Raw genomic sequence first — 130208 nt, forward strand, 5'->3', positions numbered from 1 at the left:
GGTTGGTCATGGCTCACATCAACGCCATCACTCTGGACCAATTTGCATACCGCCAAAACAGATCCACAGGTGATGCAATTTCTATTGCACTCCACACTGCCCTTTCCCACCAGGACAAAAGGAACACCTACATGAGAATGCTGTTTATCGACTACAGATCAGCGTTCAACACCATAGTGCCCTTCAAGCTCATCACTAAGCTAAGGATCCTGGGACTAAACACCTCCCTCTGCAACTGGATCCTGGACTTCCTGACGGGCCGCTCCCAGGTTACGAGGGTAGGCAAAAACACATCTGCCATGCTGATCCTCAACACGGGGGTCACTCAGGGGTGCGTTCTTAGCCCCCTTCTGAACTCACTGTTCACCCACGACTGCGTGGCCGCACATGGCCCAACACCATCATTAAGTTTGCTGACGACACGACGACGGTGGTAGGCCTGATCACTAACGATGATGAGACAGACTACAGGGAGGAGGTCAAAGACCTGGCAGTGTTGCCAGGACAACAAACCTCTCCCTCGACGTCAGCAAGACAAAGGAGCTGATCGTGGACTACAGGAAAAGGAGGGCCGAGCCACGCCCCCCATTCACATTGAAGGGGCTGTAGTGGAGACGGTCGAGAGCTTCAAGTTCCTCGGTGTCCACATCACTAAGGATCTATCATGGTCCACACACACCAACACATTTACATTACATTTAAGTCATTTAGCAGACGCTCTTATCCACTGTCCTCATAGGGTTAGTGGTAGGCTATAGGGACTGCCCTCATAGGGTTAGTGGTAGGCTATAGGGACTGTCCTCAGGGTTAGTGGTAGGCTATATGGACTGTCCTCATAGGGTTAGTGGTAGGCTATAGGGACTGTCCTCATAGGGTTAGTGGTAGGCTATATGGACTGTCCTCATAGGGTTAGTGGTAGGCTATAGGGACTGTCCTCATAGGGTTAGTGGTAGGTTATAGGGACTATCCTCATAGGGTTAGTGGTAGACTATAGGGACTGTCCTCATAGGGTTAGTGGTAGGCTATAGGGACTGTCCTCAGGGTTAGTGGTAGGCTATAGGGACTGTCCTCATAGGGTTAGTGGTAGGCTATAGGGACTGTCCTCATAGGGTTAGTGGTAGACTACTACTACTAACGCTATGAGGACAGTCCCTATAACCTACCACTAACCCTATGAGGACAGTCCCTATAACATACCACTAAGTGGTAGGCTATAGGGACTGCCCTATGAGGACAGCCTCATGACTTACAGATACACATACGACTTCAAGGTAAAGCTGACTGGTTCCTGTCGCTCTCTCTATTTCTCTCCCTTCTCTCTCTCCTTTTGTTGAGATCCTTATTATTCTCTATGTTTGGTTAGGTCAGGGTGTGACTCGGGTGGGAATTTCTATGTTTTCTATTTCTTTTGTTTTTGGCCGAGTGTGGTTCCCAATCAGAGGCAGCTGTCTATGGTTGTCTCTGATTGGGAATCATACTTAGGCAGGCTGTTTTCCACCTGAGTTTATGGGATCTTGTTTTCTGTTTAGTTGCTGTTGCCTGACAGAACTGTGCTCTTTTGTTTTTTTTGTCTTTGTTATTTTGTTTGGTGTCGTCAATAAAGTTACGATGTACGCCTACCACGCTGTGCCTTGGTCTCCTTCTACAATCGAAAGCCTTTACACTCTGTCTCCTCTCTCGCGCTCGCTCTTTCTGTACTCCTTCTCTCCTCTCTCTCTCCTTCCATCTCTCTCCCTCCTCTCTGTCCATCTCTCTCTCTCTGCATCCTTCCCTCTCTCTCTCTCTCTCTCCCTCCTCTCTGTCCATCTGTTTTTCTCCCTCCTTCTGTCCATCACTCTGCCTCTCTCTCTCTCTCTCCCCATCACCCCATACTGTAGAGCAAAGTGTCAACATTACAGAGCATCCATGATGCTAAAATATATTTTAGAATATTTGAACGTATAGCAATGCTAACAAGATCTTCCTCCGTTCTTTATTTCTTCCTTGCTGTGTATGGCGTAATCGACTACATCTTCTTCTCCAAGACTCACATGTCTGTAGCCGGGTTACTCGGTCCCCTGGACTCTCGGTGGTTAACGGACAACAACATCACTGGCTGTCCCCACCCCCACATCCCCTCTGACCACTTCTCTCTGCTCGCCCAGCTGGAGCTCCACCCGCCCCTCACCACCTCCACCTCCTCCTCCTCCTCCTCCCTCAACGGCCTGCACCTGTCACGACCACTCACCCTCTGACCCCTTTGAACACCTAATGCCCCGCCTCCTCTGCCCAAAAAAAAGGACTTTGTACATTTTCTTATCGTGTCCCTAATCTCAGACCATCCAAGGAACTGGGTGGGCCCGGTCTGGGTGGGCCCGGTCTGGGTGGGCCCGGTCTGGGTGGGCCCGGTCTGAGTGGGCCCGGTCTGGGTGGGCCCGGTCTGGGTGGGCCCTGTCTGGGTGGGCCCGGTCTGGGTGGGCACGGTCTGGGTTGGCCCGGTCTGGGTTGGCCCGGTCTGGGTGGGCCCGGTCTGGGTGGGCCCGGTCTGGGTGGGCACGGTCTGGGTGGGCCCTGTCTGGGTGGGCACGGTCTGGGTTGGCCCGGTCTGGGTGGGCCTGGTCTGGGTGGCCTGGCTGAGAGTTAGAAAAGCTTTTTGCCATAATCTAATAACAGTACGATGACAGCCGCCATCTGGGTTTCTCTCTGGTTGAGAAATACACTCCTCAAGACACGTTATGACATCCAGAGTTCTACTGAATTGCGTTTGATGATCATGTTAAAGTTGCCATCGTTTCATCATACACCCAAACAGGACTTCTTCTTCCTTCTCCAAAATGACGGTGGTAATTGGGACTTTTCACTACTGCTCTATTTTGGAGTTAAGTACGGTAAGACAAGGAAATGTTGTCATCTCTTAACATGTGTCTATGGAAGCCTATAAGGGTCAATCAGTGAACAGGATCCCACCATTACTATTGTTTCTCAAACACAGCTTCATTATTAACATAATTTGCTCTCAGCTTCTCATTCTGCTATGTAAGTTGACACTATGCATTGATTTTTCCCTCGTCTGTTTGAGTGGTGTGTGTGTGTGTGTGTGTGTGTGTGTGTGTGTGCTCCTGACCCAATGAAAATGATCTGATTTAAAAAATAAATAATTATATAAATAATTTATTGCACCTTATTGAGGTAGGATCCAGGCCTACCTCTTCTGTTCATCAGTTAGCCCCTTATTGAGGTAGGATCCAGGGCTACCTCTTCCGTTCATCAGTTAGCCCCTTATTGAGGTAGGATCCAGGGCTACCTCTTCCGTTCATCAGTTAGCCCCTTAATGAGGTAGGATCCAGGCCTTCCTCTTCTGTTCATCAGTTACCCCTTATTGAGGTAGGATCCAGGGCTACCTCTTCCGTTCATCAGTTAGCCCCTTATTGAGGTAGGATCCAGGCCTTCCTCTTCTGTTCATCAGTTAGCCCCTTATTGAGGTAGGATACAGGCCTACCTCTTCCGTTCATCAGTTAGCCCCTTATTGAGGTAGGATTCAGGCCTGCCTCTTCTGTCACCTAGACTAGAGTTCCTTTTTGAGTGAAAACCAAATAAAAACCTGTTGCTTTGTGGAAACTTTCAAAACCCTGGGTCCGTTACAATGACTAGGATCACGTCGAACGGGGGAGTCCGAATTTACTGACACCCTTGACAAAGATGAGAAATAATGACTGTATAAAATCAACAATTCAAATACTGAGCTATATTGTACGCTCAACAAAATGGGGATTTATATTATTTTATATGAATACAATTGCCCAGAGAAAGATTTTGTCTAACAATATATTTTTTTTTCTCAAAAAGGTAGGGGGTCAAAAGTTTTGTATTTGGTCCCATATTCCTAGCATGCAATGACTACATCAAGCCTGTGACTCTATAAACTTGTTGGATGTATTTGCAATTCGTTTTTTTTTTTGTATTTCAGATTATTTTGTGCCCAATAGAAATTAATGGTAAATAATGTATTGTGTCATTTTGGAGTCACTTTTATTGTATATAAGAATAGAATATGTTTCTAAACACTTCTACATTAATGTGGATGCTGCCATGGTTACGTATAATCCTGAATGAATCATGAATAATAATGAATAGTGAGAAAGTTACAGAGGGTCAAAGATCATACCCCCAAGATATGCTAACCTCTCTTTAGGGCCTACCAGGGAGGTTAGCAAGTAATATCATACCCCCAAGACATGCTAACCTCTCACCATTACCAATAACAGAGGTTAGCATGTAGTATCATACCCCCAAGACATGCTAACCTCTCATTAGGGCCTACCAGGGAGGTTAGCATGTAATATCATACCCCCAAGACATGCTAACCTCTCATTAGGGCCTCCACATTGACTCGGTACCGGTACCCCCTGTATATAGCCTCCACATTGACTCGGTACCGGTACCCCCTGTATATAGTCTCCACACTGACTCTGTACCGGTACCCCTTGTATATAGTCTCCACACTGACTCTGTACTGGTACCCCCTGTATATAGCCTCCACACTGACTCGGTACCGGTACCCCCTGTATATAGCCTCCATATTGACTCGGTACCGGTACCCCCTGTTTATAGCCTCCACATTGACTCGGTACCGGTACCCCCTGTGTATAGCCTCCACATTGACTCTGTACCCCCTGTATATAGCCTCCACATTGACTCGGTACCGGTACCCCCTATATATAGCCTCCACATTGACTCGGTACCGGTACCCCCTGTGTATAGCCTCCACATTGACTCTGTACCGGTACCCCCTGTATATAGCCTCCACATTGACTCTTGTTACGTTCCCCAGTTTATGTGTTGTAGTTTGTGTTTGAGCATGTGTTTATTTCAGGAAAATGGCTTCCTGAAATCCCTCAAGCAGCTGATTGGTCGACTCCATGGCTAATTGGAGAGCTGACCCCGCCCCCTCGTCAAGACTCAGCTGTCTCCAATTACCCATTCAATCTGAAGCTATAAAAAAAGCCATTGTTCTGTTTTAGGAGAGAGAGATTTTCTGGGAGGTCATTGCTAGAGAGATTTGAGAGAGATTCTCTTAGAGATCTTTTTGTAGAGAGATTTTGCTAGAGATTTTGTTAGAGATTTTGCTAGAGATTTTGCTAGAGATTTTGTTAGAGATTTTGCTAGAGGTTGATTTTGCTGGGAGTTCATTGCTGAGAGTTGGTATGTTTTGTGAGTTTGTTGCTCAGAGCTTATTTGATGTCCTTTGTTTCTTAGTTTGTTTGTGAAATTGTTTAATGTTCTGTTTCATTTGTTCCCAGGGGGGAAGGGGAAGGCACCTAGGGAGTGCTTAGGCAAGAGGCCCGCGGGCATACATATACCCGTAGCATATTCGCTGTCTAGGCACACTAGGTAAGACCTGGGCGGACCACCCCCTGTATTTTGGTTAGGGCACCAGGTGGTGCTAAATTAGTTAAGTAGTGGGTAGGCAGGTAAGATAGGAGAGGGGGAGGTTTTGAGATTTACTTTCTTTGCTTTGGTTCCGTCCAGCCCCTTTTCCCCATATTACCGTGTAAAGGAATAAAGTCCTTGTAAACGGTACCACTTTCTGCTTGTTGTAATTTTTACTCGCACCTACAGTCCATACCTTTTTCGCTTCACAGAGAGTTTAGTTGTAGCAGGGTGTTGCGTTCCCTCTTCATAGAGGCGTGCGTAACAACTCTGTACCGGTACCTCCTGTATATAGCCTCCACATTGACTCTGTACCGGTACCTCCTGTATATAGCCTCCACATTGACTCGGTACCGGTACCCCCTGTATATAGCCTCCACATTGACTCGGTACCGGTACCCCCTGTATATAGCCTCCACATTGACTCGGTACCGGTACCCCCTGTATATAGCCTCCACATTGACTCGGTACCGGTACCCCCTGTGTATAGCCTCCACATTGACTCGGTACCGGTACCCCCTGTGTATAGCCTCGTTACTGTGTTGCTTTTTATTATGATTATTATTTTACTCTTCTTGAACTGTTGGTTAAGGACTTGTAAGTAAAGCATTTCACAATAAGGTCTACACTTGTTGTATTCAGCGCATGTAACAAATTACATTTGATAACATATCTAGTTTGTACAGGATACTATCTCTAATTCCATCCATCCATCCATCCTTCTATCCATCCTTCCATCCTTCTATCCATCCTTCCATCCTTCTATCCATCCTTCCATCCTTCTATCCATCCATCCATCCTTCTATCCATCCATCCATCTTCTATCCATCCTTCCTTCCATCCTATCCATCCACTTGAGTTCAAATCTTTCAGTGTTGGCTTTAGCTTGCCTGGAGTGTCAGATAGGCAGTCTCTTAGTCCCACTGTGCCAGGAAAGCTCAATCAAGCCCAGATCAAGTGTTTGAAATGATTTCAGATAGTATTGGAAACCAGTTATCAGGATGGAACCATTAGTGTTCAGCTTCTAGGCTAACATGTAGTGTCGTGACGTTGGTATCACTAATGCGACCACTGTTGTTTATCGAATATTAACTGTGTTTATAATTACGTGATTTAAATAAATCGGGTAATCATTAACTCAGAAACCTGGGGCACCATGGGAACGTTTTTTTTAATGAATTTTCGTTTCCCAAATGAACTCAAAGAATATCAGAATATCGATTTTACAGCAGTCCCTAATTAATTAATTTCCTCTACAGTCTCATCCTGAACGTCGCATAATTCATAAATCTGCACAAACCCGGCTCTCACTAAATCATTCCGTACCACACCAATTGAGTTGATTATTTATTTACTAACAAGCTAAATGATAATATAAGATACACATACTCAAACACACAGTCTAGGCTATTGATTAGAACTTAGTACGATGAAACAGGTCCCTAGCGGACCAACACAATATGACACGTGTTACATAAGATGGGGATTGAGAGAGAGCACTAGAGCACTCTTGGGTACATTTTGTAAGCTATGCTTAGTTTAACCCTAACACTTTGCCCCGAACTGCCTTATGGGTAAGAATTATAATGATGTAATTACTTGTTAAAGGTCTTCGTTTGGTATCTCTGTTGGGTATCTCTGTTGGGCCCAGGGCTTCGTGGGCCGAGCTCCGCTTAGTGTGAGATGTTTGGCCGACGTCCCGTTCTCTGGCTGGTCATCTACTTTGTTTGCGAGTGTAAGTCTCTGATTGTCCACCAGCTGTTACAATGTCCTCTTTTCAAGTTGTCTGTTTCCTTGCTCTTGTTCTGGAAGAGGGGTCTTCTGAGGACGGCTAATCAGCCGTGTAGATAGTTCCAGCGTGGGAATGAAAGCAGTTTAGACACACGATTCCTTGGAGAGATGATACACTGTGTATAAGACAGTAGTTTTAGAATTGTTAGTTAGATTACTTGTTGGTTATCACTGCATTGTCGGAACTAGAAGCACAAGCATTTCGCTACACTCGCATTAACATCTGCTAACCATGTGTATGTGACAAATAAAATTTGATTTGATTTGATTTGGTGGTCCTTCTCGAATTCACCTTCTTAGATACAGCTACTCGACCGTAGCATTGATTGTTAAGAGGTTCATTTGTCTTTTTGAACCTCGTGTTGCATTTTGGGGTCACGACTAGTCATGGACCTCGGCTGCAGCACGTGGTCAATTTAGTCTGATATGTAAATTCTGAACTCGCTTGTTTTATACTCTTGGGTCAAAAAGGGGTGTTTCAGTCTTTATGCGTATCGAGTTACGAGGCAAGGTATGGATTAGACTCTGATCTAGTTTAGACAACTAAATTCACTGTTCATCTTTACAAAGACATTGTCTTTAATCGGGATATTTTCAACACAACGCACAGTATGTAAACATCATGTACATATTATGGAAAACTCATCAAGTTACAATGTTTTCGTTTATAATGTCGTCATTTGAACTTTTAATAACATTAAAACGGCATTCATTTTCATATTCCGTCTCCCGTTGTTACCATCATTTTGACTGATGAAATATATTGTCCCAAAGTCCATTTATTGCCATGTTACCATTCTGAGGTGGACCCACCATACATTCCAATCCTCCCAATCCTTGCGTCAGAGCCATATTGAGGGTGGTCATAGATAGATAGCTCCTCCTCCTCAGAGACCTTGCTATTACCCTGTAGAGCTCTTTGTTCAAAAATAGAGCACCAAATAGGGAATAGGATGCCATTTGGGACACAATTAATGTTTAATCAACTGCACAGGTCTGTTTTCTGAATGTAGAAGTCAGAAGTCATGTTGATCTGATTTCAGAGCAGTTGTGTTTTTTATTTGTTCATTCATGTTCTTTCATCTGTGTTTGGGTAAGACCATTATACAGAGGACTCATCTTTGTATCAATTCCATTATATGACGTCTGTGAGAGCATGGGCAGCGTCATTGATGCTGTCTCCATTTTAAAAGTAGTCCATTTTCTTCTTTTGTGTTTGAGAAAAAAAAAAGTGTGATTTAAATGCAGTGCTGGAGTCCAGAACAACATCTTGTCCTTTATTTATTGTAACCACTAGATGGCGGTGATGTAGCGTTTACTAACCATCGCCAACCCAATATGAAGAAGAAGACAATGCTCTGTTCATTGGCGGATCGCTCCCAAACCATAGGAATTCCCTCCCAGTTGACTACTTTAAAATGGTGGAAGTCCTCAATGGCAATGTCCATGGTAAAACCAGGTTATATCCATCTACATTCCTCTATCTTTGTGGGTAAGACACAAGGCCTTAACTACCACCAGGAAGTTTGAAAAGGACCTATGCTCCCCAAAGAGCAGGCAAATTACGGCCGCCCCAGTCCCGCCCCTGCTGGGAGTGGAATATTATGTCAACCCATCAGAGGCTGACTGACTTTATGGGATAATGATGCTCACATCAACAAGATGGTAAACATGGGCATTTCACCTCCATTACACCCTTCCTCCTCCTCAGGCAATAAAATGCTCATGTTGAATAGGTTGTGTTTATTTTTCGAGGGTAGACCCAATACATGATTAAAAAAAACATGAAATAATCACATTCAATACATCCTGAAATCATTTAAGATAAACTAATTCACTTGGTATTACAATCGTATTTGAATTGAATCCATTGGTATCACATTGGTATCACATTGGTATTACATTGGCATCATATTGGTATCACATTGGTATTACATTGGCATCACATTGGTATCACATTGGTATCACATTGGTATTACATTGGTATCACATTGGTATTACATTGGCATCACATTGGTATTACATTGGCATCACATTGGTATTACATTGGTATCACATTGGTATTACATTGGTATCACATTGGTATCACATTGGTGTCACATTGGTGTCACATTGGTATCACATTGGTATTACATTGGTGTCACATTGGTATTACATTGGTGTCACATTTCCATTTAGCTCCAACTTGATACATTCCTGTTCCAATTCACTCAATGGTGGTTGAGATGGGAAGTTCTGCACTTCTCTTCTTCTTGTTGGTACTGTAGAAAGAGATGGTCTGTGTTAAAGTTAACAGACGTGTGTGTGTGTGTGTGTGTTGTATTTACCTTTGTAACTTGACAATGACTTTGTTGATCCATCTTGCATCTGGAGTCACACAGACGGTGGCTTTGTCCTTCTTGGTAACGCTGATGAATGAAGGGAGGGATATATATTACAGTGTCACCATGGTTACATATCATACACTGCAGAATTGAACCTATCAGAAAACGTCAATATGAACGTACACATATTTAGCAGATGTTATTATGGCTGTAGTGAAATGGTTGTGTTCCCAGCTCCGACAGTGCAGTAATATCTAACAATACACACACATCTGAGTAAAAGAATGGAATTAAGATATCTATTTATTTAACCAGGCAAGTCAGTTAAGAACAAATTCTTATTTTCAATGACAGCCTAGGAACAGTGGGTTAACTGCCTGTTCAGGGGCAGAACGACAGATTGGTACCTTGTCAGCTCAGGGGTTTGAACTTGCAACCTTCAGGTTACTAGGCCAACGCTCTAACCACTAGGCTACCCTGCCGCCTCTACACTCTAACCACTAGGCTACCCTGCAGCCCCAATAAATACTAGGATGTGCAAAGCCGGAGTCCTGTATATGTAAATGTATGTATAGATTCAGTACCAGTCAAAAGTTTGGACACCTACACATTTCAGGGTTTTTCTTTATTTTTACTATTTTCTACATTGTAGAATAATAGTGAAGACATCAACACTATGAAATAAAACATATGGAATCATGTAGTAACCCAAAAAGTGTTAAACAAATCAAAATATATTTAATATTTGAGATTGTTCAAAGTAGCCACCCTTTGCCTTGATGACAGCTTTTCCCACTCTTGACATTCCTTGGACCTCATGGCTTGGTTTTTGCTCTGACAGGCACTGACAACTGTATAATAGTTGAATAGGATGGCCTTGACTAGAAAAACATATTTGTAATCTGTGATTGTCTGGAGTCCCTGCCACATACTGAGTTTCGGGGGGAATTGCTATAGGCTACCACTGCAAATGCCCACATTTATTACAATGTCTTAGCCTTGGTTACGAATAGGAACATTGAACTCATCATCAGTGACTAATGACTGGTTTGCATAGCATGCAGTAAAGTGACTATACTGACTAATTAATTTCCCCTCCACCCCGACCGATCCCCCACGCTTCTTCCCCCTATGCATTAGAAAACCACAGTTTAGCGCTTCGTTCAAGACCTCGCTGACTGACTCACATGATCTATGTGTGAAGACAATGACAGCCACCGTGGGTTTAAGGTGCGGTTTCCAAGACAACAGATGAAGCCTGAACAACAGCAACAAGCATGGAGATTCCACTGGGCCAGTGGTTACCAACCAATCGATCGCCATCGACTTCAAGGCATTCCTAGTCCATCACCAAACATTTCTGTAGAAAATCATATGAAAAAGGTTTGCGGTTCTTCTTTTTTAAATTCGTGTTGCGCTGTTACCGGCAGGTGCACTTCAGAAGCCTTGTGCACCGGGTAGGCACTTCAGAAGCCTTGTGCACCGGGTAGACACTTCAGAAGCCTTGTGCACCGGGTAGACACTTCAGAAGCCTTGTGCACCGGGTAGACACTTCAGAAGCCTTGTGTACCGGGTAGACACTTCAGAAGCCTTGTGCACCGGGTAGACACTTCAGAAGCCTTGTGCACCGGGTAGACACTTCAGAAGCCTTGTGCACCGGGTAGGCACTTCAGAAGCCTTGTGCACCGGGTAGACACTTCAGAAGCCTTGTGCACCGGGTAGACACTTCAGAAGCCTTGTGCACCGGGTAGACACTTCAGAAGCCTTGTGCACCGGGTAGACACTTCAGAAGCCTTGTGCACCGGGTAGACACTTCAGAAGCCTTGTGCACCGGGTAGACAAACTGTTCCCAGTTTAAACCATTGAAGGTGGATAAATCGAGTGAGCCTCACTGCGCTGACCAATCGTATAGCTCAAATCACTGTGCCTACAGCTTCCACGACCCCACGCAAAGTTTGATACCAGCCTATGTAAGATTTCATAACTTTTAAAACCATGACCAGAGAGAAATGATCAAAGAATACAGCAAACAGCTGCTGTTTTTATGAGTGAGTTCATGTTTAAGTTTTCATTCTGCTCTGTCACTGTTTTGATTCAACACTATTACATAATATAAAACATGTTTCTCTCTACTTCCACTCACACTGTAATGAATGAGTAGCCAAGTGTATCGACAGCGCTGTGTTTCTATCATTATTAGCATCTCGTCCTGTCTATTTTAATAGGGAGGGATATTATACTTTCTCTGGTCAGAGGAACAACATGAATTTGTGTCTGAAAGCAGATGCGGTGTGACTCGACTTTAGCCATCAGGTGGAAGACGTTGTCCCCTCTCTCTGGTCAGTCTCACCTCTCTCTGGTCAGTCTCACCTCTCTCTGGTCAGTCTCACCTCTCTCTGGTCAGGCTCACCTCTCTCTGGTCAGTCTCACCTCTCTCTGGTCAGTCTCACCTCTCCCTGGTCAGTCTCACCTCTCTCTGGTCAGTCTCCCCTCTCTCTGGTCAGTCTCACCTCTCTCTGGTCAGTCTCACCTCTCTCTGGTCAGTCTCACCTCTCTCTCTCTCTGGTCAGTCTCACCTCTCTCTGGTCAGTCTCACCTCTCTCTGGTCAGTCTCACCTCTCTCTGGTCAGTCTCATCTCTCTCTGGTCAGTCTCACCTTTCCCTGGTCAGTCTCACCTCTCTCTGGTCAGTCTCACCTCTCTCTGGTCAGTCTCACCTCTCTCTGGTCAGTCTCACCTCTCTCTAGTCAGTCTCACCTCCTCTCTGGTCAGTCTCACCTCTCTCTGGTCAGTCTCACCTCTCTCTGGTCAGTCTCACCTCTCTCTGGTCAGTCTCACCTCTCTCTGGTCAGTCTCACCTCTCTCTAGTCAGTCTCACCTCTCTCTGGTCAGTCTCACCTCTCTCTGGTCAGTCTCACCGGAGGAAAGGAAGGAGAGAGCAAGAAGGTGAGAGGTGGACCCTCTGCTCTTCTGTCCCTCCCTCCGCTGAGACTAATGCGGTGTTCAAAACTACTGGGAACTCAGACTTCCGACTTCAGTGTGTTCAAGACAACTGGAAACTGAAAAAAAACGAGACCCGACTAGGAAAAATTGTTTTGAACGGTCATCCGGCTCTAAATTCCAAGTCGGTAACTGAGACAGCAGATACCATCAGTCCAGTAAAATAAAAGTAAAATAAAAGCCAATTATTTCAATTTCTGCTCAGCTGTGCCTCGCAAGTGCTACACCAACTGATCTGTTTTGGAATCAAAGCTGGAGTTTTGAAATGTAATATTGTCTGAGAATAACAATATTGTCAGGACAGGGATATACACACGTAGAAAAAGGGTTCCAAAAGGGTTGTTCAGCTGTCCCCATAGGAGAACCCTGTTTGGTTCCAGGTAGAACTCTTATTATTAGTTAATGTATTAGGCATGCTGTGATAATGTATTAGGTATGCTGTGATAATGTATTATGCATACTGTGATAATGTATTAGACATACTGTGATAATGTATTAGGCAAACTGTGATAATGTATTAGGCATGCTGTGATAATCTATTAGGCATGATGTGATAATGTATTTGACATACTGTGATAATGTCGTATGCATGCTGTGATAATGTATTAGGCATACCAGGTAATGTATTAGGTCTACTGTACAAACCTCATTCATACAGAATACTTTTTATTAGGTTAATGTAACTTTTTTTTAAGTTATGTTTAAAAAAATATATATATTTTAGAAATAGATGTTGGTTTGCTTGTTGACTGTGAAAGGGTTCTTGACTGGTTGCTAGGTGGTGTTAGTTGACTCACATGATCTCTGTTTGACGACAGTGGGCACCTGGAGGTAGGATCTCTATCCTGTGGAACAGCCGAGGAGAGATGAAAGCAGAGGACGTCCGGATGCAGCGACACTTCTGACATGCAGCACAGCCGTTCATGGGGAAAGCTGCAGGGATGAAGACCGGGAATATTACATACAATAACAATATAGTGTTTGAATTTGGGGTTAAAGGTTAAGGTTTAAGGGATAGAGTTAACACCTTTTTATCATCACTAAAAGTTGCACTTTGAAACATGTGAATGTTACAAAGACAAAACTGATTCTAGATCAGCAGTCTTAGGGCTCTATTCAGTCTGTATCATCGCTGAAGTGTTACAGATTAAATCAAAACTGATTCTAGATCAGCACTCTTAGGGCTCTATTCCGTCTGTATCATCGCTGAAATGTTACAGATTAAATCAAATCAAAGTTTATTTGTCACATGCGCCGAATACAACAGGTGTAGTAGACCTTACAGTGAAATGCTGAATACAACAGGTGTAGTAGACCTTAAAGTGAAATGCTGAATACAACAGGTGTAGTAGACCTTACAGTGAAATGCTGAATACAACAGGTGTAGTAGACCTTACAGTGAAATGCTGAATACAACAGGTGTAGTAGACCTCACAGTGAAATGCTGAATACAACAGATGTAGTAGACCTTACAGTGAAATGCTGAATACAACAGGTGTAGTAGACCTTACAGTGAAATGCTGAATACAACAGGTGTAGTAGACCTTACAGTGAAATGCTTACTTACAGGCTATAACCAATAGTGCAACAAAGGTATTAGGTGAACAATAGGTAAGTAAAGAAATAAAAACACCAGTTAAAAGACAGTGATTGCGTGACAGCAATGTAACGGTAATATCTGATTGAGTCGACATGCAGTGTTTACCGTGAATGCAGTTTCCACTCAGGAACATTACCTTTAAATGTCACTCACGCTGCAACGCAGAACTTCTGCCATACGGATTGAATACAGACCCTACTCTGAGACACTTAACATTGCAGTGGATTGATTGTGAAAATTGGAATTAAATTGTTTAAAAACATAAATTATAATAGGTTTGGTTTGTTGATTGTTCAAGAGTCAAGTTGAACAGATTCATATATATATATAGATAAAGATGCAATATCTCACCTTGAAGAGCCACGAACCAGCAGAGAGTCAGGGACACCAACAGGTAGTGTGTCTTGAAAGGCATGTTGAGTCTGTGTTGGCTGTGGTCGGCTGGTGTCGACTGAAACTGAATGATGTCTCTGGGTTTATATTGCTGCTAAAAAGGAAGTGTGGGGGAATCCCTCGTCTTCACGCAAAATGAAGATCAGACTATTGGAGGATATACAAATCTAGTCAAAACATGGTAAATGCTGAGTAGAACAAGTAGAGATTCAGTAGCTAAGATTGGATAGCGTTTAAAAACTGTATTTCTCATAGACATACAGACAGGTCCATAATTATTGGCTTTGATAAAGATGTTTTTTTAAAGACTATAAAATCAATCATACAAACACTGAACTATATTTTATGCAAAAAAAAAGGGAAATTATATTTTATACGAAAACAATTAATCAGTGAAAGGGATTTGGTTTCACAAGTCATATTTCTTTTCTCTCTCAAAAAGATAGGGGTTAAAATGGCACTGCTGTTTTCAATACCTCACCTTGAGAGGATAATGGCCACTGAGTCTTTTTCTACTATGTTTTATAGGATCTTCTTTTACGCCTCCTACATTAGGTTATGAGAATGAAGAACACATCAGGAGGGATCTTAGACCTGCTACATTAGGTTATGAGAATGAAGAACACATCAGGAGGGATCTTAGACCTGCTACATTAGGTTATGAGAATGAAGAACACATCAGGAGGGATCTTAGACCTGCTACATTAGGTTATGAGAATGAAGAACACATCAGGAGGGATCTTAGACCTGCTACATTAGGTTATGAGAATGAAGAACACATCAGGAGGGATCTTAGACCTGCTACATTAGGTTATGAGAATGAAGAACACATCAGGAGGGATCTTAGACCTGCTACATTAGGTTATGAGAATGAAGAACACATCAGGAGGGATCTTAGACGTGCTACATTAGGTTATGAGAATGAAGAACACATCAGGAGGGATCTTAGACCTGCTACATTAGGTTATGAGAATGATGAACACATCAGGAGGGATCTTAGACCTGCTACATTAGGTTATGAGAATGAAGAACACATCAGGAGGGGTCTTAGACCTGCTACATTAGGTTATGAGAATGAAGAACACATCAGGAGGGATCTTAGACCTGCTACATTAGGTTATGAGAATGAAGAACACATCAGGAGGGATCTTAGACCTCCTACATTAGGTTATGAGAATGAAGAACACATCAGGAGGGATCTTAGACCTGCTACATTAGGTTATGAGAATGAAGAACACATCAGGAGGGATCTTAGACCTGCTACATTAGGTTATGAGAATGAAGAACACATCAGGAGGGATCTTAGACCTGCTACATTAGGTTATGAGAATGAAGAACACATCAGGAGGGATCTTAGACCTGCTACATTAGGTTATGAGAATGAAGAACACATCAGGAGGGTCTTAGACCTGCTACATTAGGTTATGAGAATGAAGAACACATCAGGAGGGATCTTAGACCTGCTACATTAGGTTATGAGAATGAAGAACACATCAGGAGGGATCTTAGACCTCCTACATTAGGTTATGAGAATGAAGAACACATCAGGAGGGATCTTAGACCTCCTACATTAGGTTATGAGAATGAAGAACACATCAGGAGGGATCTTAGACCTGCTACATTAGGTTATGAGAATGAAGAACACATCAGGAGGGATCTTAGACCTCCTACATTAGGTTATGAGAATGAAGAACACATCAGGAGGGATCTTAGACCTGCTACATTAGGTTATGAGAATGAAGAACACATCAGGAGGGATCTTAGACCTGCTACATTAGGTTATGAGAATGAAGAACACATCAGGAGGGATCTTAGACCTGCTACATTAGGTTATGAGAATGAAGAACACATCAGGAGGGATCTTAGACCTGCTACATTAGGTTATGAGAATGAAGAACACATCAGGAGGGGTCTTAGACCTGCTACATTAGGTTATGAGAATGAAGAACACATCAGGAGGGATCTTAGACCTGCTACATTAGGTTATGAGAATGAAGAACACATCAGGAGGGATCTTAGACCTCCTACATTAGGTTATGAGAATGAAGAACACATCAGGAGGGATCTTAGACCTGCTACATTAGGTTATGAGAATGAAGAACACATCAGGAGGGATCTTAGACCTGCTACATTAGGTTATGAGAATGAAGAACACATCAGGAGGGATCTTAGACCTGCTACATTAGGTTATGAGAATGAAGAACACATCAGGAGGGATCTTAGACCTGCTACATTAGGTTATGAGAATGAAGAACACATCAGGAGGGATCTTAGACCTGCTACATTAGGTTATGAGAATGAAGAACACATCAGGAGGGATCTTAGACCTGCTACATTAGGTTATGAGAATGAAGAACACATCAGGAGGGATCTTAGACCTGCTACATTAGGTTATGAGAATGAAGAACACATCAGGAGGGATCTTAGACCTGCTACATTAGGTTATGAGAATGAAGAACACATCAGGAGGGGTCTTAGACCTGCTACATTAGGTTATGAGAATGAAGAACACATCAGGAGGGATCTTAGACCTGCTACATTAGGTTATGAGAATGAAGAACACATCAGGAGGGATCTTAGACCTCCTACATTAGGTTATGAGAATGAAGAACACATCAGGAGGGATCTTAGACCTGCTACATTAGGTTATGAGAATGAAGAACACATCAGGAGGGATCTTAGACCTGCTACATTAGGTTATGAGAATGAAGAACACATCAGGAGGGATCTTAGACCTGCTACATTAGGTTATGAGAATGAAGAACACATCAGGAGGGATCTTAGACCTGCTACATTAGGTTATGAGAATGAAGAACACATCAGGAGGGATCTTAGACCTGCTACATTAGGTTATGAGAATGAAGAACACATCAGGAGGGATCTTAGACCTGCTACATTAGGTTATGAGAATGAAGAACACATCAGGAGGGATCTTAGACCTGCTACATTAGGTTATGAGAATGAAGAACACATCAGGAGGGGTCTTAGACCTGCTAGCATTAGGTTATGAGAATGAAGAACACATCAGGAGGGATCTTAGACCTGCTACATTAGGTTATGAGAATGAAGAACACATCAGGAGGGATCTTAGACCTCCTACATTAGGTTATGAGAATGAAGAACACATCAGGAGGGATCTTAGACCTCCTACATTAGGTTATGAGAATGAAGAACACATCAGGAGGGATCTTAGACCTCCTACATGAGGTTATGAGAATGAAGAACACATCAGGAGGGATCTTAGACCTGCTACATTAGGTTATGAGAATGAAGAACACATCAGGAGGGATCTTAGACCTGCTACATTAGGTTATGAGAATGAAGAACACATCAGGAGGGATCTTAGACCTGCTACATTAGGTTATGAGAATGAAGAACACATCAGGAGGGATCTTAGACCTGCTACATTAGGTTATGAGAATGAAGAACACATCAGGAGGGGTCTTAGACCTGCTACATTAGGTTATGAGAATGAAGAACACATCAGGAGGGATCTTAGACCTGCTACATTAGGTTATGAGAATGAAGAACACATCAGGAGGGATCTTAGACCTGCTACATTAGGTTATGAGAATGAAGAACACATCAGGAGGGGTCTTAGACCTGCTACATTAGGTTATGAGAATGAAGAACACATCAGGAGGGATCTTAGACCTGCTACATTAGGTTATGAGAATGAAGAACACATCAGGAGGGATCTTAGACCTCCTACATTAGGTTATGAGAATGAAGAACACATCAGGAGGGATCTTAGACCTCCTACATTAGGTTATGAGAATGAAGAACACATCAGGAGGGATCTTAGACCTGCTACATTAGGTTATGAGAATGAAGAACACATCAGGAGGGATCTTAGACCTCCTACATTAGGTTATGAGAATGAAGAACACATCAGGAGGGATCTTAGACCTGCTACATTAGGTTATGAGAATGAAGAACACATCAGGAGGGATCTTAGACCTGCTACATTAGGTTATGAGAATGAAGAACACATCAGGAGGGATCTTAGACCTGCTACATTAGGTTATGAGAATGAAGAACACATCAGGAGGGGTCTTAGACCTGCTACATTAGGTTATGAGAATGAAGAACACATCAGGAGGGATCTTAGACCTGCTACATTAGGTTATGAGAATGAAGAACACATCAGGAGGGATCTTAGACCTCCTACATTAGGTTATGAGAATGAAGAACACATCAGGAGGGATCTTAGACCTGCTACATTAGGTTATGAGAATGAAGAACACATCAGGAGGGATCTTAGACCTGCTACATTAGGTTATGAGAATGAAGAACACATCAGGAGGGATCTTAGACCTGCTACATTAGGTTATGAGAATGAAGAACACATCAGGAGGGATCTTAGACCTGCTACATTAGGTTATGAGAATGAAGAACACATCAGGAGGGATCTTAGACCTGCTACATTAGGTTATGAGAATGAAGAACACATCAGGAGGGATCTTAGACCTGCTACATTAGGTTATGAGAATGAAGAACACATCAGGAGGGATCTTAGACCTGCTACATTAGGTTATGAGAATGAAGAACACATCAGGAGGGGTCTTAGACCTGCTACATTAGGTTATGAGAATGAAGAACACATCAGGAGGGATCTTAGACCTGCTACATTAGGTTATGAGAATGAAGAACACATCAGGAGGGATCTTAGACCTCCTACATTAGGTTATGAGAATGAAGAACACATCAGGAGGGATCTTAGACCTCCTACATTAGGTTATGAGAATGAAGAACACATCAGGAGGGATCTTAGACCTCCTACATGAGGTTATGAGAATGAAGAACACATCAGGAGGGATCTTAGACCTGCTACATTAGGTTATGAGAATGAAGAACACATCAGGAGGGATCTTAGACCTGCTACATTAGGTTATGAGAATGAAGAACACATCAGGAGGGATCTTAGACCTGCTACATTAGGTTATGAGAATGAAGAACACATCAGGAGGGATCTTAGACCTGCTACATTAGGTTATGAGAATGAAGAACACATCAGGAGGGATCTTAGACCTCCTACATTAGGTTATGAGAATGTAGAACACATCAGGAGGGATCTTAGACCTGCTACATTAGGTTATGAGAATGAAGAACACATCAGGAGAGATCTTTGACCATTCCTCTATAACAGAGTCTTTCCAGAACCTTGATATCTCTTGTCTGCGCTGATGGACTGACCTCTTCAATTCAAACCACAGGTTGTCAATGGGGTTCAAGACTGGAGACTGAGAGGACCTTTTTGGTCTTCATTTAAGTTTAGGGTTAGTTTTTAAAAAATCTAATTTTTCAGAAGATAAATGGTAGAAATAGGCAGACTTTGTGGACAAAAAAAAGAACAAGCAAAATAGTCCCATAACATCAAAGATCCACCACCATATTTTACAGTTGGTATGAGGCTCCAGTTTGATAAATGTGTTTAATTTAGATTCATTTCACTCCATCGGGTGCAAGGAACCCAGAATAAGGAACTGAAAATGCTAACAAGCATTAAGATGCCAGACAATGTTTATGTCTATTAGCAGACTGATGGAAAGAGCTCTCTATTTGGCCGTGGACTGGTGAAGATCACATCTAATTTTACATTGTGGTCATTTATCAGACACTCTTATCCAGAGCGACCTACATATAAGGATTGTTCCCATTGGCAGTTTGAAATGACTCAAATCCACATTTTTTGCATATCCGATTCTAATCTGTTATTTTTCCTGCAGTCTGAACAGCAAAAAGCACATGGAATTGGACATTTCAAGTCACATTTCAAGCCACCTTCATAAGTGATTTTAAGTCAGATACAAATCTGATTCCTGGCCATGCGACTTGTGTCTGAACTGTCAAATCTGATTTATTTGCCCTCAAGTGGTTTTTAGGCTGTTGTTTGGCATATCTTGTTGCTTCCTAGCTACTCTGTTGACATTTTGACAAGAACATGAGAGAGCAAACTAGCTTGTTAGTTGTTTACAAACAAATTAGTGAATGTGGTAGAAAGATAAACAGCTAGCTAGTTGACTGCTGTGGCTACATAATTGACTGGTGTGACTAGCTAGTTGACTGCTGTGGCTAGCTAGTTGACTGCTGTGGCTAGCTAATTGACTGCTGTGGCTAGCGAGTTGACTACTGTGGCTAGCTAGTTGACTGCTGTGGCTAGCTAGTTGACTGATGTGGCTAGCTAGTTGACTGCTGTGGCTAGCTAGTTGACTGCTGTGGCTAGCTAATTGACTGCTGTGGCTAGCTAGTTGACTGTTGTGGCTAGCTAGTTGACTGCTGTGGCTAGCTAGTTGACTGTTGTGACTAGCTAGTTGACTGCTGTGTCTAGCTAGTTGACTGCTGTGGCTAGCTAGTTGACTGCTGTGGCCGAAAAAGGACTGGTTTTGAAAGTTGGATCATCTTGTGCTTTGAGGCTTTAAAGGTGTTCTGACACTATGGTTTTGAACATTCAAAGTATGTGGGAAACATCCCTGGCAGGCTTTGTCGTCATCTTAGCTTGCTACTTAACTTCTGAGTGAGAGAAAGCAGGAGCACCAATCAGCCTACACCACCACACATACACCCATTGTTAGTGTGACAACTAGCCATGTCAACAAATGAATGCTGTCTGAAAACAAACCCATCGTTACTATGACAACTAGCCATGTCATCAAATGAATGCTGTCTGAACACAAACCCATCGTTACTATGACAACTAGCCATGTCATCAAATGAATGCTGTCTGAACACACACCCATCGTTACTATGACAACTAGCCATGTCATCAAATGAATGCTGTCTAAACACACACCCATCGTTACTATGACAACTAGCCATGTCATCAAATGAATGCTGTCTGAACACATACAAATCTTTTGAAAAACATAACTGATTTGAGCATTAAGGCGTGCAGTGTGAGCAAGGTTTTAGTGCTTTCAACTAGGCCTAAAGGTTTTAGTGCTTTCAACTAGGCCTACAAGGTTTTAGTGCTTTCAACTGGGCCTAAAGGTTTTAGTGCTTTCAACTGGGCCTACAAGGTTTTAGTGCTTTCAACTGGGCCTAAAGGTTTTAGTGCTTTCAACTGGGCCTACAAGGTTTTAGTGCTTTCAACTGGGCCTACAAGGTTTTAGTGCTTTCAACTAGGCCTACAAGGTTTTAGTGCTTTCAACTGGGCCTACAAGGTTTTAGTGCTTTCAACTGGGCCTAAAGGTTTTAGTGCTTTCAACTGGGCCTACAAGGTTTTAGTGCTTTCAACTGGGCCTAAAGGTTTTAGTGCTTTCAACTGGGCCTACAAGGTTTTAGTGCTTTCAACTGGGCCTACAAGGTTTTAGTGCTTTCAACTAGGCCTACAAGGTTTTAGTGCTTTCAACTGGGCCTACAAGGTTTTAGTGCTTTCAACTGGGCCTACAAGGTTTTAGTGCTTTCAACTGGGCCTAAAAGGTTTTAGTGCTTTCAACTGGGCCTACAAGGTTTTAGTGCTTTCAACTGGGCCTTAAGGTTTTAGTGCTTTCAACTAGGCCTACAAGGTTTTAGTGCTTTCAACTGGGCCTACAAGGTTTTAGTGCTTTCAACTGGGCCTAAAGGTTTTAGTGCTTTCAACTGGGCCTACAAGGTTTTAGTGCTTTCAACTGGGCCTACAAGGTTTTAGTGCTTTCAACTAGGCCTACAAGGTTTTAGTGCTTTCAACTGGGCCTACAAGGTTTTAGTGCTTTCAACTGGGCCTAAAGGTTTTAGTGCTTTCAACTGGGCCTACAAGGTTTTAGTGCTTTCAACTGGGCCTAAAGGTTTTAGTGCTTTCAACTGGGCCTACAAGGTTTTAGTGCTTTCAACTGGGCCTACAAGGTTTTAGTGCTTTCAACTAGGCCTACAAGGTTTTAGTGCTTTCAACTGGGCCTACAAGGTTTTAGTGCTTTCAACTGGGCCTACAAGGTTTTAGTGCTTTCAACTGGGCCTAAAAGGTTTTAGTGCTTTCAACTGGGCCTACAAGGTTTTAGTGCTTTCAACTGGGCCTTAAGGTTTTAGTGCTTTCAACTAGGCCTAAAGGTTTTAGTGCTTTCAACTGGGCCTACAAGGTTTTAGTGCTTTCAACTAGGCCTACAAGGTTTTAGTGCTTTCAACTGGGCCTACAAGGTTTTAGTGCATTCAACTAGGCCTACAAGGTTTTTAGTGCATTCAACTGGGCCTACAAGGTTTTAGTGCATTCAACTAGGCCTACAAGGTTTTAGTGCATTCAACTAGGCCTACAAGGTTTTAGTGCATTCAACTAGGCCTACAAGGTTTTAGTGCATTCAACTAGGCCTACAAGGTTTTAGTGCATTCAACTAGGCCTAAAAGGTTTTAGTGCATTCAACTGGGCCTAAATTTAGCAGGGAGAACAACGACTTCCAGTTGTCCATTTTCAAAAACGTAGAATTAGTGGCAGGAAGAAAAACACACTGAATTAATTAGTCTCCTTGGAATTCCCATTCATCACAAATAGCAAGATGTTTCACATTTCGTAAGACTTGTTTGTGGTAAGCATGTATCTCTTCTTATTATCATCTAATAACAATCATTTTAATTTTTTTACTTTAATTTCACCTTTATTTAACCAGGTAGACCAGTTGAGAACACCTTTATTTAACCAGGTAGACCAGTAGAGAACACCTTTATTTAACCAGGTAGACCAGTTGAGAACACCTTTATTTAACCAGGTAGGCTAGTTGAGAACACCTTTATTTAACCAGGTAGACCAGTTGAGAACACCTTTATTTAACCAGGTAGGCTAGTTGAGAACACCTTTATTTAACCAGGTAGACCAGTTGAGAACACCTTTATTTAACCAGGTAGACCAGTTGAGAACACCTTTATTTAACCAGGTAGACCAGTTGAGAACACCTTTATTTAACCAGGTAGACCAGTTGAGAACACCTTTATTTAACCAGGTAGACCAGTTGAGAACACCTTTATTTAACCAGGTAGGCCAGTTGAGAACACCTTTATTTAACCAGGTAGACCAGTTGAGAACACCTTTATTTAACCAGGTAGACCAGTTGAGAACACCTTTATTTAACCAGGTAGACCAGTTGAGAACACCTTTATTTAACCAGGTAGACCAGTTGAGAACACCTTTATTTAACCAGGTAGACCAGTTGAGAACACCTTTATTTAACCAGGTAGACCAGTTGAGAACACCTTTATTTAACCAGGTAGACCAGTTGAGAACACCTTTATTTAACCAGGTAGACCAGTTGAGAACACCTTTATTTAACCAGGTAGACCAGTTGAGAACACCTTTATTTAACCAGGTAGGCCAGTTGAGAACACCTTTATTTAACCAGGTAGACCAGTTGAGAACACCTTTGTTTAACCAGGTAGACCAGTTGAGAACACCTTTATTTAACCAGGTAGACCAGTTGAGAACACCTTTATTTAACCAGGTAGACCAGTTGAGAACACCTTTATTTAACCAGGTAGACCAGTTGAGAACACCTTTATTTAACCAGGTAGACCAGTTGAGAACACCTTTATTTAACCAGGTAGGCTAGTTGAGAACACCTTTATTTAACCAGGTAGACCAGTTGAGAACACCTTTATTTAACCAGGTAGGCTAGTTGAGAACACCTTTATTTAACCAGGTAGGCTAGTTGAGAACACCTTTATTTAACCAGGTAGACCAGTTGAGAACACCTTTATTTAACCAGGTAGGCTAGTTGAGAACACCTTTATTTAACCAGGTAGACCAGTTGAGAACACCTTTATTTAACCAGGTAGACCAGTTGAGAACACCTTTATTTAACCAGGTAGACCAGTTGAGAACACCTTTATTTAACCAGGTAGACCAGTTGAGAACACCTTTATTTAACCAGGTAGACCAGTTGAGAACACCTTTATTTAACCAGGTAGACCAGTTGAGAACACCTTTATTTAACCAGGTAGGCTAGTTGAGAACACCTTTATTTAACCAGGTAGACCAGTTGAGAACACCTTTATTTAACCAGGTAGACCAGTTGAGAACACCTTTATTTAACCAGGTAGACCAGTTGAGAACACCTTTATTTAACCAGGTAGACCAGTTGAGAACACCTTTATTTAACCAGGTAGACCAGTTGAGAACACCTTTATTTAACCAGGTAGGCTAGTTGAGAACACCTTTATTTAACCAGGTAGGCTAGTTGAGAACACCTTTGTTTAACCAGGTAGACCAGTTGAGAACAAGTTCTCATTTACAACTGTGACCTGGCCAAGATAAAGCAAAGCAGTTCAACACAAACAACAACACCGAGTTACACAATAAACAAAACGTACAGTCATGGGTAGAATAACATTAATAACATGGGTATAATAACATGGGTAGAATAACATGGGTAGAATAACATTAATAACATGGGTATAATAACATGGGTAGAATAACATTAATAACATGGGTATAATAACATGGGTAGAATAACATGGGTAGAATAACATTAATAACATGGGTATAATAACATGGGTAGAATAACATGGGTAGAATAACATTAATAACATGGGTATAATAACATGGGTAGAATAACATGGGTAGAATAACATTAATAACATGGGTATAATAACATGGGTAGAATAACATTAATAACATGGGTAGAATAACATTAATAACATGGGTAGAATAACATGGGTAGAATAACATGGGTAGAATAACATTAATAACATGGGTATAATAACATGGGTAGAATAACATGGGTAGAATAACATGGGTATAATAACATGGGTATAATAACATGGGTAGAATAACATGGGTAGAATAACATGGGTAGAATAACATTAATAACATGGGTAGAATAACATGGGTAGAATAACATGGGTAGAGCTAGTTGAGAACACCTTTATTTAACCAGGTAGGCTAGTTGAGAACACCTTTATTTAACCAGGTAGACCAGTTGAGAACACCTTTATTTAACCAGGTAGACCAGTTGAGAACACCTTTATTTAACCAGGTAGGCTAATTGAGAACACCTTTATTTAACCAGGTAGACCAGTTGAGAACACCTTTATTTAACCAGGTAGACCAGTTGAGAACACCTTTATTTAACCAGGTAGACCAGTTGAGAACACCTTTATTTAACCAGGTAGACCAGTTGAGAACACCTTTATTTAACCAGGTAGGCTAGTTGAGAACACCTTTATTTAACCAGGTAGGCTAGTTGAGAACACCTTTATTTAACCAGGTAGACCAGTTGAGAACACCTTTATTTAACCAGGTAGGCTAGTTGAGAACACCTTTATTTAACCAGGTAGACCAGTTGAGAACACCTTTATTTAACCAGGTAGACCAGTTGAGAACACCTTTATTTAACCAGGTAGGCTAGTTGAGAACACCTTTATTTAACCAGGTAGACCAGTTGAGAACAAGCTCTCATTTACAACTGTGACCTGGCCAAGATAAAGCAAAGCAGTTCAACACAAACAACAACACAGAGTTACACAATAAACAAAACGTACCGTCATGGGTAGAATAACATTAATAACATGGGTATAATAACATGGGTAGAATAACATGGGTAGAATAACATTAATAACATGGGTATAATAACATTAATAACATGGGTATAATAACATGGGTAGAATAACATGGGTAGAATAACATTAATAACATGGGTATAATAACATGGGTAGAATAACATTAATAACATGGGTAGAATAACATTAATAACATGGGTAGAATAACATTAATAACATGGGTAGAATAACATTAATAACATGGGTAGAATAACATGGGTAGAATAACATGGGTAGAATAACATTAATAACATGGGTAGAATAACATTAATAACATGGGTAGAATAACATGGGTAGAATAACATGGGTAGAATAACATTAATAACATGGGTAGAATAACATTAATAACATGGGTAGAATAACATGGGTAGAATAACATTAATAACATGGGTATAATAACATTACTAACATGGGTAGAATAACATGGGTAGAATAACATGGGTAGAATAACATTAATAACATGGGTAGAATAACATTAATAACATGGGTAGAATAACATGGGTAGAATAACATTAATAACATGGGTAGAATAACATGGGTAGAATAACATGGGTAGAATAACATTAATAACATGGGTAGAATAACATGGGTAGAATAACATGGGTAGAATAACATGGGTAGAATAACATTAATAACATGGGTATAATAACATGGGTAGAATAACATGGGTAGAATAACATGGGTAGAATAACATTAATAACATGGGTAGAATAACATTAATAACATGGGTAGAATAACATGGGTAGAATAACATGGGTAGAATAACATGGGTAGAATAACATTAATAACATGGGTATAATAACATGGGTAGAATAACATGGGTAGAATAACATTAATAACATGGGTAGAATAACATTAATAACATGGGTAGAATAACATGGGTAGAATAACATTAATAACATGGGTAGAATAACATGGGTAGAATAACATGGGTAGAATAACATTAATAACATGGGTAGAATAACATTAATAACATGGGTAGAATAACATGGGTAGAATAACATGGGTAGAATAACATGGGTAGAATAACATTAATAACATGGGTAGAATAACATTAATAACATGGGTAGAATAACATGGGTAGAATAACATGGGTAGAATAACATTAATAACATGGGTAGAATAACATGGGTAGAATAACATTAATAACATGGGTATAATAACATGGGTAGAATAACATGGGTAGAATAACATTAATAACATGGGTATAATAACATTAATAACATGGGTAGAATAACATGGGTAGAATAACATGGGTAGAATAACATGGGTAGAATAACATTAATAACATGGGTATAATAACATTAATAACATGGGTAGAATAACATGGGTAGAATAACATGGGTAGAATAACATTAATAACATGGGTAGAATAACATGGGTAGAATAACATGGGTAGAATAACATGGGTATAATAACATGGGTAGAATAACATGGGTAGAATAACATGGGTAGAATAACATGGTTTGAATAACATGGGTATAATAACATGGGTATAATAACATGGGTATAATAACATGGGTAGAATAACATGGGTTGAATAACATTAATAACATGGGTAGAATAACATGGGTGAATAACATATGTCTTATAATAAAGGCTATTATGGTCAGATAAAATAGGATTAGATGAAGGCTAGTACAAGTTTATAGCAAAGTAATAATGTAATAGTAGCTGTGTTAATATTACTATATTACCATACTTTAATAGTCCCAGACTGACAGTGAGTCTAGTAGATAGGAGGCCTATTATATCAGTACCATCATTATAATACAGGTTTTTTATGGCTTTGCAGAACCAAAAAACTCCAAGGAGGAAGAAAGCACAGCATTTCACTTTCTGGATTTCACTTTCCCCTCTGAACCAGAATAGAAAGTTAGGCAATATAATGAAACTGAACACCGTGTGGGTAAACCACATGCAGCCAGCCCATGTCTGTGCCACCTTCTATGATCTGAGTATGATGAGCATGTTGGGTCAGTGGAAACCTGGGGTGTATTCACGACCCCTCAAACCCACACGGAAACCAGCAGAAGCAAACTGAAGGAAAAGGGGAGGGACCAACATGAATTTGTCCAAAAGATACTTTAATTTTTATTGAAAAGCATGTTTTTGTTCAAAGTTAATTGTTTCCTTTACAAACTGTTTGTTACGGTTTTGTTCTGAATGAATAGACCTCCGGGTGTTAAGACCAGTGTCTCCCAATCCTGGTTCTGGAGACCCAAAGGGGAACACTCACACACCTGATTCAAATCAAAGGTTTGATGATGACTGGTTTAGTTGAATCAAGTCTGAGTGCTCGTGCAAACAGCACTTACTGTTATATAGACCTGATAACACTGTTATATAGACCTGATAACACTGTTATATAGACCTGATAACACTGTTATATAGACATTATAACACTGTTATATAGACCTCATAACACTGTTATATAGACCTGATAACACTGTTATATAGACCTCATAACACTGTTATATAGACATTATAACACTGTTATATAGACCTCATAACACTGTTATATAGACCTGATAACACTGTTATATAGACCTCATAACACTGTTATATAGACCTGATAACACTGTTATATAGACCTGATAACACTGTTATATAGACCTGATAACACTGTTATATAGACATTATAACACTGTTATATAGACATTATAACACTGTTATATAGACCTGATAACACTGTTATATAGACATTATAACACTGTTATATAGACATTATAACACTGTTATATAGACCTGATAACACTGCTATATAGACATTATAACACTGTTATATAGACCTGATAACACTGCTATATAGACATTATAACACTGTTATATAGACCTGATAACACTGCTATATAGACATTATAACACTGTTATATAGACCTCATAACACTGTTATATAGACCTCATAACACTAACTGTGAGAATCACACTGTTTTATTCAGTGGAAACTATTGCAGCTCATACTGTAACTATCATGCATGTTGGTCCCAGTAGTTTCCTTTGGAAATGATGAATGTGTACCTAACCTCATCTGCATACGGTTGGCTGCTGCCGGCTCCCACACTAAAGGACTGTTAGCAGGCTCCACTAAAGGACCATTAGCAGGCTCCCACACTAAAGGACTGTTAGCAGGCTCCCACAATAAAAGATTGTTAGCAGGCTCCCACACTAAAGGACTGTTAGCAGGCTCCCACACTGAAGGACTGTTAGCAGGCTCCCACAATAAAGGACTGTTACCAGATGCTCTTATCCAGAGAGACTATCAGTTTAGTGTGTTCATCTGAAGATAGCTAGGTGGGACAAGTTAGACATACCGGAACCAACAAGTTCACCACACTTTGACATTTAAACGTTGGCGTGCTTCTGCCTGGTTTGTTAGGCCGATATAGTTACAGCTTAGTCATTTAGCAAACATTTTATCCAGAGGGACTCACAGGAGCAGATTAGGGTGAAGTGCTTTGCTCAATGGCACATCGAGAGATTTTTCAACTAGTCTGCTCAGGGATTCGAACCAGAGACCGTGACACTCACTGGCCCAACATTCTTAACCACTAGGCCACCCATAATGACAAGAGGAAGTGCAGAGTGGAAATGATGTGTGTGTTGAATGGCTGCAGACCAGAGGCAGCAGGCCTTTTCAGTAAACCTACTCATATCACTATCCTGGGCACTGCCTCTGTTTGATGAGTTGAGCAAAACGCTTATTTTTTTTGTGACCATCAGTATGGCTTTGAAACCAAACTGAAGTTCATTTTGTGCTGTGGTCTTAGTGATGGTGAGGCTGATCTGTGGTGTCAATTCCGGTTCAAGAGGCGACCGGGTGCAAGATGAACGATCATTGCACTAGTAAACAGTTGAGTGGAGAGAGAAGAACTGTGGTAAATCGAGCAGAGGATGGTGCCGTGAGGGCAGGCCAGCGTGCTGCGCTCAAATTAAACTTGAGAGATTTTGAGTGTGACATTTAGCGATTGTTCAAGTTGTGAAAATGGAAAGATTGTGAAAATGGAAAAGCTTAATGGATTAAAGGATTAAAAGCCATGTCCCTGTTGTTTGTCCTTCGGTTGAGGGGAGTCGTCACTGGTGTCCCTCTATCTACATCTACAGATGATATTAAAGAACATGTGAAGGGAGTCATCACTGGTGTCCCTCTATCTACATCTACAGATTATATTAAAGAACATGTGAGGGGAGTCATCACTGGTGTCCCTCTATCTACATCTACAGATGATATTAAAGAACATGTGAAGGAGGCAGAATGACTGAGACCAAAAGGTTGATCAGCAGGAAAGAGGGTCTAAGGAGTGAAAGCCTATCAATGCTGCTGAGGTTTGAGAAGGTTTTGCCTGGAAAAGTACAGATAGAATTCCTTAATTTCAATGTTAGAGAACTTCTGTGGCTGCTCCTGTAGTAAGTGAACCTACTGTCAGACTGATGGAGCTTCCATAGCTGTTCCTGTAGTAAGTGAACCTACTGTCAGACTGATGGAGCTTCCATAGCTGCTCCTGTAGTAAGTGCACCTACTGTCAGACTGATGGAGCTTCCATGGCTGCTCCTGTAGTAAGTGAAACTACTGTCAGACTGATGGAGCTTCCATAGCTGCTCCTGTAGTAAGTGAACCTACTGTCAGACTGATGGAGCTTCCATAGCTGCTCCTGTAGTAAGTGAACCTACTGTCAGACTGATGGAGCTTCCATAGCTGCTCCTGTAGTAAGTGAACCTACCGTCAGACTGATGGAGCTTCCATAGCTGTTCCTGTAGTAAGTGAACCTACTGTCAGACTGATGGAGCTTCCATGGCTGCTCCTGTAGTAAGTGGACCTACTGTCAGACTGATGGAGCTGCCATAGCTGCTCCTGTAGTAAGTGAACCTACTGTCAGACTGATGGAGCTTCCATAGCTGCTCCTGTAGTAAGTGGACCTACTGTCAGACTGATGGAGCTTCCATGGCTGCTCCTGTAGTAAGTGAACCTACTGTCAGACTGATGGAGCTTCCTTAGCTGCTCCTGTAGTAAGTGAACCTACTGTCAGACTGATGGAGCTTCCATAGCTGCTCCTGTAGTAAGTGAACATACTGTCAGACTGATGGAGCTTCCATAGCTGCTCCTGTAGTAAGTGCACCTACTGTCAGACTGATGGAGCTTCCATAGCTGCTCCTGTAGTGAGTGGACCTACTGTCAGACTGATGGAGCTTCCATGGCTGCTACTGTAGTAAGTGAAACTACTGTCAGACTGATGGAGCTTCCATAGCTGCTCCTGTAGTAAGTGAACCTACTGTCAGACTGATGGAGCTTCCATAGCTGCTCCTGTAGTAAGTGAACCTACTGTCAGACTGATGGAGCTTCCATAGCTGCTCCTGTAGTAAGTGAACCTACCGTCAGACTGATGGAGCTTCCATAGCTGTTCCTGTAGTAAGTGAACCTACTGTCAGACTGATGGAGCTTCCATGGCTGCTCCTGTAGTAAGTGGACCTACTGTCAGACTGATGGAGCTTCCATAGCTGCTCCTGTAGTAAGTGAACCTACTGTCAGACTGATGGAGCTTCCATAGCTGCTCCTGTAGTAAGTGAACCTACTGTCAGACTGATGGAGCTTCCATAGCTGCTCCTGTCGTAAGTGAACCTACTGTCAGACTGATGGAGCTTCCATAGCTGCTCCTGTAGTAAGTGAACCTACTGTCAGACTGATGGAGCTTCCATGGCTGCTCCTGTAGTAAGTGAACCTACTGTCAGACTGATGGAGCTTCCTTAGCTGCTCCTGTAGTAAGTGAACCTACTGTCAGACTGATGGAGCTTCCATAGCTGCTCCTGTAGTAAGTGAACCTACTGTCCGACTGATGGAGCTTCCATAGCTGCTCCTGTATTAAGTGAACCTACTGTCAGACTGATGGAGCTTCCATAGCTGCTCCTGTAGTAAGTGAACCTACTGTCAGACTGATGGAGCTTCCATAGCTGCTCCTGTAGTAAATGAACCTACTGTCAGACTGATGGAGCTTCCATAGCTGCTCCTGTAGTAAGTGAACCTACCGTCAGACTGATGGAGCTTCCATAGCTGTTCCTGTAGTAAGTGAACCTACTGTCAGACTGATGGAGCTTCCATGGCTGCTCCTGTAGTAAGTGGACCTACTGTCAGACTGATGGAGCTTCCATAGCTGCTCCTGTAGTAAGTGAACCTACTGTCAGACTGATGGAGCTTCCATAGCTGCTCCTGTAGTAAGTGAACCTACTGTCAGACTGATGGAGCTTCCATAGCTGCTCCTGTCGTAAGTGAACCTACTGTCAGACTGATGGAGCTTCCATAGCTGCTCCTGTAGTAAGTGAACCTACTGTCAGACTGATGGAGCTTCCATAGCTGCTCCTGTAGTAAGTGGACCTACTGTCAGACTGATGGAGCTTCCATGGCTGCTCCTGTAGTAAGTGAACCTACTGTCAGACTGATGGAGCTTCCTTAGCTGCTCCTGTAGTAAGTGAACCTACTGTCAGACTGATGGAGCTTCCATAGCTGCTCCTGTAGTAAGTGAACCTACTGTCAGACTGATGGAGCTTCCATAGCTGCTCCTGTAGTAAGTGAACCTACTGTCAGACTGATGGAGCTTCCATAGCTGCTCCTGTAGTAAGTGAACCTACTGTCAGACTGATGGAGCTTCCATAGCTGCTCCTGTAGTAAGTGAACCTACAATTTCGTGGTGTCAATTGGTAGTTACAGTCTTGTCTCATAGCTGCAACCGCAGGGACCGCCACAGGAGTCACTAGCGCGATGGGACAAGGAAAGGGAGGTTGTGGTAGAAGTTAGTAGGGATTTATTTGTTTTTTATTTTCATATACAGAATTGGGCATATCATGATTGATAGTACTTTCTAGCACAGTAGGTGATGCACTTACATGATTGTTTGCAGAACGCCATGATATCATAGAAGAAGCAGAAGAGAGAAGAAACCCCATCAGCCCCTCGAAAGTGAGGCAGCTTGTATTTCGAATGCAAATCTCTCATAAAAGCAAAATAAGGTCAGCATTGCTGGTTATAACATGGTAATAACGCAGAGAGAGAAAAGAGGGACCAGTTTAATGTTTTAGTGGGATGCTGCAGATTTGCAAATGGTTATTTATTTCCGAATGCAAATCTCTCATATTGAATTGTTTTAACACCAATCATAGTCAAACTATCACAAACTGTTTGACTTGAAAAAATACAAAACATATTTTTATTAAAGATCCATTTGGGGCCAAAAGAGACTGACCACAACAACAGCCCCCTAAATCATATATCTGACTTTCTGATTTGTAAATTCACTGCAGTTCCCAACATTGACCAGCAGGTGGTAATGATACTCTCTTCTCAGACAGTAAATGACCACCAGTCAGCTACATTTATTTTGTTAGGAGGGGATGGAAAAGCATTGAGACCATTTGTCATGGAAGCAATTTCACTCATTTACTCATGTGAATGTGTCCAAAGAGATAAGAGAAGCTAATATTGATAGTCACTGTTAAATCTTTCCAGCTCAGGATAATATGACTATAATTAAAGATCATCACTACCATCTGCTGGCTGGATCGGTCTTCTGATTTGAACCCTATTCTACACACTGCTAACCTTATGCCTAACCTTAAACCTAAATTAAGATCAGAAATGTACATTTTTGTTTTCATTACATTTTACGATAGGCCTGTAGACAATTTAGACTTTGTGACTGGGTTTTCTAATAACTAGAGAGGCTGGGGGGAGGAGTTTACTCCAAATACCTGAGGAAAGGTGAAAGTGAAAGTTGTGTCTCAGTATAGGACTGAGGTGTAGATTGTTCTGTAAAAACATGTAGATATGCACATATAGTGACTGTTAGAGTGGTTATAGATTTAAATAAACTATTTTGAAAGTGAAGTGGAGGACGTGAAGACCAGTTAAGGTAAGAGGAGATCTCAGTATATTTCACTTTCCAAACTAGACACAACAGTCCTGTTTTAAAACAATGAGGACTGGAGAAAGAAGAAGGGATGTTTGTATCTGTGTGATTGAGCAAAAGAGAGAATATGATGAATGGTAATGATGTAAATATGAATGTTTTCTCGTTTTATTGAGAAATGAAACACACCCCACCTTCTTCCCGGCTGTATGTAATAACACACTAAAATGTCTGGCTAACAATGTAAGAAATAACACTGGAATGTTGCCTCGGGGCCAGAATCACTTCCTCCCTCTCTATCGGCGCCATTTTATATATTGACTACGTCCCTCCTGGTCGCTCATTAATGTCTTAAACAAAATGACTGATTGTCTCTTATCCGCTTGTCTTCCCATTATGCCATAGTTTGTCCATCTTCATTGTCAGTAGAAACCACATTTGTTTAAGCAAGTCATCCATATCAGCTATGTTTTTTAAAGCAGCAAATGAGGCTGAATGAACTGTTTCACTGAATGGGGCTCAATGAGAAATAGTTCATGACAAATCACCAGTAACCTTCTAAGACGACATGGTAATATTGTCTAGATAGAGAAGGACAGATCACCAGTAACCTTCTAAGACGACATGGTAATATTGTCTAGATAGAGAAGGACAGATCCCCAGTAACCTTCTAAGACGACATGGTAATATTGTCTAGATAGAGAAGGACAGATCCCCAGTAACCTTCTAAGACAACATGGTAATATTGTCTAGATAGAGAAGGACAGATCCCCAGTAACCTTCTAAGACGACATGGTAATATTGTCTAGATAGAGAAGGACAGATCCCCAGTAACCTTCTAAGACGACATGGTAATATTGTCTAGATAGAGAAGGACAGATCCCCAGTAACCTTCTAAGACGACATGGTAATATTGTCTAGATAGAGAAGGACAGATCCCCAGTAACCTTCTAAGACGACATGGTAATATTGTCTAGATAGAGAAGGACAGATCCCCAGTAACCTTCTAAGACGACATGGTAATATTGTCTAGATAGAGAAGGACAGATCACCAGTAACCTTCTAAGACGACATGGTAATATTGTCTAGATAGAGAAGGACAGATCCCCAGTAACCTTCTAAGACGACATGGTAATATTGTCTAGATAGAGAAGGACAGATCCCCAGTAACCTTCTAAGACGACATGGTAATATTGTCTAGATAGAGAAGGACAGATCCCCAGTAACCTTCTAAGACGACATGGTAATATTGTCTAGATAGAGAAGGACAGATCCCCAGTAACCTTCTAAGACGACATGGTAATATTGTCTAGATAGAGAAGGACAGATCACCAGTAACCTTCTAAGACGACATGGTAATATTGTCTAGATAGAGAAGGACAGATCCCCAGTAACCTTCTAAGACGACATGGTAATATTGTCTAGATAGAGAAGGACAGATCACCAGTAACCTTCTAAGACGACATGGTAATATTGTCTAGATAGAGAAGGACAGATCACCAGTAACCTTCTAAGACGACATGGTAATATTGTCTAGATAGAGAAGGACAGATCCCCAGTAACCTTCTAAGACGACATGGTAATATTGTCTAGATAGAGAAGGACAGATCCCCAGTAACCTTCTAAGACGACATGGTAATATTGTCTAGATAGAGAAGGACAGATCACCAGTAACCTTCTAAGACGACATGGTAATATTGTCTAGATAGAGAACGACAGATCAGCTGTAAACAAGCAGGGCAGGTGGTAATTCAGGCAATTAACTTAAAAACAAACAGTTGAAATCAAATGCAACTTTAAATATCTACTTGTAAAACATAAGATCTAGCATCACTGTCTGTAAGTGCCCAGATTGTAATGGTTTTAACCCAAACTCAGTCTTTACCCCCAGCCCTGTCCCCTACACACCCTAACCCAAACTCAGTCTTTACCCCCAGCCCTGTCCCCTACACACCCTAACCCAAACTCAGTCTATACCCCCAGCCCTGTCCCCTACACACCCTATCCCAAACTCAGCCTTTCCCCCCAGCCCTGTACCCTGTCCCCTACACACCCTAACCCAAACTCAGTCTAAACCCCCAGCCCTGTCCCTTACACACCCTAACCCAAACTCAGTCTAAACCCCCAGCCCTGTCCCCTGTCCCCTACACACCCTAACCCAAACTCAGCCTTTACCCCCAGCCCGGTCCCCTACACACCCTAACCCAAACTCAGTCTTTACCCCCAGCCCTGTCCCCTACACACCCTAACCCATACTCAGTCTATACCCCCAACCCTGTCCCCTGTCCCCTACACACCCTAACCCAAACTCAGTCTTTACCCCCAGCCCTGTCCCCTACACACCCTAACCCAAACTCAGTCTTTACCCCCAGCCCTGTCCCCTACACACCCTTACCCAAACTCAGTCTTTACCCCCAGCCCTGTCCCCTGTCCCCTACACACCCTAACCCAAACTCAGTCTTTACCCCCAGCCCTGTCCCCTGTCCCCTACACACCCTAACCCAAACTCAGTCTTTACCCCCAGCCCTGTATCCTGTCCCCTACACACCCTAACCCAAACTCAGTCTTTACCCCCAGCCCTGTCCCCTGTCCCCTACACACCCTAACCCAAACTCAGCCTTTACCCCCAGCCCTGTCCCCTGTCCCCTACACACCCTAACCCAAACTCAGTCTTTACCCCCAGCCCTGTACCCTGTCCCCTACACACCCTAACCCAAACTCAGTCTAAACCCCCAGCCCTGTCCCTTACACACCCTAACCCAAACTCAGTCTAAACCCCCAGCCCTGTCCCCTACACACCCTAACCCATACTCAGTCTATACCCCCAACCCTGTCCCCTGTCCCCTACACACCCTAACCCAAACTCAGTCTTTACCCCCAGCCCTGTCCCCTACACACCCTAACCCAAACTCAGTCTTTACCCCCAGCCCTGTCCCCTACACACCCTAACCCAAACTCAGTCTTTACCCCCAGCCCTGTCCCCTACACACCCTTACCCAAACTCAGTCTTTACCCCCAGCCCTGTCCCCTGTCCCCTACACACCCTAACCCAAACTCAGTCTTTACCCCCAGCCCTGTCCCCTGTCCCCTACACACCCTAACCCAACCTCAGTCTTTACCCCCAGCCCTGTATCCTGTCCCCTACACACCCTAACCCAAACTCAGTCTTTACCCCCAGCCCTGTCCCCTGTCCCCTACACACCCTAACCCAAACTCAGCCTTTACCCCCAGCCCTGTCCCCTACACACCTTAACCCAAACTCAGTCTATACCCCCAGCCCTGTCCCTGTCCCCTACACACCCTAACCCAAACTCAGTCTATACACCCAGCCCTGTCCCCTGTCCCCTACACACCCTAACCAAAACTCAGTCTTTACCCCCAGCCCTGTCCCCTACACACCCTAACCCAAACTCAGTCTTTACCCCCAGCCCTGTCCCCTACACACCCTAACCCAAACTCAGCCTTTACCCCCAGCCCTGTACCCTGTCCCCTACACACCCTAACCCATACTCAGTCTTTACCCCCAGCCCTGTCCCCTGTCCCCTGTACACCCTAACCTAAACTCAGTCTTTACCCCCAGCCCTGTCCCCTACACACCCTAACCCAAACTCAGTCTTTACCCCCAGCCCTGTCCCCTACACACCCTAACCCAAACTCAGTCTTTACCCCCAGCCCTGTCCCCTACACACCCTAACCCAAACTCAGTCTTTACCCCCAGCCCTGTCCCCTACACACCCTATCCCAAACTCAGCCTTTCCCCCAGCCCTGTACCCTGTCCCCTACACACCCTAACCCAAACTCAGTCTAAACCCCCAGCCCTGTCCCTTACACACCCTAACCCAAACTCAGTCTAAACCCCCAGCCCTGTCCCCTGTCCCCTACACACCCTAACCCAAACTCAGTCTTTACCCCCAGCCCTGTATCCTGTCCCCTACACACCCTAACCCAAACTCAGTATTTACCCCCAGCCCTGTCCCCTGTCCCCTACACACCCTAACCCAAACTCAGCCTTTACCCCCAGCCCTGTCCCCTGTCCCCTACACACCCTAACCCAAACTCAGTCTTTACCCCCAGCCCTGTACCCTGTCCCCTACACACCCTAACCCAAACTCAGTCTAAACCCCCAGCCCTGTCCCTTACACACCCCTAACCCAAACTCAGTCTAAACCCCCAGCCCTGTCCCCTGTCCCCTACACACCCTAACCCAAACTCAGCCTTTACCCCCAGCCCGGTCCCCTACACACCCTAACCCAAACTCAGTCTTTACCCCCAGCCCTGTCCCCTACACACCCTAACCCATACTCAGTCTATACCCCCAACCCTGTCCCCTGTCCCCTACACACCCTAACCCAAACTCAGTCTTTACCCCCAGCCCTGTCCCCTACACACCCTAACCCAAACTCAGTCTTTACCCCCAGCCCTGTCCCCTACACACCCCTAACCCAAACTCAGTCTTTACCCCCAGCCCTGTCCCCTACACACCCTTACCCAAACTCAGTCTTTACCCCCAGCCCTGTCCCCTGTCCCCTACACACCCTAACCCAAACTCAGTCTTTACCCCCAGCCCTGTCCCCTGTCCCCTACACACCCTAACCCAAACTCAGTCTTTACCCCCAGCCCTGTATCCTGTCCCCTACACACCCTAACCCAAACTCAGTCTTTACCCCCAGCCCTGTCCCCTGTCCCCTACACACCCTAACCCAAACTCAGCCTTTACCCCCAGCCCTGTCCCCTACACACCTTAACCCAAACTCAGTCTATACCCCCAGCCCTGTCCCCTGTCCCCTACACACCCTAACCCAAACTCAGTCTATACACCCAGCCCTGTCCCCTGTCCCCTACACACCCTAACCAAAACTCAGTCTTTACCCCAGCCCTGTCCCCTACACACCCTAACCCAAACTCAGTCTTTACCCCCAGCCCTGTCCCCTACACACCCTAACCCAAACTCAGCCTTTACCCCCAGCCCTGTACCCTGTCCCCTACACACCCTAACCCATACTCAGTCTTTACCCCCAGCCCTGTCCCCTGTCCCCTGTACACCCTAACCTAAACTCAGTCTTTACCCCCAGCCCTGTCCCCTACACACCCTAACCCAAACTCAGTCTTTACCCCCAGCCCTGTCCCCTACACACCCTAACCCAAACTCAGTCTTTACCCCCAGCCCTGTCCCCTACACACCCTAACCCAAACTCAGTCTTTACCCCCAGCCCTGTCCCCTACACACCCTAACCCAAACTCAGTCTATACCCCCAGCCCTGTCCCCTACACACCCTATCCCAAACTCAGCCTTTCCCCCAGCCCTGTACCCTGTCCCCTACACACCCTAACCCAAACTCAGTCTAAACCCCAGCCCTGTCCCTTACACACCCTAACCCAAACTCAGTCTAAACCCCCAGCCCTGTCCCCTGTCCCCTACACACCCTAACCCAAACTCAGCCTTTACCCCCAGCCCGGTCCCCTACACACCCTAACCCAAACTCAGTCTTTACCCCCAGCCCTGTCCCCTACACACCCTAACCCATACTCAGTCTATACCCCCAACCCTGTCCCCTGTCCCCTACACACCCTAACCCAAACTCAGTCTTTACCCCCAGCCCTGTCCCCTACACACCCTAACCCAAACTCAGTCTTTACCCCCAGCCCTGTCCCCTACACACCCTAACCCAAACTCAGTCTTTACCCCCAGCCCTGTCCCCTACACACCCTTACCCAAACTCAGTCTTTACCCCCGGCCCTGTCCCCTGTCCCCTACACACCCTAACCCAAACTCAGTCTTTACCCCCAGCCCTGTCCCCTGTCCCCTACACACCCTAAACCAAACTCAGTCTTTACCCCCAGCCCCCTATATGGTATGTCTGACGTTCTGATTTGTAAATTCACCGCAGTTCCCAACATTGACCAGCAGGTGGTAATGATACTCTCTTCTCAGACAGTAAATGACCACCAGTCAGCTACATTTATTTTGTTAGGAGGGGATGGAAAAGCATTGAGACTATTTGTCATGGAAGCAATTTCACTCATTTACTCATGTGAATGTGTCCAAAGAGATAAGAGAAGCTAATATTGATAGTCACTGTTAAATCTTTCCAGCTCAGGATAATATGACTATAATTAAAGATCCTCACTACCATCTGCTGGCTGGATCGGTCTTCTGATTTGAACCCTATTCTACACACTGCTAACCTTATGCCTAACCTTAAACCTAAATTAAGATCAGAAATGCACATTTTTGTTTTCATTACATTTTATGATAGTCCTGTAGACAATTTAGACTTTGTGACTGGATTTTCTAATAACTAGAGAGGCTGGGGGGAGGAGTTTACTCCAAATACCTGAGGAAAGGTGAAAGTGAAAGTTGTGTCTCAGTATAAGACTGAGGTGTAGATTGTTCTGTAAAAATGTGTTGATATGCACATTTAGAGAATTTGATGAAAGGTAATGATGTAAATATGAATGTTTTCTCTTTTTATTGCAGTTAAAATGGCCGAGTCCAGAGTTCATAGTAAGTCAACATGCTATAATTAATGATGAACTTTTCTTTCATGTATCTGGGAGAACAGAACTAAACCAACTATTGAAAATGAAATGTGTTTGTGGTTTTATTTGTCTTTATGTGTAAATGTGTGTCTGGATGAAATGTGTTTGTGGTTTTATTTGTCTTTATGTGTAAATGTGTGTCTGGATGAAATGTGTTTGTAACAGGAGGAGTTGTAGCTGAGTTTGTGTCTGTTAGAAACAGCTCTACTGCTCCACAGTGACCTCTCCCTCCAAACATCTCTTTATTATAGAACCCATTTAATCCAGTCGGACACAATATGGAACAAAATAAACTTTTTCTACTTTACTGGCTCTAGAGAAGTTAAAGTTGTACATTTCAACAAATAAGTTGGGCTCCTGAGTGGAGCAGCGATCTATGGTGCTGTGTCTCAGTGTGAGAGGCATCTCTACAGACTCCGGTTCAATTCCAGGCTGTATCACATGATTGGGAGTTGCATAGGGCAGAGCACAATTGGTCCAGTGTTGTCTGGGTGTCATTGTAAATAAGAATTTGTTCTTAACTGACTTGCCTCGTTAAATAAATAAATATGTATCCAGAGCAATTAGGATTAAGTGTCTTGCTCAAGGGCACATCAACACATGTTATCCTAGTTTCCTCAGGGACTCAACCCAGCGACGTTTGGGTTACTGGTCCAATGCTCTTAAGTGCTCAGCTACCTGACAAACATGTCTGACTAATGGAAAAATACAGAGCCTCTAATTTATTCCAATTTGATCATTTATTTTAGATATGCCTGTATCTGTACTTGATTGTATAGGTTTGAGGGTATTGGCATGTGGGTGTTAGGGTTAGGGCATGGGGGTAACAGGGCTGGGGTGTGTGGGTCATTGAGTTTAGGTGTGTGGGTAAGTGGGCTGAGGTATATAGATATTGAGGTTGAGGAATAGGGGTAACAGGGCTGGGGTGTGTGGGTCATTGAGTTTAGGTGTCTGGGTAAGTTGGCTGAGGTATATAGATATTGAGGTTGAGGAATAGGGGTAAATATCTGTTCATGTTATTATAGACAGAGCACTCTGTCACAACTGTGACCAAGAATAAAACATAGTTTTAAATAAATAAATAATCAAAATGGATGACATGTTAGGCTACTAGTGGCATAAGATTAGCATAGTGGCATGTCTGGGAAAGATGTGGGAACAAATGGGATAATATCATTCTAGATTGTAGCATCACATTCTTCTATGACATATAGACTTTCCTTCAAATGAATCTGTCTGTCTGGGATTGTGGGGGTTGTATTTTAGAATTGACATGGTCCTGGTTGTTGTATGTCTGTTGTAGTTTTTAATTCAGCTGTGTTTATAAATGTACTGAGAGGATTTGTGTTCCTGACACAGATGATGTCATTAAACATGAAATGTTCTCTCTTTCTGAACAGAGTTTAAACTCACCTCAGAAGACTTTGTGTGGGCTGATGTTGGTGAAGAGGTCACCCTCCCCTGTCACCTCTCACCTGACACCAGTGCTGTTGCCACGACAATCAGGTGGTTTAATGGGACAGAGTGTATTTACCGGTATAAGAATGGCCAGGTGACAGAGAGGAGTGGCTATGAGGGCAGAGTGAGTCTGATCACCCAGGAGCTGGAGACAGGCAACGTGTCTCTGAGGCTGAGAGACTGCAGGAAGTCAGATACAGGAGACTACATCTGTCAGGTCATCCATGGAGAACAGAAGGAGGAGGCTGCAGTGGGTTTATGGGACATAGAAGGTAAGTGTTCTAGAACTCCAGTAATGTTTCTAAACACCTAAACAACAACAATAACAACCAGTCTCTTTCCCTGTACAGAACACTTGTACTTTCTCATGTAGGTAGGAGTTCATAGTAGGAGTTACAGATGAATAGACTAGATTCATTCTGAATATCAACTAGTTACAATGCATATTACCATCACTCTGAGCTTTGTGCTGGTCCTAAAGCATTAGAACCATTCCAACATTACTGTCACGTCCCTTGATTGTCATTAGTAATGAATGTGATGAACAGTCATATCAATATGATGTATGGTATTTGATTGAATAATGTAATGTGACTGAAATTGGATTGAATGTAACTGTAATAACTCATACATTTTGTTATACATTATCAATATGGACGATCAGGAGCATTACCATAGTCCTCCCACAATATATCTTCCATAGAGGTCAACATTTCACATAGTCCTCCCACTATATATCTGCTATAGAGGTCAACATTTCACATAGTCCTCCCACAATATATCTGCAATAGAGGTCAACATTTCACATAGTCCTCCCACTATATATCTGTCATAGAGGTCAATATTTCACATAGTCCTCCCACTATATATCTGCTATAGAGCTCAATATTTCACATAGTCCTCCCACTATATATCTGTCATAGAGGTCAACATTTCACATAGTCCTCCCACTATATATCTGTCATAGAGGTCAACATTTCACATAGTCCTCCCACTATATATCTGCTATAGAGCTCAATATTTCACATAGTCCTCCCACTATATATCTGTCATAGAGGTCAACATTTCACATAGTCCTCCCACTATATATCTGTCATAGAGGTCAATATTTCACATAGTCCTCCCACTATATATCTGCTATAGAGGTCAATATTTCACATAGTCCTCCCACTGTATATCTGCTATAGAGGTCAATATTTCACATAGTCCTCCCACTATATATCTGCTATAGAGGTCAATATTTCACATAGTCCTCCCACTATATATCTGCTATAGAGGTCAACATTTCACATAGTCCTCCCACTATATATCTGCTATAGAGGTCAACATTTCACATAGTCCTCCCACTATATATCTGCTATAGAGGTCAACATTTCACATAGTCCTCCCACTATATATCTGCTATAGAGGTCAACATTTCACATAGTCCTCCCACTATATATCTGTCATAGAGGTCAATATTTCACATAGTCCTCCCACTATATATCTGCTATAGAGGTCAATATTTCACATAGTCCTCCCACTGTATATCTGCTATAGAGGTCAATATTTCACATAGTCCTCCCACTATATATCTGCTATAGAGGTCAATATTTCACATAGTCCTCCCACTATATATCGGCTATAGAGGTCAACATTTCACATAGTCCTCCCACTATATATCTGCTATAGAGGTCAACATTTCACATAGTCCTCCCACTATATATCTGCTATAGAGGTCAATATTTCACACCAAAATGAAAATAGAATCATCTTGAATTCAGCTTGATGTCTTATTATGAAGCATTCAGTCATTCTCAGACTGCTCACATAGTAGTGCTGCTTACATCCCTTTCCCTAGATGTACATTAGTAATGAATGTGATGAACAGTCATTACAATATGATGTGTGGTATTTCATTAAATTATGTAATGAGACAGAAATTCAATGAACAATAATAACTAATGCATTCTGTTTTACATGATCATTATTCATGACTCTCCATCTTGGATAATGGATGATCAGAATATAGTGAGTATTTACTTATTTGTCTGTTTTGTTTATTGACCACCAATAACACAAGACAAAGAACAGACCAGCGTGTTAATCTGATACTATAAAAACTACAGGCCTTGTGAACAGCAGTGTGTCTTCTTCAAGGCTACAAATTAAATCAGTTTCTTTCCATTTATCAATACTCTCCCCAAATGTTCTCAAGGTAGGTTGGATTAAGATGTATAGATGTTTTTCAAATTATCCAGAATATTCATATCATAGTCCTCCCACTATATATCTGCTATAGAGGTCAATATTTCACATAGTCCTCCCACAATATATCTGCCATAGAGGTCAATATTTCACATAGTCCTCCCACAATATATCTGGCATAGAGGTCAACATTTCATACTCCAGAGAAGTTCAAATGTTCTCAATGTTCATAATTTTTTTTTTTACCTTTATTTATCTAGGCAAGTCAGTTAAGAACACATTCTTATTTTCAATGACAGCCTAGGAACTGTCGGTTAACTGCGTGTTCAGAGGCAGAACGACAGATTTGTACCTTGTCAGGTCGGGGATTTGAAATTGCAACCTTCCGGTTACTAGTCCAACGCTCTAACCACTAGGCTACCCTGCCGCCCCAATTAAAAGCCCTTCAATTAAACTACTCGGTCGGTTCTTGTTGAAATGAAACAGACAGAGGCCAGTCTACAATAGTCAGCAACGTTTATTTACGAGAGCTCTACTTAGTTGTACAAAACCATTTATTTTATACTTGGCTTCTTACGCACATACATACACACACACCATTAGGTATCCAACACACACCCTGTCCTGCTACCCAGCTGAGAGAGATTAGGGAAGGCCACGTAAAACACTCCCCATCCTCCCTCAAGATAGGGGGGCCCTGGGAAGTACGTCCTTTCCTTTCCACCATCTCCCAGAGGCCCCATATCCAAGGTCTGCATGAGAAGTCTGCTAAGACAGTCTGTGTTTGAGACACCCAGACACCACATTATCTATATGGTCTTACTCTGATTCTGACTAGAATTACACATTTATTGATTATCATTTTATACATTCTAATCAATTCCATAAAATCATACAGGGGGAGGGTGGAATACTGTTAATTATAATCCTGTGTTAAATGTATACATCATTTAGTCATTATTCATCAAATTCACAACCAAAATGAACATGGAATTAGCTTGAATTCAGTTTGATGTCCTTGTATGAATCATTCTGTGATGTTTAGACTGTTCCAATAGTAGCACTGCTTACACCCCTTTCCCTAGATGTACATTAGCAATGAATGTGATGAACAGTCATATCAATATGATGGATGGTATTTGATTGAATAATGTAATGTGACTGAAATTGGATTGAATGTAACTGTAATAACTCATACATTTTGTTATACATTATCAATATTCATTCCTCCATCTTGGATAATGGATGATCAGGATCAATACCATAAACCTCCCACAATATATCTGTCATAGAGGTCAACATTTCACATAGTCCTCCCACAATATATCTGTCATAGAGGTCAACATTTCACATAGTCCTCCCACTATATATCTGTCATAGAGGTCAACATTTCACATAGTCCTCCCACTATATATCTGTCATAGAGGTCAACATTTCACATAGTCCTCCCACTATATATCTGTCATAGAGGTCAACATTTCACATAGTCCTCCCACAATATATCTGCTATAGAGGTCAACATTTCACATAGTCCTCCCACTATATATCTGTCATAGAAGTCAACATTTCACATAGTCCTCCCACAATATATCTGCTATAGAGGTCAACATTTCACATAGTCCTCCCACTATATATCTGATATAGAGGTCAACATTTCACATAGTCCTCCCACTATATATCTGATATAGAGGTCAACATTTCACATAGTCCTCCCACTATATATCTGCTATAGAGGTCAATATTTCACATAGTCCTCCCACTATATATCTGCTATAGAGGTCAATATTTCACATAGTCCTCCCACTATATATCTGCTATAGAGGTCAATATTTCACATAGTCCTCCCACTATATATCTGATATAGAGGTCAACATTTCACATAGTCCTCCCACTATATATCTGCTATAGAGGTCAACATTTCACATAGTCCTCCCACTATATATCTGCTATAGAGGTCAACATTTCACATAGTCCTCCCACTATATATCTGATATAGAGGTCAACATTTCACATAGTCCTCCCACTATATATCTGCTATAGAGGTCAATATTTCACATAGTCCTCCCACTATATATCTGCTATAGAGGTCAATATTTCACATAGTCCTCCCACTATATATCTGATATAGAGGTCAACATTTCACATAGTCCTCCCACTATATATCTGCTATAGAGGTCAACATTTCACATAGTCCTCCCACTATATATCTGCTATAGAGGTCAACATTTCACATAGTCCTCCCACTATATATCTGATATAGAGGTCAACATTTCACATAGTCCTCCCACTATATATCTGCTATAGAGGTCAATATTTCACATAGTCCTCCCACTATATATCTGCTATAGAGGTCAATATTTCACATAGTCCTCCCACTATATATCGGCTATAGAGGTCAACATTTCACATAGTCCTCCCACTATATATCTGCCATAGAGGTCAATATTTCACACCAAAATGAAAATAGAATCATCTTGAATTCAGTTTGATGTCTTATTATGAAGCATTCAGTCATTCTCAGACTGCTCACATAGTAGTGCTGCTTACATCCCTTTCCCTAGATGTACATTAGTAATGAATGTGATGAACAGTCATTCCAATATGATGTGTGGTATTTCATTAAATTATGTAATGAGACAGAAATTCAATGAACAATAATAACTAATGCATTCTGTTTTACATGATCATTATTCATGACTCTCCATCTTGGATAATGGATGATCAGTAATAGGTGAGTAATTACTTATTTGTCTGTTTTGTTTCTTGACAACCAATAACACAAGACAAAGAACAGACCAGCGTGTTAATCTGATACTATAAAAACTACAGGCCTTGTGAACAGCAGTGTGTCTTCTTCAAGGCTACAAATGAAATCAGTTTCTTTACATTTATCAATACTCTCCCCAAATGTTCGCAAGGTTGGTTGGATTAAGATGTATAGCTGTTCTACAAATTATCCAGAATTTTCATATCATAGATCTCCCACAATATATCTGCTATGGAAGTCAACATTTCACATAGTTCTCCCACAATATATCTGCCAAAGAGGTCAACATTTCACATATCCCTCCCACAAAATATCTGTTGTAGAGCTCAACATTTTAGAGGGGTTGAGTTAAATGCGGAAGACACATCTCAGTTGAATACATTCAGTTGGACAACTGACTAGGTATCCCCCTTTCCTTTCCCTTTCACAATATATCTGCCATGGAGGTCAATATTTCACATAGTCCTCCCACTATATATCTGGCATTGAGGTCAATATTTCACATAGTCCTCCCACTATATATCTGCCATAGAGGTCAATATTTCACATAGTCCTCCCACTATATATCTGCTATAGAGGTCAATATTTCACATAGTCCTCCCTTTATATATCTGCTATAGAGGTCAATATTTCACACTCCAAAATGAACATGGAATCAGCTTGAATTCAGTTTGATGTCCCAGTATGAATCATTCTGTGATGTTTAGACTGTTCCAATAGTAGCACTGCTTACATCCCTTTCCCTAGATGTACATTAGTAATGAATGTGATGAACAGTCATTCCAATATGATGTATGGTAGTTCATTAAATTATGTAATGAGACAGAAATTCAATGAACAATAATAACTAATGCATTCTGTTTTACATGATCATTATTCATGACTCTCCATCTTGGATAATGGATGATCAGATCCATGTGAGTAATTACTTATTTGTCTGTTTTGTTTATTGACAACCAATAATACAAGACAAAGAACAGACCAGAGTGTTAATCTGATACTATAAAAACTACAGGCCTTGTGAACAGCAGTGTGTCTTCTTCAAGGCTACAAATTAAATCAGTTTCTTTACATTTATCAATACTCTCCCCAAATGTTCTCAAGGTAGGTTGGATTAAGATATATAGATGTTTTTCAAATTATCCAGAATTTTCAAATCATAGATCTCCCACAGTATAGAGGTCAATATTTCACATAGTCCTCCCACTATATATCTGCTATAGAGATCAATATTTCACATAGTCCTCCCACTATATATCTGCCATAGAGGTCAATATTTCACATAGTCCTCCCACTATATATCTGCCATAGAGGTCAATATTTCACATAGTCCTCCCACTATATATCTGCCATAGAGGTCAATATTTCACATAGTCCTCCCACAATATATCTGCCATAGAGGTCAATATTTCACATAGTCCTCCCATTATATATCTGCTATAGAGGTCAACATTTCACATAGTCCTCCCACTATATATCTGCTATAGAGGTCAATATTTCACATAGTCCTCCCACATTATATCTGCCATAGAGGTCAATATTTCACATAGTCCTCCCACAATATATCTGCCATAGAGGTCAATATTTCACATAGTCCTCCCACTATATATCTGCTATAGAGGTCAATATTTCACATAGTCCTCCCACTATATATCTGCTATAGAGGTCAATATTTCACATAGTCCTCCCACTATATATCTGCCGTTGAGGTCAATATTTCACATAGTCCTCCCACTATGTATCTGCTATAGAGGTCAATATTTCACATAGTCCTCCCATTATATATCTGCTATAGAGGTCAACATTTCACACTCCAAAATGAAAATAGAATCAGCTTGAATTCAGTTTGATGTCCCAGTATGAATCATTCTGTGATGTTTAGACTTTTCCAATAGTAGCACTGCTTACATCCCTTTCCCTAGATGTACATTAGTAATGAATGTGATGAACAGTCATTCCAATATGATGTATGGTATTTTATTAAATTATGTCATGAGACAGAAATTCAATGAACAATAATAACTAATGCATTCTGTTTTACATGATCATTATTCATGACTCTCCATCTTGGATAATGGATGATCAGTTTCAGGTGAGTAATTACTTATTTGTCTGTTTTGTTTTTTGACAACCAATAACACAAGACAAAGAACAGACCAGCGTGTTAATCTGATACTATAAAAACTACAGGCCTTGTGAACAGCAGTGTGTCTTCTTCAAGGCTACAAATGAAATCAGTTTCTTTACATTTATCAATACTCTCCCCAAATGTTCGCAAGGTAGGTTGGATTAAGATGTATAGCTGTTCTACAAATTATCCAGAATTTTCATATCATAGATCTCCCACAATATATCTGCTATGGAAGTCAACATTTCACATAGTTCTCCCACAATATATCTGCCAAAGAGGTCAACATTTCACATATCCCTCCCACAAAATATCTGTTGTAGAGCTCAACATTTTAGAGGGGTTGAGTTAAATGCGGAAGACACATCTCAGTTGAATACATTCAGTTGGACAACTGACTAGGTATCCCCCTTTCCTTTCCCTTTCACAATATATCTGCCATGGAGGTCAATATTTCACATAGTCCTCCCACTATATATCTGCCATAGAGATCAATATTTCACATAGTCCTCCCACTATATATCTGCCATAGAGATCAATATTTCACATAGTCCTTCCACTATATATCTGCTATAGAGGTCAATATTTCACATAGTCCTCCCACTATATATCTGCTATAGAGGTCAATATTTCACATAGTCCTCCCACTATATATCTGCTATAGAGGTCAATATTTCACATAGTCCTCCCACTATATATCTGCTATAGAGGTCAACATTTCACACTCCAAAATGAACATGGAATCAGCTTGAATTCAGTTTGATGTCCTAGTATGAATCAATCTGTGATGTTTCGACTGTTCCAATAGTAGCACTGCTTACATCCCTTTCCCTAGATGTACATTAGTAATGAATGTGATGAACAGTCATTACAATATGATGTATGGTAGTTCATTAAATTATGTAATGAGACAGAAATTCAATGAACAATAATAACTAATGCATTCTGTTTTACATGATCATTATTCATGACTCTCCATCTTGGATAATGGATGATCAGCATTTGGTGAGTAATTACTTATTTGTCTGTTTTGTTTATTGACAACCAATAACACAAGACAAAGAACAGACCAGAGTGTTAATCTGATACTATAAAAACTACAGGCCTTGTGAACAGCAGTGTGTCTTCTTCAAGGCTACAAATTAAATCAGTTTCTTTACATTTATCAATACTCTCCCCAAATGTTCTCAAGGTAGGTTGTATTATGATGTCATATGTTCTTCACATTCTACTGAATGTATATTCCATAGAACCCTGCCTCCTGACACAATATCCTGTATCTGACATAGAGTCCAATGCTGGTTATCACAAACAATGAAAATAATCATTTGATCAGAGATAGGCCAATCACAAAACAACATTATTCATGAAGTTAACCAGATCTCATTGGTGCCCACAGTCCCTACATGAGGAAGGCTTGAGTGACAGGAGAAATCTGATTGGTCCTGTTTGTTCTGTATATAGTGATGTCATCTACCACACAGAACTCACCTCTCTGTTTTACACCATAGACTCAGGATCATGGTATTTACAACGTGAGACCCAGGAGGACAAGCTGAAGAGGGAGGCATCAGCTGGTGAGCTTGGTAAGTATGAGAGAGTCTGGAGGAGAGAGGATTGAATCAGGGAACATGAGTGATGTCATTCAGTTTTTCAGACTAATTCATTTGTAATGTATCAAATAGTCAATAGACTGGTTCAGCTCAGATAACTGTTGACTGGAGGAAATAATTACTAATAATTGTACCACCTCCATCAAATGATAATGTCTTTATAGACATACTATTGAATTAATTAATACGTTACTTATTCAAACAACCAATTAAATATGTGAATTGCTCTCAGAGTTGAAGATGGAAAAAGAATTAAAAGAGACATTAAGACAGGAGATGATGAAACAACTAGAGGAGAAACTAGATGATATGACCCAGGAAGTGAGAAGGAAAGACACACAACTGGATGATATGACCCAGGAAGTGAGAAAGAAAGACACACAACTTGATGATATGACCCAGGAAGTGAGAGAGAAAGAGAGACTCCTGGATGATATGACCCAGGAAGTGAGAGAGAAAGAGAGACTCCTGGATGATATGACCCAGGAAGTGAGAGAGAAAGACACACAACTGGATGATATGACCCAGGAAGTGAGAGAGAAAGACACACAACTGGATGATATGACCCAGGAAGTGAGAGAGAAAGACACACAACTGGATGATATGACCCAGGAAGTGAGAGAGAAAGACACACAACTGGATGATATGACCCAGGAAGTGAGAGAGAAAGAGAGACTCCTGGAGGAGAAGAACCAGATAATGGAACAGAGGGACAAACTATTAGAAGAGAAAGAAAACCAACTGGAAGAGAAAGACAAGCAACTAAAGGATAGAGACATTCAACTAGAGGCTCTGAGAAAGAACCTGCAGGACAAGAACAGCCAAGTAGAGAACGTCAGAGTCCTACTGCAGGAAAAAGACCTTCAACTAGAGGACAGCAACCACAGACTGGGAGAGAAGGACACACTACTGGGAGAGAGAGACAAACAACTAAAGGAAAGAGACATTCAACTAGAGGACAGCAACCACAGACTGGGAGAGAAGGACAGACTACTGGGAGAGAGAGACAAACAACTGGAGGGAAAAGAACTTCAACTAGAGGACAGGAACTATAGACTGGGAGAGAAGGACAGACTACTGGGAGAGAGAGACAAACAACTAAAGGATAGAGACATTCAACTAGAGGACAGCAATCACAGACTGGGAGAGAAGGACAGACTACTGGAAGAGAGAGACATACTACTAAAGGATAGAGACCTTCAACTAGAGGACAGCAATCACAGACTGGGAGAGAAGGACAGACTACTGGGAGAGAGAGACAAACAACTGGAGGGAAAAGAACTTCAACTAGAGGACAGCAATCACAGACTGGGAGAGAAGGACAGACTACTGGGAGAGAGAGACAAACATCTGGAAGAGAGAGACAAAGTACTGGAGGGAAAAGAAAACGAACTAAAAGAGAGGAGACAGGAACTAAAAGAGAGGAGACAGGAAGTAGAAGAGAGTAGACAGGAAGTAGAAGAGAAAGACAACCTACTAGAGGAGAGAGAGAACCAGTTAAAGGAAAGAGACAAACAGGTGGAGGATGTCAACAATGAAAATGCTGAACTGGGTAAGATTATTCACACCATTAATACATTTAGTCTTCTGTACTTTCCTCAATTCTCAGGTTATTGTCGACTCTCCACTGAGTTGTGAATATTGTTGTCCATCACTTCATACTTTCCCTCTGCATCATATTTCTGTCTAAAGTCTTTAACACAGAATTCAGATCCTAGTCCTCCTTTGTTATTTCAGCTCAACAGATATGTGATGTGAAGACTGAGGTAGAGAGACTGAGAAGAGAGATCTCAGCCCAGATGACTGGTGAGTGAGATATGTGATACTTAACATTTCAGTAGAAACCCAGAACTCCCCTTCAGTAGGTCTATGTGCCTTCATGTGTCACTGAGGTAAATGTTCCCATTCTAAATGGTTGTTCTATTATTTTAGAACATGGAGAGACGTCAGATACAGGTTCCATCCTCCCAGTCAGGAGGAGAAACAGCATCAACCTTCCTCCACTTAGTGAGTTATCAATATTGTCCTGTTGTCTCCTACTGTTTCTAGTCTATAGTGAACCATCCTTCACTTAGTGAGTTATCAATATTGTCCTGTTGTCTCCTACTGTTTCTAGTCTATAGTGAACCATCCTTCACTTAGTGAGTTATCAATATTGTCCTGTTGTCTCCTACTGTTTCTAGTCTATAGTGGTCCATCCTTCACTTAGTGAGTTATCAATATTGTCCTGTTGTCTCCTACTGTTTCTAGTCTATAGTGACCATCCTTCACTTAGTGAGTTATCAATATTGTCCTGTTGTCTCCTACTGTTTCTAGTCTATAGAGGACCATCCTTCCCTTAGTGAGTTATCAATATTGTCCTGTTGTCTCCTACTGTTTCTAGTCTATAGTGGTCCATCCTTCACTTAGTGAGTTATCAATGTTGTCCTGTTGTCTCCTACTGTTTCTAGTCTATAGTGACCATCCTTCACTTAGTGAGTTATCAATATTGTCCTGTTGTCTCCTACTGTTTCTAGTCTATAGTGGACCATCCTTCACTTAGTGAGTTATCAATATTGTCCTGTTGTCTCCTACTGTTTCTAGTCTATAGTAAACCATCCTTCACTTAGTGAGTTATCAATATTGTCCTGTTGTCTCCTACTGTTTCTAGTCTATAGTGGTCCATCCTTCACTTAGTGAGTTGTCAATATTGTCCTGTTGTCTCCTATTGTTTCTAGTCTATAGTGGTCCATCCTTCACTTAGTGAGTTGTCAATATTGTCCTGTTGTCTCCTATTGTTTCTAGTCTATAGTGGACCATCCTTCACTTAGTGAGTTATCAATATTGTCCTGTTGTCTCCTACTGTTTCTAGTCTATAGAGGACCATCCTTCACTTAGTGAGTTATCAATATTGTCCTGTTGTCTCCTACTGTTTCTAGTCTATAGAGGACCATCCTTCCCTTAGTGAGTTATCAATATTGTCCTGTTGTCTCCTACTGTTTCTAGTCTATAGTGGACCATCCTTCACTTAGTGAGTTATCAATATTGTCTCAAACTGTCATCAATCTTGATATTCTCTATCTTCTCCAATAATCTATATTTCACTATGATGTTTAATGTATTTATAGTTTGTTTATACTATGTTTTAAGTGTGTCTCTGATGAGTCAGTATGTTGATCAGTTCTCTATGTTGTTACAGTGGGAGGAGAGACCTCAGATACAGACCCCACACTTCCACTGAGGAGGAGACACAGCATGGAGTTACCTCATCCATATAGTGAGTTATGGATGTAGATTATATTATATTAGACACTGTTGTACCTCCTCCATATAGTGAGTTATGGATTTAGATTATATTATATTAGACACTGTTGTACCTCCTTCATATAGTGAGTTATGGATGTAGATTATATTATATTAGACACTGTTGTACCTCCTCCATCTAGTGAGTTATGGATGTAGATTATATTATATTAGACACTGTTGTACCTCCTCCATCTAGTGAGTTATGGATGTAGATTATATTATATTAGACACTGTTGTATATCCTCCATCTAGTGAGTTATGGATGTAGATTATATTATATTAGACACTGTTGTACATCCTCCATCTAGTGAGTTATGGATGTAGATTATATTATATTAGACACTGTTGTACCTCCTCCATCTAGTGAGTTATGGATGTAGATTATATTATATTAGACACTGTTGTACCTCCTCCATATAGTGAGTTATGGATGTAGATTATATTATATTAGACACTGTTGTACATCCTCCAGAGAGTCAGAGTGTTGATCAGTGCTGTGTGTTGTGTTGCAGTGGGAGGAGAGAGCAGCAGTCCAGACTCCCCAGTGTCTCCCAGTGTGTCTGAGCTGAGACTGGTGCTGCTGGGGAGGACTGGGGCTGGAAGGGGTGCAGCAGGAAACACCATCCTGGGCAGAGAGGAGTTTGGGGCCCAGGCCAGCCCCTCTGCAGTGACCCAGAGGAGTAAGAGGAGAGAGGGGGAAGTGTGTGGGAGACGGCTGGTGCTGGTGGACACTCCAGACTGGTTCTGTCCTGGACTCTCTCTGGAGGAGATGAGACAGGATGTGGGGCTCTGTGTCCGTCTGTCTGCCCCAGGACCCCACGCCTTCCTCCTGGTCATACCAGTGGAGCCCTCTAAGGGGGAGGAGAGAGGGGTGCTGGAGAGAATGGAGATGTTTGGGGAGGGTTGTTGGGAACACACTGTGATTCTATTCACCCATGATGATGGACTGAAAGAGCAGAGCATTGAGGAGTTTCTCCAAGCAGGAAGTCGGGACCTCCAGCAGCTTGTAGAGAAAAGTGGGAGCAGGTACCACGTCCTCAGCATTAAGGACAGGGCCCATGGCACTCAGGTATCAGAGCTGCTGGATCAGGTAGAGGAGATGGTGGCAGGAAACAGAGAGAGATTCTACAGCAGTCAGACCTACAAGGAGGCAGAGGACCAGGTTAGAGAGATGGAGGGAAACATCCAGAGAGAGAGAGGAGAGAAGAAACAGAGGAAGGAGAGAGACTTGAGAGAGAGGCTTCAGAAGGAGTTGCAGGACTCTCTGATAAAGATAGAGGGAGTGATCCAGGAACATGAGGGAGATATCAGAACACTCAGTGAAAGAACCAGTGAACTGGAGAGACAGGTGAAAGAAGAGAGGGATGAGGAGAAGAAAAGAGAGCTGGAGAGGGAGCTGAAGAGGGAGTCTGATAGGAGGGAGGAGATGGAGAGAAAGCTGGAGAGATTTAGAGAGAAGAGAGAGAATGAGAGGAGGGAGATGGAGGAGAGACACAGACAGGAGATGGAGAACTATGAAGGAGAAGCCAGAGTTGAAGCAGAGAGAAACCTGATGAAGATAGTCCTGCCTGAGTTACAGAGGAACATCATGATCTCACAGACAAAGATGCAGAGGGAGTTCAGCAGACAGATGGAGGAGAAGAATAGACAGATGAAGGAGAAGGATAGAGAGACGGAGGAGAAGAATAGACAGATGAAGGAGAAGGATAGAGAGATGGAGGAGAAGGATAGAGAGATGGAGGAGAAGGATAGAGTGATTGTGGAAAGGGATGGAGATATAGAGGGACTGATAGAAAGACTGAGGGAAATGTGTAAATGAGTTATTGTAACTAGCCTGAAGAAGTGCTGGGATACATGGAGAGGTAGAAGAAGAGAGAGGAAGAAGAGAGGGAGAACTGATGGAGATCTGAGGAATGTTTGGGCAGATGGAACCTAGTTCACCATTTCACTGAATTGGCCTGACAACGAGGTTAGAGATGAGATGACTTTTTCATGGAGGGATTGGAGAAGCTAGAGATAATAACATGATATTTATCTGACAATGTAAGAACAACCTGATAGTCTGTCCTGTGATGAGTGTCATGGTGGGAAAACAGGTCAGAATACTGATCCTGTCTAGAACAACCTGATAGTCTGTCCTGTGATGAGTGTCATGGTGGGATAACAGGTCAGAATACTGATCCTGTCTAGAACAACCTGATAGTCTGTCCTGTGATGAGTGTCATGGTGGGAAAACAGGTCAGAATACTGATTCTGTCTAGAACAACCTGATAGTCTGTCCTGTGATGAGTGTCATGGTGGGAAAACAGGTCAGAATACTGATCCTGTCTAGAACAACCTGATAGTCTGTCCTGTGATGAGTGTCATGGTGGGAGAACAGGTCAGAATACTGTCTGATCCTGTCTAGAACAACCTGATAGTCTGTCCTGTGATGAGTGTCATGGTGGGAAAACAGGTCAGAATACTGATCCTGTCTAGGTCAAAATCTGTACTTCTGCCCCTGAGGAAGGCAGTTAACCGAATGATCTCCGGGCGCCGAAGACGCGGATGTCGATTATTTAATGTTGAGGAGAGTGAGAGGTCAACAGATGTCACGCCCTGACCTTAGTTATCTTTGTTTTCTTTATTATTTTGGTTAGTTCAGGGTGTGACAAGGGGTGGTTTGTTGTGTTTTTGTCCTGTCTAGGGCTTTTGTCCTGTCTATGGTTTTTGTCCTGTCTAGGGGTTTTGTCCTGTCTAGGGTTTTTGTCCTGTCTAGGGTTTTAGTCCTGTCTAGGGTTTTTGTCCTGTCTAGGGTATTTGTCCTGTCTAGGGTATTTGTCCTGTCTAGGGCTTTTGTCCTGTCTAGGGTTTTTGTCCTGTCTAGGGTTTTTGTCCTGTCTAGGGTATTTGTCCTGTCTATGGGTTTTTGTCCTGTCTAGGGTTTTTGTCCTGTCTAGGGTTTTTGTCCTGTCTAGGGTTTTAGTCCTGTCTAGGGATTTTGTCCTGTCTAGGGTTTTTGTCCTGTCTAGGGTTTTAGTCCTGTCTAGGGTTTTAGTCCTGTCTAGGGTTTTTGTCCTGTCTAGGGTTTTTGTCCTGTCCAGGGTTTTTGTCCTGTCTAGGGTTTTTGTCCTGTCTAGGGTTTTTGTCCTGTCTAGGGTTTTAGTCCTGTCTAGGGTTTTAGTCCTGTCTAGGGTTTTAGTACTGTCTAGGGTTTTAGTACTGTCTAGGGTTTTTGTCCTGTCTAGGGTTTTTGTCCTGTCTAGGGTTTTTGTCCTGTCTAGGGTTTTAGTCCTGTCTAGGGTTTTTGTCCTGTCTAGGGATTTTGTATGTTTATGGGGTTGTTTACTAGTCTAGGTGTTTTGTATGTCTATGGTTGCCTAGATTGGTTCTCAATTAGAGGCAGCTGTTTATCGTTGTCTCTGACTGGGAACCATATTTAGGAAGCCATATTCCGTGGGTAATCTGTGGGTGATTGTCTATGTGATGTTGCATGTTTGCCCTCAGTGTTGTTAGTGGTCATGTTGTTGGTTTGTTTAGTGTACTTCGTGTTAATTCGTCTTACATTAAAAATATATCTTCACATCACGCTGTGCTTTGGTCTCCTCACTACGATGATGGTGACAACAGACCAGACTCCACATGGTTTCTAACCCCAGACTCTGAAGTGATTGTACAGACATGTGGAATATAAATGAGGTCATTGAGACCGAGACTAAAAGTCAACATTGTCACTACTTTTGGTGTTCTGTTATTATTTGGAGTGGGTGAGATATTTGTCTATTGTATTGTTGACCAGGATTAGCGTGGGTCAAGACACTGGAATTCCTGAAACCATAAATAATATATAATAATTGTTTGTGAAGTTTCTTCTGATGAAAGTTATAAATGTTCATTTAAAGGCAGTTGTCTTCAGAACATCAATGAATCATATTCTTGATTTCCTGTCTGACTCCCTGTCACACACACAGTCTATTCAGGACAGGGGGGGGGGGGGGGGTTGTGTGTGTTGAATGCTGGGGTTTGTGTGATGACATTATACACAGGCATGTCTAAGTCTAACACTGGCTCTCAGACAGGAAGTGGCAGCCACACCTTAACAATAATACATGCTTTTTATACAGAGCTTTTCACTGAGGCTCACTGCACTTTACATGGAATGGTAACCTACACACACATACACACAACTCCTGAATACTCCGAACACAACTCCTGAATACTCCAAACACACAACACTAAAACACAAGTGATGGAGATGAGGAAGGTGAAGATGAGGGAGAAGGAGAAATGAGTTAGAAGGTGAGGGGTGGAAAGAAGAAAAGAGTGAGGATGTTCAGTGTGAGGGGTGAGGGGTGATGAGAAGGAAAGGTTGGTGATGAAGGAGGGGAGAGGAGAGGAGAGGAGGCTGGCGAGAGGTGAGGGGAGGGTACAGGCGAGAGGTGAGGAGAGGAGGCAGGTGAGAGATGAGGAGAGGGGACAGGTGAGAGATGAGGCGATAGGATTGCCTGTAAATGGACAGAAACAACCACACATAAAGGTTATAACTATCAAGTAGTTCAGATGTAGTCCTATACCAACATCAAATATATGATTATTAAGTGTTGTCATGCTAGTCACCTGTACATCCTCCACAGACCTCCCTAAAGACAACTCCACATGACTCCCTAATGAAGGAGAAATGAGGCATTATTAGGCATTATTAGAAGCATGTCAGTTACCCAGTAAATGAACAGTGGTGAAATGTGATCCTCATACTAGTCGTACAGATCAAATCTCCATAGATAATCATAAAGCAGAGGGAATGGCTGAGGTGGCTGCCTTGGTGAGAGAAAGTGTTAGAGAACCACATGTAAATATTGTGGATTCCGGAGGAGAAATTGGCTAAATTTGACACAGGAAAACATATTTTGGGTTGAAGATTCTAGGAGAAATGACAGAGGAATGGATACTAAAGGTAACACATTTAAATTATATGACACAACACTCTCAGAAGGCCTTGGGGGTTTTAAATCATGAGACATTTTATGTGGTTTTATTTTGAAATAAATGTAGATTTTATGTCGTCTTATTCTGGAATAGGATTCTTGAATGGAAGGGTGGAGGGGTCACAAGGAATTAGTATAGGTGTTAAATAACCTAAAAAGAACTGGGGTCATGAGGAATTAGTATAGGTGTTACCTAACCTAAAATGAACTGGGGTCACAAGGAATTAGTATAGGTGTTAACTAACCTAAAATGAACTGGGGTCACAAGGAATTAGTATAGGTGTTACCAAACCTAAAATGAACTGGGGTCACGAGGAATTTGAATAGGTGTTACCTAACCTAAAATGAACTGGGGTCACAAGGAATTAGTATAGGTGTTACCTAACCTAAAAGGAACTGGGGTCACAAGGAATTAGTATAGGTGTTACCTAACCTAAAATGAACTGGGGTCACGAGGAATTAGTACAGGTGTTACCAAACCTAAAATTAACTGGGGTCACAAGGAATTAGTATAGGTGTTACCTAACCTAAAATGAACTGGGGTCATGAGGAATTTGTATAGTGGTTACCAAACATAAAATGAACTTGAATTGTTTTCTGTGGTCTGGTGGTTATGGAGAATCATGGGAAAAAGGAGACCTGTGAATCGTTAGACTCGGTGGAGAGATCATGTCGTTAACTAGGTTAACTTCTAATGGATTGTGATATATGGATTGTGATAAATGTATTGTGATATACTGTATTGTGATATACTGTATTGTGATATACTGTATTGTGATATATGTATTGTGATATATGTATTGTGATATATGTATTGTGATATACTGTATTGTGATATATGTATTGTGATATACTGTATTGTGATATATGGATTGTGATATATGTATTGTGATATACTGTATTGTGATATACTGTATTGTGATATACTGTATTGTGATATATGTATTGTGATATACTGTATTGTGATATATGTATTGTGATATATGTATTGTGATATACTGTATTGTGATATATGTATTGTGATATATGTATTGTGATATACTGTATTGTGATATATGTATTGTGATATATGTATTGTGATATATGTATTGTGATATACTGTATTGTGATATATGGATTGTGATATATGTATTGTGATATACTGTATTGTGATATACTGTATTGTGATATACTGTATTGTGATATATGTATTGTGATATACTGTATTGTGATATATGTATTGTGATATATGTATTGTGATATACTGTATTGTGATATATGTATTGTGATATACTGTATTGTGATATATGGATTGTGATATATGTATTGTGATATACTGTATTGTGATATATGTATTGTGATATACTGTATTGTGATATATGGATTGTGATATATGTATTGTGATATACTGTATTGTGATATATGTATTGTGATATACTGTATTGTGATATATGTATTGTGATATACTGTATTGTGATATATGTATTGTGATATATGTATTGTGATATATGTATTGTGATATACTGTATTGTGATATATGTATTGTGATATATGTATTGTGATATATGTATTGTGATATACATTACATTTAAGTCATTTAGCAGACGCTCTTATCCAGAGCGACTGTATGTTTTGCTGATTTCACTTTGAGTTTTTGTTTTGATCCAAATTTCACCAGATTGGGATCCTGGAGTGGGAATTCTGTGAGGGGTTCGGGTGCTAACTTCATGATCTAGTAACTCTTCCTAGAGGTCACCAGTAGAATAAGGGGATATGGACTCATTTAGAAAAAGGTTTTAGCAGGAACATTATGTTATGCTTTTTGACATTTGTCTTCAAGATGTTACTAAGAAAAGCTTAAGGTCATAATTCGTCATATAGTCAATGTTTGTCTGAATTTCCTGAAACAGAAATGTAATGAACTTAACTGTTGTTGTGATCTGTGTTTTGTTGAGGTTATCATGGAAGGTGACGTCAGATCGTGTCTTCATGCATGGTAGGAATAATTTGACCATAGACAGTGTGTGTAAACCTCAAAACCCTCCCTCACCGGCTGAAGAAAGAGCGGTGACTTTTACCACTTCTGTCTGAGTCCATAAACAAGGAACAGAGTGCTGAGAGTCCGTGTGGAGTGAGTGTGGAGAGACAGAACAAGTTCAGGTGAGAGACTAGTGTACGTGGGAGAAACCGGAGTATCTCCTTGGATATTAAAATCGGGACATTATCAAGAGCCATGAAATGTGACAGGCAAAAGTGACATGTGCCGTTGGGAAAATGAACTGTAAACGATATCTGAAGAAGACAGGCTGGAATGATAAGTGCCGGGTGAAGGAAAGGGGGGGGGGGGGTGGTATACACCCTGCTAACTATTTAAACTAACATGGACAAGGGGGGGCTGTAATGAGAAGAGTTATGACCGACAATAAAAGGTGGTTTATAAATGTATGTTCTAACAGGGATGATGTGAGCCAAGTTGATAATATAAATGTATGTTCTAACAGGGATGATGTGGGCCAAGTTGATAATATAAATGTATGTTCTAACAGGGATGATGTGGGCCAAGTTGATATTATAAATGTATGTTCTAACAGGGATGATGTGGGCCAAGTTGATATTATAAATGTATGTTCTAACAGGGATGATGTGGGCCAAGTTGATAATATAAATGTATGTTCTAACAGGGATGATGTGGGCCAAGTTGATAATATAAATGTATGTTCTAACAGGGATGATGTGGGCCAAGTTGATAATATAAATGTATGTTCTAACAGGGATGATGTGTGTCAAGTTGATAATATAAATGTATGTTCTAACAGGGATGATGTGGGCCAAGTTGATATTATAAATGTATGTTCTAACAGGGATGATGTGGGCCAAGTTGATATTATAAATGTATGTTCTAACAGGGATGATGTGGGCCAAGTTGATAATATAAATGTATGTTCTAACAGGGATGATGTGTGCCAAGTTGATAATATAAATGTATGTTCTAACAGGGATGATGTGGGCCAAGTTGATATTATAAATGTATGTTCTAACAGGGATGATGTGGGCCAAGTTGATATTATAAATGTATGTTCTAACAGGGATGATGTGGGCCAAGTTGATATTATAAATGTATGTTCTAACAGGGATGATGTGGGCCAAGTTGATATTATAAATGTATGTTCTAACAGGGATGATGTGGGCCAAGTTGATAATATAAATGTTCTAACAGGGATGATGTGAGCCAAGTTGATATTATAAATGTATGTTCTAACAGGGATGATGTGAGTCAAGTTGATAATATAAATGTATGTTCTAACAGGGATGATGTGGGCCAAGTTGATAATATAAATGTATGTTCTAACAGGGATGATGTGAGCCAAGTTGATAATATAAATGTATGTTCTAACAGGGATGATGTGTGCCAAGTTGATAATATAAATGTATGTTCTAACAGGGATGATGTGGGCCAAGTTGATATTATAAATGTATGTTCTAACAGGGATGATGTGTGCCAAGTTGATAATATAAATGTATGTTCTAACAGGGATGATGTGGGCCAAGTTGATAATATAAATGTATGTTCTAACAGGGATGATGTGGGCCATGTTGATAATATAAATGTATGTTCTAACAGGGATGATGTGAGCCAAGTTGATAATATAAATGTATGTTCTAACAGGGATGATGTGGGCCAAGTTGATAATATAAATGTATGTTCTAACAGGGATGATGTGGGCCAAGTTGATATTATAAATGTATGTTCTAACAGGGATGATGTGGGCCAAGTTGATAATATAAATGTATGTTCTAACAGGGATGATGTGTGCCAAGTTGATAATATAAATGTATGTTCTAACAGGGATGATGTGGGCCAAGTTGATATTATAAATGTATGTTCTAACAGGGATGATGTGGGCCAAGTTGATAATATAAATGTATGTTCTATCAGGGATGATGTGGGCCAAGTTGATAATATAAATGTATGTTCTAACAGGGATGATGTGTGCCAAGTTGATAAACTGGAATTTGAGCCTCCGTCTCAGAGTAAGAATTGAGTTCAGTCACTCTACATTCGGGTTGGATCATTTATCAAATGTTTTAGTTGTGATTGGGATGCAGCGAGAGAGAACTGCTGAAGCACGATGAGGGGTGGGGGTCCCTGATCACATTAATGTGGCAGAGAGAGAACTGCTGAAGCACGATGAGGGGTGGGGGTCCCTGATCACATTAATGTGGCAGAGAGAGAACTGCTGAAGCACGATGAGGGGTGGGGGTCCCTGATCACATTAATGTGGCAGAGAGAGAACTGCTGAAGCACGATGAGGGGTGGGGGGCGCTGATCACATTAATGTGGCCGAGAGAGTCTCCAGAAACGTATCTCTAAGTGTCGTCCTGAGGGGAGGTGGTTTGTTTGGGGGAATCACTGGATGACAGCTTGGGACGACCATGAAAGTTGTTTTGTTTCACCTTGTATTCAGAGTTATTATGTTACATCACATCAACCAGTGGTGCTGAGTTATTATACATGTACTTTGTTTCTCTTTTCTTTTCAAGTCAATATGTTTTTAGGTTTCGTGGAACATGAGGGTGTTCATGGTTCCAGAGGAGGGAATGATGTATATTAACTAACTGGTTTGAGAACATGTTAGTATGTTTATAACTGTAGAAAATGCATTAAGAGTATCGTGTGTTATGGGTTAGATGTAGTGATAGAGTATAGTGTGTTATGGGTTAGATGTAATGATAGAGTATAGTGTGTTATGGGTTAGATGTAGTGATAGAGTATAGTGTGTTATGGGTTAGATGTAATGATAGAGTATAGTGTGTTATGGGTTATGGGTTAGATGTAGTGATAGAGTATAGTGTGTTATGGGTTAGATGTAGTGATAGAGTATAGTGTGTTATGGGTTAGATGTACTGATAGAGTATAGTGTGTTATGGGTTAGATGTAATGATAGAGGAGTATAGTGTGTTATGGGTTAGATGTAGTGATAGAGGAGTATAGTGTGTTATGGGTTAGATGTAGTGATAGAGTATAGTGTGTTATGGGTTAGATGTTATGATAGAGTATAGTGTGTTATGGGTTAGATGTAGTGATAGAGTATAGTGATGTTATGTATAGTGTTAGATGTAATGATAGAGTAGATATGGGTTAGATGTAGTGATAGAGTATAGTGTGTTATGGGTTAGATGTAATGATAGAGTATAGTGTGTTATGGGTTAGATGTAGTGATAGAGTAGAGTGTGTTTTGGGTTAGATGTAATGATAGAGGAGTATAGTGTGTTATGGGTTAGATGTAGTGATAGAGTATAGTGTGTTTTGGGTTAGATGTAGTGATAGAGTATAGTGTGTTATGGGTTATAGGTTGGCTGTAGGGACAGTAACTGAAGGAGTAGCAGGGACAGTAACTGAAGGAGCTGTAGGGACAGTAACTGAAGGAGTAGTAGGGCCAGTAACTGAAGGAGCTGTAGGGCCAGTAACTGAAGGAGCTGTAGGGACAGTAACTGAAGGAGCTGTAGGGACAGTAACTGAAGGAGTAGTAGGGACAGTAACTGAAGGAGTAGAAAGGACAGTAACTGAAGGAGTAGTAGGGACAGTAACTGAAGGAGTAGTAGGGACAGTAACTGAAGGAGTAGTAGGGACAGTAACTGAAGGAGCTGTAGGGACAGTAACTGAAGGGGTAGAAGGGACAGTAACTGAAGGAGCAGTAGGGACAGTAACCGAAGGAGCTGTAGGGACAGTAACTGATGGAGCTGTAGAGACAGTAACTGAAGGAGCAGTAGGGCCAGTAACTGAAGGAGTAGTAGGGACAGTAACCGAAGGAGCTGTAGGGACAGTAACTGAAGGAGCTATAGGGATAGTAACTGAAGGAGCTGCAGGGACAGTAACTGAAGGAGTAGTAGGGACAGTAACTGAAGGAGCTGTCGAGACAGTAACTGAAGGAGCAGTATTAGTAGCTTAGGATGCTATATTGACTACTGCGCAAATGAGGGGTATTGTGAGACTATAGTCATGGGCCATGTTGTTAGTAGCATTGGTTACTTTAGTAGCATTGTTGGGATATCAGTTTATGACGAGTCATGTCACATGGATTGGTTACTGGTAACTAGGGGACCGACTGGAGAACAGGGGATGTGGTTATTCAAATATCACCAATGATGTTGTCAGGAAATGACCCATGTGTTGCAGTGTGTAGATCCTCAGGTGAAAGCAGAGATATAGCCAAGGGCACGGACTGAATTCTGGAGATGGAGTGTACATCAAGAGACACCAGGCGGGGGTGTTGGGACAGCATTGGTTTGAGAGACACACTACTCCGTACAGTACCTGCGGTGGTTAAGATCGTAGTGTCTCTCCTTGGGGGGGGGGGGGGGGGGATAGTTCTCACATGAAGTGAAGTCCAGCTGCATAATGGGTGAGTGAAGACACCATGACACAGGAAGCGGAGCGAGAGAGAGAGAGAGACTACAGTCCACTGTAAGACATACAGATGGGTTGGGGCTGGGAACTACTATCAACATCATAGTTGGTTTGGGGTTTAGCTGCTTTATGGGTTAATGCATCATATGATAGAGGATAGAGGGGTAATTGTACTGTGAACAACATGTTGAAGGTATTGATGTGAAAGCAGATACAGTGCTGAGTTCCCTCAAGAGGATGTAATGTGGGTTATGGATACGCCCTTGCATATCAGGTGACGTGCCAATCAGGGTTAGGGATACGCACTTGCATATCAGCTGACGTGCCAATCAGGGTTAGGGATACGCCCTAGCATATCAGGTGACGTGCCAATCAGGGTTAGGGATACGCCTTAGCATATCAGGTGACGTGCCAATCAGGGTTAGGGATACGCCCTAGCATATCAACTGACGTGCCAATCAGGTTAAATGGAGGAGATGGGGAACAAAGAGAAAGTGACAAGACTTGGGAACACCTCTCGGAACCTGGGGCCTAAAGGGGAAGACTGGGCGTAAGCATGAGGAAGCTTTTTAGAGCTTTCATTTTTGTGGAACCCAGCAGGAAAGTATCCTGGAGGCATAGAGTCAGGTGAAGAGAGAGTGGGACTTGTCATGGTCTCAGACTTTGGTTTTCATGCATATATAATTATGCATCGCTTATCACATTGTTAATACTGTTATGTTGTATGTCTTTTTGTTGCTTTCCAAGTCTTGTGCAGTTCACTCTCTTAGGAACCAGAAGGGGAAAGTGGAGAGACTAAAAGCTGCTCCAGCTACATTTGAAGGAGACAGCAGATTCAGCTGGAATGGCATTTTGTTGTGTGATCAACATTCAGAGGCCATAAATCTCTGAATCTGTACACCTCACAGTGACTGTCTGTTCGTTGTTTGTTCATTTGTTAGTTTTTATTCATGTTTTATTGTCATTGTTTCTACATTTATTAGTAATTTCCAAGTTTATAGGAATTGAACATTAGGATGCTGTTGTTCAAGACGAGGGACTTGTTGGATTCGACAGTTTGAACAGTGAGATATTAAAGACATGACAGATTAGACACATAGTATATTAAGGAGTAAAAGAGACTGGGTCTCTGTAGAAAGACAGATAGCTGTGGAATGTGTTGGGGGACGAGAGGAGAGCAAAGTGTGAAACAGGGGAGACAGATGGACATCTGTGGATTAGGTGAAGGAGGGGTTGAGGTCAGGAGGTGAGGACAGCAACGTGTTGATACAGGGGAGACAGATGGACATCTGTGGATTAGGTGAAGGAGTGGTTGAGGTCAGGAGGTGAGGACAGCGATGTGTTGATACAGGGGAGACAGATGGACATCTGTGGATTAGGTGAAGGAGGGGTTGAGGTCAGGAGGTGAGAACAGCGTTGTGTTGATACAGGGGAGACAGATGGACATCTGTGGATTAGGTGAAGGAGGGGTTGAGGTCAGGAGGTGAGGACAGCGATGTGTTGATACAGGGGAGACAGATGGACATCTGTGGATTAGGTGAAGGAGTGGTTGAGGTCAGGAGGTGAGGACAGCCATGTGTTGATACAGGGGAGACAGATGGACATCTGTGGATTAGGTGAAGGAGGTGTTGAGGTCAGGAGGTCAGGACAGGTCACCTGAAGGGAGGAATAAAGGTTTGGTTTCCTGTTTCCCTTTTTTCTCTCTTCCTGTAGAACCATAAAATGAAAGGATTGAAGAGAAGGAGGAGTGTCTTAATAAGTGGGATATAAATATCTGGATGGGACAAATGTTGTGTTGTCTGAATTACAGCTGTACAGAACCTCTGGGAAGAATTCAACTTGGTTAAAGCTTCTCTAGTGTCTGTGGGTTATTTACTCTGAAAAATAAGAACCTACCAATACATACTGAGATCATTTCAGATGAACTAATTCACTTTTTATTGGAATCATATTTTAATAGAATCCATTGGTGTCACATTGGTATCACATTGGTATCACATTGGTATCACATTGGTATCACATTGGTATCACATTGGTATCACATTGGTATTACATTGGTATCACATTGGTGTCACATTGGTATCACATTGGTGTCACATTGGTATCACATTGGTGTCACATTGGTATCACATTGGTATCACATTGGTATCACATTGGTATCACATTGGTATTACATTGGTATCACATTGGTGTCACATTGGTATCACATTGGTGTCACATTGGTATCACATTGGTGTCACATTGGTATCACATTGGTATCACATTGGTATCACATTGGTATTACATTGGTATTACATTGGTATCACATTGGTATCACATTGGTATTACATTGGTATCACATTGGTATCACATTGGTATTACATTGGTATCACATTGGTATCACATTGGTATTACATTGGTATCACATTGGTATCACATTGGTATCACATTGGTATCACATTGGTATCACATTGGTATTACATTGGTATCACATTTCCATTTAGCTCCAACTTGATACATTCCTGTTCCAATTCACTCAATGGTGGTTGAGATGGGAAGTTCTGCACTTCTCTTCTTCTTGTTGGTACTGTAGAAAGAGATGGTCTGTGTTAAAGTCAACAGAAGTGTGTGTGTGTGTGTGTGTGTGTGTGTGTGTGTGTGTGTGTGTGTGTGTGTGTGTGTGTGTGTGTGTGTGTGTGTGTGTGTGTGTGGTGTGTGTGTGTGTCTGTGTGTGTGTGTGTGTGTGTGTGTGTGTGTGTGTGCGTGTGTGTGTGTGTGTGTGTTGTATTTACCTTTGTAACTTGACAATGACTTTGTTGATCCATCGTGCATCTGGAGTCACACAGACGGTGGCTTTGTCCTTCTTGGTAACGCTGATGAATGAATGGAGGGATATATATTACAGCGTCGCCATGGTTACATATAATACACTGCAGAATGTTAGAGGAAATCGTAGTTAAAAAGATGAATAATTATGTATACATTATTGATATTCTAATACTATTATGTTATGATATGAAAAGTAAAAGTTATTGGTTAAGCTGTTACTGAAAATGTAAGCAGAACTAATTTGATTGTCTGTGCCTCTTGGGAAGGTCAAGGGGGAGAAAAAGCTTTTCAGACAAGATAAGAATGTTTGGGTTTTGTTCCATTGGTGAGAGAAAAGTATATCTTCTAGACAGGTTGTAATGTCTGGTTTATGAGGGGAGTAGAAAGCATCTCCGGACCTAAACAAAAAAACAACGGGGCTATCGTGGGAAACTGATGATGTCATTTTGAGTTTATAACCTGTGGAAATCTGTGTATGTAGTTAGTACTCTCTGGAATTAAACGCTCTTTAACCTGGCTTTTAAGACTGGTCTCGATCTACTTCATGCATAATTAATGAACTTACAATTCATTAATGAATTAGAAATGAGTGCTAATTGGTTTTGACAATTAAAACATAGAGGAATTTAGAATTCCTCTATCAATTTGGTCCTTCGAGCCGGATCTAAAGAACTCTACCTGTTATCTGAAGGTAATACGCTGAAAATCGTGCACGGACGAGTTTTTGACTCGTTTTACTAAAGACCTGACCTCTGAATTGAGGTTAAAATTTAAACAGGCCTGCGTATTATCACGGAGGACAGGAAGGGTGACTAGATACAACGAACAGTGCTTTTCCCAGTCAGCAGCAGGTAAAGTAGCCTTTATTCTCGAATTTGGGAGGGATTATTTCGGATATTTATTGATTAAAATGTTATGAAGGAGTTGAATTTGATCAATAATAGGTGCTTGAATATTCCGAACAAATAAAATGGGTTTCTACCGGGGGTATTAACCAGGATATCGATAAAAAGGAAGCAGGGTCCGAAATTGACCCTGAGGTAAGGTGCACTACCACCAAATAAACTAGAGCTTAATACGGCCTGGTTTTGCAAGCCAAGGATTATTAAGGAGTGATATAGTACGCATTGGAGAATTAGGACGCTTGTTCCGTACAAATAGGATGACCAATGATTCAATAAACATACCTAAATAAAGGTTTTACCTAATAGTCTATCTGTATATGGGAAGCTGACTGCGGAAAGTAGCAGATAGATATGTTAAAACAAGTGAGGATAAATTAGGCTTGGTGAGAAGGCAGGGTAATTCTAGGCGAACAGAATAAATGAACCTGTACAATGCTGAAAGAAATTAATATCAAATGATAAGTGATTAGTCTAGATTAGTGAGATTCGAGACATTAACGATTGAAAGTCCCAAAAAGAATATCCTATGGGTGAAATGTTATTGTCTGATCAAAAGTCTTCTATGGACGCGGTTCACAGGATGGAAAATACATACTGATTATTTTTAAAGGGACACACACATAGGCAGACAGGATAGTAACTAGAAGTAACTAAGTAACGGTAAATTACAAATTTATAGAACTGCACGCACATAGAATTTAAAATGATATAGAAAGGCATAGATAAGTGTTTAAAAACATTGCTACTAGTAACGATAAGGATTAAGAATGGGGAGAAATGCCTCGAAAGAAGCCCCAGAACTAACGGGAGACGAGCGATACATGGCACAGAAAGACAAGAGAAACATCGATTTCTGTCTAAGATGGAAAAAGAAATACGATTTTGATGGCCGTCTAAATGTAGAAAAGCTGGAATCCCTTATAAAACAGATACATAAGGAATGTGGTAATAATGTGAAAAAGCAGAATAAACAGGGGTTATACACAGCCGGAGTTTGGCTTTCGGAAGCAAAAAAGAGAATGGGTTGCGCCGAAAAAGAGATTAAATCTAACAAGGTTCGAGAGACACTACCCACTGCTCCCGCAGATAGAGAAGTTAACCAATTGGGTGGGCGTGAGGGTAACAAACTATATCTTCCTCGATTATACCAACAATGCAGAGATAATCCAGTCGACGAATTTGTGATTATAAGAATACGGGTGCTGGAGCAACCGGTGAAATTACCACCCAAGTATGTGGATCCCGCGGAAACTAAGAGAGGTATAATGAAGTTAGAGAAGGAAATAAAGTCGAGAAAAATGAATAAGGTGGGTCAAAAGAAAAATACAAGATGTTTTAATTGTAACAAAATTGGACATTTCGCCCGGGAGTGTAACACTCCACGAAAAAATCGTCAACAGGTTGTAATTTAAATGTAGGGAATAACGGAGAGATACGATACAATTTCGGGCTATCTGGACGTTATAGCATGGTACGTTAAATGTTAGGGTGAATTAAATTTTTACTCTGATGATTAGAATTCAAAACTGAACTCAATCTGAATAGGGAATATATATTTTACAAAGGCAGTCAGATTTGTGTCTATAGCCAGCAACGGAATTGCTAGACACTCAATGGGGCTATATAGTGCAACGCTTTGGACTATAAATTAGGTAAGAATAGTTTAATCGTAAGAAGTTGTGATTGTTTTTCTAATTATTGATTTTTGGTTAAGGTAACGCCAGTGAAATTGAACGAAAAGTAACGTATTCTAAAAATGATCTGATTTCCGACCTCATTGTGGGGAACAAATGAAAAGTCTTATCTTAAAGGGACAGTGCACGGTAATCACAGTGGTTTGAGTGTATGACAGTGGGAAAAAATATTGTGGGATGACAATTCGAAGATAGAAAAATAAGTTACATGATACCTCAAGAGATTTAAAACGAACGACGTGAAGGGATCATAAGAATTATTGGGTGTCGTTGTAGGAGTAAAAGTTTGGGTTAATTAAGGGGATTTCCCTGTTCCCAGAGACAAGGCATTTTAAAGGCGTACACTCACTAATGCTGGACTGAGTTTGTAATTAGACAAGTGAATAATGTATTGGGAATAGAGTTGTAATTAAAAATACTAAGTCAAAGACGAGACAGGTACTTAGAGCAAAATGGATTCTAAATGATAACAAAGAGACAACTATAATTCATGCCCATTATGCCCATCGAAATGTTTTTATAAAATTAGCGAATTGAGAGATGTTGATTGATGTTGTAGACTCTAATTCAGGGTTCAACAGAGGTGATAAATTAGGTTTGGTTTATCGAACCCGAAATACTGTTGTTACAGACAGCCAACCATTATTTACAATGAGTTGAAAATCGTTGCGATATGAGTCAAGGTTGAACGCTTGTTGATGACGTCACTAGCGAGACACTTTTGTCACCAGGGACTGGGGATAACGGAGCAAATCGTATCTAGGTTTCGAGTATCTTTCCAGAAGTGATATAAAAATGTTTTGGTTATTTGTTTAATGTTTATGGCCAATTTTAGGGGTTGATAAAACTGGAACAGTGTGTTCTGGCGGTTTTAGATAGAACTCTTTGTTCCGGAACGGATGAGAGTTACCCAAGATAAGTAAATTAAAGGAGTCATGAGAGAATGCGAATGCATATTTATTAAATATCGGGGATTAAATGACGGATTCCTTACACTGTGAAATGTACGACATTTGCGGCAGAGAGAAAAAGTAATGCATTGGATAATAATGTTATCGGGTTAATTGTATCTAAAGGTAGCATGGTCATTTAAGTAAACATATCCGTAGACGATGTTTAAAACTTATGATTAATGATTTGAGTCAAAGGGGAATTATCATTAGGTTTAGTTATAGTTCACTTATTGAGTTTCTGATTCGAGGTAGCATTAGTGAATGATAGTTAGGGGTGTGGTGGCTCACTTTAGAGGCCTCCTGGGATTATAACTTTGGGAAGAGTGGGGGAGAGAGCAGCTTTAAACGACCAAATTGAAAAAGGTCTGCAAATTATACACATGAAACAACTGTTAGAACTGTTTGTTTTAGTGCAAGGGTATTTTAAAGAGGCACGCTCACATATGGAACCTTATGAGATGTTTTTTTTATGGGTTTGAATTATACAGGTGACTATTTCTATTCAAAAGATAAAGGGTTCTTTATGCCTAATATGGTATGACCTTTTGACCTTATCATGACTGGCTCCCAAGGTCTGATCAGCCTCGGGGGAGAGTCATTTGTATAATGAATGGGTGTCATATTGAGTTACTAGTTTTAAGGTAAATTCATTAGAAATGAAGCAGTTTTGGTTGAGGGTTTAGAATTACTGTTTGAACCGCAAATGAGAAAGTGGTTCAGGATTCTGTCTTATAACATTAGCTGTGAAGTTTTTTGAATGGGCTATTAGGGATTTGGTATTGTAACAGAGAGAAAGTCATATTTATCATTGAGAATAAATAGGGGAAGATAACATATTTTGAGCCAACAGGGCAGGGAAGAAATTGAGATATTTTTGTTTGGTTTTAACACTCGGTTACAGGAGTGTCAAAAGACGGGGGACATTACCTGTGAAATGGGGGAGGGTGTCCGTATGATAACCAACTTGGGACAGTTTTGGGACTGGAGAAGAGGATATCCTTATAGCATAGGGGATCCTACAAAGGTGGATAGGCTTTCCATGATATGGGGGAAACCTGGGAGCACTGTTGAACTTTGTAAAGGTGATGAAATCCTACTAACCATCAAAACTATTAAGCTCTCTGATGCAGGCACTTACACCCTCGGACTACAAAGGACGAGGACAGACATGATGGGTGTTTTAAGAAGTCTGTTACAGATGTGGTGAAGGCTTCAGGCATGATGCCTTTGCTTGATGCTCCAGTTGGAGAGGCTGAGGTGAAGCATGCTTTCAGGGGAGGATAAGACTGACTGAGGATGACCCATGTATGTTTGTTCTCCCTGTCGTGAAGGGTGGCATGGTGTCCACCTGGTGCTGGATAAGAATAGCTGAGAGGACCAGATGGGTTATAAGAATGCTTTGTTCTGCTTTACTCTGTTTTACAGGACCAAAGTTTTATTCCACACTTTGCAACACATTAAATCCATGTTATTGTCAGATAGAGGACTGAGGGTCCCCAAGGAGAGGGCTTGTTAGTGTAGGAAGGATTTTTAATATGGTTGGCATTTATTAGACCTTGATTGATTATTATGAGTTTTTGAATGGTGTTGCATTTAGCAGGAATGTAGAACATCTGTGATGATTTAGGATTATTGTTAGGATTAATATAGATGGATTGAGGAAATGTGGGGAATTCGGAGAAAAGCCGCTCATAGACATGTTTTTTTTCTAAAAGAGGGTCCATGGGTTTGGATAGAGCCAAACAGTGAGAATAGGTAGTTCAAATTTGGAAAACATGAGAAAGATAACAGTACAGACAGATAGGGGAAAAGGCTGACATAAGAGCCCTCCCCCGCCTTGCAGAGACCTTGAAGGTTGGAGAGAAGAGAGGAGTGGTTTTGGAAGGGGAGAGTTGGACATGTGGAAAATGAAAGGGACACTCCTAAATGGAATGTCAGACATAAGGATGGTATACTAAATCTTACCTAAGTCATTGTTTAAATTAAGGCAAGGTTGTTACCTGGGCAGAGCCAGGTAACAAAAGGGGGGAGGTAAATGGTGTTCTAGAATAGGATAAAATTTTTTTAAAAAAGCTAATAAACAGAACGAATAAGAAACTGTTTTATTAACCAAATCTGTATGTCCAAGATTTTATACACTACAGGAGAACTACAGGTGAAGTCACTCAATCCAGTCCCATACCAAGGCCTCCTGGTGACAGCTAGCTGAAAGAGCTACCCAGATTCATATCGCACGGCGGGGGGGGTAAGACATTTTTCACTATCGAACAATAAACAGTGTTCGGGAGAAGAACTGGAATTAACAGAATTCTGGGGGCCATCTCTCGAATGAAGTGACCCTCCCTGTCCTGTCACCCCTGTTTTTGTTCATAGAAGTGAAGATGTGTCTGGCTCTGGCTGTTGATATGTTCTCGGGGAGAGGGTGGGGCTTCACGTGCGCACTGACCGTCCTGAGCTGTTTTATTGTGGGGGACATATTCCTGATTCACCATGATCCCCCGGAAAGTGCCAAAGAGGATAATTTGACTCATGTGCTAGATGAGGGAAATGGGATGTTACCTAAGATTCTCAGAAGGTCACTGAAACAAAATAGTAAGGAAGTGAGGGTGGAATTGGGCAAGGATCTCTCAGTAGAATTTTGTGTAGATCAATTGGAGTCATTCACCCCTTGGCAGTCTAGAACCATGGGACTCTATGGGAAGTATTTGTGTAAATCACCATATTGATCGTGGACAGGTCATAGCTCACACTGAAAGGGATGGCTACGTAAACCCATACACTCAATTTGGGACCAGGTGGAGTATAGTAAGGGTTGGCGTTTTGGACTGTGTTCCTGAACAGAGGAAGTATTGTATAAAGGTATGAATAGTTCAGACCAAAGACCTCAAAGAAGTTATAGAAGTGGAGACTGGGTTTGGGGAGTCCAACTTATGGTTGGAATGGATTCAATACGGCCAGATCAGTGGCTAAAGAAGAATGTTATGTCTGTGCGAACGCTAAACCCCAGTTAACAACTATCCCTTTTCCACTGAACGGAATTAATTCCCCTAAGGGAATGGCATGTATGGTAAAGCTGTTCATGAAAGCAGGAATGCCAGATAATGACAGTTGTCACTATTTATATCCCCAGGAACCAAGTTGGTACAGAGAAAATGACCACTGACAAGACCATGTCTGAATTGACAGGCTGGTTGAACTCTGGGGATTTCAATGAAATAAAATGGGCCAGTGTCACCATCTGGTGGTTGTGCGGGGGAATGAGTTTGACTGATTGGACGGGTTAGGAATGCCTTTTACACTCATACAACACCAAGACATGAAGTTAGCCAAACGAGAGAGAAGAGATGCTCCATCTGGGTCTTTTAACGACAGAGTATATATTGATAACCTTAGGGTTCCACGAGGTGTGCCGGATGAGTTCAAGGCAAGAAATCAGATACTAGCAGGATTAGAGTGGTCTACTCTCAATAAAAATGTAGACTGGATTAATTATAGTTACCAGAAGGGTTATTAAAGGGTTTGTAGAACAGACTGAAGCAATCAGCTGGAAGACCTGACAGAATAGAATTGCATTAGATAAAAGGAGGAAGTGGGCGTGGTAATCAGGACCGTGTCTTACATCCCAGGTAGCACAGCTCCGGACGAATCAGTGCCCGAAGCCTCAGCTGTTTTGACCACCCTGGCTCACGGGTTGGCAGAAACTCTGGGGTGGATATTTCTCTGAACTAAATTGGGTTGACAGTATTTATGGAAAAATGTGGTGTTATGGGCCACCTTAACCTGTGTGACTGTGTTAGTCTTGTACGTACGTGGTTGATTGCGTGTATGTATGAAAGTTATTGTTTCCAGGACTATAGAGAGATCAATGACACTACAGATGGGGGCGTTATGGGCCGATTCCAGGTTCCGACCCGTGGAGGACTGAAGGCATGTCTACAGAGGAAGTGGACGAATCTGGATCTGTCATTTGTGGGGAATTTATGTTTGATGAGACTAGTGTTGAGATGAAGGGGAATTAGACTGTAATTTGTTTCCATGATTAAACTGTTTTTTAATGAAGGTCGTGACGAAAATCCGGAAGGAAGAGTTATGATTCTGATGTAGGTTTAAAAACAGTTGGAGTTAAGGTTAGATTTGATTAATGATATTTGGAGAGTTGGATTAACATTTATAATAATGTTAATTTGTTGATTATGTGTGTGTCTATTCATATGATAATCTGATAAACCTCTATAAAAAGGTTAGTTAAATTCGTTTATACTTATATTTTTTATGATTAAATAAAACTAGATGTAGATTTGAATGTATAATATTTGATCAAAGGGAGGATTGTTAGAGGAAATCGTAGTTAAAAAGATGAATAATTATGTATACATTATTGATATTCTAATACTATTATGTTATGATATGAAAAGTAAAAGTTATTGGTTAAGCTGTTACTGAAAATGTAAGCAGAACTAATTTGATTGTCTGTGCCTCTTGGGAAGGTCAAGGGGGAGAAAAAGCTTTTCAGACAAGATAAGAATGTTTGGGTTTTGTTCCATTGGTGAGAGAAAAGTATATCTTCTAGACAGGTTGTAATGTCTGGTTTATGAGGGGAGTAGAAAGCATCTCCGGACCTAAACAAAAAAACAATGGGGCTATCGTGGGAAACTGATGATGTCATTTTGAGTTTATAACCTGTGGAAATCTGTGTATGTAGTTAGTACTCTCTGGAATTAAACGCTCTTTAACCTGGCTTTTAAGACTGGTCTCGATCTACTTCATGCATAATTAATGAACTTACAATTCATTAATGAATTAGAAATGAGTGCTAATTGGTTTTGACAATTAAAACATAGAGGAATTTAGAATTCCTCTATCACAGAATTGAACCTATCAGAAAACGTCAATATGAACGTACACATATTTAGCTGATGTTATTATGGCTGTAGTGAAATAGTTGTGTTCCCAGCTCCAACAGTGCAGTAATATCTAACAATACACACACATCTGAGTAGAAGAATGGATTTAAGAAATCTATAAGTATTAGGATGAGCAAAGTCAGAGTCCTGTATATGTAAATGTATGTATAGATACAGTACCAGTCATTTCAGGGTTTTTCTTTATTTTTACTATTTTCTACATTGTAGAATAATAGTGAAGACATCAAAACTATGAAATAACACATATGGAATCATGTAGTAACCCAAAAAGTGTTAAACAAATCAAAATATATTTAATATTTGAGATTGTTCAAAGTAGCCACCCTTTGCCTTGATGACAGCTTTTCACACTCTTGACATTCCTTGGACCTCATGGCTTGGTTTTTGCTCTGACAGGCACTGACAACTGTAGGACCTTTATATAGACAGGTGTGAGATGTTCCAAATCATGTCTAATCAATTGAATTTACCACAGGTGGACTCCAATCAAGTTGTAGAAACATCTCAAGGATGATCAATGGAGACAGGATGCATCTAAACTCAATGTAGAGTCTCATAGCAAAGCGTCTGAATACTGATGTAAAAAAGGTGTTTCTGTTTTTATATTTAATAATGTAGAGTCTCATAGCAAAGCGTCTGAATACTGATGTAAATAAGGTGTTTCTGTTTTTATATTTAATAATGTAGAGTCTCATAGCAAAGCGTCTGAATACTGATGTAAATAAGGTGTTTCTGTTTTTATATTTAATAATGTAGAGTCTCATAGCAAAGCGTCTGAATACTGATGTAAATAAGGTGTTTCTGTTTTTATATTTAATAATGTAGAGTCTCATAGCAAAGCGTCTGAATACTGATGTAAATAAGGTGTTTCTGTTTTTATATTTAATCCATTTCCTAAAATGTCTAAAAACCTGTTTTCTCTTTGTTATTATGGAGTATTGTGTGTAAATTGATGAGGACACTTTTTTATTTAATCCACTTTAGAAAAAGGCTGTAAACATAATAAAATGTGGAAAAAGTCAAGGCGTCTGAATACTTTCTGAATACACTGTATGTATATGTATACATGTGTGATTGAATGTAGAGTCATTGTGGACAGTATGTGGATAGAATATATAGTACATCTGTAGAATAGGTAGCATATAATAGTATATGTACAGCAATAGTTGAATAGGATGGCCTTGACTAGAAAAACATATTTGTAATCTGTGATTGTCTGGAGTCCCTGCCACATACTGAGTTTCGGGGGGAATTGCTACAGGCTACCACTGCAAATGCCCACATTTATTACAATGTCTTAGCCTTGGTTACGAATAGGAACATTGAACTCATCATCAGTGACTAATGACTGGTTTGCATAGCATGCAGTAAAGTGACTATACTGACTAATTAATTTCCCCTCCACCACGACCGATCCCCCACGCTTCTTCCCCTATGCATTAGAAAACCACAGTTTAGCGCTTCGTTCAAGACCTCGCTGACTGACTCACATGATCTATGTGTGAAGACAATGACAGCCACCGTGGGTTTTAGGTGCGGTTTCCAAGACACAGATGAAGCCTGAACAACAACAACAACAAGCATGGAGATTCCACTGGGCCAGTGGTTACCAACCAATCGATCGCCATCGACTTCAAGGCATTCCTAGTCCATCACCAAACATTTCTGTAGAAAATCATATGAAAAAGGATTGCGGTTCTTCTTTTTAAATTCGTGTTGCGCTGTTACCGGCAGGTGCACTCCAGAAGCCTTGCGTACCGGGTAGACAAACTGTTCCCAGTTTAAACCATTGAATTTGTCAGGAAAGACAAACTCCACCTAACCGGCGGACAGGAAGATCTGTGGATAAATCGAGTGAGTCTAACTGCGCTGGCCAATCGTATAGCTCAAATCACTGTGCCTACAGCTTCCACGACCCCACGCAAAGTTTGATACCAGCCTATGCAAGATTTCATAACTTTTAAAACCATGACCAGAGAGAAATGATCAAAGAATACAGCTGCTGTTTTTTATGACTGAGTTCATGTTTAAGTTTTCATTCTGCTCTGTCACTGTTTTCATTCAACACTATTACATAATATAAAACATGTTTCTCTCTACTTCCACTCACACTGTAATGAATGAGTAGCCAAGTGTATCGACAGCGCTGTGTTTCTATCATTATTAGCATCTCGTCCTGTCTATTTTAATAGGGAGGGATATTATACTTTCTCTGGTCAGAGGAACAACATGAACTTGTGTCTGAAAGCAGATGCGGTGTGACTCGACTTTAGCCATCAGGTGGAAGACGTTGTCCCCTCTCTCTGGTCAGTCTCACCTCTCTCTGGTCAGTCTCACCTCTCTCTGGTCAGTCTCACCTCTCTCTGGTCAGTCTCCCCTCTCTCTGGTCAGTCTCCCCTCTCTCTGGTCAGTCTCACCTCTCTCTGGTCAGTCTCACCTCTCTCTGGTCAGTCTCACCTCTCTCTGGTCAGTCTCACCTCTCTCTGGTCAGTCTCCCCTCTCTCTGGTCAGTCTCACCTCTCTCTGGTCAGTCTCCCCTCTCTCTGGTCAGTCTCCCCTCTCTCTGGTCAGTCTCACCTCTCTCTGGTCAGTCTCACCTCTCTCTGGTCAGTCTCACCTCTCTCTGGTCAGGCTCACCTCACTCTGGTCAGTCTCACCTCTCTCTGGTCAGTCTCACCTCTCTCTGCTCAGTCTCACCTCTCTCTAATCAGTCTCACCTCTCTCTGGTCAGTCTCACCTCTCTCTGGTCGGTCTCACCTCTCTCTGGTCGGTCTCACCTCTCTCTGGTCGGTCTCACATGACTCTGGTCAGTCTCACCTCTCTCTAATCATTTTCACCTCTCTCTAATCCATCTCACCACTCTCTAGTCAGTCTCACCTCTCTCTAGTCAGTCTCACCTCTCTCTAATAAATCTCACCTCTCTCTAATCAGTCTCACTTCTCTCTGGTCAGTCTCACCTCTCTCTGGTCAGGCTCACCTCTCTCTGGTCAGGCTCACCTCTCTCTGGTCAGGCTCACCTCTCTCTGGTCAGTCTCACCTCTCTCTGCTCAGTCTCACCTCTCTCTAATCAGTCTCACCTCTCTCTGGTCAGTCTCACCTCTCTCTGGTCGGTCTCACCTCTCTCTGGTCGGTCTCACCTCTCTCTGGTCGGTCTCACATGACTCTGGTCAGTCTCACCTCTCTCTAATCATTTTCACCTCTCTCTAATCCATCTCACCACTCTCTAGTCAGTCTCACCTCTCTCTAGTCAGTCTCACCTCTCTCTAATCAGTCTCACCTCTCTCTAATCAGTGTCACTTCTCTCTGGTCAGTCTCACCTCTCTCTAGTCAGTCTCACCTCTCTCTAGTCAGTCTCACCGGAGGAAAGGAAGGAGAGAGCAGGACCGTGAGAGGTGGACCCTCTGCTCTTCTCTCCCTCCCTCCGCTGAGACTAATGCGGAGTTCAAAACTACTGGGAACTCTGAAATCTCAGACTTCTGACTTCAGTGTGTTCAAGACAACTGGAAACTGAAAAAAACGAGACCCGACGAGGAAAAATCATTTTGAACGGTCATCCGGCTCTAAATTCCAAGTCGGTAACTGAGACATCTTTCTAGATCTCCAACTTTCCAACCTGAAGTTCGTTGACTTCATGATTTGACCTAGTTTATCTCCCAGAGTTCCCAGTTGTCTTGAAAGCACCATGACAGATGCAGATACCATCAGTCCAGTAAAATAAAAGCCAATTATTTCAATTTCTGCTCAGCTGTGCCTCGCAAGTGGTCCACCAACTGATCTGTTTTGGAATCAAAGCTCGAGTTTTGAAATATAATATTGTCTGAGGATAACAATATTGTCAGGACAGGCAAATACACACGTAGAAAAAGGGTTCCAAAAGGGTTGTTCAGCTGTCCCCATAGTAGAACCCTGTTTGGTTCCAGGTAGAACCCTTTTGAGTTCCATGTAGAACCCTTTCCACAGAGGGTTCTACCTGGAAGCAGGAAGGGTTCTCCTATGGGGACAGCTGAACAAACCTTTTGGGTTCTAGATAGCACCTTTTTTTTCTAAGAGTGTAGCCAATATGATGTGATAATGCATTAGGTATACTGTGATAAAGTATTAGGCATACTGTAATAATGTATTAGACATACTGTGATAATGTATTATGCTGTGATAATGTATTAGGCATACTGTAATAATGTATTAGACATACTGTGATAATGTATTATGCTGTGATAATGTAGTATGCATACTGTGATAATGTATTAGGTATACTGTGATAATGTATTATGCTGTGATAATGTAGTAGGTATACTGTGATAATGTATTAGACATACTGTGATAATGTATTATGCTGTGATAATGTATTAGGCATACTGTGAGAATGTATTAGACATACCGTGATAATGTATTAGGCATACTGTGATAATGTATTGGGTATACTGTGATAATGTATCATGCTGTGATAATGTAGTAGGTATACTGCGATAATGTATTAGACATACTGTGATAATGTATTAGGCATACTGTGATAGTGTATTATGCTGTGATAATGTAGTAGGTATACTGTGATAATGTATTAGGTATACTGCGATAATGTATTATGCATACTGTGATAATGTATTATGCTGTGATAACGTAGTAGACATGCTGTGATAATATATTAGGCATACTGTGATAATGTATTATGCTGTGATAACGTAGTAGACATACTGTGATAATGTATTAGGCATACTGTGATAGTGTATTATGCTGTGATAATGTAGTAGGTATACTGTGATCATGTATTAGGCATGCTGTGATCATGTATTAGGCAGACCAGGTAATGGTATTAGGGCTACTGTACAAGAGAACAGTTTTTATTAGGTTAATGTAACTAAGTCATGTTTAAAAAAACAAATTGTTTCAGAAATAGATGTTGGTTTGCTTGTTGACTGTGAAAGGGTTCTTGACTGGTTGCTAGGTGGTATTAGTTGACTCACATGATCTCTGTTTGACGACAGTGGGCACCTGGAGGTAGGATCTCTATCCTGTGGAACAGCCGAGGAGAGATGAAAGCAGAGGACGTCCGGATGCAGAGACACTTCTGACATGCAGCACAGCCGTTCATGGGGAAAGCTGCAGGGATGAAGACCGGGAATATTACATACAATAACAATATAGTGTTTGAATTTGGGGTTAAAGGTTAAGGTTTAAGGGATAGAGTTAACACCTTTTTATCATCACTAAAAGTTGCACTTTGAAACATGTGAATGTTACAAAAACAAAACTGATTCTAGATCAGCACTCTTAGGGCTCTATTCAGTCTGTATCATCGCTGAAGTGTTACAGATTAAATCAAAACTGATTCTAGATCAGCAGTCTTAGGGCTCTATTCAGTCTGTATCATCGCTGAAATGTTACAGATTAAATCAAATCAAAGTTTATTTGTCTCGTGCGCCGAATACAACAGGTGTAGTAGACCTTAAAGTGAAATGCTGAATACAACAGGTGTAGTAGACCTTACAGTGAAATGCTGAATACAACAGGTGTAGTAGACCTTAAAGTGAAATGCTGAATACAACAGGTGTAGTAGACCTTAAAGTGAAATGCTGAATACAACAGGTGTAGTAGACCTTACAGTGAAATGCTGAATACAACAGGTGTAGTAGACCTTAAAGTGAAATGCTGAATACAACAGGTGTAGTAGACCTTACAGTGAAATGCTGAATACAACAGGTGTAGTAGACCTTACAGTGAAATGCTGAATACAACAGGTGTAGTAGACCTTACAGTGAAATGCTGAATACAACAGGTGTAGTAGACCTTACAGTGAAATGCTGAATACAACAGGTGTAGTAGACCTTACAGTGAAATGCTGAATACAACAGGTGTAGTAGACCTTACAGTGAAATGCTGAATACAACAGGTGTAGTAGACCTTACAATGAAATGCTGAATACAACAGGTGTAGTAGACCTCACAGTGAAATGCTGAATACAACAGATGTAGTAGACCTTACAGTGAAATGCTGAATACAACAGGTGTAGTAGACCTTACAGTGAAATGCTGAATACAACAGGTGTAGTAGACCTTACAGTGAAATGCTGAATACAACAGGTGTAGTAGACCTCACAGTGAAATGCTGAATACAACAGGTGTAGTAGACCTTACAATGAAATGCTGAATACAACAGGTGTAGTAGACCTCACAGTGAAATGCTGAAAACAACAGATGTAGTAGACCTTACAGTGAAATGCTGAATACAACAGGTGTAGTAGACCTTACAGTGAAATGCTGAATACAACAGGTGTAGTAGACCTTACAGTGAAATGCTGAATACAACAGGTGTAGTAGACCTCACAGTGAAATGCTGAATACAACAGGTGTAGTAGACCTTACAGTGAAATGCTGAATACAACAGGTGTAGTAGACCTCACAGTGAAATGTTGAATACAACAGGTGTAGTAGACCTCACAGTGAAATGCTGAATACAACAGGTGTAGTAGACCTTACAGTGAAATGCTGAATACAACAGGTGTAGTAGACCTCACAGTGAAATGCTGAATACAACAGGTGTAGTAGACCTTACAGTGAAATGCTGTATACAACAGGTGTAGTAGACCTTACAGTGAAATGCTGAATACAACAGGTGTAGTAGACCTTACAGTGAAATGCTGAATACAACAGGTGTAGTAGACCTTACAGTGAAATGCTGAATACAACAGGTGTAGTAGACCTTACAGTGAAATGCTGAATACAACAGGTGTAGTAGACCTTACAATGAAATGCTGAATACAACAGGTGTAGTAGACCTCACAGTGAAATGCTGAATACAACAGATGTAGTAGACCTTACAGTGAAATGCTGAATACAACAGGTGTAGTAGACCTTACAGTGAAATGCTGAATACAACAGGTGTAGTAGACCTTACAGTGAAATGCTTACTTACAGGCTATAACCAATAGTGCAACAAAGGTATTAGGTGAACAATAGGTAAGTAAAGAAATAAAAACACCAGTTAAAAGACAGTGATTGCGTGACAGCAATGTAACGGTAATATCTGATTGAGTCGACATGCAGTGTTTACCGTGAATGCAGTTTCCACTCAGGAACATTACCTTTAAATGTCACTCACGCTGCAACGCAGAACTTCTGCCATACGGATTGAATACAGACCCTACTCTGAGACACTTAACATTGCAGTGGATTGATTGTGAAAATTGGAATTAAATTGTTTAAAAACATAAATGATAATAGGTTTGGTTTGTTGATTGTTCAAGAGTCAAGTTGAACAGATTCATAGATATGTAGATATATAGATAAAGATGCAATATCTCACCTTGAAGAGCCACGAACCAGCAGAGAGTCAGGGACACCAACAGGTAGTGTGTCTTGAAAGGCATGTTGAGTCTGTGTTGGCTGTGGTCGGCTGGTGTCGACTGAAACTGAATGATGTCTCTGGGTTTATATTGCTGCTAAAAAGGAAGTGTGGGGGAATCCCTCGTCTTCACGCAAAATGAAGATCAGACTATTGGAGGATATGCAAATCTAGTCAAAACATGGTAAATGCTGAGTAGAACAAGTAGAGATTCAGTGGTTAAGATTGGATAGCGTTTAAAAACTGTATTTCTCGTAGACATACAGACAGGTCCATAATTATTGGCTTTGATAAAGATGTTTTTTTAAAGACTATAAAATCAATCATACAAACACTGAACTATATTTTATGCAAAAAAAAGGGGAAATTATATTTTATACGAATACAATTAATCAGTGAAAGAGATTTGGTTTCACAAGTCATATTTCTTTTCTCTCTCAAAAAGATTGGGGTTAAAATGGCACTGCTGTTTTCAATACCTCACCTTGAGAGGATAATGGCCACTGAGTCTTTTTCTACTATGTTTTATAGGATCTTCTTTTACGCCTCCTACATTAGGTTATGAGAATGAAGAACACATCAGGAGGGATCTTAGACCTGCTACATTAGGTTATGAGAATGAAGAACACATCAGGAGGGATCTTAGACCTGCTACATTAGGTGATGAGAATGAAGAACACATCAGGAGGGATCTTAGACCTGCTACATTAGGTGATGAGAATGAAGAACACATCAGGAGGGATCTTAGACCTGCTACATTAGGTTATGAGAATGAAGAACACATCAGGAGGGATCTTAGACCTGCTACATTAGGTTATGAGAATGAAGAACACATCAGGAGGGATCTTAGACCTCCTACATTAGGTTATGAGAATGAAGAACACATCAGGAGGGATCTTAGACCTGCTACATTAGGTTATGAGAATGAAGAACACATCAGGAGGGATCTTAGACCTGCTACATTAGGTTATGAGAATGAAGAACACATCAGGGGGGATCTTAGACCTGCTACATTAGGTTATGAGAATGAAGAACACATCAGGAGGGATCTTAGACCTGCTACATTAGGTTATGAGAATGAAGAACACATCAGGAGGGATCTTAGACCTGCTACATTAGGTTATGAGAATGAATAACACATCAGGAGGGATCTTAGACCTCCTACATTAGGTTATGAGAATGAAGAACACATCAGGAGGGATCTTAGACCTGCTACATTAGGTTATGAGAATGAAGAACATATCAGGAGGGATCTTAGATCTGCTACATTAGGTTATGAGAATGAAGAACACATCAGGAGGGATCTTAGACCTGCTACATTAGGTTATGAGAATGAAGAACACATCAGGAGGGATCTTAGACCTGCTACATTAGGTTATGAGAATGAAGAACACATCAGGAGGGATCTTAGACCTGCTACATTAGGTTATGAGAATGAAGAACACATCAGGAGGGATCTTAGACCTGATACATTAGGTTATGAGAATGAAGAACACATCAGGAGGGATCTTAGACCTGCTACATTAGGTTATGAGAATGAAGAACACATCAGGAGGGATCTTAGACCTGCTACATTAGGTTATGAGAATGAAGAACACATCAGGAGGGATCTTAGACCTCCTACATTAGGTTATGAGAATGAAGAACACATCAGGAGGGATCTTAGACCTGCTACATTAGGTTATGAGAATGAAGAACACATCAGGAGGGATCTTAGGCCTGCTACATTAGGTTATGAGAATGAAGAACACACCAGGAGGGATCTTAGACCTGCTACATTAGGTTATGAGAATGAAGAACACATCAGGAGGGATCTTAGACCTGCTACATTAGGTTATGAGAATGAAGAACACACCAGGAGGGATCTTAGACCTGCTACATTAGGTTATGAGAATGAAGAACACATCAGGAGGGATCTTAGACCTGCTACATTAGGTTATGAGAATGAAGAACACATCAGGAGGGATCTTAGACCTGCTACATTAGGTTATGAGAATGAATAACACATCAGGAGGGATCTTAGACCTCCTACATTAGGTTATGAGAATGAAGAACACATCAGGAGGGATCTTAGACCTGCTACATTAGGTTATGAGAATGAAGAACATATCAGGAGGGATCTTAGATCTGATACATTAGGTTATGAGAATGAAGAACACATCAGGAGGGATCTTAGACCTGCTACATTAGGTTATGAGAATGAAGAACACATCAGGAGGGATCTTAGACCTGATACATTAGGTTATGAGAATGAAGAACACATCAGGAGGGATCTTAGACCTGCTACATTAGGTTATGAGAATGAAGAACACATCAGGAGGGATCTTAGACCTGCTACATTAGGTTATGAGAATGAAGAACACATCAGGAGGGATCTTAGACCTGCTACATTAGGTTATGAGAATGAAGAACACATCAGGAGGGATCTTAGACCTGCTACATTAGGTTATGAGAATGAAGAACACATCAGGAGGGATCTTAGACCTCCTACATTAGGTTATGAGAATGAAGAACACATCAGGAGGGATCTTAGACCTGCTACATTAGGTTATGAGAATGAAGAACACATCAGGAGGGATCTTAGGCCTGCTACATTAGGTTATGAGAATGAAGAACACACCAGGAGGGATCTTAGACCTGCTACATTAGGTTATGAGAATGAAGAACACATCAGGAGGGATCTTAGACCTGCTACATTAGGTTATGAGAATGAAGAACACACCAGGAGGGATCTTAGACCTGCTACATTAGGTTATGAGAATGAAGAACACATCAGGAGGGATCTTAGACCTGCTACATTAGGTTATGAGAATGAAGAACACATCAGGAGGGATCTTAGACCTGCTACATTAGGTTATGAGAATGAATAACACATCAGGAGGGATCTTAGACCTCCTACATTAGGTTATGAGAATGAAGAACACATCAGGAGGGATCTTAGACCTGCTACATTAGGTTATGAGAATGAAGAACATATCAGGAGGGATCTTAGATCTGATACATTAGGTTATGAGAATGAAGAACACATCAGGAGGGATCTTAGACCTGCTACATTAGGTTATGAGAATGAAGAACACATCAGGAGGGATCTTAGACCTGATACATTAGGTTATGAGAATGAAGAACACATCAGGAGGGATCTTAGACCTGCTACATTAGGTTATGAGAATGAAGAACACATCAGGAGGGATCTTAGACCTGCTACATTAGGTTATGAGAATGAAGAACACATCAGGAGGGATCTTAGATCTGATACATTAGGTTATGAGAATGAAGAACACATCAGGATAGATCTTAGACCTGCTACATTAGGTTATGAGAATGAAGAACACACCAGGAGGGATCTTAGACCTGCTACATTAGGTTATGAGAATGAAGAACACATCAGGAGGGATCTTAGACCTGCTACATTAGGTTATGAGAATGAAGAACACATCAGGAGGGATCTTAGACCTGCTACATTAGGTTATGAGAATGAAGAACACATCAGGAGGGATCTTAGACCTGCTACATTAGGTTATGAGAATGAATAACACATCAGGAGGGATCTTAGACCTCCTACATTAGGTTATGAGAATGAAGAACACATCAGGAGGGATCTTAGACCTGCTACATTAGGTTATGAGAATGAAGAACATATCAGGAGGGATCTTAGATCTGATACATTAGGTTATGAGAATGAAGAACACATCAGGAGGGATCTTAGACCTGCTACATTAGGTTATGAGAATGAAGAACACATCAGGAGGGATCTTAGACCTGATACATTAGGTTATGAGAATGAAGAACACATCAGGAGGGATCTTAGACCTGCTACATTAGGTTATGAGAATGAAGAACACATCAGGAGGGATCTTAGACCTGCTACATTAGGTTATGAGAATGAAGAACACATCAGGAGGGATCTTAGATCTGATACATTAGGTTATGAGAATGAAGAACACATCAGGATAGATCTTAGACCTGCTACATTAGGTTATGAGAATGAAGAACACACCAGGAGGGATCTTAGACCTGCTACATTAGGTTATGAGAATGAAGAACACATCAGGAGGGATCTTAGACCTGCTACATTAGGTTATGAGAATGAAGAACACATCAGGAGGGATCTTAGACCTCCTACATTAGGTTATGAGAATGAAGAACACATCAGGAGGGATCTTAGACCTGCTACATTAGGTTATGAGAATGAAGAACACATCAGGAGGGATCTTAGACCTCCTACATTAGGTTATGAGAATGAAGAACACATCAGGAGGGATCTTAGACCTGCTACATTAGGTAATGAGAATGAAGAACACATCAGGAGGGATCTTAGACCTCCTACATTAGGTTATGAGAATGAAGAACACATCAGGAGGGATCTTAGACCTCCTACATTAGGTTATGAGAATGAAGAACACATCAGGAGGGATCTTAGACCTGCTACATTAGGTAATGAGAATGAAGAACACATCAGGAGGGATCTTAGACCTGCTACATTAGGTTATGAGAATGAAGAACACATCAGGAGGGATCTTAGACCTCCTACATTAGGTTATGAGAATGAAGAACACATCAGGAGGGATCTTTGACCTTTCCTCTATAACAGAGTCTTTCCAGATCCTTGAAAGTCCTTGGTCATTTAACAATTTCTTTGCTGATTTTGATTAGTGCTTGGGGTTATTGTCTTACTGGAAGATCCACTTGTGGCCAAGTTTCCGACCCCTGGAGAGGCAACCAGGTTTTTGGCTGAAATGGCCTGGTACTTGGCAAATTTGATGATGCCGTTGACCGTAACAAGGGTCCCAGGACAAAACAAAAATAATCTTGATCTTCTTTTAAGGTTAGGGTTAAGGTTAGGTTAGTTTTTCAAAAATCAAAATTTTCAGTAGATACATGGTAGAAATAGGCAGAGTTTTTTGACTTTGTGGACAAAAACAAAAAAAGAACAAGCAAAATAGTCCCATAACAGCAAAGATCCAACACCATATTTTACAGTTGGTATGAGGCTCCTTTTTAATGACATCCAACAAATGTAAACACCTGCAGTTTGATAAACGGAAACGGGAGCCGTCGGAACCTGTACTATGTTCAGATGACATGAAAATAAAGCTACTTTGGTTCTTCTCATCTTTATGTCAGTAATTGTGGACCTGACTTTATACACTGCATGTGCAACAACATCTCCTCCTTGGGAATTAATACAGTACTATTATTACCCTGCCGTATCTTTTCCCTATCAGAATCACTCTGCCATTTATCAAGGCTGATAGCTTCATATCACTTGTGTTCTTTTCTATCAGAATCACTCAGCCACACATTTATCAAGGCTGATAGCTCCATATCACTTGTGTTTAATTTAGATTCATTTCACTTCATCGGGTGCAAGGAACCCAGAATAAGGAACTGAAAATGCTAACAAGCATTAAGATGCCAGACAATGTTTTTTCTATTAGCAGACTGATGGAAAGAGCTCTCCATTGGCCGTGGACTGCCCGGTGAAGATCACATCTAATTTTACATTGTGGTCATTTATCAGACACTCTTATCCAGAGCGACCTACATATAAGGCTGGTTCCCATTGGCAGTTTGAAATGACTCAAATCCACATTTTTGCTAATCTGTTATTTTTGCTGCAGTCTGAACAGCAACAAGCACATGGAATTGGACATTTCAAACCACCTTCATATGTGATTTTAAGTCAGATACAAATCTGATTCCTGGCCATGCGACTTGTGTCTGAATGGTCACATCTGATTTATTTGCCCTCAAGTGGTTTTTAGGCTGTTGTTTGGCATATCTTGTTGCTTCCTAGCTACTCTGTTGACAGTTTGACAAGAACATGAGAGAGCTAACTAGCTTTTTAGTTGTTTACAAACAAATGGTAGAAAGGTAAACAGCTAGCTAGTTGACTGCTGTGGCTAGCTAATTGACTGGTGTGAATAGCTAGTTGACTGCTGTGGCTAGTTAATTGACTGGTGTGACTAGCTAGCTGACTGGTGTGACTAGCTAGCTGACTGCTGTGACTAGCTAGTTGAATGCTGTGGCTAGCTAGTTGACTGCTGTGGCTAGCTAATTGACTGCTGTGGCTAGATAGTTGACTGTTCCTGCTAGCTAGTTGACTGCTGTGGCTAGCTAGTTGACTACTGTGACTAGCTAGTTGAATGCTGTGGCTAGCTAGTTGACTGCTGTGGCTAGCTAGTTGACTACTGTGACTAGCTAGTTGAATGCTGTGGCTAGCTAGTTGACTGTTGTGGCTAGCTAGTTGACTGCTGTGGCTAGCTAGTTGACTGTTGTGACTAGCTAGTTGACTGCTGTGGCTAGCTAGTTGACTGTTGTGGCTAGCTAGTTGACTGCTGTGGCTAGCTAGTTGACTGCTGTGGCTAGTTAGTTGACTGTTGTGGCCGAAAAAGGACTGGTTTTGAAAGTTGGATCATCTTGTGCTTTGAGGCTTTAAAGGTGTTCTGACACTATGATTTTGAACATTCAAAGTATGTGGGAAACATCCCTGGTAGGCATTGTCGTCATCTTAGCTTGCTACTTAACTTCTGAGTGAGAGAAAGTAGGAGCACCAATCAGCCTACACCACCACATATACACCCATCGTTACTATGACAACTAGCCATGTCAACAAATGAATGCTGTCTGAACACAAACCCATCCTTACTATGACAACTAGACATGTCATCAAATGAATGCTGTCTGAACACACACCCATCGTTACTATGACAACTAGCCATGTCATCAATGGTATAATAACATGGGTAGAATAACATGGGTATAATAGCATGGGTATAATAACATGGGTTGAATAACATGGGTTGAACAACATGGGTATAACAACATGGGTATAATAACATGGGTTGAATAACATGGGTTGAATTTGACCTTTATTTAACTAGGCAAGTCAGTTAAGAACAAATTCTTATTTTCAATGACGGCCTAGGAACAGTGGGTTAACTGCCTGTTCAGGGGCAGAACGACAGATTTGTACCATGTCAGCTCGGGGATTTGAACTTGCAACCTAACATGGGTTGAATAACATGGGTGAATAACATATGTCTTATAATAAAGGCTGTTATGATCAGATAAAATAGGATTAGATGAAGGCTAGTACAAGTTTATAGCAAAGTAATAATGTAATAGTAGCTGTGTTAATATTACTATATTACCATACTTTAATAGTCCCAGACTGACAGTGAGTCTAGTAGATAGGAGGCCTATTATATCAGTACCATCATTATAATACAGGTTTTTTATGGCTTTGCAGAACCAAAAAACTCCAAGGAGGAAGAAAGCACAGCATTTCACTTTCTGGATTTCACTTTCCCCTCTGAACCAGAATAGAAAGTTAGGCAATATAATGAAACTGAACACCGTGTGGGTAAACCACATGCAGCCAGCCCATGTCTGTGCCACCTTCTATGATCTGAGTATGATGAGCATGTTGGGTCAGTGGAAACCTGGGGTGTATTCACGACCCCTCAAACCCACACGGAAACCAGCAGAAGCAAACTGAAGGAAAAGGGGAGGGACCAACATGAATGAACAGACCTCCGGGTGTTAAGACCAGTGTCTCCCAATCCTGGTTCTGGAAACCCAAAGGGGAGCACTCACACACCTGATTCAAATCAAAGGTTTGATGATGACTTGATTAGTTTAATCAAGTCTGAGTGCTCGTGCAAACAGCACTAACTGTTATATGGACCTGATAACACTGTTATATAGACCTGATAACACTGTTATATAGACCTGATAACACTGTTATATAGACCTGATAACACTGTTATATAGACCTGATAACACTGTTATATAGACCTGATAACACTGTTATATAGACCTGATAACACTGTTATATAGACCTGATAACACTGTTATATAGCCCTGATAACACTGTTATATAGACCTGATAACACTGTTATATAGACCTGATAACACTGTTATATAGACATTATAACACTGTTATATAGACATTATAACACTGTTATACAGACCTGATAACACTGTTATATAGACATTATAGCACTGTTATATAGACCTGATAACACTGTTATATAGACATTATAACACTGTTATATAGACATTATAACACTGTTATATAGACCTGATAACACTGTTATATAGACATTATAACACTGTTATATAGACATTATAACACTGTTATATAGACCTGATAACACTAACTGTGAGAATCACACTGTTTCATTCAGTGGAAACTATTGCAGTTCATACTGTAACTATCATGCATGTTGGTCCCAGTAGTTTCCATTGGAAATGATGAGTGTGTACCTAACCTCATCTGCATACGGTTGGCTGTTAGCAGGCTCCCACACTAAAGGACTGTTAGCAGGCTCCCACACTAAAGGACCGTTAGCAGGCTCCCACACTAAAGGACTGTTCGCAGGCTCCCACACTAAAGGACTGTTAGCAGGCTCCCACACTAAAGGACTGTTAGCAGGCTCCCACACTAAAGGACTGTTAGCAGGCTCCCACACTAAAGGACTGTTAGCAGGCTCCCACACTAAAGGACTCTTAGCAGGCTCCCACACTAAAGGACTGTTACCAGACACTGGTGAGGTCAAGTTGTCAAGTGTAAATCTCGTAACATTGATCAGCCCGGATCAGCAATGGTGTCAAATCTGATTCAAAAGTCGAATTAGCACTAGAAAGATGAAACGTCATTGCTCGAGCAAACGCTGAGTTGAGAGAAGAACATGGTCGAGTGAGAAGAGGTCCCGCGGAGTGCACAGGCCAGTCAAGAGCACACATTGGACTTGAACGCTTGCAAGTGTGTCTTAAACAGTACATTTATTTTTATTTTTTATTTAACCTTTATTTAAACAGTACATATAGAACTGTAAGAAAAAAAAGTGATTCAAACGTATATTTTTTATTTATTTTGAAGGTATTAAATTGTCCACCAGCAATAGTCACTTGTTATTGTCAAGTTTTCGCTCACAATTTCTCAAATTGCTTTCTCTCAAATTTGGCATCTTTGGGTTTGGATATCCGGTTGATGGGGGCGGGCTTAAAGGCGGGTATGTGTCTAGAAACCTTAGATTGGTCTCTTCACTGGAGTGAAGGACGAACTGACAAATTACTGCCATCGGTGTTGTGATTGGCTTTGCGACTCACTTCAGTGTTGGCAACTTAGCGACGTTGTCGTTATATTTATCAAGTATTCAAACCCCTCTAGCGACACATTTTCAAAAAAGCGACTAGCGACAAATCTAGCGACTTTTCCTGGTGTTATTGGAGACTTTTGGAGACTTTGACGTGAAAGCACGTATCGTTCTTACTCTTCTCAACGAGCAGCGTGTGCTGCGGTGGGCCCCACCCCGTCCCTTTCCTTACTGAGGAGTTGGCAACACACCAAGTGCCTGCGCAAAGGTGAAAGTGAAAGTTGGGTCTCAGTATAGGACTGAGGTGTAGATTGTTCTGTAAAAACGTTTAGAAATGCACATATAGTGACTATTAGAGTGGTTATGGATTTAAATAAACTATTTTGAATGTGAAGTGGAGGACGTGAAGACCAGTAACGGTAAGAGGAGATCTCAGTATATTTCACTTTCCAAACTAGACACAACAGTCCTGTTTTAAAACAATGAGGACTGGAGAAAGAGGAAGTGATGTTTGTATCTGTGTGATTGAGCAAAAGAGAGAATATGATGAATGGTAATGATGTAAATATGAATGTTTTCTCTTTTTATTGCAGTTAAAATGGCCGAGTCCAGAGTTCATAGTAAGTCAACATGCTATAATTAATGATGAACTTTTCTTTCATGTATCTGGGAGAACAGAACTAAACCAACTATTGAAAATGAAATGTGTTTGTGGTTTTATTTGTCTTTATGTGTAAATGTTCTCGAGGCGTCTCTACAGACTCTGGTTCAATTCCAGGCTGTATCACATGATTGGGAGTTGCACAGGGCAGAGCACAATTGGTCCAGTGTTGTCTGGGTGTCATTGTAAATAAGAATTTGTTCTGAACTGACTTGCCTCGTTAAATAAATAAATATGTATCCAGAGCAATTAGGATTAAGTGCCTTGCTCAAGGGCTTATCAACTAATGTTTTCCTAGTTTCCTCAGGGACTCAACCCAGCAACGTTTGGGTTACTGGTCCAATGCTCTTAAGTGCTCAGCTACCTGACAAACATGTCTGACTAATGGAGAAATACAGAGCCTCTAATTTATTCAAATTTTATCATTTATGTTAGATATGCCTGTATATGTACTTGATTGTATAGGTTTGAGGGTATTGGTATGTGGGTGTTGGGGTTAGGGCATGGGGGTCACAGGGCTGGGGTGTGTAGATAACAGGGGTTAGGGCATGGGGGTAACAGGGCTGGGGTATATAGATAACAGGGGTTAGGGCATGGGGGTAACAGGGCTGGGGTATATAGATAACAGGGGTTAGGGCATGGGGGTAACAGGGCTGGGGTGTGTGTGTCATTGAGTTTAGGTGTCTGGGTAAGTGGGCTGAGGTATATAGATATAGAGGTTGAGGAATAGGGGTAAATATCTGTTCATGTTATTATAGACAGAGCACTCTGTCACAACTGTGACCAAGAATAAAACATACTTTTAAATAAAGAAATAATTAAAATGGATGACATGTTAGGCTACTAGTGGCATAAGATTAGCATAGTGGCATGTCTGGGAAAGATGTGGGAACAAATGGGATAATATCATTCTAGATTGTAGCATCACATTCTTCTATGACATATAGACTTTCCTTCAAATGAATCTGTCTGTCTGGGATTGTGGGGGTTGTATTTTAGAATTGACATGGTCCTGGTTGTTGTATGTCTGTTGTAGTTATTAATTCAGCTGTGTTTATAAATGTACTGAGAGGATTTGTGTTCCTGACACAGATGATGTCATTAAACATGAAATGTTCTCTCTTTCTGAACAGATCAGTTTAAACTCACCTCAGAAGACCATGTGGAGGCTGATGTTGGTGAAGAGGTCACCCTCCCCTGTCACCTGTCACCTGATACCAGTGCTGTTGCCACGACGATCAGGTGGTTTAAAAGGACAGAGTGTATTTACCTGTATAAGAATGGCCAGGTGACAGAGAGGAGTGGCTATGAGGGCAGAGTGAGTCTGATCACCCAGGAGCTGGAGACAGGCAACGTGTCTCTGAGGCTGAGAGACTTCAGGAGGTCAGATACAGGAGTCTACATCTGTCAGGTCATCCATGGAGAACAGAAGGAGGAGGCTGCAGTGGGTTTATGGATCAGAGGATGTAAGTGTTCTAGAACTCCAGTAATGTTTCTAAACACCTAAACAACAACAATAACAACCAGTCTCTTTCCCTGTACAGAACACTTGTACTTTCTCATGTAGGTAGGAGTTCATAGTAGGAGTTACAGATGAATAGACTAGATTCATTCTGAATATCAACTAGTTACAATGCATATTAGCATCACTCTGAGCTTTGAGCTGGTCCTAAAGCATTAGAACCATTCCAACATTACTGTCACGTCCCTTGATTGTCATTAGTAATGAATGTGATGAACAGTCATATCAATATGATGTATGGTATTTCATTAAATTATGTAATGAGACAGAAATTCAATGAACAATAATAACTAATGCATTCTGTTTTACATGATCATTATTCATGACTCTCCATCTTGGATAATTGATGATCAGTTTGGGGTGAGTAATTACTTATTTGTCTGTTTTGTTTATTGACAACCAATAACACAAGACAAAGAACAGACCAGAGTGTTAATCTGATACTATAAAAACTACAGGCCTTGTGAACAGCAGTGTGTCTTCTTCAAGGCTACAAATTAAATCAGTTTCTTTACATTTATCAATACTCTCCCCAAATGTTCTCAAGGTAGGTTGGATTAAGATGTATAGATGTTCTTCAAATTATCCACAATTTTCAAATCATAGATCTCCCACAGTATAGAGGTCAATATTTCACATAGTCCTCCCACTATATATCTGCCATAGAGGTCAATATTTCACATAGTCCTCCCACTATATATCTGCCATAGAGGTCAATATTTCACATAGTCCTCCCACTATATATCTGCTATAGAGGTCAATATTTCACATAGTCCTCCCACAATATATCTGCCATAGAGGTCAACATTTCACATAGTTCTCCCACAATATATCTGCCATAGAGGTCAATATTTCACACTCCAAAATGAAAATAGAATCAGCTTGAATTCAGTTTGATGTCCCAGTATGAATCATTCTGTGATGTTTAGACTTTTCCAATAGTAGCACTGCTTACATCCCTTTCCCTAGATGTACATTAGTAATGAATGTGATGAACAGTCATTCCAATATGATGTGTGGTATTTCATTAAATTATGTAATGAGACAGAAATTCAATGAACAATAATAACTAATGCATTCTGTTTTACATGATCATTATTCATGACTCTCCATCTTGGATAATGGATGATCAGGATTTGGTGAGTAATTACTTATTTGTCTGTTTTGTTTATTGACAACCAGTAACACAAGACAAAGAACAGACCAGAGTGTTAATCTGATACTATAAAAACTACAGGCCTTGTGAACAGCAGTGTGTTTTCTTCAAGGCTACAAATGAAATCAGTTTCTTTACATTTATCAATACTCTCCCCAAATGTTCGCAAGGTAGGTTGGATTAAGATGTATAGCTGTTCTACAAATTATCCAGAATTTTCATATCATAGTCCTCCCACAATATATCTGCTATGGAAGTCAACATTTCACATAGTTCTCCCACAATATATCTGCCAAAGAGGTCAACATTTCACATATCCCTCCCACAAAATATCTGTTGTAGAGCTCAACATTTTAGAGGGGTTGAGTTAAATGCGGAAGACACATCTCAGTTGAATACATTCAGTTGGACAACTGACTAGGTATCCCCCTTTCCTTTCCCTTTCACAATATATCTGCCATGGAGGTCAATATTTCACATAGTCCTCCCACTATATATCTGGCATTTAGGTCAATATTTCACATAGTCCTCCCACTATATATCTGCCATAGAGGTCAATATTTCACATAGTCCTCCCACTATATATCTGCTATAGAGGTCAACATTTCACATAGTCCTCCCACTATATATCTGCTATAGAGGTCAACATTTCACATAGTCCTCCCACTATATATCTGCTATAGAGGTCAACATTTCACATAGTCCTCCCACTATATATCTGCCATAGAGGTCAACATTTCACATAGTCCTCCCACTATATATCTGCCATAGAGGTCAATATTTCACATAGTCCTCCCACAATATATCTGCCATAGAGGTCAATATTTCACATAGTCCTCCCATTATATATCTGCTATAGAGGTCAACATTTCACATAGTCCTCCCACTATATATCTGCTATAGAGGTCAATATTTCACATAGTCCTCCCACTATATATCTGCCAAAGAGGTCAACATTTCACATAGTTCTCCCACTATATATCTGCTATAGAGCTCAACATTTTAGAGGGGTTGAGTTAAATGCGGAATACACATCTCAGTTGAATACATTCAGTTGGAAAACTGACTAGGTATCCCCCTTTCCTTTCCCTTTCACAATATATCTGCCATAGAGGTCAACATTTCACATAGTCCTCCCACTATATATCTGCCATAGAGGTCAATATTTCACATAGTCCTCCCACTATATATCTGCTATAGAGGTCAATATTTCACATAGTCCTCCCACTATATATCTGCCATAGAGGTCAATATTTCACATAGTCCTCCCACTATATATCTGTCATAGAGGTCAATAGTTCACATAGTTCTCCCACTATATATCTGCTATAGAGGTCAATATTTCACATAGTCCTCCCACTATATATCTGTCATAGGGGTCAATATTTCACATAGTTCTCCCACTATATATCTGCTATAGAGGTCAATATTTCACATAGTTCTCCCACTATATATCTGCTATAGAGGTCAATATTTCACATAGTCCTCCCACTATATATCTGCTATAGAGGTCAATATTTCACATAGTCCTCCCACTATATATCTGCTATAGAGGTCAATATTTCACACAGTCCTCCCACTATATATCTGCTATAGAGGTCAACATTTCACACTCCAAAATGAACATGGAATCAGCTTGAATTCAGTTTGATGTCCTAGTATGAATCATTCTGTGATGTTTCGACTGTTCCAATAGTAGCACTGCTTACATCCCTTTCCCTAGATGTACATTAGTAATGAATGTGATGAACAGTCATTCCAATATGATGTATGGTATTTCAATAAATTATGTAATGAGACAGAAATTCAATGAACAATAATAACTAATTCATTCTGTTTTACATGATCATTATTCATGACTCTCCATCTTGGATAATGGATGATCAGGACAACGTGAGTAATTACTTATTTCTCTGTTTTGTTTATTGACAACCAATAACACAAGACAAAGAACAGACCAGAGTGTTAATCTGATACTATAAAACTACAGGCCTTGTGAACAGCAGTGTGTTTTCTTCAAGGCTACAAATGAAATCAGTTTCTTTACATTTATCAATACTCTCCCCAAATGTTCGCAAGGTAGGTTGGATTAAGATGTATAGCTGTTCTACAAATTATCCAGAATTTTCATATCATAGTCCTCCCACAATATATCTGCTATGGAAGTCAACATTTCACATAGTTCTCCCACAATATATCTGCCAAAGAGGTCAACATTTCACATATCCCTCCCACAAAATATCTGTTGTAGAGCTCAACATTTTAGAGGGGTTGAGTTAAATGCGGAAGACACATCTCAGTTGAATACATTCAGTTGGACAACTGACTAGGTATCCCCCTTTCCTTTCCCTTTCACAATATATCTGCCATGGAGGTCAATATTTCACATAGTCCTCCCACTATATATCTGGCATTTAGGTCAATATTTCACATAGTCCTCCCACTATATATCTGCTATAGAGGTCAATATTTCACATAGTCCTCCCACTATATATCTGCTATAGAGGTCAATATTTCACATAGTCCTCCCATTATATATCTGCTATAGAGGTCAATATTTCACATAGTCCTCCCACTATATATCTGCCTTAGAGGTCAATATTTCACATAGTCCTCCCACTATATATCTGCTATAGAGGTCAATATTTCACATAGTCCTCCCATTATATATCTGCTATAGAGGTCAATATTTCACATAGTCCTCCCACTATATATCTGCCTTAGAGGTCAATATTTCACATAGTCCTCCCATTATATATCTGCTATAGAGGTCAATATTTCACACTCCAAAATGAACATGGAATCAGCTTGAATTCAGTTTGATGTCCTAGTATGAATCATTTTGTGATGTTTAGACTGTTCCAATAGTAGCACTGCTTACATCCCTTTCCCTAGATGTACATTAGTAATGAATGTGATGAACAGTCATTCCAATATGATGTGTGGTATTTCATTAAATGATGTAATGAGACAGAAATTCAATGAACAATAATAACTAATGCATTCTGTTTTACATGATCATTATTCATGACTCTCCATCTTGGATAATGGATGATCAGAATATAGTGAGTAATTACTTATTTGTCTGTTTTGTTTATTGACAACCAATAACACAAGACAAAGAACAGACCAGTGTTAATCTGATACTATAAAAACTACAGGCCTTGTGAACAGCAGTGTGTTTTCTTCAAGGCTACAAATTAAATCAGTTTCTTTACATTTATCAATACTCTCCCCAAATGTTCTCAAGGTAGGTTGGATTAAGATGTATAGATGTTCTTCAAATTATGCAGAATTTTCATATCATAGACCTCCCACAATATATCTGCTATGGAAGTCAACATTTCACATAGTTCTCCCACTATATATCTGCTATAGAGGTCAATATTTCACATAGTCCTCCCACTATATATCTGCTATAGAGGTCAATATTTCACATAGTCCTCCCACTATATATCTGCTATAGAGGTCAACATTTCACATAGTCCTCCCACTATATATCTGCTATAGAGGTCAACATTTCACATAGTCCTCCCACTATATATCTGCTATAGAGGTCAACATTTCACATAGTCCTCCCACTATATATCTGCCATAGAGGTCAACATTTCACATAGTCCTCCCACTATATATCTGCCATAGAGGTCAATATTTCACATAGTCCTCCCACAATATATCTGCCATAGAGGTCAATATTTCACATAGTCCTCCCATTATATATCTGCTATAGAGGTCAACATTTCACATAGTCCTCCCACTATATATCTGCTATAGAGGTCAATATTTCACATAGTCCTCCCACTATATATCTGCCAAAGAGGTCAACATTTCACATAGTTCTCCCACTATATATCTGCTATAGAGCTCAACATTTTAGAGGGGTTGAGTTAAATGCGGAATACACATCTCAGTTGAATACATTCAGTTGGAAAACTGACTAGGTATCCCCCTTCCTTTCCCTTTCACAATATATCTGCCATAGAGGTCAACATTTCACATAGTCCTCCCACTATATATCTGTCATAGAGGTCAATAGTTCACATAGTTCTCCCACTATATATCTGCTATAGAGGTCAATATTTCACATAGTCCTCCCACTATATATCTGTCATAGGGGTCAATATTTCACATAGTTCTCCCACTATATATCTGCTATAGAGGTCAATATTTCACATAGTTCTCCCACTATATATCTGCTATAGAGGTCAATATTTCACATAGTCCTCCCACTATATATCTGCTATAGAGGTCAATATTTCACATAGTCCTCCCACTATATATCTGCTATAGAGGTCAATATTTCACACAGTCCTCCCACTATATATCTGCTATAGAGGTCAACATTTCACACTCCAAAATGAACATGGAATCAGCTTGAATTCAGTTTGATGTCCTAGTATGAATCAATCTGTGATGTTTAGACTGTTCCAATAGTAGCACTGCTTACATCCCTTTCCCTAGATGTACATTAGTAATGAATGTGATGAACAGTCATTCCAATATGATGTATGGTATTTCAATAAATTATGTAATGAGACAGAAATTCAATGAACAATAATAACTAATTCATTCTGTTTTACATGATCATTATTCATGACTCTCCATCTTGGATAATGGATGATCAGGACAACGTGAGTAATTACTTATTTCTCTGTTTTGTTTATTGACAACCAATAACACAAGACAAAGAACAGACCAGAGTGTTAATCTGATACTATAAAAACTACAGGCCTTGTGAACAGCAGTGTGTTTTCTTCAAGGCTACAAATGAAATCAGTTTCTTTACATTTATCAATACTCTCCCCAAATGTTCGCAAGGTAGGTTGGATTAAGATGTATAGCTGTTCTACAAATTATCCAGAATTTTCATATCATAGTCCTCCCACAATATATCTGCTATGGAAGTCAACATTTCACATAGTTCTCCCACAATATATCTGCCAAAGAGGTCAACATTTCACATATCCCTCCCACAAAATATCTGTTGTAGAGCTCAACATTTTAGAGGGGTTGAGTTAAATGCGGAAGACACATCTCAGTTGAATACATTCAGTTGGACAACTGACTAGGTATCCCCCTTTCCTTTCCCTTTCACAATATATCTGCCATGGAGGTCAATATTTCACATAGTCCTCCCACTATATATCTGGCATTTAGGTCAATATTTCACATAGTCCTCCCACTATATATCTGCTATAGAGGTCAATATTTCACATAGTCCTCCCACTATATATCTGCTATAGAGGTCAATATTTCACATAGTCCTCCCATTATATATCTGCTATAGAGGTCAATATTTCACATAGTCCTCCCACTATATATCTGCCTTAGAGGTCAATATTTCACATAGTCCTCCCATTATATATCTGCTATAGAGGTCAATATTTCACATAGTCCTCCCACTATATATCTGCTATAGAGGTCAATATTTCACATAGTCCTCCCACTATATATCTGCCTTAGAGGTCAATATTTCACATAGTCCTCCCATTATATATCTGCTATAGAGGTCAATATTTCACACTCCAAAATGAACATGGAATCAGCTTGAATTCAGTTTGATGTCCCAGTATGAATCATTCTGTGATGTTTAGACTGTTCCAATAGTAGCACTGCTTACATCCCTTTCCCTAGATGTACATTAGTAATGAATGTGATGAACAGTCATTCCAATATGATGTGTGGTATTTCATTAAATGATGTAATGAGACAGAAATTCAATGAACAATAATAACTAATGCATTCTGTTTTACATGATCATTATTCATGACTCTCCATCTTGGATAATGGATGATCAGAATATAGTGAGTAATTACTTATTTGTCTGTTTTGTTTATTGACAACCAATAACACAAGACAAAGAACAGACCAGAGTGTTAATCTGATACTATAAAAACTACAGGCCTTGTGAACAGCAGTGTGTTTTCTTCAAGGCTACATATTAAATCAGTTTCTTTACATTTATCAATACTCTCCCCAAATGTTCTCAAGGTAGGTTGGATTAAGATGTATAGATGTTCTTCAAATTATGCAGAATTTTCATATCATAGACCTCCCACAATATATCTGCTATGGAAGTCAACATTTCACATAGTTCTCCCACTATATATCTGCTATAGAGGTCAATATTTCACATAGTCCTCCCACTATATATCTGCTATAGAGGTCAACATTTCACATAGTCCTCCCACTATATATCTGCTATAGAGGTCAACATTTCACATAGTCCTCCCACTATATATCTGCTATAGAGGTCAACATTTCACATAGTCCTCCCACTATATATCTGCCATAGAGGTCAACATTTCACATAGTCCTCCCACTATATATCTGCCATAGAGGTCAATATTTCACATAGTCCTCCCACAATATATCTGCCATAGAGGTCAATATTTCACATAGTCCTCCCATTATATATCTGCTATAGAGGTCAACATTTCACATAGTCCTCCCACTATATATCTGCTATAGAGGTCAATATTTCACATAGTCCTCCCACTATATATCTGCCAAAGAGGTCAACATTTCACATAGTTCTCCCACTATATATCTGCTATAGAGCTCAACATTTTAGAGGGGTTGAGTTAAATGCGGAATACACATCTCAGTTGAATACATTCAGTTGGAAAACTGACTAGGTATCCCCCTTTCCTTTCCCTTTCACAATATATCTGCCATAGAGGTCAACATTTCACATAGTCCTCCCACTATATATCTGCCATAGAGGTCAATATTTCACATAGTCCTCCCACTATATATCTGCTATAGAGGTCAATATTTCACATAGTCCTCCCACTATATATCTGCCATAGAGGTCAATATTTCACATAGTCCTCCCACTATATATCTGTCATAGAGGTCAATAGTTCACATAGTTCTCCCACTATATATCTGCTATAGAGGTCAATATTTCACATAGTCCTCCCACTATATATCTGTCATAGGGGTCAATATTTCACATAGTTCTCCCACTATATATCTGCTATAGAGGTCAATATTTCACATAGTTCTCCCACTATATATCTGCTATAGAGGTCAATATTTCACATAGTCCTCCCACTATATATCTGCTATAGAGGTCAATATTTCACATAGTCCTCCCACTATATATCTGCTATAGAGGTCAATATTTCACACAGTCCTCCCACTATATATCTGCTATAGAGGTCAACATTTCACACTCCAAAATGAACATGGAATCAGCTTGAATTCAGTTTGATGTCCTAGTATGAATCATTCTGTGATGTTTCGACTGTTCCAATAGTAGCACTGCTTACATCCCTTTCCCTAGATGTACATTAGTAATGAATGTGATGAACAGTCATTCCAATATGATGTATGGTATTTCAATAAATTATGTAATGAGACAGAAATTCAATGAACAATAATAACTAATTCATTCTGTTTTACATGATCATTATTCATGACTCTCCATCTTGGATAATGGATGATCAGGACAACGTGAGTAATTACTTATTTCTCTGTTTTGTTTATTGACAACCAATAACACAAGACAAAGAACAGACCAGAGTGTTAATCTGATACTATAAAAACTACAGGCCTTGTGAACAGCAGTGTGTTTTCTTCAAGGCTACAAATGAAATCAGTTTCTTTACATTTATCAATACTCTCCCCAAATGTTCTCAAGGTAGGTTGGATTAAGATGTATAGCTGTTCTACAAATTATCCAGAATTTTCATATCATAGTCCTCCCACAATATATCTGCTATGGAAGTCAACATTTCACATAGTTCTCCCACAATATATCTGCCAAAGAGGTCAACATTTCACATATCCCTCCCACAAAATATCTGTTGTAGAGCTCAACATTTTAGAGGGGTTGAGTTAAATGCGGAAGACACATCTCAGTTGAATACATTCAGTTGGACAACTGACTAGGTATCCCCTTTCCTTTCCCTTTCACAATATATCTGCCATGGAGGTCAATATTTCACATAGTCCTCCCACTATATATCTGGCATTTAGGTCAATATTTCACATAGTCCTCCCACTATATATCTGCTATAGAGGTCAATATTTCACATAGTCCTCCCACTATATATCTGCTATAGAGGTCAATATTTCACATAGTCCTCCCATTATATATCTGCTATAGAGGTCAATATTTCACATAGTCCTCCCACTATATATCTGCCTTAGAGGTCAATATTTCACATAGTCCTCCCACTATATATCTGCTATAGAGGTCAATATTTCACATAGTCCTCCCATTATATATCTGCTATAGAGGTCAATATTTCACATAGTCCTCCCACTATATATCTGCCTTAGAGGTCAATATTTCACATAGTCCTCCCATTATATATCTGCTATAGAGGTCAATATTTCACACTCCAAAATGAACATGGAATCAGCTTGAATTCAGTTTGATGTCCTAGTATGAATCATTTTGTGATGTTTAGACTGTTCCAATAGTAGCACTGCTTACATCCCTTTCCCTAGATGTACATTAGTAATGAATGTGATGAACAGTCATTCCAATATGATGTGTGGTATTTCATTAAATGATGTAATGAGACAGAAATTCAATGAACAATAATAACTAATGCATTCTGTTTTACATGATCATTATTCATGACTCTCCATCTTGGATAATGGATGATCAGAATATAGTGAGTAATTACTTATTTGTCTGTTTTGTTTATTGACAACCAATAACACAAGACAAAGAACAGACCAGTGTTAATCTGATACTATAAAAACTACAGGCCTTGTGAACAGCAGTGTGTTTTCTTCAAGGCTACAAATTAAATCAGTTTCTTTACATTTATCAATACTCTCCCCAAATGTTCTCAAGGTAGGTTGGATTAAGATGTATAGATGTTCTTCAAATTATGCAGAATTTTCATATCATAGACCTCCCACAATATATCTGCTATGGAAGTCAACATTTCACATAGTTCTCCCACTATATATCTGCTATAGAGGTCAATATTTCACATAGTCCTCCCACTATATATCTGCTATAGAGGTCAATATTTCACATAGTCCTCCCACTATATATCTGCTATAGAGGTCAACATTTCACATAGTCCTCCCACTATATATCTGCTATAGAGGTCAACATTTCACATAGTCCTCCCACTATATATCTGCTATAGAGGTCAACATTTCACATAGTCCTCCCACTATATATCTGCCATAGAGGTCAACATTTCACATAGTCCTCCCACTATATATCTGCCATAGAGGTCAATATTTCACATAGTCCTCCCACAATATATCTGCCATAGAGGTCAATATTTCACATAGTCCTCCCATTATATATCTGCTATAGAGGTCAACATTTCACATAGTCCTCCCACTATATATCTGCTATAGAGGTCAATATTTCACATAGTCCTCCCACTATATATCTGCCAAAGAGGTCAACATTTCACATAGTTCTCCCACTATATATCTGCTATAGAGCTCAACATTTTAGAGGGGTTGAGTTAAATGCGGAATACACATCTCAGTTGAATACATTCAGTTGGAAAACTGACTAGGTATCCCCCTTTCCTTTCCCTTTCACAATATATCTGCCATAGAGGTCAACATTTCACATAGTCCTCCCACTATATATCTGTCATAGAGGTCAATAGTTCACATAGTTCTCCCACTATATATCTGCTATAGAGGTCAATATTTCACATAGTCCTCCCACTATATATCTGTCATAGGGGTCAATATTTCACATAGTTCTCCCACTATATATCTGCTATAGAGGTCAATATTTCACATAGTTCTCCCACTATATATCTGCTATAGAGGTCAATATTTCACATAGTCCTCCCACTATATATCTGCTATAGAGGTCAATATTTCACATAGTCCTCCCACTATATATCTGCTATAGAGGTCAATATTTCACACAGTCCTCCCACTATATATCTGCTATAGAGGTCAACATTTCACACTCCAAAATGAACATGGAATCAGCTTGAATTCAGTTTGATGTCCTAGTATGAATCAATCTGTGATGTTTAGACTGTTCCAATAGTAGCACTGCTTACATCCCTTTCCTAGATGTACATTAGTAATGAATGTGATGAACAGTCATTCCAATATGATGTATGGTATTTCAATAAATTATGTAATGAGACAGAAATTCAATGAACAATAATAACTAATTCATTCTGTTTTACATGATCATTATTCATGACTCTCCATCTTGGATAATGGATGATCAGGACAACGTGAGTAATTACTTATTTCTCTGTTTTGTTTATTGACAACCAATAACACAAGACAAAGAACAGACCAGAGTGTTAATCTGATACTATAAAACTACAGGCCTTGTGAACAGCAGTGTGTTTTCTTCAAGGCTACAAATGAAATCAGTTTCTTTACATTTATCAATACTCTCCCCAAATGTTCGCAAGGTAGGTTGGATTAAGATGTATAGCTGTTCTACAAATTATCCAGAATTTTCATATCATAGTCCTCCCACAATATATCTGCTATGGAAGTCAACATTTCACATAGTTCTCCCACAATATATCTGCCAAAGAGGTCAACATTTCACATATCCCTCCCACAAAATATCTGTTGTAGAGCTCAACATTTTAGAGGGGTTGAGTTAAATGCGGAAGACACATCTCAGTTGAATACATTCAGTTGGACAACTGACTAGGTATCCCCTTTCCTTTCCCTTTCACAATATATCTGCCATGGAGGTCAATATTTCACATAGTCCTCCCACTATATATCTGGCATTTAGGTCAATATTTCACATAGTCCTCCCACTATATATCTGCTATAGAGGTCAATATTTCACATAGTCCTCCCACTATATATCTGCTATAGAGGTCAATATTTCACATAGTCCTCCCATTATATATCTGCTATAGAGGTCAATATTTCACATAGTCCTCCCACTATATATCTGCCTTAGAGGTCAATATTTCACATAGTCCTCCCATTATATATCTGCTATAGAGGTCAATATTTCACATAGTCCTCCCACTATATATCTGCTATAGAGGTCAATATTTCACATAGTCCTCCCACTATATATCTGCCTTAGAGGTCAATATTTCACATAGTCCTCCCATTATATATCTGCTATAGAGGTCAATATTTCACACTCCAAAATGAACATGGAATCAGCTTGAATTCAGTTTGATGTCCCAGTATGAATCATTCTGTGATGTTTAGACTGTTCCAATAGTAGCACTGCTTACATCCCTTTCCCTAGATGTACATTAGTAATGAATGTGATGAACAGTCATTCCAATATGATGTGTGGTATTTCATTAAATGATGTAATGAGACAGAAATTCAATGAACAATAATAACTAATGCATTCTGTTTTACATGATCATTATTCATGACTCTCCATCTTGGATAATGGATGATCAGAATATAGTGAGTAATTACTTATTTGTCTGTTTTGTTTATTGACAACCAATAACACAAGACAAAGAACAGACCAGAGTGTTAATCTGATACTATAAAAACTACAGGCCTTGTGAACAGCAGTGTGTTTTCTTCAAGGCTACATATTAAATCAGTTTCTTTACATTTATCAATACTCTCCCCAAATGTTCTCAAGGTAGGTTGGATTAAGATGTATAGATGTTCTTCAAATTATGCAGAATTTTCATATCATAGACCTCCCACAATATATCTGCTATGGAAGTCAACATTTCACATAGTTCTCCCACTATATATCTGCTATAGAGGTCAATATTTCACATAGTCCTCCCACTATATATCTGCTATAGAGGTCAACATTTCACATAGTCCTCCCACTATATATCTGCTATAGAGGTCAACATTTCACATAGTCCTCCCACTATATATCTGCTATAGAGGTCAACATTTCACATAGTCCTCCCACTATATATCTGCCATAGAGGTCAACATTTCACATAGTCCTCCCACTATATATCTGCCATAGAGGTCAATATTTCACATAGTCCTCCCACAATATATCTGCCATAGAGGTCAATATTTCACATAGTCCTCCCATTATATATCTGCTATAGAGGTCAACATTTCACATAGTCCTCCCACTATATATCTGCTATAGAGGTCAATATTTCACATAGTCCTCCCACTATATATCTGCCAAAGAGGTCAACATTTCACATAGTTCTCCCACTATATATCTGCTATAGAGCTCAACATTTTAGAGGGGTTGAGTTAAATGCGGAATACACATCTCAGTTGAATACATTCAGTTGGAAAACTGACTAGGTATCCCCCTTTCCTTTCCCTTTCACAATATATCTGCCATAGAGGTCAACATTTCACATAGTCCTCCCACTATATATCTGCCATAGAGGTCAATATTTCACATAGTCCTCCCACTATATATCTGCTATAGAGGTCAATATTTCACATAGTCCTCCCACTATATATCTGCCATAGAGGTCAATATTTCACATAGTCCTCCCACTATATATCTGTCATAGAGGTCAATAGTTCACATAGTTCTCCCACTATATATCTGCTATAGAGGTCAATATTTCACATAGTCCTCCCACTATATATCTGTCATAGGGGTCAATATTTCACATAGTTCTCCCACTATATATCTGCTATAGAGGTCAATATTTCACATAGTTCTCCCACTATATATCTGCTATAGAGGTCAATATTTCACATAGTCCTCCCACTATATATCTGCCATAGAGGTCAATATTTCACATAGTCCTCCCACTATATATCTGCTATAGAGGTCAATATTTCACATAGTCCTCCCACTATATATCTGCTATAGAGGTCAATATTTCACACAGTCCTCCCACTATATATCTGCTATAGAGGTCAACATTTCACACTCCAAAATGAACATGGAATCAGCTTGAATTCAGTTTGATGTCCTAGTATGAATCAATCTGTGATGTTTCGACTGTTCCAATAGTAGCACTGCTTACATCCCTTTCCCTAGATGTACATTAGTAATGAATGTGATGAACAGTCATTCCAATATGATGTATGGTATTTCAATAAATTATGTAATGAGACAGAAATTCAATGAACAATAATAACTAATTCATTCTGTTTTACATGATCATTATTCATGACTCTCCATCTTGGATAATGGATGATCAGGACAACGTGAGTAATTACTTATTTCTCTGTTTTGTTTATTGACAACCAATAACACAAGACAAAGAACAGACCAGAGTGTTAATCTGATACTATAAAAACTACAGGCCTTGTGAACAGCAGTGTGTTTTCTTCAAGGCTACAAATTAAATCAGTTTCTTTACATTTATCAATACTCTCCCCAAATGTTCTCAAGGTAGGTTGGATAAAGATGTATAGATGTTCTTCAAATTATCCAGAATTTTCATATCATAGATCTCCCTCAATATATCTGCTATGGAAGTCAACATTTCACATAGTTCTCCCACAATATATCTGCCAAAGAGGTCAACATTTCACATATCCCTCCCACAAAATATCTGTTGTAGAGCTCAACATTTTAGAGGGGTTGAGTTAAATGCGGAAGACACATCTCAGTTGAATACATTCAGTTGGACAACTGACTAGGTATCCCCCTTTCCTTTCCCTTTCACAATATATCTGCCATGGAGGTCAATATTTCACATAGTCCTCCCACTATATATCTGCCATAGAGGTCAATATTTCACATAGTCCTCCCACTATATATCTGCTATAGAGGTCAATATTTCACATAGTCCTCCCACAATATATCTGCTATAGAGGTCAATATTTCACATAGTCCTCCCACTATATATCTGCCATAGAGGTCAATATTTCACATAGTCCTCCCACTATATATCTGCTATAGAGGTCAATATTTCACATAGTCCTCCCACTATATATCTGCCATAGAGGTCAATATTTCACATAGTCCTCCCACTATATATCTGCTATAGAGGTCAATATTTCACATAGTCCTCCCACTATATATCTGCTATAGAGGTCAACATTTCATACTCCAAAATGAAAATAGAATCAGCTTGAATTCAGTTTGATGTCCTAGTATGAAGCATTCTGTGATGTTTAGACTGTTCCAATAGTAGCACTGCTTACATCCCTTTCCCTAGATGTATATTAGTAATGAATGTGATGAACAGTCATATCAATATGATGTATGGTAGTTCATTAAATTATGTAATGACACAGAAATTCAATGAACAATAATAACTAATGCATTCTGTTTTACATGATCATTATTCATGACTCTCCATCTTGGATAATGGATGATCAGGATTTGGTGAGTAATTACTTATTTGTCTGTTTTGTTTATTGACAACCAATAACACAAGACAAAGAACAGACCAGAGTGTTAATCTGATACTATAAAAACTACAGGCCTTGTGAACAGCAGTGTGTCTTCTTCAAGGCTACAAATTAAATCAGTTTCTTTACATTTATCAATACTCTCCCCAAATGTTCTCAAGGTAGGTTGTATTATGATGTCATATGTTCTTCACATTCTACTGAATGTATATTCCATAGAACCCTGCCTCCTGACACAATATCCTGTATCTGACATAGAGCCCAATGCTGGTTATCACAAACAATGAAAATAATCATTTGATCAGAGATAGGCCAATCACAAAACAACATTATTCATGAAGTTAACCAGATCTCATTGGTGCCCACAGTCCCTACATGAGGAAGGCTTGAGTGACAGGAGAAATCTGATTGGTCCTGTTTGTTCTGTATATAGTGATGTCATCTACCACACAGAACTCACCTCTCTGTTTTACACCATAGTCTCAGGATCACCGTATTTACAACGTGAGACCCAGGAGGACAAGCTGAAGAGGGAGGCATCAGCTGGTGAGCTTGGTAAGTATGAGAGAGTCTGGAGGAGAGAGGATTGAATCAGGGAACATGAGTGATGTCATTCAGTTTTTCAGACTAATTAATTTGTAATGTATCAAATAGTCAATAGACCAGTTGATGATTGGTTCAGCTCAGATAACTTTTGACTGGAGGAAATAATTACTAATAATTGTACCACCTCCATCAAATGATAATGTCTTTATAGACATACTATTGAATTAATTAATACGTTACTTATTCAAACAACCAACTAATTATGTTAATTGCTCTCAGAGTTGAAGATGTTTAAAGAGATGATGAAACAACTAGAGGAGAAAGACACACAACTGGATGATATGACCCAGGAAGTGAGAGAGAAAGAGAGACTCCTGGAGGAGAAGAACCAGATAATGGAACAGAGGGAGAAACTACTGGAAGAGAAAGAAAACCAACTGGAAGAGAAAGACAAGCAACTAAAGGATAGAGACATTCAACAAGAGGCTCTGAGAAAGAACCTGCAGGACAAGAACAGCCAAGTAGAGAACGTCAGAGTCCTACTGCAGGAAAAAGACCTTCAACTAGAGGACAGGAACCACAGACTGGGAGAGAAGGACAGACTACTGGAAGAGAGAGACAAACTACTGGAGGGAAAAGAAAATGAACTTAAAGAGAGGAGACAGGAAGTAAAAGAGAGGAGACAGGAAGTAGAAGAGAAAGACAACCTACTAGAGGAGAGAGAGAACCAGTTAAAGGAAAGAGACAAACAGGTGGAGGATGTCAACAATGAAAATGCTGAACTGGGTGAGATTATTCACACCATTAATACATTTAGTCTTCTGTACTTTCCTCAATTCTCAGGTTTTTGTCGACTCTCCACTGAGTTGTGAATATTGTTGTCCATCACTTCATACTTTCCCTCTGCATCATATTTCTGTCTAAAGTCTTTAACACAGAATTCAGATCCTAGTCCTCCTTTGTTATTTCAGCTCAACAGATATGTGATGTGAAGACTGAGGTAGAGAGACTGAGAAGAGAGATCTCAGCCCAGATGACTGGTGAGTGAGATATCTGATACTTAACATTTCAGTAGAAACCCAGAACTCCCCTTCAGTAGGTCTATGTGCCTTCATGTGTCACTGAGGTAAATGTTCTCATTCTAAATGGTTGTTCTATTATTTTAGAACATGGAGAGACGTCAGATACAGGTTCCATCCTCCCAGTCAGGAGGAGACACAGCATGACGGTTCCTCCACTTAGTGAGTTATCAATATTGTCCTGTTGTCTCCTACTGTTTCTAGTCTATAGTGGACCATCCTTCACTTAGTGAGTTATCAATATTGTCCTGTTGTCTCCTACTGTTTCTAGTCTATAGTGGACCATCCTTCACTTAGTGAGTTATCAATATTGTCTCAAACTGTCATCAATCTTGATATTCTCTATTTTCTTCAATGATCTATATTTCACTATGATGTGTAATGTATTTGTAGTTTGTTTATACTATGTTTTAAATGTGTCTCTGATGAGTCAGTATGTTGACCAGTTCTCTATGTTGTGTTACAGTGGGAGGAGAGACCTCAGATACAGACCCCACACTTCCACTGAGGAGGAGACGCAGCATGGAGTTACCTCCTCCATCTAGTGAGTTATGGATGTAGATTATATTATATTAGACACTGTTGTACCTCCTCCATCTAGTGAGTTATGGATGTAGATGATATTATATTAGACACTGTTGTACCTCATCCATCTAGTGAGTTATGGATGTAGATTATATTATATTAGACACTGTTGTACCTCCTCCATCTAGTGAGTTATGGATGTAGATGATATTATATTAGACACTGTTGTACCTCCTCCATCTAGTGAGTTATGGATGTAGATTATATTATATTAGACACTGTTGTACATCCTCCATATAGTGAGTTATGGATGTAGATTATATTATATTAGACACTGTTGTACCTCCTCCAGAGAGTCAGAGTGTTGATCAGTGCTGTGTGTTGTGTTGCAGTGGGAGGAGAGAGCAGCAGTCCAGACTCCCCATTGTCTCCCAGTGTGTCTGAGCTGAGACTGGTGCTGCTGGGGAGGACTGGGGTTGGAAGGGGTGCAGCAGGAAACACCATCCTGGGCAGAGAGGAGTTTGGGGCCCAGGCCAGCCCCTCTGCAGTGACCCAGAGGAGTAAGAGGAGAGAGGGGGACGTGTGTGGGAGACGGCTGGTGCTGGTGGACACTCCAGACTGGTTCTGTCCTGGACTCTCTCTGGAGGAGATGAGACAGGATGTGGGGCTCTGTGTCCGTCTGTCTGCCCCAGGACCCCACGCCTTCCTCCTGGTCATACCAGTGGAGCCCTCTAAGGGGGAGGAGAGAGGGGTGCTGGAGAGAATGGAGATGTTTGGGGAGGGTTGTTGGGAACACACTGTGATTCTATTCACCCATGATGATGGACTGAAAGAGCAGAGCATTGAGGAGTTTCTCCAAGCAGGAAGTCGGGACCTCCAGCAGCTTGTAGAGAAAAGTGGGAGCAGGTACCACGTCCTCAACATTAAGGACAGGGCCCATGGCACTCAGGTATCAGAGCTGCTGGATCAGGTAGAGGAGATGGTGGCAGGAAACAGAGAGAGATTCTACAGCAGTCAGACCTACAAGGAGGCAGATGACCAGGTTAGAGAGATGGAGGGAAACATCCAGAGAGAGAGAGGAGAGAAGAAACAGAGGGAGGAGAGAGACTTGAGAGAGAGGCTTCAGAAGGAGTTGCAGGACTCTTTGATAAAGATAGAGGGAGTGATCCAGAAACATGAGGGAGATATCAGAACACTCAGTGAAAGAACCAGTGAACTGGAGAGACAGGTGAAAGAAGAGAGGGATGAGGAGAAGAAAATAGAGCTGGAGAGGGAGCTGAAGAGGGAGTCTGATAAGAGGGAGGAGATGGAGAGAAAGCTGGAGAGATTGAGAGAGAAGAGAGAGAATGAGAGGAGGGAGATGGAGGAGAGACACAGACAGGAGATGGAGAACTATGAAGGAGAAGCCAGAGTTGAAGCAGAGAGAAACCTGATGAAGATAGTCCTGCCTGAGTTACAGAGGAACATCATGATCTCACAGACAAAGATGCAGAGGGAGTTCAGCAGACAGATGGAGGAGAAGAATAGACAGATGAAGGAGAAGGATAGAGAGATGGAGGAGAAGGATAGAGTGATTGTGGAAAGGGATGGAGATATAGAGGGACTGATAGAAAGACTGAGGGAAATGTGTAAATGAGTTATTGTAACTAGCCTGAAGAAGTGCTGGGATACATGGAGAGGTAGAAGAAGAGAGAGGGAGATAATAACATGATATTTATCTGACAATGTAAGAACAACCTGATAGTCTGTCCTGTGATGAGTGTCATGGTGGGAAAACAGGTCAGAATACTGATCCTGTCTAGAACAACCTGATAGTCTGTCCTGTGATGAGTGTCATGGTGAGAAAACAGGTCAGAATACTGATCCTGTCTAGAACAACCTGATAGTCTGTCCTGTGATGAGTGTCATGGTGGGAGAACAGGTCAGAATACTGATCCTGTCTAGAACAACCTGATAGTCTGTCCTGTGATGAGTGTCATGGTGAGAAAACAGGTCAGAATACTGATCCTGTCTAGAACAACCTGATAGTCTGTCCTGTGATGAGTGTCATGGTGGGATAACAGGTCAGAATACTGATCCTGTCTAGAACAACCTGATAGTCTGTCCTGTGATGAGTGTCATGGTGGGAGAACAGGTCAGAATACTGATCCTGTCTAGAACAACCTGATAGTCTGTCCTGTGATGAGTGTCATGGTGGGAAAACAGGTCAGAATACTGATCCTGTCTTGGTCAAAATCTGTACTTCTGCCCCTGAGCAATGCAGTTAACCGAATGATCTCCGGGCGCAGAAGACGCGGATGTCGATTATTTAATGTTGAGGAGAGTGAGAGGTCTACAGATGTCACGCCCTGACCTTAGTTATCTTTGTTTTCTTTATTATTTTGGTTAGTTCAGGGTGTGACAAGGGGTGGTTTGTTGTGTTTTTGTCCTGTCTAGGGCTTTTGTCCTGTCTAGGGTTTTAGTCCTGTCTAGGGTTTTAGTCCTGTCTAGGGTTTTTGTCCTGTCTAGGGTTTTTGTCCTGTCTAGGGTTTTTGTATGTTTATGGGGTTGTTTACTAGTCTAGGTGTTTTGTATGTCTATGGTTGCCTAGAATGGTTCTCAATTAGAGGCAGCTGTTTATCGTTGTCTCTGACTGGGAACCATATTTAGGAAGCCATATTCCGTGGGTAATCTGTGGGTGATTGTCTATGTGATGTTGCATGTTTGCCCTCAGTGTTGTTAGTGGTCATGTTGTTGGTTTGTTTATTGTACTTCGTGTTCATTCATCTTACATTAAAAATATATCTTCACATCACGCTGTGCTTTGGTCTCCTCACTACGATGATGGTGACAACAGACCAGACTCCACATGGTTTCTAACCCCAGACTCTGAAGTGATTGTACAGACATGTGGAATATAAATGAGGTCATTGAGACCGAGACTAAAAGTCAACATTGTCACTACTTTTGGTGTTCTGTTATTATTTGGAGTGGGTGAGATATTTGTCTATTGTATTGTTGACCAGGATTAGCATGGGTCAAGACACTGGAATTCCTGAAACCGTAAATAATATATAATAATTGTTTGTGAAGTTTCTTCTGATGAATATATAAATGTTCATTTAAAGTCAGTTGTCTTCAGAACATCAATGAATCATATTCTTGATTTCCTGTCTGACTCCCTGTAACACACACAGTCTATTCAGGACAGGGGGGGGGGTTGTGTGTGTTGAATGCTGGGGTTTGTGTGATGACATTATACACAGGCATGTCTAAGTCTAACACTGGCTCTCAGACAGGAAGTGGCAGCCACACCTTAACAATAATACATGCTTTTTATACAGAGCTTTTCACTGAGGCTCACTGCACTTTACATGGAATGGTAACCTACTACATTCAACATCAACTAACCACTCTAACTAACTCTCTCTCTGGCCCTGAGAGCTCTCTCCATCTCCACCAGGACTCTGAAAAGAGACATTCTGTCCTGACGGCATTGGATTTAAATAGTGTCCCCATAGTGCCAGAATGATGTTTCTATGTACTGTAGTTGAATGTTAGCTCGGGTACCTGACTTTCTGCTTTCAGTAATGCTATTTAGATGTAGTTTTTCAACAACAATCTGGCTAAAAGCCCATCTTCTGGCTCACAGGTTTGGTTCAGACAGTCATGTTTTCAGCGCTCTGTAACGTTCTGATCTGTCAAGCAGAGTTTGTGCAAAGCAAAGTTTCAGCTATAAATTCAGCCACCAAGTGGAGCATCTTGTAAAACTCCTCTAATGTGTTTATTCTAACCAATCAGAATCAGACCTTACAGAGGAAACACAGAGAGCTGTCTGAGACCTGGGGTCTGCTCTGCTCTCTACTACACCATGCCCCTTACCCTGCTCTCACACACACACAGAGAGAGCTGTCTGAGACCTGGGGTCTGCTCTGCTCTCTACTACACCATGCCCCTTACCCTGCTCACACACACACACACACACACACACACTCGCCCACAGAGAGCTGTCTGAGACCTGGGGTCTGCTCTCTACTACACCATGCCCCTTACCCTGCTCACACACACACACAAAGAGAGCTGTCTGAGACCTGGGGTCTGCTCTGCTCTCTACTACACCATGCCCCTTACCCTGCTCACACACACACACACACCGAGAGAGCTGTCTGAGACCTGGGGTCTGCTCTGCTCTCTACTACACCATGCCCCTTACCCTGCTCACACACACACACACAGAGCTGTCTGAGACCTGGGGTCTGCTCTGCTCTCTACTACACCATGCCCCTTACCCTGCTTACACACACACAGAGAGGGCTGTCTGAGACCTGGGGTCTGCTCTGCTCTCTACCACACCATGCCCCTTACCCTGCTCACACACACACACACAGAGAGCTGTCTGAGACCTGGGGTCTGCTCTGCTCTCTACTACACCATGCCCCTTACCCTGCTCACACACACACACAGAGAGAGCTGTCTGAGACCTGGGGTCTGCTCTGCTCTCTACCACACCATGCCCCTTACCCTGCTCACACACACACACAGAGAGAGCTGTCTGAGACCTGGGGTCTGCTCTGCTCTCTACTACACCATGCCCCTTACCCTGTTCTCACACACACACAGAGAGAGCTGTCTGAGACCTGGGGTCTGCTCTGCTCTCTACTACACCATGCCCCTTACCCTGCTCACACACACACACAGAGAGAGCTGTCTGAGACCTGGGGTCTGCTCTGCTCTCTACTACACTATGCCCCTTACCCTGCTCACACACACACACAGAGAGAGCTGTCTGAGACCTGGGGTCTGCTCTGCTCTCTACTACACCATGCCCCTTACCCTGCTCACACACACACACAGAGAGAGAGCTGTCTGAGACCTGGGGTCTGCTCTGCTCTCTACTACACCATGCCCCTTACCCTGCTCACACACACACACAGAGAGAGCTGTCTGAGACCTGGGGTCTGCTCTGCTCTCTACTACACCATGCCCCTTACCCTGTTCTCACACACACAGAGAGAGCTGTCTGAGACCTGGGGTCTGCTCTGCTCTCTACTACACCATGCCCCTTACCCTGCTCACACACACACACAGAGAGAGCTGTCTGAGACCTGGGGTCTGCTCTGCTCTCTACTACACCATGCCCCTTACCCTGCTCACACACACACAGAGAGAGAGCTGTCTGAGACCTGGGGTCTGCTCTGCTCTCTACTACACCATGCCCCTTACCCTGCTCACACACATACACAGAGAGAGAGCTGTCTGAGACCTGGGGTCTGCTCTGCTCTCTACTACACCATGCCCCTTACCCTGCTCACACACACACACAGAGAGAGAGCTGTCTGAGACCTGGGGTCTGCTCTGCTCTCTACTACACCACGCCCCTTACCCTGCTCACACACACACACACAGAGAGAGCTGTCTGAGACCTGGGGTCTGCTCTGCTCTCTACTACACCATGCCCCTTACCCTGCTCACACACACACACAGAGAGAGCTGTCTGAGACCTGGGGTCTGCTCTGCTCTCTACTACACCATGCCCCTTACCCTGCTCACACACACACACACAGAGAGCTGTCTGAGACCTGGGGTCTGCTCTGCTCTCTACTACACCATGCCCCTTACCCTGCTCATACACACACAGAGAGAGAGAGCTGTCTGAGACCTGGGGTCTGCTCTGCTCTCTACTACACCATGCCCCTTACCCTGCTCTCACACACACACAGAGAGAGCTGTCTGAGACCTGGGGTCTGCTCTGCTCTCTACTACACCATGCCCCTTACCATGCTCACAAAAACACGCACGCACACACACACACACACACACACACACACACACACACACACTTTCTCTCTTTTGTTCTCTCTATATCTCACTCACTCACACTCACCCACAGAGAGAGGAGAGGGAGCAGAGTTCATAGTGCCCACCAATACTCCAAACACACACACAACTCCTGAATACTCCAAACACACACACACCACTAAAACACAACTCCTGAATCCAAGATGGCGTAGCAGTCGGACGTGTGTTTTGTCTTGTCCCGTCCTGTATAGTGCTGAATATACTCTCCTGCAACCCGCATCACCCAATGTGGTACGGATCTGCTTTTTCTATACTTTAGAATCGGAACCCTCATCAGAAGCTAGCCGCTAACTAGCTACTAGCTAGCCACTGCTAGCGGTCTTCAACGCTAACTAGGACACCAGCGACATCTACCCAAAGCATATCAGACTGCTTTTCTCTACCACATCTCCGTTCCTACCGCAAGCTCTGAACCTTTATACCGGATCATCGTAAATAGCTAGCTGCAATCCGAGTGGCTACTCCTGGCTAACGTCTCTGTCCCAGAGCAAGCACCAGTTAGCCTGGAGCTAGCCTCGAGCTAAGCCCATCTCCCGACTAGCCGAAGAGGTCCAAAAATACCTAATTTGCCAATTGGCCTGGACCCTCTACTGACCCTCTACTGCCGACACGGAGCCCCGCCGATCCATCACGACTGGTCCGCCGACATAATCGTCCGAGGGGTTTCAACAGGCTTTTCCGCTGCGACATCGCCAAAGATCCATCTGCTGGCCAGGCCCGCGAGCTTTCTGAATCGCTGTATCTCCAGCTCACCGCATGAAGAGGAATAAACAGACTCACCCCATCGCGACGTCCCCAAAGGTTAACTCTCTAGCCCTCGCTATCTCCTGCTTGCTAATTCGGCCTGCTAACGGCTAGCTTGTCAAGCTCCGGTCCGCTAACTGCTACCTTGTCTAGCTCGGGCCTACGAACTGTTAGCTTGTTAGCACAGGCCTGCTAACCGTCTGAACCACCGTCCCAATCACTCTCTGACCCCATTTACTTTCTATCTCTTTTTGATTTTTAATTTGTTTATACCTTCCGGAAACCTGCCTCACCCAATGTGATACGGAATCGCTATTACTTTTACTCTTATTTTCATTTTTATGACACACTCAAGAACCTCCAGACGCTAACCAGCTAACTAGCTACAAGCTAGTTAGTCATTGTTAGTTTTTTTTTTTTTAAACCTGGATAACACTCGCCAGCCCAGCCCCCCTGCCCATCCACCGCTGCCCCCTGGACACTGATCTCTTGGCTACATAGCTGACGCACGCTGGACTGTCCATTAATCACGGTACTCCTTTCTGCTTGTTTGTCCTACCCGTCGGCCCCGTTGCCTAGTCAACGCCATTTTACCTGCTGTTTGTTGTGCTAGCGGATTAGCCTCGCCTACTGTTTTTAGCTAGCTTTCCAAATTCAACACCTGTGATTACTGTATGCCTCGCTGTATGTCTCTCTCGGATGTCAATATGCCTTGTATACTGTTGTTCAGGTTAGTTATAATTGTTTTAGTTCACTATGGAGCCCCTAGACCCACTCTGCATATCCCTGTTACCTCCTTTGTCCCACCTCCCACACATGCGGTGACCTCACCCATTACAACCAGCATGTCCAGAGATACAACCTGTCTCATCATCACCCAGTGCCTGGGCTTACCTCCGCTGTACCCGCACCCCACCATACCCCTGTCTGCGCATTATGCCCTGAATATATTCTACCATGCCCAGAAACCTGCTCCTCTTATCCTCTGCCCCCAACGCTCTAGGCGACCAGTTTTGATAGCCTTTAGCCGCACCCTCATACTACTCCTTCTCTGTTCTGCGGGTGATGTGGAGGTAAACCCAGGCCCTGCATGTCCCCAGGTACCCTCATTTGTTGACTTCTGTGATCGAAAAAGCCTTGGTTTTATGCATGTCAACATCAGAAGCCTCCTCCCTAAGTTTGTTTTACTCACTGCTTTAGCACACTCTGCTAACCCTGATGTCCTTGCCGTGTCTGAATCCTGGCTCAGGAAGGCCACCAAAAATTCAGAGATTTCCATACCCAACTATAACATCTTCCGTCAAGATAGAACTACCAAAGGGGGCGGAGTTGCAGTCTACTGCAGAGATAGCCTGCAAAGTAATGTCATACTTTCCAGGTCCATACCCAAACAGTTCGAACTACTAATTTTGAAAATTAACCTCTCCAGAAATAAGTCTCTCACTGTTGCCGCCTGCTACCGGCCACCCTCAGCTCCCAGCTGTGCCCTGGACACCATTTGTGAATTGATCGCCCCCCATCTAGCCTCAGAGTTTGTTCTGTTAGGTGACCTAAACTGGGATATGCTTAACACCCCGGCAGTCCTACAATGTAAGCTAGATGCCCTCAATCTCACTCAAATCATCAAGGAACCCACCAGGTACAACCCTAACTCTGTAAACAAGGGCACCCTCATAGACGTCATCCTGACCAACTGGCCCTCCAAATACACCTCCGCTGTCTTCAACCAGGATCTCAGCGATCACTGCCTCATTGCCTGTATCCGCCACGGAGCCGCAGTCAAACGACCACCCCTCATCACTGTCAAACGCTCCCTAAAACACTTCTGTGAGCAGGCCTTTCTAATCGACCTGGCCCGGGTATCCTGGAAGGACATTGACCTCATCCCGTCAGTTGAGGATGCCTGGTCATTCTTTAAAAGTAACTTCCTCACCATTTTAGATAAGCATGCTCCATTCAAAAAATGCAGAACCAAGAACAGATACAGCCCTTGGTTCACTCCAGACCTGACTGCCCTCGACCAGCACAAAAACATCCTGTGGCGGACTGCAATAGCATCGAATAGCCCCTGTGATATGCAACTGTTCAGGGAAGTCAGGAACCAATACACGCAGTCAGTCAGGAAAGCTAAGGCCAGCTTCTTCAGGCAGAAGTTTGCATCCTGTAGCTCCAACTCCAAAAAGTTCTGGGACACTGTGAAGTCCATGGAAAACAAGAGCACCTCCTCCCAGCTGCCCACTGCACTGAGGCTAGGTAACACGGTCTCCACCGATAAATCCACGATTATCGAAAGCTTCAATAAGCACTTCTCAACGGCTGGCCATGCCTTCCGCCTGGCTACTCCAACCTCGGCCAACAGCTCCGCCCCCCCAGCTCCTCGCCCAAGCCTCTCCAGGTTCTCCTTTACCCAAATCCAGATAGCAGATGTTCTGAAAGAGCTGCAAAACCTAGACCCGTACAAATCAGCTGGGCTTGACAATCTGGACCCTCTATTTCTGAAACTATCTGCCGCCATTGTCGCAACCCCTATTACCAGCCTGTTCAACCTCTCTTTCATATCGTCTGAGATCCCCAAGGATTGGAAAGCTGCCGCAGTCATCCCCCTCTTCAAAGGGGGAGACACCCTGGACCCAAACTGCTATAGACCTATATCCATCCTGCCCTGCCTATCTAAGGTCTTCGAAAGCCAAGTCAACAAACAGGTCACTGACCATCTCGAATCCCACCGTACCTTCTCCGCTGTGCAATCTGGTTTCGAGCCGGTCACGGGTGCACCTCAGCCACGCTCAAGGTACTAAACGATATCATAACCGCCATCGATAAAAGACAGTACTGTGCAGCCGTCTTCATCGACCTCGCCAAGGCTTTCGACTCTGTCAATCATCATATTCTTATCGGCAGACTCAATAGCCTCGGTTTCTCGGATGACTGCCTTGCCTGGTTCACCAATTACTTTGCAGACAGAGTTCAGTGTGTAAAATCGGAGGGCATGCTGTCCGGTCCTCTGGCAGTCTCTATGGGGTGCCACAGGGTTCAATTCTCGGGCCGACTCTTTTCTCTGTATATATCAATGATGTTGCTCTTGCTGCGGCGATTCCCTGATCCACCTCTACGCAGACGACACCATTCTATATACTTTCGGCCCGTCATTGGACACTGTGCTATCTAACCTCCAAACGAGCTTCAATGCCATACAGCACTCCTTCCGTGGCCTCCAACTGCTCTTAAACGCGAGTAAAACCAAATGCATGCTTTTCAACCGATCGCTGCCTGCACCCGCATGCCCGACTAGCATCACCACCCTGGATGGTTCCGACCTTGAATATGTGGACATCTATAAGTACCTAGGTGTCTGGCTAGACTGCAAACTCTCCTTCCAGACTCACATCAAACATCTCCAATCGAAAATCAAATCAAGAGTCGGCTTTCTATTCCGCAACAAAGCCTCCTTCACTCACGCCGCCAAGCTTACCCTAGTAAAACTGACTATCCTACCGATCCTCGATTTCGGCGATGTCATCTACAAAATGGCTTCCAACACTCTACTCAGCAAACTGGATGCAGTCTATCATAGTGCCATCCGTTTTGTCACCAAAGCACCTTATACCACCCACCACTGCGACTTGTATGCTCTAGTCGGCTGGCCCTCGCTACATATTCGTCGCCAGACCCACTGGCTCCAGGTCATCTACAAGTCCATGCTAGGTAAAGCTCCGCCTTATCTCAGTTCACTGGTCACGATGGCAACACCCATCCGTAGCACACGCTCCAGCAGGTGTATCTCACTGATCATCCCTAAAGCCAACACCTCATTTGGCCGCCTTTCGTTCCAGTACTCTGCTGCCTGTGACTGGAACGAACTGCAAAAATCGCTGAAGTTGAGACTTTTATCTCCTCACCAACTTCAAACATCAGCTATCCGAGCAGCTAACCGATCGCTGCAGCTGTACATAGTCTATTGGTAAATAGCCCACCCATTTTCACCTACCTCATTCCCATACTGTTTTTATACTGTTTTTATTATTTATTTATTTACTTTTCTGCTCTTTTGCACACCAATATCTCTACCTGTACATGACCATCTGATCATTTATCACCCCAGTGTTAATCTGCAAAATTGTATTATTCGCCTACCTCCTCATGCCTTTTGCACACATTGTATATAGACTGCCCATTTTTTTTCTACTGTATTATTGACTTGTTAATTGTTTACTCCATGTGTAACTCTGTGTTGTCTGTTCACACTACTATGCTTTGTCTTGGCCAGGTCGCAGTTGCAAATGAGAACTTGTTCTCAACTAGCCTACCTGGTTAAATAAAGGTGTTCTCAACTAGCCTACCTGGTTAAATAAAGGTGAAATAAAAAATAAATAAAAAAATACTCCAAACACACATACCACTAAAACACAACTCCTGAATACTCCAAACACACACACCACTAAAACACAACTCCTGAATACTCCAAACACACACCACTAAAACACAACTCCTGAATACTCCAAACACACACCACTAAAACATAAGTGATGGTGATGAGGGAGGTGAAGGTGAGGGAGAAGGAGAAATGAGGCATTATCAGGCATTATTAGAAGCATGTCAGTTATCCAGTAAATGAACAGTGGTGAAATGTGATGCTCATACTAGTCATACAGATCAAATCTCCATAGTTAATCATAAAGCAGAGGGAATGGCTGAGGTGGCTGCCTTGGTGAGAGAAAGTGTTAGAGAACCACATGTAAATATTGCGGATTCCGGAGGAGAAATTGGCTAAATTTGCCACAGGAAAACATATTTTGGGTTGAAGATTCGAGGAGAAATGACAGAGGAGTGGATACTAAAGGTAACACATTTAAATTATATGACACAACACTCTCAGAAGGCCTTGGGGGTTTTAAATCATGAGACATTTTATGTGGGTTTTATTTTGAAATAAATGTAGATTTTATGTCGTCTGGAATAGGATTCTTGAATGGAAGGTTGGAGGGGTCACAAGGAATTAGTACAGGTGTTACCTAACCTAAAATGATCTGGGGTCATGAGGAATTAGTATAGGTGTTACCTAACCTAAAATGAACTGGGGTCACGAGGAATTAGTATAGGTGTTACCTAACCTAAAATGAACTGGGGTCACGAGGAATTAGTAGAGGTGTTACCTAACCTAAAATTAACTGGGGTCACGAGGAATTAGTATAGGTGTTACCTAACCTAAAATGAACTGGGGTCACGAGGAATCAGTATAAGTGTTACCTAACCTAAAATGAACTGGGGTCACGAGGAATCAGTATAGGTGTTACCTAACCTAAAATGAACTGGGGTCACGAGGAATTAGTAGAGGTGTTACCTAACCTAAAATGAACTGGGGTCACGAGGAATCAGTATAAGTGTTACCTAACCTAAAATGAACTGGGGTCACGAGGAATTAGTATAGGTGTTACCTAACCTAAAATGAACTGGGGTCACAAGGAATAAGTATAGGTGTTACCTAACCTAAAATGAACTGGGGTCACGAGGAATTTGAATAGGTGTTACCAAACCTAAAATGAACTGGGGTCACAAGGAATAAGTATAGGTGTTACCAAACCTAAAATGAACTGGGGTCACAAGGAATAAGTATAGGTGTTACCTAACCTAAAATGAACTGGGGTCACAAGGAATAAGTATAGGTGTTACCAAACCTAAAATGAACTGGGGTCACAAGGAATAAGTATAGGTGTTACCAAACCTAAAATGAACTGGGGTCACAAGGAATAAGTATAGGTGTTACCTAACCTAAAATGAACTGGGGTCACAAGGAATAAGTATAGGTGTTACCAAACCTAAAATGAACTGGGGTCACAAGGAATAAGTATAGGTGTTACCAAACCTAAAATGAACTGGGGTCACAAGGAATAAGTATAGGTGTTACCTAACCTAAAATGAACTGGGGTCACAAGGAATAAGTATAGGTGTTACCAAACCTAAAATGAACTGGGGTCACAAGGAATAAGTATAGGTGTTACCTAACCTAAAATGAACTGGGGTCATGAGGAATTTGTATAGGTGTTACCTAACCTAAAATGAACTTTTTTTTATTTTTATGTGGTGTGGTGGTTATGGAGAATCATGGGGAAAAGGAGACCTGTGAATCGTTAGACTCGGTGGAGAGATCATGTCGTTAACTAGCTTAACTTCTAATGGATTGTGATATATGTATTGTGATATATGTATTGTGATATATGGATTGTGATATACTGTATTGTGATATATGTATTGTGATATATGTATTGTGATATACTGTATTGTGATATACTGTATTGTGATATACTGTATTGTGATATATGTATTGTGATATACTGTATTGTGATATATGGATTGTGATATATGTATTGTGATATACTGTATTGTGATATATGTATTGTGATATACTGTATTGTGATATACTGTATTGTGATATACTGTATTGTGATATATGGATTGTGATATATGTATTGTGATATACTGTATTGTGATATATGTATTGTGATATACTGTATTGTGATATACTGTATTGTGATATATGTATTGTGATATACTGTATTGTGATATATGGATTGTGATATATGGATTGTGATATACTGTATTGTGATATATGTATTGTGATATATGTATTGTGATATACTGTATTGTGATATACTGTATTGTGATATATGTATTGTGATATACTGTATTGTGATATATGGATTGTGATATATGTATTGTGATATATGTATTGTGATATATATATTGTGATATACTGTATTGTGATATACTGTATTGTGATATACTGTATTGTGATATACTGTATTGTGATATATGTATTGTGATATATGTATTGTGATATATGTATTGTGATATATATATTGTGATATACTGTATTGTGATATACTGTATTGTGATATACTGTATTGTGATATATGTATTGTGATATATGTATTGTGATATACTGTATGTTTTGCTGATTTCACTTTGAGTTGTTGTTTTGATCCAAATTTCACCAGATTGGGATCCTGGAGTGGGAATTCTGTGAGGGGTTCGGGTGCTAACTTCATGATCTAGTAACTCTTCCTAGAGGTCACCAGTAGAATAAGGGGATATGGACTCATTTAGAAAAAGGTTTTAGCAGGAACATTATGTTATGCTTTTTGACATTTGTCTTCAAGATGTTACTAAGAAAAGCTTAAGGTCATAATTCGTCATATAGTCAATGTTTGTCTGAATTTCCTGAAACAGAAATGTAATGAACTTAACTGTTGTTGTGATCTGTGTTTTGTTGAGGTTATCATGGAAGGTGACGTCAGATCGTGTCTTCATGCATGGTAGGAATAATTTGACCATAGACAGTGTGTGTAAACCTCAAAACCCTTCCTCACCGGCTGAAGAAAGAGCGACAAAGGCGCTCAATGAGAGACGGTGACTTTTACCACTTCTATCTGTAGTCCATAAACCAGGAACAGAGTGCTGAGAGTCCGTGTGGAGTGAGTGTGGAGAGACAGAACAAGTTCAGGTGAGATCTGTCTGAGTCCATAAACCAGGAACAGAGTGCTGAGAGTCCGTGTGGAGTGAGTGTGGAGAGACAGAACAAGTTCAGGTGAGAGACTTGTGTACGTGGGAGAAACCGGAGTATCTCCTTGGATATTAAAATCGGGACATTATCAAGGGCCATGAAATGTGACAGGCAAAAGTGACATGTGCCGTTGGGAAAATGAACTGTAAACGATATCTGAAGAAGACAGGCTGGAATGATAAGTGCCGGGTGAAGGAAAGGGGGGGGGGTGGTATACACCCTGCTAACTATTTAAACTAACATGCATTGAGGTACTGATCTGTCTTCACCAGGCCACTCATGACAGGAGAACAGGGACAAGGGGGGGCTGTAATGAGAAGAGTTATGACCGACAATAAAAGGTGGTTTATAAATGTATGTTCTATCAGGGATGATGTGGGCCAAGTTGATAATATAAATGTATGTTCTATCAGGGATGATGTGTGACAAGTTGATAATATAAATGTATGTTCTATCAGGGATGATGTGGGCCAAGTTGATAATATAAATGTATGTTCTAACAGGGATGATGTGGGCCAAGTTGATATTATAAATGTATGTTCTAACAGGGATGATGTGGGCCAAGTTGATAATATAAATGTATGTTCTAACAGGGATGATGTGGGCCAAGTTGATATTATAAATGTATGTTCTAACAGGGATGATGTGGGCCAAGTTGATAATATAAATGTATGTTCTAACAGGGATGATGTGGGCCAAGTTGATATTATAAATGTATGTTCTAACAGGGATGATGTGGGCCAAGTTGATAATATAAATGTTCTAACAGGGATGATGTGAGCCAAGTTGATAATATAAATGTATGTTCTAACAGGGATGATGTGGGCCAAGTTGATAATATAAATGTTCTAACAGGGATGATGTATAAATGTTCTAACAGGGATGATGTGGGCCAAGTTGATAATATAAATGTATGTTCTATCAGGGATGATGTGGGCCAAGTTGATAATATAAATGTTCTAACAGGGATGATGTGTGCCATGTTGATAATATAAATGTATGTTCTATCAGGGATGATGTGGGCCAAGTTGATAATATAAATGTTCTATCAGGGATGATGTGTGCCAAGTTGATAATATAAATGTATGTTCTATCAGGGATGATGTGGGCCAAGTTGATAATATAAATGTATGTTCTAACAGGGATGATGTGTGCCAAGTTGATAATATAAATGTATGTTCTAACAGGGATGATGTTGATAATATAAATGGCTAACAGGGATGTTGATAATATAAATGTTCTAACAGGGATGATGTGGGCCAAGTTGATAATATAAATGTAGGTTCTATCAGGGATGATGTGGGCCAAGTTGATAATATAAATGTATGTTCTATCAGGGATGATGTGTGCCAAGTTGATAATATAAATGTATGTTCTAACAGGGATGATGTGGGCCAAGTTGATAATATAAATGTATGTTCTAACAGGGATGATGTGGGCCAAGTTGATAATATAAATGTATGTTCTAACAGGGATGATGTGGGCCAAGTTGATAATATAAATGTATGTTCTAACAGGGATGATGTGGGCCAAGTTGATAATATAAATGTAGGTTCTATCAGGGATGATGTGAGTCAAGTTGATAATATAAATGTATGTTCTAACAGGGATGATGTGAGTCAAGTTGATAATATAAATGTATGTTCTAACAGGGATGATGTGGGCCAAGTTGATAAGCTGGAATTTGAGCCTCCGTCTCAGAGTAAGCATTGAGTTCAGTCACTCTACATTCGGGTTGGATCATTTATCAAATGTTTTAGTTGTGATTGGGATGCAGCGAGAGAGAAAGCACGATGAGGGGTGGGGTCTGCTGAAGCACGATGAGGGGTGGGGGTCCCTGATCACATTAATGTGGCAGAGAGAGAACTGCTGAAGCACGATGAGGGGTGGGGGGCCCTGATAACATTAATGTGGCAGAGAGAGAACTGCTGAAGCACGATGAGGGGTGGGGGTCCCTGATAACATTAATGTGGCCGAGAGAGTCTCCAGAAACGTATCTCTAAGTGTCGTCCCAGCATTGGTTTGAGAGACACAGATTAAGATCGTAGTGTCTCTCCTTGGGGGGGGTGGGGGGGGGGGGCATAGTTCTCACATGAAGTGAAGTCCAGCTGCATAACGGGTGAGTGAAGACACCATGACACAGGAAGCAGAGCGAGAGAGAGACTACAGTCCACTGTAAGACATACAGATGGGTTGGGGCTGGGAACTACTATCAACATCATAGTTGGTTTGGGGTTTAGCTGCTTTATGGGTTAATGCATCATATGATAGAGGATAGAGGGGTCATTGTACTGTGAACAACATGTTGAAGGTATTGATGTGAAAGCAGATACAGTGCTGAGTTCCCTCAAGAGGATGTCATGTGGGTTATGGATACGCCCTTGCATATCAGGTGACGTGCCAATCAGGGTTAGGGATACGCCCTTGCATATCAGCTGACGTGCCAATCAGGGTTAGGGATACGCACTTGCATATCAGCTGACGTGCCAATCAGGGTTAGGGATACGCACTTGCATATCAGCTGACGTGCCAATCAGGGTTAGGGATACGCCCTAGCATATCAGGTGACGTGCCAATCAGGGTTAGGGATACGCCCTAGCATATCAGGTGACGTGCCAATCAGGGTTAGGGATACGCCCTAGCATATCAGGTGACGTGCCAATCAGGGTTAGGGATACGCCCTAGCATATCAACTGACGTGCCAATCAGGTTAAATGGAGGAGATGGGGAACAAAGAGAAAGTGACAAGACTTGGGAACACCTCTCGGAACCTGGGGCCTAAAGGGGAAGACTGGGCGTAAGCATGAGGAAGCTTTTTAGAGCTTTCATTTTTGTGGAACCCAGCAGGAAAGTATCCTGGAGGCATAGAGTCAGGTGAAGAGAGAGTGGGACTTGTCATGGTCTCAGACTTTGGTTTTCATGCATATATAATTATGCATCGCTTATCACATTGTTAATACTGTTATGTTGTATGTCTTTTTGTTGCTTTCCAAGTCTTGTGCAGTTCACTCTCTTAGGAACCAGAAGGGGAAAGTGGAGAGACTAAAAGCTGCTCCAGCTACCATTGAAGGAGACAGCAGATTCAGCTGGAATGGCATTTTGTTGTGTGATCAACATTCAGAGGCCATAAGTCTCTGAATCTGTACACCTCACGGTGACTGTCTGTTCCTTGTTTCTTCATTTGTTAGTTTTTATTCATGTTTTATTATCATTGTTTCTACATTTATTAGTAATTTCCAAGTTTATAGGAATTGAACATTAGGATGCTGTTGTTCAAGACGAGGGACTTGTTGGATTCGACAGTTTGAACAGTGAGATATTAAAGACATGACAGATTAGACACATAGTATATTAAGGAGTAAAAGAGACTGGGTCTCTGTAGAAAG

At 41.0% G+C, this 130208-nt stretch overlaps 4 protein-coding genes and 1 long non-coding RNA gene across 7 annotated transcripts; 3 read left to right on the plus strand and 2 right to left on the minus strand.

Moving 5' to 3' along the window:
* Positions 1 to 8928: 8928 nt before the first annotated feature.
* On the minus strand, positions 8929 to 14576 carry LOC115121606 (C-X-C motif chemokine 13-like). Its single transcript, XM_065011352.1, has 4 exons — positions 14475 to 14576; positions 13321 to 13456; positions 9528 to 9608; positions 8929 to 9461 (listed from the first exon to the last, which is right to left on the minus strand). The coding sequence occupies exons 1-4, from the start codon at positions 14536 to 14538 to the stop codon at positions 9407 to 9409; spliced, it is 336 nt and encodes a 111-aa protein (XP_064867424.1). The 5' UTR covers positions 14539 to 14576; the 3' UTR covers positions 8929 to 9406.
* A 19206-nt stretch (positions 14577 to 33782) lies between these two features.
* Positions 33783 to 42172, plus strand: LOC135565252 (uncharacterized). The gene is made up of 3 exons (XR_010461419.1): positions 33783 to 33910; positions 40386 to 40412; positions 41848 to 42172. It is a non-coding gene; the product is annotated as an uncharacterized LOC135565252 (long non-coding RNA).
* A 7691-nt stretch (positions 42173 to 49863) lies between these two features.
* On the plus strand, positions 49864 to 115622 carry LOC135565248 (trichohyalin-like). Of its 3 annotated transcripts, XR_010461416.1 has the most exons (8): positions 49865 to 49992; positions 50499 to 50573; positions 50833 to 52152; positions 52338 to 52406; positions 52533 to 52607; positions 53779 to 53856; positions 54398 to 56363; positions 114411 to 115622. XR_010461416.1 is itself a non-coding variant. In XM_065011353.1 (7 exons), exons 3-7 carry the CDS (start codon positions 50841 to 50843, stop codon positions 55702 to 55704), a joined length of 2841 nt encoding a protein of 946 aa, XP_064867425.1. In that variant the 5' UTR covers positions 49865 to 49992; positions 50499 to 50573; positions 50833 to 50840; the 3' UTR covers positions 55705 to 57601. The 3 variants fall into 3 exon arrangements, 2 of the variants coding, with proteins under 2 accessions (XP_064867426.1, XP_064867425.1); XM_065011353.1 differs by lacking the exon at positions 114411 to 115622 and having other exon boundaries at positions 54398 to 57601; XM_065011354.1 differs by lacking the exons at positions 53779 to 53856; positions 114411 to 115622 and having other exon boundaries at positions 49864 to 49992; positions 54398 to 57601.
* LOC135565251 (C-X-C motif chemokine 13-like) lies at positions 67149 to 83911 on the minus strand. Its single transcript, XM_065011358.1, has 4 exons — positions 83822 to 83911; positions 81484 to 81619; positions 68009 to 68089; positions 67149 to 67803 (listed from the first exon to the last, which is right to left on the minus strand). The coding sequence occupies exons 1-4, from the start codon at positions 83883 to 83885 to the stop codon at positions 67749 to 67751; spliced, it is 336 nt and encodes a 111-aa protein (XP_064867430.1). The 5' UTR covers positions 83886 to 83911; the 3' UTR covers positions 67149 to 67748.
* LOC135559638 (WD repeat-containing protein 87-like) lies at positions 92981 to 115473 on the plus strand. Its single transcript, XM_065011122.1, has 11 exons — positions 92981 to 93383; positions 93558 to 93584; positions 94759 to 95130; positions 95502 to 95507; positions 110498 to 110503; positions 111010 to 111084; positions 111355 to 111861; positions 112047 to 112115; positions 112242 to 112316; positions 112621 to 112698; positions 113072 to 115473. The coding sequence occupies exons 2-11, from the start codon at positions 93563 to 93565 to the stop codon at positions 114313 to 114315; spliced, it is 2454 nt and encodes an 817-aa protein (XP_064867194.1). The 5' UTR covers positions 92981 to 93383; positions 93558 to 93562; the 3' UTR covers positions 114316 to 115473.
* Positions 115623 to 130208: the final 14586 nt, after the last annotated feature.

This window comes from Oncorhynchus nerka, linkage group LG27 (assembly GCF_034236695.1).
Source record: "Oncorhynchus nerka isolate Pitt River linkage group LG27, Oner_Uvic_2.0, whole genome shotgun sequence".
Lineage (NCBI taxonomy): Eukaryota > Metazoa > Chordata > Actinopteri > Salmoniformes > Salmonidae > Oncorhynchus > Oncorhynchus nerka.

Coding starts and splice junctions, on each gene's coding strand:
- LOC115121606 (XM_065011352.1), bottom strand. CDS start 14,538: ATGCCTTTCAAGACACACTACCTGTTGGTGTCCCTGACTCTCTGCTGG. Junction 13,457..14,474: donor CTGGTTCGTGGCTCTTCAAG/GTGAGATATTGC, acceptor TCATCCCTGCAG/CTTTCCCCATGAACGGCTGT. Junction 9,462..9,527: donor GTCATTGTCAAGTTACAAAG/GTAAATACAACA, acceptor CTCTTTCTACAG/TACCAACAAGAAGAAGAGAA.
- LOC135565248 (XM_065011353.1), top strand. CDS start 50,841: ATGGAAAAAGAATTAAAAGAGACATTAAGACAGGAGATGATGAAACAA. Junction 52,407..52,532: donor GATCTCAGCCCAGATGACTG/GTGAGTGAGATA, acceptor CTATTATTTTAG/AACATGGAGAGACGTCAGAT. Junction 52,608..53,778: donor CATCAACCTTCCTCCACTTA/GTGAGTTATCAA, acceptor ATGTTGTTACAG/TGGGAGGAGAGACCTCAGAT.
- LOC135565251 (XM_065011358.1), bottom strand. CDS start 83,885: ATGCCTTTCAAGACACACTACCTGTTGGTGTCCCTGACTCTCTGCTGG. Junction 68,090..81,483: donor TGTCGTCAAACAGAGATCAT/GTGAGTCAACTA, acceptor TTCATTCATCAG/CGTTACCAAGAAGGACAAAG. Junction 67,804..68,008: donor GTCATTGTCAAGTTACAAAG/GTAAATACAACA, acceptor CTCTTTCTACAG/TACCAACAAGAAGAAGAGAA.
- LOC135559638 (XM_065011122.1), top strand. CDS start 93,563: ATGGCCGAGTCCAGAGTTCATA. Junction 111,085..111,354: donor GGCATCAGCTGGTGAGCTTG/GTAAGTATGAGA, acceptor AATTGCTCTCAG/AGTTGAAGATGTTTAAAGAG. Junction 112,116..112,241: donor GATCTCAGCCCAGATGACTG/GTGAGTGAGATA, acceptor CTATTATTTTAG/AACATGGAGAGACGTCAGAT.